The sequence below is a fragment of the Canis aureus genome, chromosome 30 (assembly GCF_053574225.1).
Source record: "Canis aureus isolate CA01 chromosome 30, VMU_Caureus_v.1.0, whole genome shotgun sequence".
Lineage (NCBI taxonomy): Eukaryota > Metazoa > Chordata > Mammalia > Carnivora > Canidae > Canis > Canis aureus.
In genome coordinates, this window is record NC_135640.1 from 20,800,573 (window position 1) to 20,944,751 (window position 144,179).

The 144,179-nt window shown below is 34.2% G+C and overlaps 1 pseudogene; it reads right to left on the reverse strand.

The window, feature by feature from the left end:
* Positions 1–9,651: 9,651 nt before the first annotated feature.
* LOC144301553 (ADP-sugar pyrophosphatase pseudogene) lies at positions 9,652–57,012 on the reverse strand (annotated as a pseudogene).
* Between the last annotated feature and the right edge of the window lie 87,167 nt (positions 57,013–144,179).

Genomic DNA, 144,179 nt, shown 5'->3' on the forward strand with positions numbered 1-144,179 from the left:
CTTTGGCATGGGATGGCTCTGAGAAGGAACTTTCCACCCACTTATTATCTTACAGGTTAAGGCCATGATCTTCAGGGACAAACGGACGGCCACCCTGACCAGGTGTCCTACATCCTGGTCTGGCAGGACATGATCAAGAATCCCCCTCCTTGGCTAAAAACATTTTTACCCCCCAAAGCACACAACTCAGCTGAAGGTAAGGAGAGACTCCGGGTCCACCACCAGACTCTAGGGGCAGGTCTCCAGGCTGCTGCGCGCAAGCCTACCAATTTGGCCAAGGTATATGGTGTGAGACAGGGTAAGGATGAGAGTCCAGCAGCCTTCTTAGAATCTCGGAGGTTTTAGGCAATACACCCCTATGAACCCAGAAGCCCCGGAAACAAAGGCTGCAATTATCATGGCTTTTGTTAACCAGGTTGCTCCAGACATTAAAAAGAAATTGCAAAGAGTAGAGAGACTAGGAGAGAAGAGCTTGCAGGACTTAGTAATAGTAGCAGAAAGAGTCTATAACAATAGAGAAAGTCCGGAAGAGCAACAAACCAAACTAAGTGACCGGCAGACCTGAAACCTAGCCAAGATCCTGCTGGCCACAACCATGGACGACCCACAGGAAAGACGGAGGCACCTCAAGAAGCTGGCTTCAGGGACAGGTAAGGAGGATGGCCCTGGTCCCCGTCGGGAGCGCCCTAAGCTGAACAAAAACCAATGTGCTTATTGCAAAGAAGAGGGCCACTGGGTGAAGGATTGCCCTAACAAAAGATCTAAGGCCCCTGCCAAGATCTTGGAAATGGAGGACTTGGATGACTAAGGGAGTCGGGGTTTGGCACACCTCCCTGAGCCCAGGGTAACTCTCAGAGTGGAGGGGCAACCGTTGAATTCCTAGTGGACACTGGGGCACAACATTCGGTTTTATTACAACCCCAAGGAAAATTGGCAAACAAGATTTCATGGGTGCAAGGGGCCACGGGCACCAAACAGTACTCATGGACTACCCGAAGAACTGTGGATCTCAGCATGGGCTGGGTATCCCACTCCTTCATGGTCATCCCTGAGTGCCCCTACCTGTTGTTAGGTCAGGGTTTGCTCACCAAGATGGGGGCACAAATTCACTTCCATCTCGAAGGGGCAAAAATCCTAAACAAAGAGGGGCACCCAATTCAGGTTCTTGTCCTGAGTTTAGAAGACGAATATCGTTTCCATCAAATGCCCTCAGTCCCAATGACTGACATTGACCGTTGGCTGCAGGAATTTCCCCAAGCATGGGCAGACACTGGGGGAATTGGTCTGGCCCGGCACCGACGGGCCATATACATAGAACTAAAGCCGCAGGCCGACCCTGTCAGGTCCGACAATACCCCATGCTTACAGCTTAATGCCCTAGAAAGCCCCATATTAGAATGAGAACAGAGCCCAAGCCAGTGGCAGAAAGTCCCATATCAGAATGAGAACAGAGCTCAATGCCCTTGAAAGCCCATATCATAATGTAAACAGAACTTGAGAAATTCCTCCCCCCCTTCTGGAAGTCCCCTAGACCAGCCCATAAAACTAAGCTGGAACCCACCTCGAGGTCCAAGTCCCTGCTCCGCTGTGTCGGGTATACTTGGACCCAAGCTCGAGCTTGCAAATAAACCCTCATGGGCTTGCATCGGTGTCGGCTCCTTGGTGGTTTCTCAGATTTGCAATCTTGGGCACAACACAGGATTCATTAGCTGAACAAACGATTGGAAAAAGTAGGCTTGGTACACCTGAGTGGCTCAGAGCGTGATGCCGGGATCCAGGATCGAGTCCCACATTGGGCTTCCTGCATGGAGCCTGCTTCTCCCTCTGCCTGTGTCTCTACCTCTCTCTGTGTGTCTCTCATGAATAAATAAATACAATCTTAAAAAAAAAAAAAAAGAAAAGGAAAAAGCAGGCTTAATAGAATAATGGATGATATGCTACAGACTTAGTTATAGGACCCACATCTAATAGGTTAGGTGTGACATTTACTCATTAGCTAGACTACAGGAATCTGAGAGTCAGGCAGAAGACAGGAATGTGGACCCTGTCAGTATTACAAGTGATTATCTACTGACGATACGTTTTCTTCCAAATCCTGAATCAGTTTGTTTGGAGTTTTTGGAAGTTTTCGAGTTCAATGGACAAAGATTTCCCCTTAGAATAGATTCTTATTTCCAGTGGTTTGGAGACTGACTCATACCTACAAATATTTTTGACATCTCATACCACTAAACCAATAGCAAGAAAAAAGGGCCATTGTACTTTTACTGGCCAGGGTGAATAATTCTACTTACTAAGTATAAACTGGAATGTTGCTACAAAATGGAAGCAAATAGGGACCCAACAAATTCACCGGTGTTCTTAATACTCCTTTGCTCAATAGACATGGCCAATGGAAAATTACTTCTATTAATACAGTACAGAATTAGACCAAGAGAATTCAGAAAAGGCATAATTTCAGGTTTCCTTTGCCCCAGGAAATAATCCTTTTTTTTTTCAGCTTTCCAGCAGAGGATAAAAGGAACATGGAATAAGTCATTGACAAAAAACAAACAAACAAACTATAGTTATCATATTGTCAGGATAAGCCACAGATGTGTAGCTCTGGGGAGTAGGAGAATTAAAAACACTGGGTATGTTTTAAGTTAATTTGTTTTGTTTTGTTTTAGGTTAATTTTTGTTTTTCCCTTTTCCCAACCCCTGGGCCCAAAGATTTAGAAGTAGTCAAGAACCTGAAAAAATTCAGTCAACTCTACAAGGATAAGTTAGCCATGGTACTTTGTGAATCCTATTTTGGAAAGGTGCACTTTTTTACCTTAAAAAAGGATATATATCCTATATATATATAATATGATATGTCATATATATGTATAGAGAGAGAGAGAAAGAGAGATCATATATATATATACGCACACACACATATATATGATAATATATAAAGGATATATAATAAATATGTAAGATATATATATACTTCTCATTATATAAATATATATTATATTCCTTATAACACTTTAGGTAAAAAATATAAGACTAAGAGAGATTTTTAACCACTACACACACACACACACACACACACACATATATATATACTAACCATATTTCACTAAAATTAAATAAAATGTAGTATTTGTTCATCAATTTTTTGTTAAATTTGAACTGAACAATGTTTTCACCTAAATGACAACTCTGATTTTTTATATTTATTTGTAGAGAATTGTGTTAAGAAAGCTTCTCATAATCACAACCAAACCCATAATCAAATTATGAAAAAAGTCACTGTTAGTTATAGGCTATGAAAGAAGCAAGACTACATTTTTCCAGGTATATGATTCCTGTTTTTAAGTTAGTTATAATTTATAGTTATATCATATGATAATCCCAAACTGATGCTAAATGTAACATAATAATGTAACATTATTTGTACAACTGGATCTGAGTAGACTTTTTTTTACCTCAAACAATGGAAATTCTGACTAAAGTTAACACTTTAAAAATAATAAAAACTAGTTGTATACAGTGCATTTAGGATGTAATAAGTATTTTGGAAATTTGAATTTTCATTCAAATAGATTAGTAAGAAAATTTTCTTAAAGCTGAGGTTCCATTTTTCAGGAAGTATATTCATAATGATACAATGGTATTTGAAAAGTTGCTATGAAAAAAAAAGAAAAGTTGCTATGGGTCAGAACATAATTTCTGATAGTACTGATGGTTATGAAAATATACAAAAGATATTTCTGGATATTTTACTTTACTTGCTAACTTCAATGATTTATATTTATTTATTTTTTTTACTTCCTAAATTATTTGAGCAACTCTCAAATAAACCATATTAAAAATACAATAGTTTAAAAGGTAAAAAGGAAATAAGTAAATGAATGAATAAATAAACAACAAAAAAAACCCAACAAAATAATAAAATAAGCAACAAAAAAAAAGTAAGATGAGGTCCTACTGGCTAAGGGTGGATCTTAACCCGTTATGCCCAGTCCTTATAAAAAGAGAAACATTTGGATACAGACGTATACACACGGGGGGAGACTGCCAAGTGAAGATGGAGATCAATTAATATAGCAGAAGCTAAAACACTAAATATTTCTAGCAAACTACCAGAATCTAGAGAAGAAAGAGGGAACAGATTTCTCCCTCACAGCCCTCAGAAGAACCCAACAGTGCTCACACTTTGACATAGGATTTCTAGCTTCCTGGAACTGTGAGACCATGCATTTTGTTTGTTTGTTTGTCTGTTTGTTTAGGCCACTCAGTTTATGGTACCTTATTTCAACAGCCCAAGCCAACTAATACACTGTTTCTTTCTTATTGATTTGTAAGAGCACTGTATATATGCTGGCTATGAATTCTTAGTCAAGTAATATGAACTGTAGATAAACAGTGACTTGCCTATTCACTCTCTTCGTAGTATCTTTTGATGAATAAAATTTGTTTAATGTAGGTCAAATTATCTTTTTTGTCTTTATATCCTGTTTAAAAGATTTGTTTACATAAATATCATGAAGATCATAAAAATCAAGATACATTTTCTTCTAGATAGTATTGTTATATCTTTCATATTTAAGCGTACAATGCAACTAGAATTGATTTCTGTGAATGTAGGGATTTAATTAGGTATGTGTCATCCAGGTTATTGAAGTGATTTTTTTTATGAACTCTCATTCAAAACACTTTTCCATTATGTTTCATTGGGTTGAAAATACAGAATAAATGCATCTGTTGATGGTGTCTTAAAGTATTTTGAAAGCAATTTTTTGCTAATGGTTAATAAACTGTCCTAGGGAATGAATACTATTTATTGAAAGGATCTGTGAAGTAATTTACACTTGATTGTTATAAAATAGTTACATAGAGTTGCATGAGTCATTTTTATTTGGTGAAGTCATTCAGTTTGAAAATCAACAAACATTTATTAGGTGCCTTCTGTTTGCCAGGCACTTTAACCGAATTCTTTCCATGTGATACTCAGAAATGGTAAAATGTGATTTTTTTGATACTAAATTTTTTTTTAATAAACATCGAATTTTATATTTTTAACTGACCAAATCTAATAAAATAAAATAAAAACAGAATTGCGAAAACAGGTCCAAAAGTCAATCTAGAAAATATGCTATCCGTCCAAAACATGAGGCTCCTCCTCCTCAACGCCTAAGCCCCACAGCCCCGACAGAACCCAGGGACTGAGAATCTCAACTACATACACGCTTTGGGTTTCATTTCCTTTAGTTTTAAGGGTTTTTAAAATGCTAACCCCAGAGCTGGGCAGCACGACCTGTTCTTGGCACTTGGGCCCAGAGTCGTCCGCAGCTCGCTGGGCCTGGGGCTTGACGGTGCAGGGGAGAGGAGGCTGCGAGCTCGTCTGCAAGGCTCTGGTTGGCGGGTGAGTCCGAGAGTCCGAGAGACCGTGAGTCGGTGAGTCCGAGGTGGCCGCTGGCGGGTCAGAGCTGAGCCGAGGGAGGAGCTGAAGCCTGCTCGCCTGGGCAGTGGTGCGACTCCCTCGGCAGTGGTTGTGCTCCCCCTCGGCAGTGGTGCTGCTCCCCTGGGCAGTGGTGCTGCTCCCTCGGCAGTGTTGGGGCTCCCCCGGGCAGTGGTGCTGCTCCCTCGGCAGTGGTGCTGCTCCCCCGGGCAGTGGTGCTGCTCCCTCGGCAGTGGTGTGGCTCCCCCGGGCAGTGATGCGACTCCCTCGGCAGTGGTGCTGCTCCCCCGGGCAGTGGTGCTGCTCCCTCGGCAGTGGTGTGGCTCCCCCGGGCAGTGATGCGACTCCCTCGGCAGTGGTGCTGCTCCCCCGGGCAGTGGTGCTGCTCCCTCGGCAGTGGTGCTGCTCCCCCGGGCAGTGGTGCTGCTCCCCCGGCAGTGGTGCTGCTCCCCGGGCAGTGGTGCTGCTCCCTCGGCAGTGGTGCGGCTCCCCCGGGCAGTGATGCGACTCCCTCAGCAGTGCTGCTGCTCCCCCGGGCAGTGGTGCTGCTCCCTCCCGAGCCGCGTCCGGTAGGCCCATTCGCCTCGGGTTTTCTGTTTTCCTTTAATTTCCTCCACGAATTCGACGAAATAAGTCACAGAACATTCTGTCTTTTGAGCGAACGCTTACCTTGGGGCCTCCCGTTGTCCGAAGACTACTGCCCGCGCTGGGCCCTTCTCGGGGGGGGGGGGAGCTGAGGCGGTGAGGGCGCGCGCGGTGGTGCGGGGGGGCTCCACGGGCCTGGCTGGAAATCTGTGCTGGACGCACCCGGCTGGTTGGGCAGCCCGGGGCAGGGGGGCGCAGCGGGTGAGCGCCGCCTCCAGCCCAGGGGTGACCCTGGAGACCCGGGATCGAGTCCCGCGTCGGGCTCCCTGCAAGGAGCCTGCTTCTCCCTCTGCCTGCGTCTCTGCCTCTCTCTGTGTGTCTCTCATGAATAAATAAATAAATAAAATATTAAAAAAAAAAAAAAAAAAAAAAAGGAAAGACACACCGGGGACTGCGCTTAAATCTTCACTGGCTGTTGTATACACTCTAAGAGGTGTGCAAAGATCCTCTGGGAAGAATCCGTTGTCTGCGGTAACAGGCGGAGTGCGAGGTCCGAGGGCCTGGGGCCACACAGCGCCACCCGAGAATATGGGGAGGTGCGGAGCCGGACGCAGGCGAGGCCCCAGGTTTCTGTTCTTCCAAGACAGCCCGGCTTCAGCCCCCGGGCGGCAGCTGTTGGAGCTCCCTGGTTCGTGGTGTTGCTTGTGTCGCTGGTTGTGGCGCTCGGGCCGCTGGCTCGGCGGGACTGGGGCGATGCGCAGGAGCGGGGTGCGGGAGGGAGCGGAGCGGAGAGAGGCTGTGCACCTGCCGCGGCGCCGCCCCAGCCACCGCCGCCTCCGCGCGGCTCCCGCAAGATTCACATTTTTGCAAGTGCCCAACCAGCGGGGCCACTCCCCAAAACCAGACTCTTCCCTGCCTCACTGCGGATATACTTGTACTGACAGGTGATCGGACACCTTATTGTATTCCCCTTGCTGGTCAGTTTCTGAACTAATGGTATACTATCATATTTATATTTATAATTTATCTTTATACCTGAGAATAAAGGCTCTTCAGGTTTTTTTTTATACTTCTGCAAGATTGCACAGGCTCTCCATGAATCTCTATTTTTCATATAAATTTTAGAAACAGCTAATGAAGTTTTGCTAAGGTACCTGCTGGGATTTTTATTGGGATTGTTTTGAATCAATATATTAATTAGGAGAAAATTTATGTGTTTACCAGATTGATTTTCCCAAACCTTGAACCTGGAATAGCGTATTTATTGAGATCTTCTTTAATTAACATTATTCACATTTCGTAGATCCTAGGGGAGGACTGTGCTCCTCTTCTGTTAGATCTATTACTATGCACTCTGTTTCTTATACAGGAAATAATATCTTTTATATTTTATTTCCTAATTGTTTTTCCTCATATATACAACTTGATTTTTGTATATTGCCATTGTAAGTTCCATCGTTATGATTCATCTATAATTTGTTCATATATATGTACATATATATACACAATCATACTATTTGTGAAAGAAATACCTTCAGTATGATGTTGGTAGACTATAATATCATTTTTTTAAATAGCCATAAAATGTTTTTAGATGAAAAATCCATATAATTCTTTCTAAATAAGCATCTTCTCATTTTCTTTCCTCACAGCGCACTCAAAATAGCACAGTTAGTATCCCCTGTTCCTTGCTTCTCGCCCATTTTACCACCCCACACATACGGACTTTATCCTATTTGGTGACACTGCCAAATGCCATCCATCATTCCCTCCAATTCTGTAATTTTCATTTCATTTCTCTGTTGTATCTATAATCCTTTTGAGAATCTTTCTTTATTGCCTTCCATGAAGCGATTCTCTTACAATGTTTATGAGGTTTAGTTCTTAAGAGAGAAATTTCAGAGTGAGGAAAGGCTTATGTTTCTGGCCGTCAGGAGTTTCTTATTCGACCATTTTAACTCATCTGAGCCAAATTTCTTTATCTTGATATGAGATACTATCTGTGAACATGATTTTTTTAGGAAAGTTGTGTGAAGGCCCTATCACCTGTCCAGGCACATGATAAATGAATGCTTTTATTTCTCTGAAGTATCTACTTCTATTTTTGTGTACCTGAAAATTAGTTTCCTAGGTTTCATTGGGAGCCTGGTTCTCATTACAATCATTGGTCTTGAGTGATAGGATTTTACTAATGTCTTTTAAAATTCAACTTGAGCTTTTCTTCCTCCACACTTCCTAAGCAAATCTAACTTATATTTTCTTTATTTTTGTTCTCAGGATGTTCTCACACATTACTTCCTATACTGTAATAACATATACATATATATTCCTATTTTCTTAAACCTGTTAACTTGTTTTTTGAAAGGAAAATCATGTTTCTTTTCTTTACCTGAGGATTTGGGGACTTGAGGCTTTATCAAGCCATTCAGTATTCCATTTGCAGATTATTTTACTTATTTACTTATGTATTACTAAATTTTGCAGATTATCACTTATGTATATGGCTAATTACCTTTATACAAGACCTTCACTATTAATATTCACTTATAAGTACATTAGGAAACATGTAAATTATACAGAAAATTATAAAAGTAGAATAGTATATATACTGAATATATAATATATATAATCTGTATATATAAATAGATTATGGAATTATCATTTATGTGTATTTTCTACTCTGTTCTCCTCCGTTTCTAATGAGAATTCTATCCACATTTGGTTTTCAAACAATGCGGCATTGAATCTTTGTTTCCCTCCAGCATTCTTCATGGATGTAGGCAATGAGCAATTTAAATCATACCAGGTCTTCAGGAAATTATCTCTTAAATATTTAGAAAATTTATGATCCCACCAGCAGATTATTATTACTTCTTTTCCATTTTTCTCACATGCTGGCCAACACATGGGATTGAGAGTACCTAATATTTACTAACTGAATAGAATAAACTGTCATCACAGTTGTAGTTAATTCATATATTCATAAGCCTCTGGTTTTCCCGCTTATGCTAATTCTGCTTTTTTGTTGTAAGTTGTTCTTGTTTGTCTTTTTCTTTTCGATATATGATTGTTTTTTTAATTTTGTATTTAAATTAGCTGCTTGTTGTCTTATATGTGACTGATTCCCCAGTTCTTTATTTTTTAACATTACTCATTATGCTTTTGACATCACAGAGATTTAAACATTTTTAAGAGTCAAATTTTGATATGCAATGAGGCTTAGCAAACTTCCCCTTTATTTTGAAAAGTTTTTGTAGGATCATATAAATAAGTTATCTGTCATACTAAATGATTTCTTGTTTTTTATATACAAACTCTTTGCTATTGTTGATTTTTTGAATGCTATTGTTTTTATATATGATACAATTACTCTGCTGAGTACATCTTAGCTGTAGAGGAGTGATTATTGATCTTCTTGGATTTTCAGCATCATTATTTAATTCTAAAGAAAAATCATCTTTTTTTTTTTTTTAATTTTTTACTTTTTGTTCCTTAACTTTGGTTTTATTTCCTTGGCGAGGACTTTTAGTACTTTGTTGGTGACAAGCCAGTTTTTTTTTTTTTTTTTTGTATTCTGCATTGGCTTTTATTTAATGAAAAAAGGAAAAAGCTAATTTCAAATCTACATTTCAGCTAAGCTGAATACAAAATCTTAGTGAAGGAGGCCTGGTGGTCTTGATTATAAGAACATGGCTACTGTCCTTTGGCCTTAAAACTTCAGGAAAGGCACTTCCAACAGCTTCGTGTTTGCACGTTTCAGTGCCAGAGCACAGGAATAGACCCTGGTGTCCACTGTCAGAGATATTTTTCAGCTATCAGAGCATCAAGTCCCTTCAGCAGGTCATTCTTTGGTAAGGAAATTACTTCGACAAATTCTCTGTCTCCTGGCTTTGGTTTAGGTCTCACATTTTCAGCATCATCTCTGTTAATAGTTACTGTCACGATGTATGTGGTACAGTTTGTGAAGCCTGGATCCATACACACAGCTGGAGAACACTCTGCGACATCATCTTTACAGCCAGTTTCTTCCTCAAGCTTCCGAAGAGCAGCTGCTTCTGGGCTCTCCTCATCGATGAGACCTGCGGGGAATTCTAGTATTGATGATAAGCTGTATTAGTGAGCAAGCTGGCATTTTGCTCAGAGTAAAAGAATTGACTACATTTCCCCCCTTCAGTATGATGTCACTTTGATTCTTGGCAGAGAGGTTTATCAAGTTGTAGGACTTGTCATAATTGCTACATTTGTATTAGTTGTCTTCTCATGGGTCTACTCTGAGTTTTTCTTTTTATCTTTAATCTGCTAATGTGGTGATTTACAATGATAATTTTTAAATACCAGCCCATTCTTGCATTCCTACGGCAAGTGATAGTAGGTAATGAGTTTAACAGCTTTCAGTTTTTACTTTGTCCAAATTATTTGTGTAATACATAGGCTTATCTCTGTCCCTGATATTTTTCTATAAATAAAATTTAATAATTTGTGGAACACCTATGTTTTCAGAGGGAAAGTTTTGACTATTGATTTGATTGGTAAAAGACTATTCCTTGTTATTCTTAAATCACTCCTGTAACTCTTGGGTAATTGTACTGCCTTTCTGTTTCTGCCTAGAAACTTAGCAGACATTTACTGGTAAAAACGTCAGACATTTTTATCTCTGTTTCCATTGGTGAAGAATCTGGGTATAGCTAACGGGAGTTCTCTGCTTAAGGCATCCACATGCTGCAGTCAAGCAGTCTGCAGAGGTGTATTCTCATTAGGGGCTGGGAAAAAAAGATTAGGTTTCAAGCTTCCTTGGGTTGTTGGCAAAATCCATTTCCCAGTTGATAAAGAACTTAGGGGAGCTTGCTTCTTCAATGGCAGTAGAGAGAAAATCTCCCACCTCAGGGAAAGTCCCCAGTATTCTTTAAGAACTTTAACTTGTTATAAATCAGGTCTATCCAAGATAATCTTTTGATTAGCTCAAATCAACAGATTTGAGACTTTAATTACATCAGCCACATCCTTTTACTTTTTCTGTATTTTTCTGGTTATAAGGAAGTCATAGGTTGTGCTAGTACTTAAGGGGAGGAGACTCTCTAGGGGTGTGGCTTATTAAAGGTAAGGTAGGGTGTGTCACCACAAAATATGCCCTTATAAGAATGATTTTCTAAGATATGTGTTCAAGTGTCCCATTTTTATATACCTGATATAATGGAACTCTTCTTTCCCCTTGTTTTTCATCGGCCTTGCCACAGGTTTGATTAAGAGTTTCCAAGTCCTAAAAGATTTTATTTATTTATTCATGAGAGACACAGAGAGAGAGAGAAAGAGAGGAAAAAAAAAAAAAAAAAAAGAGTTTCCAAGTCCTAGATTTTTGCCTTAGTTGATACGGTCATTTTTACAAGTAAACTGGAACATAATTATGAGACTGCATAGTTCTACTCATGTAGAACATTTCAGTTCCTGATTCAGATAATTTTTAGTAGAATTTGTTTTTCAGAGCAGTTTTAGGTTCACAGCAAAATTGAGCAGAAAGTATAGGGAGTTCCTATATATGCCCTGACCCCATGTCTGCACAACTTCCCCCTCTATCAACATCCTGAACTACAGTGATACATTTGTACAGTTGATGGGGCTGCCTTGATGTGCTATCAGCACAAGTCCATAGTTCACATTAGGGTCACTCTCAGTGTTATACATTCTATGGGTCTTGACAAATGTGTAATGACATTTATCTACCATTATAGTATCATAAAGAAGAATTTCACTACCCCAGAAATTCTTTGTGACCCCTGCCCGGGCTTCTTTGGCAACCACTGAGCTTTTTACTGTACCCATAGTTTTGTCTTTTCCAGAATGTCCTGTAGCTGGAATTATACAGCATGTTCAAAGTGGCATCTTTCATTTAGTAATATGCTTTTAAGCTTCCTCTATGTCTTTTTATGGCTTGGTACTTCATGTCTTTTGAGCAGTGAATAATGTCTGCTGTCTGGATGTAGCATTTTATTTATCTCTGTGTATTTACTTGCTAAAGGACATCTTGGTTGCTTCCCAGTTTCAGCGATTAGGTAAATATTTGCTTGCAGGTCTTCATGTGAACGTAAATTTTCAATTCCTGTGGATAAATATCCAGGGGTGTGATTGCTGAATGATATGGTAAGATTATGTTTGGTTTTGTAAGAAACCACCAACTGTCTTCCAAAGAGGCTGTCCCATTTTGCATGCCAGTAGTGATGAATGGGAGTTACTGTTGTTCCACATCCTCACCAGCATTTGGTGTTGTGAATGGTACAGATTTTGATTATTCTAACAGCTCTGTAGAGGTATCTCATTGTTGTGTTAATTTGCATTTATCTGATGACAAATGGTATGGAACATCTTTTCTTAAGCTTATTTGCCTGCCAGCTGTAGGTCTTTTGTGAGATATCTTTTCAGGGTTTTTAGCATTTTTTTTTTTTTTTTTTTTTTAACCAGGCTGCTCATCTTCCTGTTGTTGAGTTTTAAGATTTCCTTGGATATTTTGGATAAAATTCCTTTATCAAGTATGTCTTTTGCATATATTTTTCCCAGTGTATGGCTTATCTTCACTTTCTCTTGACAGTGTCTTTCCCAGAGCAGAAGTTTTGATTTTAATGAAGTCCAGCCTATCAATTATTTCTGTCAGGGATCATGCCTTTGGGATTACATGAAAAAAGTCATCATCACACTTGAGGTCATTTATTTATTTTTTTCATTTAATTTTCTATGTCATCTTTAGGAGTTCTAGAGTTTTATGTTTTATGTTTACAACTGAGACCTATTTCAGATTAATATTTGTGGAACGTGTAAGGGCCGTGTCTAGATCATTCCTTTGCTTGTAGATCCAGTTCTAGCACCATTTTTTTTTATTTTTTTTTTTATTGGTGTTCAATTTACTAACATACAGAATAACACCCAGTGCCCGTCACCCATTCACTCCCACCCCCCGCCCTCCTCCCCTTCTACCACCCCTAGTTCGTTTCCCAGAGTTAGGAGTCTTTACGTTCTGTCTCCCTTTCTGATATTTCCCACACATTTCTTCTCCCTTCCCTTATATTCCCTTTCACTATTATTTATATTCCCCAAATGAATGAGAACATATAATGTTTGTCCTTCTCCGACTGACTTACTTCACTCAGCATAATACCCTCCAGTTCCATCCACGTTGAAGCAAATGGTGGGTATTTGTCATTTCTAATAGCTGAGTAATATTCCATTGTATACATAAACCACATCTTCTTTATCCATTCATCTTTCGTTGGACACCGAGGCTCCTTCCACAGTTTGGCTATCTTGGCCATTGCTGCTATAAACATCGGGGTGCAGGTGTCCGGGCATTTCATTGCATTTGTATCTTTGGGGTAAATCCCCAACAGTCTAGCACCATTTTTTGAAATGACTCTTCTCAGTCGTATTGCCTTTGCTCCTTTTCAAAGATTAGTTGACTAAATGTGTGTGGGTCTATTTCTGAGCTCTTTGTTCTGTTCCATTGATGAATTTATGTTTTCACCAGTACTATACTGTCTTGGTTAATAGAGCTTTATAGTAAGTGAGTCTGGAAGTCAGATAGTCTCAGGCCTCCAACTTTATTCTTCTCCTTCATTGTTGAATTGGCTATTTGGGGTCTTTTGCTCTAGGCAATTTTTTCCTCAACTTTATTGAGATAAAATTGACATATAACATTGTGTAAACTTAAGATTTACAGCATAATTGATTTGATACACTTTTATATTCCAATATGATTGCCACCTTAGTGGCAATGCTAATACCTTCATCAGGTCACATAATTACCATTGCTTTCTGTGGTGAGAACATTTAAGATCTACACTCTTAGCAACTTACAAATATATAATATGGTATTGTTACCTATAATTACAATGCTGTGCATTAGATCCCCAGAATTTATTCATCTTCTAACTGGGAGTTTGTCCTCTTTGACCAGCACCTCCCTATTTCCCTCACCCCAAACTATTCTACTCTCTTTTTCTAGGAGTGTGTTTTTTTTTAGATTCCACATGTAAGTGATACCTTACAGTATTTGTCTTTCTCTGGCATGATGTCCTCAAGGTCTATCCATGTTGTCACAAATGACAAGATTTCATTCTTTATCATGATTGAATAATATTCCATTGTATACAGTGATTTCCCTCCCTTATCTGTTTTGAATATGTTCCAAAACTCCCAGTGGATACCAAAAACCACAGATAGTTTCGAATTCTATATATACTGTGTTATTTTCTATACATATGTACATACAATAAAGTTTTATTTATGAATTAGGTACTGTAAACAGGTAACAACAATAACCACAATAAAATAGAACAATTTTACCAATATAACTATAATAAAAGTTATATGGGTGTGGTCTTCTCTCTCTCTCTCTCCCAAATATCTTATTGTACTGTATTCACCCTTCCTTTTGTGGTGATGTGAGATGATAAAATGCCTAAGTGATAAGATGAAGCAAGATGAATGACACAGTCCTTGTGATGTGGCATTAGGCTACTATTAACCTTCTGATGATACATCAGATGGAAGATGATCTGCTTCTGAACTGCAGTTGACTGCAGTTGACTGTAACCGCACAAAGTGAAATTCTGGTTGGGGGGACTACTGTATATATACATCTATATCCATTCAACTATTGACACTCACTTTGTTTTGTTCCATCTTGGCTATTATGTATAATGCTGTAATAAATACGGGCATGCAGATATCTCTTCCATATTTTTTTTTAAAGATTTTATTTATTCATGAGAGACAGAGAGAGAGAGAGGCAGAGAGAGAGACTCCTTGCGAGGAGCCTGATGTGGGATTCAATCCTGGGACGCCAAGATCATGCCCTGGGCTGAAGGCAAGCACTCACCTGCTGAGCCACCTAGGCGTCCCTCTTCTTCAATATCTTATTTTCATTTCTTTTAGATCTATACCCAGAGATAATATTGCTATATCACATAGTAGTTTTATTTTTAACTCTGTGAAGAACCTCCATAATGTTTTACACAGTGGCTTTACCAGTTTACATTCCCACCAACAGTGCACAAGAGTTCCCTTTTCTCCTTATCCTTGCAAACATTTGTTATCTATTGTCCTTTTACTTATAGCCATTCTAATAGGTGTGACATAACATCTCATTGTGATTTTAATTTGCATTCCCCTCAGGATTAATGATGTTTAGTATATTTTTAATAGATCAATATGATTACAAAGTCTTATCTTTAAAAAAATTAAAAGCAAAGTAAAATAAATATACAACTGTTGGTTGGCCATTTGGATGTCTTTGGGAAAATGTCTACTCAGTTTCTCTGCTCATTTTGAAGTGAATTATTTAAGGGTTTAATTGTTGTTAGTTATTTATATGAGTTCTTTATATATTTTGGATATTAATCCTTTATCACATGTAAGATTTGCAAATATTTTCTCCCATTCATTGAGTTGCCTTTTCATTTTGCTGATTGTTTACTTTGCTGCACAGAGCTTATTTGCTGCTGTTTGATGTGGTACCATTTATTTCTTTATTTAGTCTTTGTTGCTTGTGTTTTTGGTGTTATACCCCCAAAAATATTTGCCAAGATGTATGTCAAGGGGCTTTTTTCCCTATATTCTAGGAATTTTAGTTTCATATCTTACCAGATCCATTTTAAACCAATGTTTATACATTTTTATAATGTTTAAAAAATAGTGCAAGGGAATCCCTTGGTGGCTCGGCAGTTTAGCGCCTGCCTTTGGCCCAGGGCACGATCCTGGAATCCCGGGATCAAGTCCCGCATGTCGGGCTCCTGGCATGGAGCCTACTTCTCCCTCCTCCTTTGTCTCTGCCTCTCTCTCTCTCATAAATAAATACATAAATAAATCTTTAAAAAATAGTGCCAATTTTTAAGAGAAAGAAGGGTTCAGAGTAATTTAGGCCACTGTTATCTACCATTATTAACTCCATAAATATAGTTTTGAACTTCTTGTATGGGGAACATATTCTCCAAATACACAAACTTCTTTTTGATTTTTTAAAAATATCTGGGTGGAGTCTTTGTTTAAGAAAATTTTAATGGGGCATCTGGGTGACTCAGTGGTTGAGCCTCTGTGTTTGGCTCAGATCAAGATCCTACAGTCCTAGAATTGAGTCCCACGTCAGATTTCTCACAGGGAGCCTACCTCTCCCTCTTCCAATGTCTCTGCCCCTCTCTCTGTGTCTCTCATGAATTAATAAATAAAATCTTTAAAAAAAGAGAAAATTTTAATGACATAGGAATATATCATAATGTCACTTTTAAAAACATAATATAAAATATTTTTTAATCTATGACTCAGCTATAGCATGTCAGGTATATTATATGAAAGAAAGTAGTCTGGAGATCCTGAAACACTTAGGAGTCATTGTTTTTTACTTTCCTTTTGTAATATGCATCATAAGAGCTTTTTAGTTTTCAGAGTGCTTGAAATAATAATTTGGCTTCACAGTTTATACTACTATATTTTACAACTAAATCACAAAATTGCAAAACTGTTATATATATATAATTGGCAAGATAGGCAGGTCAGCTATGCATGTAATTGGGTTGAACTGAAGATTTACAAGTAAAGGCTAAGTTATATTGTGGTGGCTCTTTTTCTTAAAACTTGTTCAATGATATGACATGGATGTTGTAAAGGATAAAATAAAGATACATTTTACTTCCTTAGTCCTTCAAATTAATAGTGGAAATATATGATCAAAATTATTTTGACTTCTTAAGTTATAAATATATACTCAAGGTAATCTTGCAGTCAAAAGATATTTCTGTAACTTACAGTTTTTCCATTTTAAAATCCCCTTTCTTATTTATATGTGTTTTTAAAAGTTGTTCTACTTGAAGACTTAACGAAAGTAACTTTCCAAGAAGTGAATCATGATAAATTAAAATGCTAGACTTTTATTGTTTCTTTTCACCCATTACTGAAGTAGTTAGTAAAAAATACCTTAATGAACTGTCTGGCACACCAAAGGTCATCCATGCAAAACTTAGATCAATATGATTACAAAGTCTTATGTTTAAAAAAATAAGTAAAAGCAAAGTAAAATAAATATACAATAAAGTACTACTGAAAGTTATGGCCAACTGTAAGTCATTGTGTAAAATTATAACTTTTTGTCAATGTTTGAATCAAGTTTTGTTATTAGGTTCAACTAAAGAACCTGTCGCATTCTTTCTTACCATATCTCTTCAATGAGCAATAGTTCTCAGGACTTTTAGAAATGCAGATATATATCCTGTGTACAATTGTTAAGATTTACTTGGTTTAGATAATAATAGCAATATATGTTTAGCTTTTATAACATGCCAGGTATATTTCTAAATTCTTTGTATACGACATGTAATCATTTAAAATAAAACCCACTTTTATTACAATGAGAAAAATGAGAAGGAAGGGTATTAAATAATTTATCTGCATGACAGATTCAGGCTTCAATATGATAGTCTGCCTCTGACTTAAAGGGAAATCCTATGCTTGCATATTTTAGTAACCATGAACCAACTCCTCCATTTGAGAGCATGCTGGTCTATCTGTGAGGCATACACTAAACCATTTGCAGTAACTTTATTTACCATAAATTGCCATGGTCTCTCAATGAAGTTCTCTAATTCTATTAGAATTCTATTAGTACCAAGGTGAAAATTTATAGTATCGTCTTATAGAATGCCATAATCCTCTGCCAGATTTTACTTTCTTCCTTTTATCAGAGGCTATGTGAGCTAGTGTTTCTGTTTAGATTTAATACATATTACTCCATGGTACTTCTCCACCATGTGTTGCTATGAACAAAATAAATTTCTTCGTGAACAAGGGAAAAAATTGTTGTTGCTGCATTTCTAGATGTGGCTCCCAGTTTGAGCTGGGACAGCAATTTTTCCAAGTTTAAGGTCTCAGGTCGGGAAATGCAGTCCTCCCCAAATATCCAAATATCCATGTACTTCAGGACATGCTTCATGTCCTGAAGTCTCTGACTTGCACTGCCCAAGTACTATAACACAGCCATTCCCCTTACTTTGTACTGCCTATCTCTATTCTCCTGCTTTATTCTTTTCTCCTCAGCACTGATAAAAATCTAACATACTAGGTATTTCATTTTGTTTCTCTTCTGATGTTCTTTGGATTAGTCGGCTTCCTCTGAGAAAGAGACAAAAAGAATTAGTCATGCAGGAGATCCATAAGGGATAAAACTTGGAAAATAGGAGGGAGCTGGGGGAGTCTGAAAAGTTGTCAAACCTTGATGCCACTTGACTCTGAGTAAAGAGGGAAGGAAGGAAGGAAGGAAGGAAGGAAGGAAGGAAGGAAGGAAGGAAGGAAGGAAGGAAACATCTTTTAGACTACTAGGTTGACTTAAGAGAATTTGGAAGGGTTGTGGTAGAGTCCTTGACCAAAATGTCTCATCAAGTCTGTACCACACCTCCTGGGAATGGGCCCATCTGAGCATCCCAGCTGCACTTAGTTATTGGCAGGGACATTCTCACAGAAAGCATGGCCTCAAATGTCACAAAAGCAGTGACAGATTTCAGCATCCAACAGCTATAGCTGGCAGTCAATTTTATTCTTCGCAAATGGAATTCTGAGTGAGATATGAGAGGCACATTTCAGGCTGCCTCTGCATGTTCAAGAACAGGAATTTTGATACCATTCTGTGCCTATTACCTTTGATAGTGCCTGGTCATAGGAGAAGTCAATAAATGTGCATGAATAAATGAATTTTTCCTGGGGAAAAATAGTTGTGTATATCTCCTGAAGTGTCTTCTTGAACATTAGTGTTCTGCCAAGAGCTCCTGGCAATCCAGATCTGGAGACTAATTACCTGAGAGTATGCCTGAATCCTCATCCAAACTTTACAAAAGGGCAAGTAAAATTTGTTAAAGGCAGTATTTGTCAAAGAACCAGAGGAGTGTCCTTGTAGTAGGTACATTACTTATCCTTATCACTAGATACTGAGAAGTAGTTTCATGGAATTTCAATGGCAAGTGAAACACTGGATTTCAAAGGCAAGGATCAAGATTTATTTTAAAATGGGGTGTGCAGTCTAAAGTTCAGAATCCTCATGGTGCCTGTGGTCACTTTCATTAAATGTAGCCATAGTCTCAAATAATTATATTACTGAAGTGCAATGTTTGTCTGCTCTATTATTGAAGAATATTCAATTCTGCTAAAGATGATGAAAAAAATAGAAACTTACGGCATGTATTAAGCATAGAGAGTGAGTAATCAAGTAGCTTGAAAGACAAAGGAAGAATTCGTAATTGTATTATGAATAGAAAGCAATGCAAAGTAAAAGAGTAAGTGGTCCATATAAAGGCATGAAAAAGAATGTCATAGATAGGATTTAAAGGAACAAGTAAATATGAAATATTAATAAGCACAAATCCTGCCACCTCCAGTTTTGACAGTCAGGCATCCCTATATTAGACGTCCATTGGTGCCAGTCATTGTGGCCCCATTTGGAACTCAACATGGGCTCTATCCCAAGAATGCAGTCAGTAAGCATAGCTCCTCAGCAAGATATGGGAAAACTGTAGTTATTAGCAAGATGTACTCATCCCACATCCCTATAACAGAACTAGTGCATTTGGCTCCAGGCATCTTCTTTTTGCTGAAGCTTCTTGCTCAAACCTCAACTTAGATTCTTTTCACTTGTCATTATCAGGAAATAATTTTATAACAGATAACATAAATTGCAGTTAATCTTTGTATCTTTGATTGATACTCAGTTACCCATGGAAGTAAAAGGGAAAGCTATCTCAAGCAGTTTGTAGAATAGAGGTTCTTGGCCCAAGAAGGATTGATAATGGTAGAGATTGTGTTAAAGATGTGTAGAGGTATTGATTTCCTCAGCAGACAAGTGAGCTGGTTTGGGACCGAGTGACCCAGAGCTCTTTGTGTTCTGGCATCTCAGCCTGTGAACAACCTTTGACACACCAGTTTCTATATGATATTATTATTTTCTGTGGGAACTGTGATATGAAAAGGTTGAGAATCATTGGATTGTGATAATACATTGGAAGATATCCATGGCAGTATGAGTCCAATATATAACAAAAAGGCCTGTGGTATTCATGTGTCATAAACTATTAGGCTGTGGGGACCCTCTTAGTTACCATCTTACTCTGCAATACCCCCCAAATGGCAGTTGGCATTTTTTCACTTATTGCTGATAGTAACTATTAGAGATGGATTCAATTACTTATGATACAAATGGGTAAGTGGAGGTTACTCAAAGACTGTTGAGTATCTTTTCTCCCCTTCTTTCTAAGAAGCAGCCAAACCACAATTTTTAAAATTTAGTAATGAAGTATAATCGACATACAATATTATATTAGTTTCAGGTGCACGACATATTGATTCAACAATTCTGTACATTACTCATTGCTCACCAGGATAAGTGTAGTTACCATCTGTTACCATACAACGTTATTACAGTATTATTGGCTATATTCCCTATGCTGTACTTTTCATCATTGTGACTTACTTGTTTTATGACTGGAAGCTTCTACCTCTTAATCCCCTTTATCTATTTTGGCTGCCTCCACCTCCCTCCCTCTGGCAACCACAACTTTGTTCTCTATATTTAGGAGTATGTGTGGGTTTTATATTTTTGTGTATTTGTTTGGTCGGTTTTTTACATTCCACGTTTAAGTGAAATCATATGGTTATTTGTCTTTCTCTGACTTATTTCACTTAGCCATCCATGTTGTTACAAATGGCATGATTTCATTATTTTTATGACTGAATAAGATTCCATTGTGTGTATATATGTTTGTGTGTGTGTGTGTGTGTGTGTGTGTGTGTGTGTGACATCTTCCTTATCCATTCATCTATCAGTGACCCTTTGGGTTGCTTCCAGGTCTTGGCTATTGTAAACAATGCTGCAGTAAACATAAGAGTATGTATATTTTCTTGAATTAGTATTTGCATTTTCTTTGGGATAAACCATAACTTTTGCAGAGGTAAAATGCACTCAGATAGAGGACTCGATTTTTCTGAGACATAGGTGTAAAGGCAGGAGATTCAATTTTCCAAAACTGAGAAATATTATCTCCTACAATATATAGTTTTCTAGAAATTTGCCACTATCCCACTTAGAGTGAAGTCTAATTCTGTTCCTCTTTAATGTGGGAAAGTAGGTTTTGGTATGCATACAGGAAAAGGTTGCATTCAGTTGATGCTGTGATAACCAAATCTAGATTAGAAAAGAATATACAGCTTCTTCTAGTTTTATGTTAAATGATTCATCTTAGGATACAGCCCATTTTCTAAGGAAGCCCGAGGACTGCATGGAGATGACAGAAGTAGATGTCCTAGATAAAATCTCAGTCATCAGTGATTACCAGCTTCCAGACATGTCAGTGAGATCCCTTCAGGTTATACCAGCCTGTGGTCATCAAGTTGCTCCTAGTTTTTGATTCTGCTTAGTTGAGGCAACAAACATAATGGAGCAAAGACAAGTCATTCTTCCAATGCCCTTTCTATATTCCTAACTCATGAAAACTATCAACATAAAATCATTGTTCTTTTATTCTACTTAGTTTGAGGTGGTTAGTCAGTGATGGTAAATGGAATAGTAGCTGAGAATGGCCACATGAATAAGTTTGAGCCAATAAAATGTAACCAAAAGCTGGGAATCTTATAAAGGTTCCCAAAGGAGATAAGCCGCTGGGCTAGGTAGTAATATTTGTTTTCCCCTTTTTTCCATCTTTATGCTCCCGAAATAAAGACATAATTGCTGGAGCTTAAGCAGCTATCATGTAGCCCTGAAGATGGAAACGAGGATGGCAGTAGTGATAGAGAGAAGGTACCTGGTTTCCTGATGACTTAATGAAATCATCCTAGTGATTCAAGACCTCTGCCCACTATAATTAAACTATATGTAAGAAAAATAGCTATTTATGCATTTAGGAATTCTTTTTAAATTTATAATGGTTTTCTTTTATGTGTTGCCAATCCTAAACCTGATTCATAAATCTTAAAAAGACTGTTACTTGCCCAGATTAGTAAGTGGAAAAGAAAAGATTTATACCCCAGTTGTCTGATTTCAGAACCTACAGTTTCATCACTGCAGCATACTGCTCCAAGGGCAAAAGTACAATTGTCAAAATTCGGAAAGAATGTAATATTTTTTTAAAGATCAAAAATTGTAAGATATATCAGAAACAGAATTCTAAAAATTTACAGGATATGGAGTACCATCTAGACTAGACAGAGACTTGTTATTCTCTTCATGGGTGCCCAGTAAACTTAAGTTTTACATGTTAATGTAATACTATTTATGAGAAATATCTTAAAACTTATTTAAAAGGAATGATGTAAGTTTATTGTTTTGTTTTGTTTTTCATCTAAATTCATTAAATATAGTTAGGCATACAAACCAAAACTCCTGGTGTAAGATCTAATTCTAAAAAGAAAAACTTCCTTATGGCCCTGGGTTACAAATAATTAAGGAAACATTCAATTCTGTATAAGTGAAAAGTTCATTCTTTCTGATTTTCTGTGCACTTGCACATTTGTAGCTCGTTAGTTTCATTTGCAGCAGGGATATTGAAAACACATTTCAAGTGCTCCTACTGATTTAAGAAATTTATTGTACCTTAAGGGCTGTCAGAGGAAATTTGCAAATTACTTGCCCAAATTATTTCAACAAGAAAACATAATGATATGTTCAGGTAATGGAAAGGGGAAAAAGATTAACATAAGTGTCATAAAAAAGCTATTGTGCTGCATAAATCCCAGGTAGTCAAAGATGTTTTGTAAGAAAGATGCTGTGCTAAAATGCAAGAAAGAATATGTCTCGTATACCCCTTCTTATTCAATAGAGAATACCCTTTTGATTTCAGTGTTAAAACATACACTTCCCTTTCTTTGTCCCATGAAGAGGACTTTAAGCCATTTCTTTCTTCTTTGAAATATTATTTGGTGAATAAGAAATAGTCTTTCACCTAAGTGTCTATGGATATATTTCTATACACGAGAATTCTTAATTAAAATATTTGCTGGGCAGCCCTGGTGGCTCAGTGGTTTAGTGCCGCCTTCACCCCAGGGCCTGATCCTGGAGACCCGGGATCAAGTCCCACATCAGGCTACCTGCATGGAGCCTGCTTCTACGTCTGTCTATGTCTCTGCCTCTCTCTCTCTCTCTCTCTGTCTCTCGTGAATAAATAAAATCTTAAAAAAAAAAAAATATTTGCTGATTCCGGATGCTTGAGTGGCTCAGCGGTTGGGCAGCTGCCTTTGGCCCAGGTCGTGATCCCGGGATCTGGGATTGATTCCCACATCGGGCTCCTGCATGGAGCCTGCTTCTCCCTCTGCCTGTGTCTCTTATGAATAAATACATAAATCTTTTAAAAAATAAAATAAAATATTTGAAGATTCAGTAAACCCAGGAGAATCCAATAAAGTAGGCATCCTATGTAACCTCTAATAGCAGAGATTAAATTCAGTTGTATTTTAAATGAGTTAGATGACTAATACTTTCTTCATAAATCCCTGTAGGAACAATATACATAATTTATCATTAATGTGGTCACATATAAGATGTACTCTTTATCACATATACTTGAGAAAAATACATGTAAAGTATCTTAAAAGTCATCACCTATTAGTGGCAGGACCATTACTGAGTTAGGAAAACACCTGCTAACCTATTTAGGCATTGAAACAATTGGACCCATGCAATGTATGAAAGCTGAAGGTGGAGAAAAAACATTCCCATGAGAACTGAGTTACTTTGCTTACAAAATAGGAAACTTTCTCTTCATTTCTATTTAATTTATTGTTTTTTTAAATAAATTCTCTTAGGGGAAATGGCACTGGTGGTGTTGATAAATGGAAGTGTTATGATGGTGGTAATGAGCTGGAAGGAGGTGGTGTGTTTGATAGGCATGTAGTAAGAGGATGGAAATAGAATGGAAAGAACCGTGAGCTGCCAAAACAGCCAATTTTATTTTATGTTTTCCATTGTGTTATAATTGAAATTCCCATCATCCATGATTTTAGTAATGTTTCCACAGAACAAAACCTTGACTATTTATGATATTTTGCAAATAAAGGATGTACCTATTCACCTTTCACATATTTAATTTCAAAGAATCCAAGCAAGGTGACTGAGTTCCATATGTAAATAGAAGCAGGAAGAAGATACCACTCAAACTGAGCAGAACAGAGTGATGATTTGGTGATGATTTAAACAGCTATAAAGCTATCAGAGTTCCCAAGTCTCTCAGAGATTAGCTGGGATGTGGTATTCTCACAAAACATTAGATAGTCCTTGATTCCTGTGAATTTTAAAGGAAGTGTTGTTATCTGTGTTACAAAACACCCACTACTGAATATATTCTCAAAATTTGTGTGTGTGTGTGTGTATGTGTATGTCTGTGTGTTTAACTAAAGAATCTTGAACATTGTAGATGTTTGATTAGTCCAAAAGATATATACATTTTTTAAATGATAGATCTACTTCACTAATCCCAACATACTTAAAGTGGTCATATATTTCTTAATATTTTCCCAACAAACTTTTTTCTTTAATTAGGAAAAAAAGTCTACATCTTTTTTTCCCAATTGAGGGTAATGATTAAAATCTATAACATATGTCAGTTTTAACATGTTTAATTAATTTTTTGGTAGTGTTGAGAAGCATGTATGTAGCAATTCAGAGTGAATTGTTTGGTAAGACCTTAGTGAGGCGGGCTGAATAATTCTAATGAGATACTTAGAATAATCTTGGTCAAAATCTATTAATAGGGCCAGTCTTTCTGAAACATAAAACCAATTTGTTGCAAAGAATTTTAGTAGTGGTTGTGATATATTGTTGGCAGTAGATGAAAGTAGCTCACAACTTGTGCTCAGTGCAATCTTTAAGTTAAAAACACTGGCAAAACACTTTCTATTATTATTCCTAATTTCTTATAATTAATAATAATGTTACAGTGATTAAACTGAATGCATTTTAAAGAAAACAAAAAGCACATTAAAGCATATTTTGTCTATATAAGACCTTTAAATAATATCAAAATTTAATACAATCAAGGACATAATATTTTACTCTTGGGGTAATTGTTTTGTTTGTTTGTTTGTTTTGTTTCCAGAAATTAATAAATATTATATTTTAGGTAGTTTTTACAAGTTAAACCAGAAACTTAAGATTGCTTCATATTCCCAAAGCAGGGATGCCTGGGTGGCTCAGCAGCTGAGCATCTGCCTTCGGCTCAGGGTGTGATCCTGGAGTCCCGGGATCAAGTCCCACATCGGGCTCCCTGCATGGAGCCTGATATTTGCCCTCTGCCTATGTCTCTGCCTCTCTCTCTCTCTCTCTCTCTGTCTCTCATGAATAAATAAATACAAGCTTAAAAAAATATTCCCAAAGCATCATTTTGCATTGAAAAGCTTCTGTGTCCAGAAACACTCATAAGTGCTCTAGGAAGTAAAAGACTAGTAAAATTGACCTACATCTTCTTGAATGTGCCGACTCATAAAAATAATGCCACTATGATACTTGATTTGAGGAGTACATGGCAAGTTACTGTAAATACACTGTTGGGTAGCATCATGAATTAGTGCTCTAGGAAGTCATTTTTCATTGGAGGAGAGGAGTAGGAGAGATTTATATAGATCATAAATAAGTTAATGTGGTGATTGTTAAAAGAGATGTAATGAATGAAATATTATGACAAAGTAAGATGATGAATGAAATATTATGACAAAGTAAGAAGATGAGTGTTGTATTATGGTTGAAATGGTTTATGATGTGTATACCCAGTGTGTTACTTACACTGCTTGAGTTTCATTATTCTTATTTTTATGCAATCTAATTGATCTCCTTAAAATCTTAATATAAGAAAATCTGCATCTCTTTGTCCAAATAAAAGTATAATTAAACTTTAAGCCTCTCATCTACCAGTGTGGTGAAATGTCTATTATCACACATTGTTTTATACCTCCATTGGAATACGACAGACTTAAATCTATTTTTTTCTTCTATTTTTATTGATATACTATACTAGTTAAGTTACTTAAATAAACCATTAAGTCTCAGTAATATTAACTGGAAAAAGGAAATAATGCCAGCTGCCTCCTAGAATTTTTGTGACTTTTAATCTGGAAAGTAGAAATGACTGTATGGTAAATGTTTGATATATTTTAATTAAATTTTTTGAGAGTAAGGTTTTTATTATATCATTTCATCAAGAAAGGAGAATTTCCTCTAATTTATTCTCAACTTGGAGTTTTGAAAAAGATCACTTAAAATCCTTTTTAAGATAAAGCTCTTTTTCCCTTCCTTGTTAAGAGATTGGTTTTATTGTAATAGAAAAGCATGAAATTGGATCCTTCATTTTTCTTTCAAAGATCAGAAAAATAGTCCTGAATTAATCTTACCTCAGATATATTGCTGTGTTCATAGATTATCCAAATATCTACAACCCTGACATTATGCAAAGAGAAAATCATATAGATAATTTGACTCTCATTTTGTATATTTAATGCTAGTTTAAGTAGATGGTCTGTAACTTGAACTGGTTAAACTTTTGTTATAGCAGGTCTATTTTCTAGTGATATGATCTCATAAACCAATAGTTCAATGACATTGGTAAATCCTTACTGTACAGTGTAGTAATAGGCATTCCAAGAAGAATTCCACTAGGGAAACATAAAAACATAAGACAACCCCCCCCCACCCCCCCACAGACGCTCCATCTCCTCCAATCCTTTCCTGGTCCTATCTAATTCAGTGCTGGTCATTAACTCATGAATTTGAAGTGATCTTATTTTAAAATGATGCCTCACCTCTCATATACCCTTTTGAAAAGTCATAAAGGGATAATTTCTCTTATTGTAGGTGGTAGCATGCCCTATGTTAAGATGTAGAATGACCACTGTTAGTCATTTGAGTTGTATCCAAGAAGAAAGGGAAGCTGGTTGAGGAAAAAGATGGAGAGTTGAAGCAGATATTCAGAGAGGAGCAGTGAACTACAGACCTTGTGGCCCCAGAAAAGGAAAAAGATAGTGATAGAGATTGATGAATAATCAAAAGGTACAGGTAGGTGTGTATGCTTTAAAAAATGGCAGTAGGGATCCCTGAGTGGTTCAGCAGTTTAGCGCCTGCCTTCGGCCCAGGTCGAGTCCCACATCAGGTTCCCTGCATGGAGCCTGCTTCTCCCTCTGCCTGTGTCTCTGCCTGTCTCTGTCTCTTTATTTATTCATAAATAAATAAAATCTTTTAAAAAATGGCAGTAAATTCTTTGACATTCTTGCCAGTGACAAGTAGGATCAGTGTCCCATCCTAATGAGCATGGGCAGACTCTTAACTGCCATGACTGTAACAGGCTATGGAAGAAGTGATGCTGTGTGTCTTTAGAGGATAGATCATGAAGCCAATGAGTTTCTCTGTGGGCACTGGAGTATTTAGATTGGGAGCCCTGAGCTTCCAGATAAGAAGTCTGAATATCCTAAGACCACCATGATGTGAGGAACCAGAACAAATCAGTTAGGCAACTAGAGGTGCTCTTCAGGCCATTCCATTTCAGGTGCCAGATTTCTGAGTGAAGGAGTTTCTGTTAATATCAACCTTCAGCCACTGTGGTACCTCTGGTCTGCAAGTCCTACAAGCTGATGTACCAGACATTGTGAAGCAAAGACAATCAACCTCTGATATGCCCTATCCAAATCCCTTATCCACAGATCCCAAGAACACTAAAAGAAAAAAAAAAAAAAAGACTGCTGTTTTGACCCACTACATTTTGTAGTTGTTGTGTCCAAGATTGCGAATCCGAGAAACCACCAAGGAGCCGACACCAATGCAAACACACGAGTGTTTATTTACAAGCTTGAGCTTGGGTCCAAGTGTACCCGACACAGCAGAGCAGGGACTTGGACCCCGAGGTGGGTTTCAGCTTAGTTTTTATAGGCTGGTCTAGGGGATCTTCAGAAGGGCTGGAGGAATTTCTCAAGTTCTGTTTACATTTTGATATGGGGCTTTCAAGGGCGTTGAACTCTGTTCTTATTCTAATAGGGGCTTCCTGCCACTGGCTTGGGCTCTGTTCTCATTCTAATAGGGGCTTTCTAGGACGTTAAGCTGTAAGCTGTTTTCTTCCTGTAACTGAAGTAAGGTAAAGTTGAGCTCTTATTCACAGGGGCCTGGGATGGCTGCACTTGTGATAACACTGAACTCAAAGTGGAATGGCCTTAATTTTCTCAGCCTCCACAGTAGTAGTTTGCTTCTGAGGATAATATCAGTTCTCTGGGGTATTCAGTACACGATTTCATTAGTAGGCCTATTTTCCTATTTTAGAATCATGGGCTGTACAGGTTTATAAGCTTCTTTCTAAAATGGAGTTTCTATATGAGCAACTTCCTTTAACATGTCTTATATGGTAGATCTGCTGGTGATGAATACTCTTTACATTTTTTTTCTTTTCGTTAGTAAAAATTTTATTTTGCCTTCATTCTTAAAAAACAGTTTATCTGACACAGAATTTTAGGGTTTTTGGTTGCTTATTTGTTTTGTGTGACTTCAAAGAGTCACTTCATTATCTTCTGGCATGCATAGTGTTTGACAAGAAATTGGCTATAATTATGTTTTGGATTTCCTGTATGTGATGTGTCATTTTTTCTGTGGCTGCTGTTAATACTTTTTATCACTGTTTTTCAGAAATCAGATTATCATATTTCTTGGAGTTTGTTCTATTCATGTTTCTTCTGCTTGGGGATCATTGAGATTTTTGATACCTAATAAGATTTAAGATTTTTCTCTTTATCACTATTTTTCAGGAATATGTTTATGTTATACTTTGGTGTTTTTCTTTTGTCTTAACTCCATGTTTGCTAATAGGTTTGTTAAGTTTTTTGGGTGTGAGATTTGATATTTTCCCTCAAAATTTGAAAAATTTTAGCTATTTTTCAAGTATATTTTCTTTCTATTTCTCACTTAAATATAACTCGGTATTCTCCGTTTGTTTAGTGTAAGGATTTATGTTAATATGTTTAGAACCTGGGCTATACTTAATGTTTGCTCTATCTATAGGTGCCAGAGATATCAAATTCCTCTAATGTCCTCATTTTTTCTTTTTGCCTATGCTTTCTTGAGCACACCTCCCTAGAGATAATTTGTGTCTTATATGTTCTTCAGCTATAATCCAGTTATTTTATAACCAATTCTTATCCACCATAGTCTATGTTCTGTAAAAGTCAACAGGAATGCTGAATTAATTAATGTTGAACTATTACTGCTGGGACATACAGGGCTAGGTTCCTGTGAGTTTCTGATCAGAACATCTTCACCAACTGAAATGGTATTTGGTTATGTTGGTCCATTTGCCAAGATCCTTAAAGACAAGCCTGTTTTACAATACTGAAAACCTACTTGTTTATGTAACCGTTTTCCTGTATAACATTTAACAAATAAATATTTTTACATGATTTTTTCTGATCTGCAGAAACTCCCTCACCTGTACGTTTAACATTTTTATGCCACAATTGGCTTTTGAAATGTGTGAGCTAGCCAACACTAGCTGAGAAGGGGTTAGCATTTTCCTGAGCCTGGATAGCATGACCCTAAGTTTCTTTGGCTTTCATCCTCATAAGACTGATACCCACTATGCTTTTTTATTGTTGTTGTTTTTTTCATGAATTCAAAAATTTAGCCACTTTTCCAATTTTTAATAGTTTTATCACACACTGTAGATGTTACTTGAACATTTTCTAGAGTAGCTTCATGCACAGATTGGTGAAATCTTTCTTCTTTTTTTTTATGGAGATATCATATTGTGATTCATTAACATTGAATTCACAACCAACAGCACTGTAACTCATGCCGCCCTAATGAAGCTGATTTAACACACATGTTTTTTTTTTTTTCTGGAAAGGTAAGTCATAACCTTCATCCATTTAGAAACATTAGACCCCATTTTAGCACTTAACCTGGGGGCTATTTTAAAGAGCAAAATCACCAAAGCCAAGATAAACATTTCCTAAAGAGTAGCACTGAATCTACAAAAAGGGCATATTTACAGAATGAGCAAAAGACAGAATATCTCCTTGTTCCACTTCAGCTTAGACATGTGTGTCAGGAAACTAAAATTCTTCACCATTCTGTGCATATCTGTCAACAATCACACAGTCTCCATGAGTCTTGATTTTGAGGTTTCCAATAAATTTTAAGAAGTAGTAAAGAAACAAATACAGAATCCAAAAAAAAAAAAAATATATATATATATATATATTTTCCATACAGAAAGTTACACACATGCGAAGTGTTGGCCGATAAATTATCACGAACTGAACACTTGTGTTACCAGACAATTGACTGTACTTTGTCCCTGCTGGTGTCATAGTAAGATGTGTGGGAGAAGAATCTTATGATTAAATGTCAGTCTTTTGCTGGCCTATGTCTCTGAGGTTTGACCTTCCCAAGTCTTTTTTGCAGTGACATAGCTTTTTTACACTTTAGTTGATATAGGAAGGTAAAAGGAATCTATAGTTGGTGGAAAGCTCTTCATTTTAAGTGAGATTCCTGAAGGGGATCTAATGCCATAGGGAGGATCTAGGTGATGGTTAATTTTGTGTGTCAACTTGACTGGCCCCAGGGTGCTCAATTACATATTATTTATGGATGCGTCTTTGAGGAAGTTTCAGAAACAGATTAACATCTGAATAAGTGGCCTCAGGAAAGTATATTGCCTTCTGAATTTGGGGATACAATTCCTTTATTTCTCACAGATCCCAATACACTCATACCTATTTCATCTCCATGGAGGGCTGGGAGGGGGGTGCAGAGCCAGCTTGAAGCACCAACAATGAGGTCCCCACCCAGGAAGAGACTGGCCTTTCAAGGCTCTACCTTTGTAAGGGGATAGAACATAACTGCAGCCCCTGCCAGCCTGCCAAAAAAGTATCTGCGTGGCATCATAACAGAAATGAACCAGGGATACTGAAATCACCTATATAAAAGATTGTGCAGTAGCCTTTTGGACACTGGATACCAGATCCAGCCCTGCCCAGACCTGGGGAAAGGGGGCAACAGCTTCTTCTGCTGCTCTATTAGCTTCCTTGCCCACTGTAGAGCCCATCTGCCTCTAGGACTAAACCAAAAGACCCTGGAATATAGATGTGAGCTGGGTTTGTCTGTCCAAGGAGCTCTGGGTCCTCAGAGGCTAGAAGAGGCCAGCAGAGGCCATCCTCAAGCTGTATTTGCCCAGAGAAGTTTCCTGCTATACATGCCCATCACTTTCAGCTACAGACTGCATGGAGCCTTGTGCCAAGGGCTGAGAGGGATAGGGCCAGAGGCCCTGTGGTGCAGCCTCCACATTGCCCAGGCCTGCAGCTGGTGGTATGCAGGAAGCGTGGTCCTTTCAGGTGGCCTCCCAGAGTACAGGAAGCATAGAAGCAGTGACAGAGCCCAGCCCAGGAGGCCTGAAGCACCTACATCCATGGGCTCAGCTTGCTTGTTCCATGTCACATGTGCACTTACATGCACATAAATATATGAATCTCCTGTCGTGTGAATATTTAACTTTAAAAGGTAACCTCAACTTACAGGCATGCCAGAGTAAGTAAAGCCCCTATGATAGTGCTTAGAATAGCAGTTCAAACCTAACAAAACAAATAGGAAACTTAGAAAAAAATAAATTTGCTATAGTAAAGTAAAAGAGGTATGCATTGTATGCATAATGATTCCAAAGCAAGGATGAATAATTGAGGTTGAATGATAGGGAATGTGTAAATGACTTAAAAATCACCATGTAATTTTCAAAACATCCGAGCCATCTTCATGTAGGCATAATAGCAGATGGGTATCTATTCTTAAATGACAGATCATCCGTAAGAGATGTGAAACTGGATTTGGTAAAACTTTTTAAAAAAATTATGATTTTTAATGAACTTAACTTATGATAATTATAACAAAATACCATCTTTTTTTTCAAATTAACTTATCTTACATATGATCTTTTCTTCCTTCTACACCAAAGGAAGTTTATTGTTTTAAATTCATGTAACACGTACAATGAAATGTATTCAAATGTGTAAATTTGTGCCACTACTTTGGAAAGCTGATTGACACTATCCACTAAAATAAAATATTCATGTAACTAACTTAACAATCATAATCCTAAATAATGCCAAAATATATATGATTAAAAACTGGGATGGGGGAATGAATTGCCATTGAGTAGTAAGAATTATTTGATTGTGGTATCTTATGTATAAATCTCAAAAGAAGTGATTGAATGTAAGAGCTAGACACAAAATAATAAATGGTGAATGATGTCACTTATCTACATTACCAAAATAAGCAACACTCTATGAGGTTGTGGAAGTATAATGTAGTGAGTATAATAGTTACCTTGAAGAAAAAGGATGGACTAGTAATTGAGAAGGGGCAATAGGGATACTTATGAGGGACTGTTCAAATCCTATAACTTTAAGTCCCATTTACACAAATGTAATTACTTTGTAATTATCAGTGAGATACACCTTCATAATCTGTATGTATTTTGGATTTTGTATGAAGCTATAATTTAAGAATTTATTAAGAAAAATTAGAGAACTTCAACTTCACCTCTAATTTGTAAAGATCATGGAAGTCACCACTTTCATCCTTAAAATTGAAGAGCTGGATAAACTGAAAATAAATATTTTTCTTAGACCTCTCAGAGAACTGAGGTTGCAGGGCAAACCACTACCCCAAAATCTGACTTTCTAGATTTGGAGCATTCAGAGAGAGAGTTGCAAGCTCTGACTGCCTGGAGTAGAAGCTGTTGGGGTTATAATGTTAGAGGAACACTTAAATGGTAATTTTGATGAACTCATAGAGAATAAACTATTGGGTTAGCTTGAAAATGAGAATTTCCTGGTGGCTACAGTCTTAAGAAGCTATATTAGTCAGAGTTCCCCAGAGAAATAGGACAAACAGAATATATGCATAAGAAAAAAATTATTTTAAGGAATTGTCTCACACAGTTATGAAGAGTGAGAAGTCCTATAATTAACCATCTGTGAACTGAAGACCCAGGGGAAACAGTGGTATAATTCAGACCAGGTCCAAAGCCTGAGAAGTGGGATCCCTGAGGCAGAAGATCAATGCTGGCAGCTGAAATAACCCAGCAGGAAGAAAAAAGGGACAAATTTCCCTTTAACACATACATGTATACATTTTTTTCATTGTGTTACATACAGCTGCATTGTCTAACAAACCATATACTCAGTTATTGACCATCATATACTAATTATCTACAGAACACGAGGTATATTATATTGCTTGTAAGACTTCTCTGAAGAAATAGATCATGTTAAAAGTAATTTTCATGACAAATTAAACACCAAGTGGCCTGAAGCTTTTATGTAACCTTTGTTCTAAGGGAGCAATACATATATAAGCATATTTTCCTAGAATGAGTTTAAGTTTAAAATTTTTAATATTCATTTAAGAAAAAAAAATTTTAATATTCATAGAATGCATAAAGCCATTGCATTATGTAGATTAAGATAAATCACAAATATGAATTATTGACTTATTAGTTTGGCAACAAATCCAAAGCTTGACAGTACCCTTGGTTAGCAATGCTATGGGAAAATAGGCATTCCGAAGCATTGCTTGTGGCAATGCAGATTGATAGTCTTTATTGGAGGGGTATTAGAACTTTATCGTTAGTATCTACGCACTTCGTCTTTGACCCAGCTAATCTTACTTCTGAAAACTTATCCAGATGATTTACCTCTAATACTACAAGAATATGTACGATGGGGTGCCTGAGTGGTTCAGTTGCTTACATCTTTGCCTTCTGCTCAGGTCATGACCCTGGGATCCCAGGATCAAGCCCCACATCGGGTTCCCAGCTAGGTGGGGAGTCTACTTCTCCCTCTGACCTTTCTGCCTTTCATACTATCTTACATTCACTCAGACTCTCAAAAAAAGTCTTTAAAACTTTATATATGATGTCAATTGTGCCATTATCTATTATGGCAAAATAAAGAGAAAAAAACCTTACTTGACCATTTATGAAATTGACTCAATAAATTATGGCCGAATAAACTGTGAACTGATATGGGGTGATTTTAGGCTATATTAAATGAAAACAAAACAAAACAAAACAAAAAACATGAAAAATGTAGCAAAAATTTTGAGATTTTTTTTTAAATAAAGGAAAAATAACAGGAACTCATGAAATCAGTAAAGGAGTAGATGGGTAAAAATGGAGAGGACGGCATGGAGGAGGATGTTCCACTTCACCAGCATGGAGGAACATTCATCTTATTCCTGCCCCCTAACCACACGAAAACTCCAACTTATCTTCCTTTTCCTGTTCTTAAGCCACTTTGAGACCTTCTAGTAGGAAGTCTTTCCTCCTCTCCTGAGAAAGCCTTCTTAGGTGAGTAATAACCTTTCCCTTTTCCTCCTTGTGTGTGTGTGTGTTGTCATCATTTCAATACCTGAACCAATGTGGGGTGCAGAATCTATGCCTTGCCTATGTAGGGTAACCACAACAATTTCTGAAAAACTTGGCTTTTAAGAACCTTATTGTATGATCTTACATTTGCAGTTCAAATAATATTTGAATATTATTACTACCATTTTAAGGTCATTGAAGAAGGAATTCATCATTTGTTATATCTAAATGCAATAATAAAATGAAGATTTGGATCTAAGGGGTTGTGTTGTTTCTGCAGAATCAATTCACTCAATTATCACTTTATATAATTGTTAAATATCTACAAGTCAATCTAAATACATGATCTTGCTTAGACATATTATACACTTTAATTTTAGCCTTTGGGAAATACAATTTACCTTTGGATGGTTTGAATCAAGAAGTTTATTTAAGACAGTTAAAGACATTTTGAAATTACCTTCTGAAACTAAAACCATGTGCTGATTTATGAGCTCTGTCTTTGAACTTACCTATAAATTTAGAATTTTGTAAATGGAAATGTATTCCTTTCACATGGAACATATTTTTCCTTTAGCTGTGCTTTGGTAAGCTGCAAAGTCAAAGATATGAACTAAAGCACCTATATTCTGAAATATACTAAGGTAAAGCTCCTGAGGTTGACTCAAATTCTAATCCTTATTTTCTCAACTTTCTCCTTTGTTATAAATATTACCCTCTCCCTTGAATGTTTATATCTGCTCCGTAATGTATGGGAATACAAAATTTTCACACACTTATACAGTAGTAAAAATGTTTGTTATTCACTATTCTTGTGCTGATAGGTAAACCGATAAGTCATTTAAAAAATATTACTGTGTTTTGTTCTTTAAGAGCACTACAGTCTTATAAATCAGTATTAAGGAAGGCTTTAGCCCGCTAGGCTAGAACAGCTTGTTTGAACCTCTTATGATGTTTATATAGAGTCAAAAATTAATCTTTGCATATTGAATAAAATATGGCAGAAAGATGACTTCATTGCAAAGCTTTCAACCTGCAAGCTGGAAAACTCAAGGCTGTAAGAGCAATCAGTTCTGTGTCGCTCACAGACTAAGGGTTTTGCTGGAATAAATGTCGAAGTTATTTGGCTTTTTCAGCTGATTGGTTGCTAGTGGTGTTCTTTGTTATTTAGATCAAGGTAGCTCAGTCAAGGTAACTAAGGAGTCCAGAGATAGCATGAACTAACTTGGTGTTTGGCAATTGGCTGATGTCCTCTGCTAAATTCTGAGATGAGCTATAAATTCCTGTAAGGCTAGGTTGAGTTTCTTTTATTCACCTGTGTGGACTGTCTCCATTTTGTCCTTGACTTAAGTGACTCCACTTTAGTTTGGTTTTACATTGGCTATTGTATATACAAATGTGTATATTCACATATATTTTGAATTAATGTTTATAGCATATAGGTGAAAAATTTAAAAAAAGAAACTTCTATTATCTTTTAAGTAAATTTATCCTAATGCACTTCATTTGCTAATACCAGTATTATTTTTATTATTATTAAAATGAATTAATAAAATACCTTATTTTCTGGAACTTAACACACTGTAAAAATATTTTTTTAGTATATGGGACCTCTTAAAATAGCATCTTCACTCTACAAATGTCATGCTTCCTTTGTAATCAGAGAGACCTTAACTGTTTGTTAAAAGTTTAAGCAGGTATTTTCAGTGCCTGAAGGCAATGTACAATGCAAATTTAAAGGGCATTTATGGATAACATGTAGATATAATATAAGTTCACTTTAAAGCTGAAGGAAACAAGGATCCACCATTCTTAAGTGATAAAAAAAGGATGCAAGTCCAAATTTTCTGTCTCCCAATCTAATTTCTTCCTACATCATTTCCAAAAATGGATAATTTCTTCATTTATGTTAGTAGATTATTAATTTATCAGGTATCTTTATGAAATCCTAACCCTGGGGATCCCTGGGTGGCGCAGCGGTTTGGCGCCTGCCTTTGGCCCAAGGCGTGATCCTGGAGACCCGGGATCGAATCCCACGTCGGGCTCCCGGTGCATGGAGCCTGCTTCTCCCTCTGCCTGTGTCTCTGCCCCTCTCTCTCTCTCTCTCTGTGTGACTATCATAAATAAATAAATAAAAAAAAAAAAAAAAAAGAAATCCTAACCCTTTATCATATTTCTATGTAATTTATATATTACATAATAACATCAAATAAATTTAATTCATGCAATCATTAATTTCTTCTTTTATAAAATAAATACTTTTTAGATCCCCAGTACTTACAAAATACTGAACTAGCTAGGCAGCTAAAAATAAAGAACAATAAGAAATGACTTTTTATTTTCTTTTCCATGTAGCACATTAGATGTAGATAAGGTTAAAACATGGAAGCAAATAATATAATGAAGTTGCCTAACTGAGGAAGTGAGAAGTTCAGCCAGGATTAATAGAAGTCTTTGTAAAGTAACACCTGATTTAGAAATTCAGAAACATTAATCTAGGTGAAGAATCAGGAATTAAAAGTATTCCATGCCAAAGATTCAATTAATCTCTGGTGTTATTTGCATAGAAAAGTTAACATTCTAACTAGATTGCTTGATACCAGGGATGATTTGTATTCTAATACTCTTGTATATAGAACATTCTTAGTATTGGCTTTTCTAGAATGTGAGTATTACATTAGCTTACATTTTATTGCATTGGAATAATGACAAAGCAATTTAAAGAACCTCTGAGCTGAATATAAGTGAAAATATTATCAGTAGAAGAAACTTAGACATTAAAGTTGACTGTACATCTTATCTTTCTTCCAAGGCATTGTCCATTTGCTTGAACACCTACCATCTTGTAATCTAAACGTCTCATAAGTAATTTCATTTTAGCTGCTAGAAAAGTCTTCCAAACTGTTTTCCCATTGAACTTATGTATTGTTCTAAGTGTCGATTTTTGAAACAGTATAAAATAAATAAGTCATTTTTTTCTTCTGTATAGCCATTTTGACACATTGTGTATATCTTTAAGATCTAGCTTATGGATTGTAGAGATCTTAATTTAGTATTCAGATGATCTAATCATTTTATTATCCATCCAGTTTATATGACCTCTTAATCATATTCAACTGTGAAATTACATGTTTCAATTTACATTGTTAAAGAATAGATTATATTAATATCCATTGCCTAGATGGCCATGTTAGAAATTAGGTAGACTAGAAAAGATAATAAAAATAGAAGATGACATCAAAACAAGTTTTGACAAAGTATTTTGATATCCTTAAACTACGGTTTTTATGTATATGTAATAAAGAAAATATCTACTTTACACAGATTTTACTTAGATTAAACAAGTTTGAATTAAAAGTAAGTGACTTGTATAGTGAGTGACTTGTATAGAAAAAAATTAGGCTAAGTCAAGGCAGTCTTCTTGTCTGAAAATATTTATGTTTATTATTTTTATTTTTTTAAAGGTTTGATTTATTCATGAAGGACACAGAGAGAGGAAGAGAGAGAGACAGACAGACAGAGGGAGAGCCAGGCTCTGTGTAAGGAGCCCGATGTGGGATTTAATTCCGGGACTCCAGGATCATGCCCGGGCAGGCACTAAACTGCTGAGCCACCCAGAGATCCCTATGTTTATTATTATTATTATTATTATTATTACTGAGACGTAATAGACATATAACATTGTGTAAGTTCAAGGTGTATACTGTGTTGATTTGGTACATTTTACATTCTGCAATATGATTACCACCATAGCATTAGCTAACACTTCATGTCATATAATTACCATTTCTCTTTTGTGATGAGAACAATTAAGGTCTTCGCAAATTTGAAGTGTTTTTTGTGTGCAACCATTTGGGTGTATCTTTATGTTCTGAGATTTTGATGATCCTGGGCCATTTGTCTTTTCAAGTTGCTGGTACTTTCGACAGAGGTGAATTAATAAAATGTGAAGTATTCACCTTTTATTTATTTATTTTTTGTTTTGTTTTTTTTGGTTTTTTTTGTTTGTTTTTTTTTGTTTTTTTGTTTTTTTTTTTGTTTTTTTTTAGTATTCACCTTTTAATGTGAAGAGACAGTATTTGATTGGGATGTGCTTTTAAATCAGTTTCCTCATTGGGTGAAGTTAAAAAAAAATGGTCAATTATCTTACACTGTCTTTTCAGTGTTTCCTATCTGCTTCGGATATATTAAAGTTCAGTGGGGCCAATTGCTCAATGATTGGTATTTCTGCACAAGACTTTCTTAGAATCCTATACAATAACTTGGAAAATCCTCTGGTCCAGGTTTGTAAAACAGCTTTTTACACATGATTTTAGGCACTTCTGCTTTTGGCTGCAAAGTCTGGAAGGAAGAAATTATTGGCATGGTTGAACGTCTGGAAAAGCTGTTGACACAATGGCTAATGTAAGCTTGAATACATTTTTTTGATGGTTCCCTTCGATTAAGCTCATTAGTAATTCAATACCATATTAACACATAGTAATGATGGAGAAGTCAGTCACAGTACCCTAGTACTTGCAAGTACCCTACACTTGAAACACGCTACTTTGCCTATAGTAGAACCTTGAACTTTAGTAAATCCATTTCTTTAAACTGAAGTTTTCCAATCAGTACAATGTACCTAACAGTTCCTACTTCACTAGTTTGTTGGAAAGATTAAAAGAGACAGGAGATCTCATGGAAAGCACAAAGCCTAGTGTTAAGCAGACTTACCAGTAAGTATGAACCTTTATTATTATTATTGCTGAAAATGAATGTACTTTTTTTTATCTTTGTGGTGTTGCAGAGCATGTGGAAAGTGTTTTGTTTTGTTTTAGAGAGAGCACACATGTTCGTGCAAGTGGGGTTGGGGAGAGGGGCAGAGGGAGAGAAGAGAAAGAATCTCAAACAGACTCTCCACTGAGTGTGGAGCCCTACTTGGGGCTCAGTTTCATGACCCTGAGATCATGACCTGAGCTGAAATAAGAGTCAGCCAATTAACTGACCAAGCCATCCAGGTGCCTCAATGATGCCTGGTTCTAAGGAATCATTCTCTAGATTATTTAGAGCAAAGTTACATCAGATTCAGAGATGTACCAATTAGTCAATTAATTATATACTAGTTAAACACTTGTGAACTACAATAATTAGGTAGAATTTTTTCTCTCCATTTCACTAAACACTATGTCCCAGAAAGCTAATTTTTACCAAAGCAGATAATTATAAACTATGTTTACATCTCTAGACTACTACATCTCTGTATTTTGGGAAGCTGAGGAATAAAAACCAGATAATTCCTCGTCTTAGAGAAGTATTTATGAACACTTAAAAACTCTTTTCTTGGGGATCCCTGGGTAACTTAGTGGTTTGGTGCCTGCCTTTGGTGTGATCCTGGAGTCCTGGGATCGAGTCCCGCGTGGGGCTCCCGGCATGGAGCCTGCTTCTTCCTCTGCCTATGTCTCTCTCTCTCTCTCATTAATAAATAAATAAATAAATCATTAAAAAAAAAAAAAAAAAAAAAACTCTTTTCTCTGGAATGTCATAGCTTCCAGGATTCTAGAGGGGGATCACCCTATGCCTTTTTTCTCCCTGTCTCTGGTTTTCTATCTCTGTCCCTCTCTGTGTCTCTCTCCCTTTCTCTCTTACAACACACATAAAGACACACACACAACCTTTTTCCTTTTTTTTTTTTTAAGAATTTATTTATTTATTTGAGAGAGATAGGGAGAGAGAGAGAGAGAGCACAAGCTGGGAGAGGGGCAGAGGGAGAAGGAAGAGCAGACTCTGCTGAGCAAGGGGCCTGACATGGGGCTTGATCCCAGGACCCTGAGATCATGACTTGAGCCAAGGGCGAATGCTTAACTGGTTGCGCCATCTAGAAGCCCCACACTTTTTTTTACTAATTGTTGTCTTGATACTTAGTGTCTCTAGTGTAATGGAAAACACTTTTTCTTACCTTTGAGTATTGTTAATGGCACCCTTAATATCTTCTTTGACATCAAGAAATGTATTTATTAAGAGGCATCTAAGGAATCGTTTCACTCTACCTGATGATGTTAATACAATAGCATTAACCAGAATTGGTGGTGATGTTTCCTTTCTTAAGCAATGACATTAAGATTCAATGTATTATCCCAAAATAGCTACCTAAGAAGACTTATAGATCCTTTGGGTTAAAGAGGACTCTAGGAATTATTGATAGAGAAATCAAAATCTAAAAGAAATAATGTGTATTTAACAGATATATTTATTTACAGTCACTGTTACACAGTTATGCTAAAGAGCAAATATATTTAAAGTCATATACTTGTTTAACAATGGTACTTTATTGACTGTTTTTAGAGATAGTAACAAAAATGAGGATCTCTAACTTGGATTGACATTGATTTCAGAAGCAAATAATTTAGTTATTTTATCCTTATGTGCTTTACATTTTTACCTCATGCCATTTATCCCATCTCCAAATGGCCATTTTTTTTTTAGAAAGAAAAAATAATACTACAAATATCAAGATGTTTTAAATCAAGGAATCTTTTTTTTTTTTTTAAATCAAGGAATCTTTATGCATAGAAGGACCTTTTAATCAACACAATTTTTCTTGGAAGTAGTAGTTCCATATATACAGTTGTTTTATGAATTCTAGGTAATAATGAATTCTCCAAGAACGGAAAATAACCTTCTTATATTGCTACTGAATACATTGATAACAATGTACTATTAGGTTCAAAGTTTTACATTTCTTTATCAAGTTTTCAGTTTGTGGAAAAAAAGAATTTGTTGCAAAACAGGAATAAACTAGTAGTTTACATTTCAGTTCAATTATAGAAGTCCATTTGTAGTTAAAATGCTCTACTCTTTTTTTTTTTTTTTAAATACCACAGGCTAAGTGGCATTTTTTTTTTTAATTTTTATTTATTTATGATAGTCACAGAGAGAGAGAGAGAGGCAGAGACACAGGCAGAGGGAGAAGCAGGCTCCATGCACCGGGAGCCTGATGTGGGATTCGATCCCGGGTCTCCAGGATCGTGCCCTGGGCCAAAGGCAGGCGCCAAACCGCTGCGCCACCCAGGGATCCCAAAATGCTCTACTCTTATTGCAGCTAACACACGAATGGCCTATGTAGCCTGAATTCAATCCACAGTAATTTTAATGATGTTTTCTGTGTAATGGGTGCTACATGGTTAAAGGGACTGTATTTAAAGTTGTGTCACTGACAAGTGGGCAAGCCTGTCACTTACAAGTTAGACAACTCAAGCTTCTAAGAGATTTTGCTAGTTAAAAGTTACAAAGATATATGAATTTTAAAAACTCAACCACACATAGTATCTGGTTTATAACTAGAGTAATATTATAACTTATTTGATGCTTCTTTGACTAATTGTTGTCCAAACTAGATGTAGATTTTGTGTAGTTGAAACATACAATTTGAGAGCAGGGATCTTTAAGTATGGGATTCTCGAAAGGGGACCATCCTCCCCAGTCCCTTGCCTGGGGATTTTGGAGTTATCTGGACATTATTTCATTGTCAGAGTTACCGGAATCTAGTGGGTAGAGTATATGAATGATGCTAAGTAACCTATAATGCACAGACTAGCTCCCCACAAAACAGAATTATCCAACCAAAATTGCTAATAGTGCTCCTGTTGAGCAATGCTGCTTTATATTACAGAATGAAAATTCAAAATGTAAAATTAGACACAGGGATAAGTGAGGGACTCTGAAAGATAAGCTTCTTTAATTTCATGGGTAAAACCGTTTCAGCTATTACTCCAGTACAAAATCCCAAATCAAATGTCTTTCTTTTTGGATACTGCATTAGACCTTATAAATTTTCACCTCTGGCTAAAGGTTTCAGAGGAGTGGAGGAACTAATGTGCTTTAAATGGAAGGTCTCTATCTAATGAATTTAAAAGACAACTACATAATACATGATAATGAGGTTGGCAAGCACCATGCTACAATTTGATTAAGTTAATGGAGTCTAGGGGGGAAAATCAGACAGAAGCTTCACAAATTGAAGGTAACATTTTTCTAGAAGTAGCAAATTAATGAAAGTAAGAAGTATTTTTAAATTAATTTTTAAATTTATTCTATAACGTCTGCACTTCATGGTCATTCAAAAGTTTTGCACAACTCTTTTAAGGTATATTGCAAGTCATGTGTTCACCCCTTATCCATGATGCATAGCTATGAAGAAAGCATATGCCAGGTGGCCTTGGTACATGTGGCACCAACTCATGCACCACAGTCTCCTTCCCTTCACACACACACACACACACACACACACACACACACACTTGTTTGTTTCAGGCTTTCTAAAAAATAGCCCGAGTCTAACAACTGGAATGTTTAAAAAAAAAATGTAATTTGTATGTAATTTTTCTATATTGTTTATAGTAAATGTAATATGGCTTACATATAGGTTACCTCCAAAGTGTCAGGGGAACCACAGGGTACTGGTATCTAGTCTAGCCAAACTCAGACTCTGCTCTACACCACTTACACTTAATACCTTTTGAGAGGGTCATCACTTAGGACTTTGTGAAATCACTAATTATTTAACTTGTGTCCTTGTGTAACCTTACCTTGTGCAGAGAAACACTGTCAGATTTACTGACTTATGTTACTTTAAACAGTGTTTCTGCAGTGTGTGCTATTTTGTTATTAAATACAGCTGATTTCAACCTTTCAGAAAGTTAAAAAATAAATAGATATTGCTTTGGTTATTTGAGAGTTTAAATTTAATATGGAAGAAAGAAACTGGGAATATAGAGTTATATATATATGAAATATATTAAATATCTAAAGCAATATTCACTTGTACCTAAAAATAAGACCAATATTAGCTCCCATACTCATATTTTTATTTTTTCTTTTTCTTTAACAAGTTTCTTGAAAGAGTACTCTGTATTTGCTCTCTTAGTGTCCCAGCTGTATGCAGAGTCCTTGATACATTCTGCGCTCTCCCCTCTTCCCTGCCCCTACGCCAAATCATAAATGCTTTCTTGAGGAACATCATTGAGCTCCTAGGTTCCTAGGCTCCTAGATATAAGTGTACCATTAAGTTCCTATTTTCTTGGCATGTCTGTCAATTGACAGATTCTTCTTTACCATCAGTCTTTTTTCATAATTTTCTTTGTTTATTCAAATAATGTTTCATGTATTAGATATAAACAAAATAAAAAATCAAAACATAAATATTGATGGGGCTGTGGAGACACTGGAATTCATGCCCACTGTTGGTGGGACTGTAAAATGCTATAGCCACTATGGAAAACAGTATGGAGGTTCCAAAAAAAAAAAAAAAAAAAAAAAAAAAAAAAAAACCACCTACCTAGAACTACCATACTACCATACCATACAAAAATGCCACTTCTGAGTATATATCCAAAAGAATCAAAATCAGGATCTCAAAGACATATCTATACTCCTGTGTCCATGGCAGCATTATTCATAATAGCCAAGATACAGAAATAACCTAAGTATCTTTTAATGGATAAATTGATAAATTGTTGTGTACATATACAACTGATTATTAACATTATTCCTGAAACATTCACGGTTTTTTTTTTTTTTTTTTTTTTTTTTAGTTAAGATACCATCTCTTTAAGTAAACAATCTTTTAATCTCTAGTGAATCCGGGTCTGAGTGAAGCTGCCATAAAGGGAGCACCATATGTTTGCACTTAGGACCTGTATCTTCTTATATTGTCATATCCATTGTTTCAAGGGTCTAGGTTCCTTCTTTCTGTTTTTTGTTTTGTTTCATTTTAATCCTTATTTCTTCTCCACTTCTTTTGACCATCTACAAACCAGAATGTATTGCTTTTACTTAATTTTGTATAACTCTTCTATACTTTCCTTCTTTGTTAACTTACCTATTGCCACATTTTCACTTATTATTAATGTTCAACTGATGATGGGACTTCGTCTGTAGTGCCAAGACCCATGCTGTTTTTCAGGCTATATAAACTAAGATACTCTTAGCAGCTAAGTTTCTCTTCTAATTATCACCATTTCCTATAAAGCTTTCCTTTGGCTTTTGTATTTTCTTTTTATATCTTGTAATTTTCTTAAATAAAGCTCCAAATCAATTAATCTCAAACCTTAAATATATATTTTAACATTTACTTTCTTATTCCCCCATATCATTTAAATTATTAACAGCTATTCACTGTCACTTCCTCCTTCTCTTAGTTGTCGTTTCTATGGCCATTTTCCCAGCAAATTGTCATCACCATCAAAACAAAACAAAGCCACCATCCTGTTATCTGATTAATATTTCTCATTCTAGTAATTCTACATTACTTAATAAACAACAGGAAACTAATGATTTGGAGTTCCAGGATATTTAGTGACATTTCTGGATTTATTTAATCCTTGTAATAACCCAGAATAACATTTTTATCCTTTTATCCTTTTTTTTTTTTTTAATTTTTATTTATTTACAATAGTCACAGAGAGAGAGAGAGAGAGAGAGGCAGAGGCACAGGCAGAGGGAGAAGCAGGCTCCATGCACTGGGAGCCTGATGTGGGATTCGATCCCGGGTCTCCAGGATCGTGCCCTGGGCCAAAGGCAGGCGCCAAACCGCTGCGCCACCCAGGGATCCCCAGAATAACATTTTTTATAAAGATTCATTTCACATATTGGAGGCCTCCAATCTTTTGGCGTTCTTTTTGATTCTTGTTAAATATTTTGAAATACAAAGTTAGATGACTAGTGTCTCTTGTGTAATGACAACTGCTAGGTAACTGGAATGGTCTTTTATATGTTTAAAGCTAAAATAGACAAGTAAATCTTCAAAAATCCTGCAAGAAAAAAAAATCCTGCAAGAGAAAATTGGTGTTATCAGCTCATTTTATCCATACCTGATACTTCATGTTTGAAATTAATTCAGGTTTTGCCACACATAGATATTAATGAGATAAATATAGTTAATTTCAGTTATACTATGATCAATGATATAGTAATTAAATTCCTCATATGTGAGTACCATACCTCACTGGAAATTCGGAACAAGCAACAAATGACAATATAAAAAAGTACAGTATCAAGTTTAAAGTTGTCCATTATCATTCCAATTTAATATGTTATACAAACTTTGACCATCTGCTCTACTTTACAGTATAATTCTTTTTTAAAATTTTAATTGATTAGGAGATCATTTAGGAATGATATTTCCCCTTATAAATACTCATTTTTATGCTCAAGTATAATCTGGGCTGCCCAACATTTTTTCTATTTTAAACTTGGAGATCATATAAAGCATTTGTGTATGATTTGGAGGTCAAGTGCCCTTTAATTTAATAGCTGAATAATTAGGATAAAAAAATCCAATCAATAAGAGCTTTTTAAAAATAGCTTTTTGGGGGGCAGCCTGGGTGGCTCAGAGGTTTAGCGCCACCTTCGGGCCAGGGCACGATCCTAGAGACCTGGGATCGAGTCCCACATCGGGCTCCCTGCATGGAGCCTGCTTCTCCCTCTGCCTGTGTCTCTGCCTCTCTCTTTCTGCGTCTCAAGAATAAATAAATAAAATCTTTTTTAAAAAATACATTTTTTGACAAATATTTGAAATACTCAAGAATATATGCAGGATATATATCTAAGCCATGAAACATCATAGAGAATTGAACACTTAGGGAACACAAAATCACACCAACACTATTATTAATAATATCGAGGTGATGTCTCTCTCTTTTTTCCATGTCCCTTGTAGTTACCATCCCTGCATCATCCCATACAAAAAAAAACAGTGATTAAAATTTTGTTTATCGGTTTCTTTTCTCCTTAATAATTTTATTGATGCGAGGATCTTATAAGTAACATATTATTTAGTTTTGCTCATATTTACTCATTATAAAAAGCTTCAGGGGTACCTGGGGGGCTTAGTTGGTTAAGCTTCTGACTCAATTTCAGCTCAAAGTCATGATCTCAGGGTTGTGAGGTTGAGCTCTATGTGGGGCTATGTGCTGGGTGTGGAGCTTGCTTAAGATTCTCTCCCTCCCTCTCTCTCTCTGCTCCTCCCTCCACCTCTCTCTCTCTCTCTCTCCCTCTCCCTCTCTCTCTCTTGAAAGAAAGAAAGAAAGAAAGAAAGAAAGAAAGAAAGAAAGAAAGAAAGAAAGAAATATGGCTTCATACTCTATGGAAAGTTCTAGGACTGGCTAGAATATATTCGTAAGATCAAGAATATATTTATATATTTACCAATATTTCTAAATCATGAAACTGTAGTTAGAATATATTTGTAAGATCATGCAACCATAGTTCATTTTCTTAAATGTATTAATCTCATAGTGGACACATAGAAGAGTTTCTAGGTTATATAGCTATGAAAGAATTTTTTTTATCTTTGGAATATTTTTATAGTAAAATTATTGGTTTGGATATTTGTACTACTATCTGAGGTTTCCAAAATACAAAACATTTATAACATGTTAAGATATTTAAAAATACTGAATAACATCTTAAGGAAGTATAAAAATTCTACTATAGAAAGCTAAAATATCTGATTCAAAGATTCATCCTGACCTAAATAGCAGGAATATCTTGCTTGCCTATTTAGAAATCCATAAGAAGAGTCATTAATTGCTATGATTTTTTCTCAATTAACGTAATAATTTATAAGCACTAACTATTTAATGCCTTGATGGAACTCAGAACTATACTTAAAATAAATGGCAATCTATCAGATTGATTTTTCTTGATTATTTTATTAGGAAACAGCATTCTAAATTATTAAAATCTGTCTTTAAATCACATCTCTAAATTTATACCTTAGAGAAAGATACAAGAAAATGAAAGTTTATGATTTTATTCACATTTCTTTTATAAATGTTCTATTATGCTTAAGAGAAAAGATGTGCACGTGGATAACAATTTTTAAGAAATAAAATTTAGAAAAATCCATTCTTCATTAGGAGTCTAAGGAAACGTTAGCTTTGCTATGGATACGTAGCCAGTTGGCAAATGTGACTCTTACTTATTGATGAGAGCTGTTTTTAAGTACACAGCTATGATGGAAAGTATAACAGTCATCCATCTAGAAACACTTTACCAACAGAAAAGATAAATGGTGATGGTGATTTCTTTTTCAAAAGATAGAGCAACCATGCTTGATAAAACTAAACAAAATGAAGTTTTAAATCATCATAGAAATTCCATTTGCAATTCTATGGACTTCAGAGAACATATGAATGTTGATTTGTTTGATTATGAATATTAAAGTGAATTCAAGTAAGTTGTTAAAATCTTTAAAGTGCATTTAAAAAACCGACAAAATTTTCAGAAAAGTTGTACCTTCCTGCTAGTTGCTAGCCAGACTTTTATACGCTGTCTAAGTAACTCAAACTCTGATTGAACAGGTTAGAAAACGAGGCTGGCAGCGCTGTCACTGGATATTCCCTATCTCTGTGAAGAAATCTCCTGGGGCTACTGTTAATCTGCACTTCTGTGTGCTCTGCATCTGCAGACACTCATTTTTCTTTTTAGACCGCCTTTTATTGCAGTGGAACATTGTACACAATTTCTGCCTTCTTTCTGGCTAAAGACTCTGTGCTCTATGGTTTAGTGCACTAGTGTCCTTTATCTGAGGTCAATAAGATGCACACAAAGGGCATGCTTTGGGTGGGTATGTTTTAGCTGAAGAATTAAGGGGAATCTTTCCATTCTTTAAAAAAAAATTGTCAAGAATCCTATGGCTAAGAAACAGAAAGGAGGTTCTGAACCACTTTAAACTACTCAAAAGTGATATGATGGGGTTCAAGAAAATCTAGATCATGCAGATAGATAGATATCTATCTCTTTTTAGATGTGCCATGAACACAAGCCAAACAAGAACACCTGAAAAAAGCTTATCCTCATATAGTTGAGTGTATACTTACAAAGGGTAAGAACCACAACTACAATACCCAAGACAGCAAAACCGCATGGAACCTAAAATCAAATTTGAGATATTACCTTAGTGCCAAAATTCTTTATATCAAAGATAATTTCTTTTTAAAAATCGTTTGTTCCTTTACATATACCTATATCTTTTATAATATACAGGATATGGATGCACCAAAAATGAGTTTTGAAGAGTTGTGGTTATTCTTCTATGTTTAAAATTTTTATTTTGCAGTACTTTCATATTTATGGAAAATTTGCCAAGATACAACAGAGTTTTCATATACACTGGACCTAGTTTCTCATAATAGTAACACTAACATAACTATGGGACTCGTGTTGAACTGAGAGACTAACACGGGCACCTTCCTTTTGACTACACTTAGGTTTTATTTTGACATCAAGTTTTTCACTATATGCATTTCCTGTTCTAGGATTCAGTTAAGATTCCCACTTTGCATTTTATCAGCTGTGTCTCCTTAGTTTCCCTGGACTATGACAGTTTATCAGTTTCCCCTTGTCTTTCATGACCTTGATAGTTTGGAAGGGAACCAGTAAGGTATTTTGATAAGTGCTCCTCAATTGGGATGTGTCTTGTGTCTTCCTCATGTCTATTCCGGGACGATTGAATTTTAGGAAGAATACTATAGAAGTGAAATGTCTTTCTCATCCTGTCTGTGAAGGGATGTATCAGTGATAGAATGGAGCACGCGATTTCAACATGACCCATCACTGGTGGTGTTTAACTTGACCACATGATTAAGAAATTGTTTGCCCGGCCTGCTCATTCTGAAGTTTCAATTTTTTCCCTTTCTATAATCACTAGAAATATTCCATACTCAGGAATGGGTAGGAGGATTAAAATCCACCTCCTGAAGAGGGCAGTATCTACATGTTACATGCAATTTTTAAAGGAAACTTTGTCTCTTCTTATTTGTTTGCTTGTTTTTAGTCATTTATATTGGTGTGTTCTTGTTTACATATATTTTTGGTTAAATCCAATACTACATCATTCATTTTGTTCAAATTTTTCTTTTCTTTTAAAGATTTTATTTATTTGGAGGAGAGAGAGAGCAAACACAGAGGAAGAGAGAATGGGGGAGTCTCCCTCAGGGCTGATCCCAGGATCCCAATATCATGATCTTAGCTGAAGGCAGATGCCTAACTGACTGAACCACCCGGGCCCCCCTCATCACCCCCACCACCGATTTTTCTAAATCTACCTCTCAGGAGCTTTTTCAGCTTTGTTCCTGTGTCCCTTTGACACATGTACTTTCTTTTGGTTTTTGATACTTCCTTATTCTCTGACACAATGAGATAACCCAGGATCATCTTGCATATTCCTGCCCCTACACTATAATCAGTAGTTTCCCCAAGGAGGCATAGTTCCATTTGTTGGAGAAGAGTATATAGAAATGAAGATCTCTTGGGATGTTACTGCTTCTAGGCCCAATCAGCAATCCCAATCATAGGAAATGTGTGTTTGTAGCCTAGTGGATGTACATCTACATATTTATAATTATCTATCTACCCATCTGTCTTTCTGTCCTTTCATCTACCCTTCTACCGATTAAACATTCAATGTTGCCAACTCTAGTTCAATGATTTATTCTAGCCTGTCTTTGCTTATTTGTAACTTTTTTTCTTTGACAGCAAGAAATCTGGTTTCAATTTCCTAATATGTTTTTACCTTTTCTTTTCAACGCTGGTACAGAGGTAATGTTCTTTCAGAATTTTTAATCCATTCCCTTGTGAGACTCAAATGTACAGATTATAGTGCAGTGTTTATTTACAGTTGTAATTGTCTTATGGTTTCTAGTCAAAACGTTGTTATCCACAGTTACTTAGGTCATCCCCTTTTTTTCCCCCAAACCTTTTGTGAAGTTATATCATATATTTATAACCCAGATTCATTTAGCACAGTCTGCATTCCATTCCAGCCCAAGATTTCCAACATCCTGATTGGTTGTTTTGTTTCGTTTTGTTTTGTTTGCTCGTGTTGAAGTTCACTTTTTATGATGTACAGTATTATGGATTTTGACAAGTACATAAAGTATCTCCTACACAAGTGCCATACAGAGCACCTTCTGCTTTTACTGACAAAAACGTGTAATTTACACATGTTACTTCCATCTGGAATACTGTCTTTCAGTTCTTGTTGCCAGGTAAATATATGTTCTCCTTCCAAGATTTATGGCAAACATTACCTTCTAGTTGAGGTTTCTCTGACTCAGGATATTTTAGGATCTCCTGCCTCTAGGCTCCATTCAGCTGTGTGCAGTCCAAATATCCATTTATCTTTATGTTTTCACACTCTACTTTTCATCTTTGCACAACAGTGCAGAGAGCAGAACCTGGACAAATTGTAGCTGGTACTTAGACATGCTACTGAAACAAGTTTCCTGCAATTGGGCAAAAGTCATGGCCACATCTTAGTTTTCCTCTGGTTCTGTCTGTTTTTTATTTTTTATATTTGCCCAAGATACTCTTGTATCCTTCCTTTTTTTTTTTTTTTTTTTTTTGGCACTCATCACTTGATAAATTTTAATGATATTGCTTAATGCCAGTTTTTCTCCCAGTTTTCAGACCACTCCTACAAGATTGTTGACTACTGCTCCTCACATACATATTAAGTATTGATACTCACAGGTATTTTGTTCTTAGTTTTCACAGAACCTGGTCTACCTGGGAATTCTCAATCTTACCTAAAATAACACTGCCAAGAATTATAACCAATAAAAATATGTCTCTATCCCAAACTTAAGTAGTCACCTATACAATTTTATATTCAACAACCTATAGGGAAACTCTATTACACAAATAACTTAAAGTCATCATTAACTAAGGACAATTTCCCCAAGATCTACTCATCCTACTCTATTGACCATACTAATTAATGGTATTGCTATTTATTCTTCTAAGTCAGAAATCTAGGCAATCATTTTCAAATTCAAATACAGATTCTTAGTAATCCATTTCTAATTACCATCTTTCTGTATAGTGTATTTTCACCAGGAATCATTTAATCCCTTCTGAAATTGTTCATATACTGATTTTATCAACGTTGTATAATTTCTTATCCCCCACTTACCAACACCCGCACTTTCGTCCTTACTGAGAATAAATTTTATGGATGAGGATTACAGTTTTTCCCTTACTTTCACCCTGAGCCTCCCTTGTCACCTACTTGCATTGGTTTGCTCATTTGGAAGAAAAATAAACAAACTGTCATTCAGTCAAATACAAAATCACACTAAATGGTTCCCTCTTAATTTCAGAACATCTCCCTTAAGTGCTGCTGCTACTTCTAAAATTTGTTTTCCTATAAACTTATTCTCCCATATGGAACTTATAACTTGTTTTCTGATGAATACTCAAATATTACCTTAGAATCACAGATATTATATATGCTCATATTTTTCTTTGAGGCTTTTTTAACATGCCAAGATCATGGCATGGTATGATACCTTGTTGGCTTTAATTATACAAGTTGAATTAAGATGGAATCCTTTCTGTTAATAAAAAATTTTATGCATTGATTTATTTGATGTGTGTGTGTTTGGTAACTAGGAATGCTGTTCTTTATTATTGTGGAATTTTTTTAATAATTCATTTCCATAAGTGGTTTTAAGACTTCTTTATCCAATTATTATTTTTTGCAGAAGTATCATATTTGGAGGGGATTGATGACTTATAATCATAGCATGATGTAGTATTTTTACAGATTAGGGATTGTGTCTGAGAAGGACTCTCATGACAAATTCACAGAAAAGGGAAAACTTACCGTACAATCCAGAAACAAATATACAAAATATTAGGACTTTCCAGTGAAATGAGTTAAGGACATGGCCAATGACAGATGGAGTTACATTGAAGCTCAAGAAGAAAGGGAAAATATGTGTCCTGATATCATATTATCATTAATATTTATTAAACATAACTTTTAAAAACAGCTTTATATTTACAAAAATATTGAGAAGATAACACACAAAGTTTCCACTTACTGCACATCCAGTTTCTACTATTAATAAATATGGCATATTTATTATAATTAATAAACCAAACATAATACCTTTTAATTTACTGAAGTCCACAGTTCATTTAGATCTCCTTATTTTTTTTATCTACTGTCCCTTTTCCATTCCAAGTCCCATCAAGGATACCATGTTACTTTAACTTGTCTTGTTTCCTTAAGCTATTCTTGACACTGCTAGTTTCTCTTTCCTTGATTTTTTTTTTTTTGTGTGATTTTGGTGTTTACCTTATTAATTTTTTAAATGTTATTTTAGTAAGTAAACGCTCCAAAGAATAACTCATTCTGAAAAAAATTTCTCTTCCTGATTTTTAGAATCTGATGATATTGAATGTCTTTATTAAAAATTCAGTTCATTTACATGTCAACAGCTTCAGAGGGAAAATAATACAAAAAATATCTTAACAATTGTATGGTACTATAGAGTGATGTAGTTTATGCCTTCTTTACATGTCCTTCGAAAATTTAAAACAACCTAAAAATCTATGCCCAATGAGCTCTTTATTTATTGGGTGTACATTCCAGTTCCAATTTTTTTTTTTTATGAACTGACAAGTATGTTGGCTCATTGAGTATCTTTTCTTTCAAGATTTGCAAATATTTTTTAAAATTTCTTTATCCTAAATCAGACAAATTTTTTGAAACAGAACCTCTGAGATCTAAATTCTACTTGCTTTTCCTTCACACCATTTTCCTATAAGGGATAGTTTAGCATTGCTGATTTTTTTTTAATTTTATTTATTTTTTTATTCATGAGAGACACATAAAGAGAGGCAGGGACATAGGAAGAGGGAGAAGCAGACTCCCTTTGAGGAGCCAGATGTGGGACTTACTCCTTGACCCCCGATCATGCCCTGAGTCAAAAGCAGATGCTTAACCACTGAGCCATATAGGTGTCCCCCTGATGTTTGTTTTTAAAGAACTACAGGAAATAATAGTTAAGAGAAAATGTATGACACCTTGGAATTATTTCTTTCTACCATGAAAATCTCTATCGGGGTGACACATAGAAATCTTTTGTCCATCAGGAATCAGAGATGCTTAGTTCAAGCATAGTATGTGCCTGCAGAGTAAATACATGAGATGCAAAAATGAATAGCTATGTCTCTCCTTCAGAGGATATTGCTGTCCCAGTCACATGCATTGCAGCCACACATACAAATACAGTGCCCACTCTATGCTAAAGACTGTGACAGGATTTAAATATTTTAAGAGTTGTTGTCCTCAGGAAGCTTGCAACTGGTAGGACAGAGATTATTTCAGGTTTATATGTTTTGTACAAAAACATGTATTGGTTGCTATAGGAGTATAGTGGCTAGAGCTTTAGCCTGCTTAGCATGAAAAGCCTAATGGACATCCATACCTAACACTCTAATAGTACTAAGGAAAGACCTTATCCCTTCAAGTGCCCACATAAGTTAAATCCACCTGCCTTTCATGGTTTTGTGCCAGAACATTTCTGGGAATAAAATCAAAGTTGTGTGTATGAATTTTAGCCAAGATGTGATTTTATAATGCAGATGGCACACCTGTGCAGTAGCCTGGTGTTCATCTCATTGCCATCCTGAAAAATGAGCACAGAAAGAGTAAATGGAATTTGATTAGCAAGTCTTCTTTTTTAAACAGATGTTGTGCCTGATATAAATTATTCTTTTAGAATTTCTAACATATGCCAAAGTATTTATCACAGATTAACTGCATGAACTTGCATGCGATTACCAGGCTTTCTGAGTGTAAGATAGGTGGATGCATTTTTCACAATTCTGATCAAAAGCTATATGGGATTATCTAATTGTAATTCAGATGTGAACTAGGGTTTATTTAAAACCCTAAAAAAATATTGTATGCAAAAAACTGAAACATCTTCCTTTTTTTTTTTCTTTTGCCCTACTTTAGTGTAATTGATGCTGAAAAATTCTGGTAGAATTATTTTACCTTATGTTACAGATTTACCTTACTATTAAACATTTCCTCAGAATGGCTCAAAATATTTATATTTCTCCTCTCTTGCTTTTAGTTGTCCATCTCCTTCACAAATGAGGTCCTTAGTCCCAGGAATTACCCATTACATCATTAATTTGTATTATTGGTTTGTTGGAAATCATCCAATACATATTTCCAAATCAATCAGGAGCTTACTAAGCATAAGAGATTTTGAAACATAACAATGAAAATAGTGTTTTAAAATGAATTTATTTGCTCTTTGTATTGTTTTAAGTCTCATTTAAGACATAAGAGATTGTGTGTGGGACAAATGGGTAATTTCCTCATAATTGTGATTAATATTTTTCCCATGTTTCTATTATATTAAAATTAACTTATATTAAATTTACAATTTCAAAATATAAGCACTAAGGGATATGTACCATTAGAGAAAAATGAGCTAGCCATTAATATTAAATACTACTAGTTTTGTTGGTGTGACATGTAAGATAACTTCTAATTTGGGGGCTATTAGAAAGAGAAGTTATATTTTCTCATTAATTTGTTCTTTAGCAGTTTTCTTTAATTTTTAAAGAAAATCAAACCGGAAAAAATCAATGTCAGAATTATATTGCTTCCATATAAACTCTGGGTTGAGCCTAGTGAAGTTATAGTTGCCATGGTAACAGAAGTGTGCTCTTTAAACAGTTTCTATCCTAACTACCCTGCTACTTATACTGAGTGATTTCTTCAAAAATAGGACTCGTGGGAGCGTAGTTATGAGAAATTGTATTCTCTATAAGGATACATATCCACATAATTTGTTGGGAGTAACTCCAGCATATGGAGGTTAATTAGATATAAATGTTGCCAACATGAATTTTAAAACCACAGTGTTCCCCCAGTAAGTAGCCAAGTGTGAGGAAATGTAAAATGCAGAGGTATCCAAAAGAGAGAACTCAGATGACACTGGAACTGATACAGACATCTTTCAGATTTATGAATCAATATGGAAATATCTTTCAGAAAGTGTGAAGATGTTACAGAAATTTATATGTTAGATTTTTGCAGGTCAAAATAGGTGCAGCATGTTTAGCAAATTGCTTCAAAAAGATATAAAGCAGGGATTTTCCTTTTAAAGTGTTTCAACATATTGAAGTAAATAAGGCTCAAATATATCATCCTCACGGTGATAACTTTCATATCATTCCATTACCACCCAAATTTTTAAGCTACTGACAGACTAACTATATTACAGCTCTGCATTTTGATATTTTTATTTTGCTCTAATTTCAAGGAAAAGTTTCTTTCAAAATATTTTCTCTCACAAATGAAAATTTATTATTGAGCCACCTAAATATGGCTACTTTCCACTCTTGGTGTTTTACTAGACCTATTGGTAAAATATAAAGCTTTTCTATATGAAAAAGAATTGATCTTGAATCATAAATCCATCACTTACTACCTAGGTGATTTGAGGCAAATCTTTCAAACTTTCTGACAGTTAATTTCCTTACCTCCAGTATAGATATAACCATAATAGTTAACCATTTTGGTTCATTATTATGCCAAAAAAAAAGTAAATATGACAGTTATATTACCAGAGGGTGCTATGACAGGTTTTCAGAATGAATGGCTTCGACAACAGAAATTTATTTCCTCAGAGTTCTGGAAGTCAAAGATTAAGGTCACCATCAGGCTTCAGTGTCTGGTGAGGCCTCTCTTTCTAGCTTGCAAACAACCATCTTTTTGCTATATTCTCATCTGTGTGTATGTGGAGAGAGATCTCTGGTTCTCTTCCTCTTTTTATCAGGACAACAGTCTTATCAGATTAAGACCCCATCCTTATGACCTCATGTACCTTTTATTACATTCTTGTAGTCACTATTTCCCAATATATTCACATTTGGAGTGAGGGATTTGACATATGAATTTGGCAGGGGGGAGGCACAATTCAGTCCCCAGCAACAGTGCTTTGCAAACTGTAACTCCAGATTAAATCTTGATTACTTATTTCTGTGCTTTCTCTTGTTACAGGAGTGTCTCCCTTAGGCAACCACTGACAAGCATTACAATTTGAGCCAAACTAGTCCACCAAGCCAATAAACTCTATACACACTCTTTGTTTTCATGTATGTTTAACTAATTGAGCCAACTAGACCACTTTAAACAAACAAGCAAAAAAGTGAGTCTCACACTTTAAAAAGCATCTCTTGAAGAACAGTGGCTCTTTATCATTTTCAAGTTATGGTGACTTTTAGTTATTGTTTCATCTCTTCATTTTAGTTGAGCTCTATTCAATAACTTTAACTAGTTATATCATCATTAGTTCCCTTCACTCCAGCTTAAATGATACTCTTGTGTTCCATATTTATTTTGTAGTTTACGTTCATAACCATTGCTCTTTCTTTTGACCAAGCTATTGGTAATAACTTTAACTAGTTATATCATCATTAGTTCCCTTCACTCCAGCTTAAGTGATACTCTCGTGTTCCATATTTATTTTGTAGTTTACATTCATAACCATTGCTCTTTCTTTTGACCAAGCTAGCTCATAAAATAGAAAATAGTTTGCTTTTTTATACAGGTAGAGAAGGTATGTGTCAGAGGGAAAAAGGGAGCCCAAAGGGATTACTATTAGGTCTGTACTTTGGGGCTAAGGCTTGGCAGCCTCCATCACTGACATCACTGAAGTATAAGGAATGGCTGCCAGGGCACGCCAGGCCTGGAAGCTTCCCACCACAATCCTGCCCCGCAAACATGAGCTTGTCATTTTCGGGCATCTTATGGTTCCCTTATAAATGGGACTCAGAATTCTATGCTAGCAAAACACTTTTAAATATAAATATCCTATTTTCTCCCCACTCATCTCTGTGTATTTTAAAACAAGCCAAATCATTTCTATGCATATAAATACATGCTGGGTAGAGTGGCACTGTTTTAAATATCTGGAGAGTAATGTGACCTTGAGAAAATGCATGTCTTGTCATTGAGAAGTCAATCCACGGAGGATGCAGCAATTGCCGTGACACGACTACCTGACACAGGATAGAAACTTGATGACGATAAATGACTATAGAAAAAATTAATTTGGGGTGTAATGAATCATCATAAGTTTTACATTAGAAGGCGAAGACCATATCCTTACAACTTCCTTGTAAAGCCAGGAGTACAAGTGAATAAACAACTGAACTTTTTAATATCAAATGGAGAAATAACAATTAATGAATAAAAAAGTGTAAGATAGAGTTTATGCATAGTGTTTAAGTAATATTATTAAAGTTTTTCTAGTCAATATTTTATTTAAAAGGAATATCCGAAGAATAAACCACACTGCTGCTTTTTTTTTTTTTGTTAACTTGACTCTATTTCATTATGGTTTATTGAGGAACAGCATATTAAAGCATGATAGGAAGTGGTAAAAGAAATATATAATTTGTAAATCTGAAGGCATTCTTTGAAACTAAACCTATAACTGTAAGACAGTAAGTTCTCTTCTGTTTTGTACCATATTGACACATCCTTTATTTCAATTTTCCTCCTCCTTAGTTGTTTGTACCATGCTTTGCTCTGTCCATGTGCTATTCATAACACCTGGGATAGTTAACCTGTTCTGTGTCTGTCTATAAATGCAGCTTTCTATTGAAGCTGTTGTTCTTTTATACCATTGGAACTATACATTTTAAAATGTTTTGGGATGTTTCATTATTTAGTCAGCAGTTTGATAGGGGAAAAAATGAGCCATATGTTCCTTAAATTGAGAGAACATTTTGTAAGGAATCAAAATATGAAAAAAAAACAGTATATTTTAAATTGACTCCAAGTTATGATGTCTTTTGAAATGAACATTAAAAACTCCCCAAAGTAACAAATCTTGTGGCAAATGTATATTTATAAATTAGATGTAGCTGTTAGTCACACATTTGAAAAAAAATAACTCTTTTTTTGTACCAAGTTTTGTACCCATATAGTCTTTTTCCTCATGGGGTAATAATGACATCAATATATATTAAAACATATTTCTGACAATCATATGTGTAGAAATAAAATATTATTAGGACTGAGAAATGATTTATATGCAAAATCATTTCAACCCTGGAAAGATAGCATCTACTGATAATTTTGTCCAAAACTATGAAATAATATTAATAAGTCATAGGGATTATTTTTCTGCTAATCTTAAATATTTAGCATCTAAAACTTGAGAAGTATATTTAAATATTACATCCATTATTTAGATTTAAAAATATATTTTGAATATATAAATCTAAATATATGTGTTGTAATGTTGGCATGTAATATATATTTTCTAATCTGGTACTTTAAAAGATATAAATATCTTTTTAAATGATTCAGCCAATTCTTTTCTTACATCTTCAGTATAAGTTTATCACATCAAATACCAAAACATTGTGTTTCTTTGACTAAAATTTGGCAGGATATTAAGAATTTTGTTTACATTAGCACATGGATCCTAGAATCAGTTCTATTGTTCACAATCAACTATAACATTTGGCTATGTACAGGGCTAATTTTTGTGCACTAACCTTATGACTTTAGCTTAATATATCTCTGTAGATCCAGTACAAACAAAAAGCATATTATCCTAGGATTTATTAGTAAATATTCCAGTTCTCCAACAGGACTGGAAATAGTCCCAGAAATCTATCTCAGTCAGGGTCCTGACATCATCTTAGAACCTTTTTCTAGAGCACAGAATGCCCCTTAAATCAAATTCCTGTTAGTCCCTGGTTAAGGAACTGGTTCAAATTGCTTGGCCATCCTGAAGTGATAGCCCTAGGGAGAGCAATCCTGAGAGACATACTCCTTTTATCCTAAGGATGTTATAATGCAATTTATTTGAGTATCTCTTTTTTTTTTTAAGATTTTATTTATTTATTCATGAGAGATACAGAGAAAGAGGCAGAGACACAGGTAGAGAGAGGGAGAAGCAGGCTCCATGCAGGAAGCCTGATGTGGGACTCAGTCCGAGGTCTCCAGGATCACGCCCTGGGCTGAAGGCAGGGGCCAAACCGCTTAGCCACCCAGGGATCCCTAATTTAAGTATCTCTTACCAGGTGGCAGTGTCACAGGTGGATAGTGGATTCCCAGAATTCACCCTAGACATGGATATATGAAAAAGTTCAAACAACATACTGAGGAATTCAATCATAAATTAATATATAACGAGGTGACTTCCTACGTCAGAATCATTATCTCAGTGTCAATATCTCTAGTATCTTGGATACTAACTAAAATGTAATAATAGACAATTCATTTGAATGACTATAGAAGGTAATAAACAAGATTAATAAAATAATCTTGGGGCAAAATATCAAGAAACAGAAATACTGTGACTGTTAATTTTATGTGCCAACTTGACCTGACCAGGCTATAAGATACCCAGATATTTGGTTAAAACATTATTTGTGCGTGTATGTGTCCAATAGAAAGGCAAAAATGCAGAGACCAGTTGAATTCTATCCATCTGAGTGAGCTGCCACATAGTTGCTCTCCAGCCCTCAATACTCCTGATTCTCTTCAGGCTTTCACACTCATACTGGAATCTATATGGTAGGCTCTGTGGCTCTCAGGATTTCTTAGCATACTACCAGCTTCCTTGGGTCTTAGGTTTATAGAAAGCAGAGAGTGGAATTTCTCTGCTTCCATAATTGTATGAGCCAATTCTTTGTTTTGTTTTGTTTTTGTTTTTTTTTTTTCTGTTCATTCTGTTTCTCTGAAGAAACCTAACTAATATAAATATATTGATATTCTCAAAGTTTTCCTGGTTAGCCTTTGTTTTTTTTATTCTTTTTTTAAATTTTTATTTATGATAGTCACAGAGAGAGAGAGAGAGAGGCAGAGACACAGGCAGAGGGAGAAGCAGGCTCCATGCACCGGGAGCCCAGTGTGGGATTCGATCCTGGGTCTCCAGGATCACGCCCTGGGCCAAAGGCAGGTGCCAAACCGCTGCACCACCCAGGAATCCCTAGTCTTTGTTTTTATTCCAGTGTTCCACACTTCTGTATTACACATAATGTTCCATTCATTGGGAGGAATCTCTAGATTTTGACTTATCCAGAAAAATTAATGTTACACATTCAATTAAAAATATTATCACATGAAGTTGTAGGATCAGATTCTCAGTATTTTCCTTTATAATATCTTATATTTTAAAATAATATCTTATACTTTGATCTGCTGAGTTCCTCAGCTTCTAATCTTAAAAATTTAGAATCTTGAATAAGTCACTTGAATAGCAACTTATCAAGATTAATTTCACTTACTTTAGCTAAATAGTCCTTGTTTCTTTGTGCTTTATATACATTTTGTATTAAAATAGAGAAAAATATTGTAATTACTGGAAACCTTATCAGTATTATATTAATTTAAATATATATTTAATATACATATATTTGTATATATTCATTGCCAGGAATATTTTGAATGATCTTTTTATTTAAGCACATGCTTAAGAAATACTCAGTATGTATTACATATGATATATTTTTATAAGTTATAGAGAACAATTATTGAGGGACATAAACACAGATCCTGCCCTCATGGACTAGGTAAGACAGAAACAAATTTTTTAAGTTAAAAATTCATTTGCAAGATGCGAAAAATCTACCTTCAACCTGTGCTCATCAAGAGAACAGAAAATGATAAAGCAAGAAAGAGGCTTACCTGGCTCTTTGTCAGGATAAAATGGGGTCTAAGCATATTACAGTGGTCTGAGTTGAGAAGGCAAAAATTATAGTTTGAGACTGCTTAATTTGCAGAAATTCTTAGGTCAAGATGTTGGAGAGGAAAGAGCTGAGTCAGATTGGGGGATGACATTCTGTATTGGTTTCCCTGCTGGTCCTGGTCCTTGCACATTATTTATTTATTTATTTATTTATTTATTTATTTATTTATTCATTCATTCATTCATTCATTCATTCATGAGAGAGAGAGGCAGAGACACAGGCAGAGGGAGAAGCAGGATCCATGCAGGGAGCCCGACGTGGGACTCGATCCTGGATCTCCAGGATCATGCCCTGGGCTGAAGTCGGTGCTAAACCACTGAGTCACAGCGGCTGCCCCTTGTACGCTTTTAAAGCAAGATTCACAACATAACAAGATAGCAGTTGCTGTGAGATTTAGAAATGAAATGCTCAGGTATTTCAGAAAAATGCTGGAATTCTAGACCATTCAGAATGGAGAAACCCTCCTCACAATTCATCCAAGAAATTCAATTGAGCCTCTTTAGGAGAAAGGACAATAAATAAATGTTACACTGTAGGAATGAAGTTACAAAGGAAAGAATACCTGCTCTAAAAATAAAATGAAGCCTTGTGGGATACAAAAGTTCTGCAGTAATTTAACTCTGGCAGAACAAATCTCAACACCCTTTAAAAGAAGACAGATGTATACAATGTATAAATCACCATGTTAATTATACAAACAAGATATGCAAAAAAACAGATGTGGATCACTAAATTTCATAATTTTTATTTATGTTCTAATGATTTTCCATATACATAATGACATAATTTGAAAATAAGACAGCTTTATCTCTCCCTCTGTCTACTTTTTATAACTTTTTTCATGCATTATTGTGTGTGCCAAATAAAGTAGTATATCATTCTTTTTCTGTAAATTGAGATTTTTTTGAATATACATATTGTAATCATTAAAGCATCAATAAAACCCAAAAAAATAGGTAAAAAGCCTTGAAATAAATAGAATAGTACAGCTATAAATATCTATCAGTCTACTTATTTAAATATCAGAAAAGAATTTCTAAAAAGTCAAAGGGAGGATAGGAAAGGAAAGAAGATGAGGCAAATAGGAAATAAAGCGCAAAACCCAAATAGCTCAATAATTATTTTAAAATATAAACACTACTTATATGTTGCCTATATAAGAGAAATAAGAGGGACACTTTAAGTATTGAAAGTAAAAAAGTGGGAAAAGATAAATCATGCAGACATTAAAAATTTTAAAATGTGAGTGACTATTAATATTGAACAATATCGATATCAAGATAAGGAGAACTAATTAAGATTTAAAAAGTGGAATTTCATCATGATAAAATGAAAAATTTATAAAGAAAAATGTAAGAATCCTAACATGAATTCTTCTAGTGAGAGAGTTTTAATGTATATGAAACAAGGCTCCTGGGTAGCTTAGTTGATTGTCTGACTCTTGATTTCCTTGATTTCAGCCCAAGTCATGATTTCAGGGTCATGAGATGGAGCTCCAAATCAGGCTTTGCGAGGGCATGGAGCCTGCTTAAGATTCTCTCTCTCTCTCTTTCCCCCGCTTGCTTGTATACACTCCTTCCCTCTATCTCTCTCTCTCTCTGAAAAAAACAAAACAAAATCATATAATATTAAAGGAAGAAAAAAAAAAGAAAACGGCAATCACAGAGATTTGCCATCACTGCTCCAGTGATTAATAGAATAAGTAAACTTTTAAAAAAATATTTTTATTTATTCATTCATGAGAGACAGAGAGAGAGAGAGAGAGGCAGAGACACAAGCAGGCTCCAGGCAGGGAGCCTGACGTGGGACTTGATCCTGGGTCTCCAGGATCAGGCCCTGGGCTGAAGTTGGCACTAAACTGCTGAGCCACCTGGGCTTCCCTAAAATAAGTTAACTTAATAATCACTAAGAATATAAAAGATTTGAACAAAAATTGTCTATCAGACTTACTATTCAACATTTATTAAACACTATACCCAAGAGCTGCAGAAAACATTCAACAAAATAGCTAATATCCTGGGTCATTGGAAATATTTCAAGGAATTTTAAATCAGTAGAACTACAGATAGGTTAAAAATGTCATAAGATACCAGTTCAACACAGAAAAATCTGTTTTATTTCTAAATAGTTGCAGCTCCAACGTGGAAAATAAAAATTCAATTTGTGAAAAGAGGAAATATATAACAATAAGGATGAATGATATTTACAAATTTTCCACTGAAAATTATAAAAACATTGGAGATGAAAAATTAAAAATAAATAAACGAAATACCATCGTTAATAATTGAATTTAAGATGGTTGTCTTCAAATTGATTTATGGGCATAATGTAATTCCAATAAAAATCCCAACACACTATTTCATACCAATTAAAAAGTTGATTCTTAATCTTACAGAGAAAATGAAATGAAAAGAATAAGCAAAACAATTATGAAAAAATACAAAGTTGGAGGGATCAAACCAGAATGGATTCCAGACAAAAGCTGTAAACAGTATCTCATACCATACATAAATTAATGCATAAGGATTTATAGTCCAAATATATAGTCTTCATTTATCTAAGTAATCTAAATATGGGCAAAAGCTATAAAGCTACTAGGAGAAAATATAGAATATATTCATAACCCTGGATAGGGTTTATATTCAACATATGTAAAGAAATCCTTCAAATCAACAACAAGACATTTAAGGTAATAAAAGGTTAACAAAAGACATGAATAGATATCTCACAAGGAAAAATATATAAAGGCCTCAAAAGTGTATGAAACTGTGTTCAGCATCATTATTCATCATTAGTCAGCAGGGAATGTAATAGATTCAACTCCACATTCACTAGAAGAGCTAAAATTTAAATACACTTAGCAACATCAAATTTTGGTGAGGGTGTGTAAGAACCAGTACTCTCATTCATATACTGCTAGGAGCTAGGGTAAATTAGTGCAAACAATTTACTTTTTTCCTTTTGTTTTTTAAAGTTAGGTGTTTACCTACCTATGACCTGGCAATTTCACTTTAAGGTATTTTTTCAAGAGAAGTTTTTTTAAAAGTCAATAGAAGATTTATATAAGAATGTTTATAGAAGCCCATTTAAACATATAAAAGGGTCATATTAAAGCACATGTCTAATAAACTAGGGATCATTATAAAGGGACATGATTTAATAAAAAGAAGAGCAAAATTATAGCAGGAAATACTGTCTGTGGAAAACTACAGAAGCAGAAAATAAACTTAACCCCAAGGTCTCTAGTAGCCAATGCAAAAAGTGAATATAATGAGCTACATTGTTATTATTGTTTATTGGAAGGATGCTTAAAAACCAGATAATGTAATTATTTCCTGAAATAAAATTCTACACATGATATTAAACAATATGAAGAATTATAACCTTAATGGTATTTGCATCAAGCCCAGAGTCAGTACTCTTAAAACCGCTTCTAAATTTTCATCACCCAAAGATAAAAATATGATATGAAGTCATAATTTCCAATGCAATTCAGTAAGGATTCAGAACTCTCTGGTTTAGGGTTTTACTGTGATTGCATTTAATAGAAGACAAATTTTGGATTTGCTGACATGTATATGTTACCTCCTATTAATTCTAGATTCCACTCTGACTGCAAGAAAATAGCCCATTTTAACATGGGCATCCATGTGTACACAAGTATTCACTTGTATACACACCATGGCTGTAGTAAGGACTTGTGCTTATCTTTTAGACTTTCTCTTAGTCACAGAGGTATTTAACTATCTCAATAGTAATCCCATGGAATATCCTTGTCTGTTTGATGCTTCCATGTCTATTTCATAGCTTTCTGGATATTTCCCTTTGTTTTTTTAAAAGATTTTATTTGTAAGAGAGAGCACAAGCAGGGGGAGTGGGAGAGACAGAGGGAGAGGGAGAAGCAAACTCTCTGCTGATCAGGGAGCCCAACGTGGGGCCTGGATCCCAGGACACTGGGATCATGACCTGAGCCAAAGGCAGACGTTTAACCAACTGAGCTACCCAGGTGCCTTTAGATATTTCCATTTATGTATTTATGTATTTATAGAATATTTTATTTATCTATTCATGAAAGACACAGAAAGAGAGGCAGAGACATAGGCAGAGAGAGAAGTAGGCTCCCTGCAGGGATCCCAGTGTGGGACTTAATCCCAGGACTCTGGGATCACACCCTGAACCTAAGGCAGACACTCAACCACTGAGCCACCCAGGAACCACCGAGACACCCCTAGATATTTCCCTTTAAACCATAGTGTTGTCAAATAGTACATTCTTAGAACATGTCAATCTCTTTAACCCTTCCTAGCACATCATGTTGAGCTCACCTGTGGTTAGATTTGTACATGTTCAAACTTTATCTTTCCAAAAAGTCTCAAACATAGAACTGCAAACTCAAAACACTACAAAATATATTTGCATCAAGTTCCTCAAACTCAAAATTTCCAATGTCAAAGTACCTCAGATACTCATATGAAAATATGAATACATCTTATATCAGAGAACTACAAACTCATAATACCCAAAGTGAAAATCATCAAAACTTGTTTATCCTCCTTTATCCACTCCACAGTAAACGATGTTGCATTATTTTTCAAACAAGAACTATTGGGACTGTGGATTTTATTTTTTAAAAAAAGAAGATATTTACTCGCTTTATCAATTCTGCTACTAGATCAGATTTTTGTTATAGGAATGATCTAAGAATGTGCCTTTTGGGCCAAAATGAGAAACAGAATCTAATAATATGTCACATTCTCTTGTGTAGGAAAAATATAATTCAGAATCAAAAGAAGCAATCAATAATTGGATCCAAAACAATGATAAAGCAACCCGGATAAGGGGCGGTAATCTCAGGACAAAAATGAACATTAGAAATTTTTGTACTTGATCACCAGGAACTTGAGTTTGGGGGATCCTATACTGATAGAGCATGGGCTGGTACCTCCTGTTCATTCTTTTTTTAAAAAAATAATTTATTTGACAGAGAGCACAAGTAAGTGGAGTAGAAGGAGAGGGAGAAGCAGACTCCTTGCTGAGCAGGAAGCCAGATGCAGGGCTGGACCCCAGGACCTTGAGCCAGAGGAAGACTTTTTTTTTTTTTTTAAGATTTTATTTATTCATTCATGAGAGACAGAGAGAGAAAGGGAGAGAGAGAGGGAGAGAGAGAGTCAGAGACACAGGCAGAGAGAGAAGCAGGCTCCATGCAGGGAGCCTGAAGTGGGACTCGATCCAGTGTCTTCAGGATCACACCCTGGGCCAAAACCACTGGGCCACCTGGGCTGCCCCAGAGGAAGACTCTTAACTGACTGAGCTACCCAGGCTCCCTGCTCCTGTTGTGTCTATAAAAGAGGCCTCAGCTTGACTTTTATAATCATTAGAAATATTTTCTTGAAATTCTATAGATCCAAATTTTGTATCCTGATCAAATTCTCAGGACTATAAACAATCTCAGCCCACCAAGAAAGTTACCCTGTAAGACTTTGTTTAAGATTGTAAAATAATTTCCTCAGTGGATTATTTTCTTTAACACTGGATTATTTAAAGATAAATATAAATAATAATAATTAAAACATGAAAATATTTCAGGATTTATATATTTTAATCACTTAGCATCTCTAAGAAATTCAAGTGTAATAGAGTATCAAATTACTCTTACAGATAAAAATTAAAATATTGAGTTTCAGATTTTGAGTTTAAAAATAAAAGAGAACTGTAAATTTTTAAATACCACTGACATGTCTAGAAAGCATAAGATTAACCATATTTACTTGCTTAATTTATTAAATTTATATGTGGGAAAGCTTTGTTTATTGGTGCTTAAAAATCTAATATATTACACTTATAAATGCTTTTTTAAATATTTAATTTAATTATAGAAATTATATAAACCCTTAAATCTACTTGCTACCATTTGCTGGAATTATATATCATGTGATTGGTTTGTCAAGTTGAACTAAAATATGTGTGTGTATATATATATATATATATATATATATATATACACATATATATATATATGAACTTCCTAGTTTCTCATTTTTCAGTTAAATGTTAAATTCCATAACTTTTTTATGTCATACATAATGTTTTTATGTTCAACTAATAAGCTGAGTTCAAGGTTACTGCAAAATTTGCATTGGCAGCTCTTTTTTTGTCTGTCATTTAAATTATTGTTATTGTCTTCATAATGTTTTCCACATCCACAGTTTTGTAGTCATTAAATCTTTCTCAATTCAGTAGACAGAAACAGTCTTCTGCTTAAAACACTGATAATCCCTTGTCTCCACATAGGGAGCTGGAGATGGTGGTTATGAGTGAGTTTAATTGCACCACCTCTGGCCTCAAGTAAACATAAATGTGTTTATATACACAGTTGACCCTTGAACAACACAGCAGGTGGGGGTGACAACCTCTTTCACAGTAAAAAATCTGCATATAACTTTTGACTCCCCAAAAACTTTATTAATAGCCTATTGTTGACTAGAGGCCTTACTGCTAACAAAGAACACATATTTTATATGTTACATGTATTATGTACTACAGTCTTACAATAAAGTAAGCTGGAGAAAATGTTACTAAGCAAATCATACGGAAGAACAGATGTTCACAATAGAGTGGTATAAAAAATATGCATATAAATGAATCCACATAGTTTGAACTGATGTTGTTCCAGATATTATATATCTATATCTATATCTATATCTATATCTATATCTATATCTATATCTATATATAGTTAGTTAGTTAAATACATATACATATGTGTGTGTAAGTAAAAATATTGATTTTTCTAGGAAGGGAGACCAAAAATTTAATGAGATTTTCAGAGAAAAGGAACAAAAATATGAAAATCACTGATCTTTAAGATCAAAGTATGAGTCTTCAATTTTCACAAAAGGACCTCTAAGAGCTCATGTTCCCAAATGTCTTTATCTTATTCCAGAACTCTTTCCCTACACAATCTTGACACTCAGAATTACCATATTTTCTCCACACACTATGCTATTACACAGCTCTGTTATTCTTCTTGTATTTTTTTTAATTTCTCACATTTCTTAGGATTCATTGTCTTGCTAACACTTTCTCAGTCATCTTGTAGCCCAATTTCAGAGGCAATGTCCTTGAGAAAATTCTTTCTTGAATCTCAAGATGAATCAATTGGCCCTCATTACACTTTCAAAGCACTTTGTGAGTACCTTAGTGTTAAGATTTTCTACATGTCATTACAATTACCTGTTATATTTCTACATATCACTAGACTTTAAGCCCCTTGAGTATTTTTAAATGTTATTTAGTCTAATTACTACCAGTGAGCACACTGAAAGTCCTCCCTAAAGTGTCTTTTATTTGAATGAATGGACTCTTGAATAGCAGTCTCCTTATTTAGCTATGTTGATACAAACCAACAGGAGACTAATGAGAATTTATTCCAAATTGTTAATTAAAGAAATTCCTATTGCCAAGGAATTTGTCTCAAAACTTGGTGTCTTTTACTGAATCCTTTGCCTTTATCAACTCACATTTTCCCTATACCCAATGAGGACCTTCAAAAGGAGCAAGTCAAACAGTAAACTAAATCAATTTCTCTGAAACCTGTACAGTCTTAAAATCCAGAGGTGCTGATTGGTAAAAGAGTGGAATCAGCTGGATAAGGCTAAGGAAATCGATTACTACGCTGAGCCTGACCAATCAGCAGAATAGAGGATAGGCCAGGGAGCTGCCTGGGTGGTCAGTTAGTTAAGTGTCTGCCTTCACCTCAGGTCATGATCCTAGGCTCCTGGGATTGAGCTCAGAGGTTCTGGTCTCCTTGCTCATTGGGGAGCCAGCTTCGCTCTCTTCATTTGCCCTTCCCCCATCCACTCATTCTCTCTCTCTCTCTCTCTCTCTCTCTACCTCCCTCTCAAATAAATAAAATCTTTTAAAAAGAAAAGAAAAAAAAAAGAATGAAAAAAAAAAAAAAAAAAAAAGAATGAAGGACAGGCCAGTATTGCCAAGCAGGTCTCTTTTTCCTCAAGTATGTAGGTTTAAGTTCATGCTTTTGTTCATAAATCATATATTCTTTCCTTCATGATTATAAAATCCTTCTTTTTCTCTGCATTCCTACAAAGGCAGAACAAGCAAACTAGTCCATGCTTCTACCTGTACTTGCCTAAGATTGTTACACTTACCATCAGAGGAATTCAGCCCTAGAGAGATACCATAGTACACCTAGTAGAATAGCAAAAGAAAACCAAAAAAACAAAACCAACAACAACAAACCCAAAAACCAAAAAGCCTTACCTTGTAAAGTGCTGATAAGGATGTGGTAACTCATATATTGCTGGTGGAAATGGAAAAATTATAGCCGTCTTGGAAAATGTTTCTTAATAAATTTAAATATATACTTATTAAATGATCCAAAGTCCCATACCTAGGTGTTTACCCAGGAGAAAGAAAAGCATCTTCACACAAAAGCTTAGAAGCCAGTATTTATAGTGGCCATGTTCATTTGGTAATCTATAAATGCTTAAAACTGAAAACAGGTGAAATTTCCATAAATTAAATATATAAAATCTATGCTATATCCACACCATGGGCCACTACTTAGGCATTAAAATAAATGGACTAATGATACATGCAACAACATAGATGAATATCAAATGCATTATGCTCAGTGAAAGAAGTTTGAATTAAAGGCTATAAGCTATATAGCCTTTCTGTTTATTATGGACATTCCATAATGTGACATCTGGGAAAGATGATATTCATCCTAGATCACTTTTTCTTCCCTAAAAGTTTGTGCTCCCATTTACTTCTAGTCCTTTGCAAATTCTGTTTATTTTATTTTGATAATTTTTACACCTTCAGGTTCATCCAATTTTCTTTATACAATCTGCTAAAATGCCTTGATTTTTCATATTTCCATGTGTACATTATTTATTACTTCTTCTAAAGACACTTTCTGATCATTTCTCACAACCTGTATTGATAATGTCAAAACATGTTTATAATTGCTATGTAAACATATTTGTCTGCTACGCCGATTGAAAATATATATACACATATATATACATACATATGTCATATATATAAATAAGATTGAGATGTCTTTTATAACTTATATTTCAACAGCAGTGCAATTAATAGGAATTATTTTTTAATTTTCCTTAAAATTCCTGTTAATAAGACATGAAATGGAATGGAGAAGCTTTTTTGTCTAAACTATGTCTTACTTTTCTCAATAAGAGGGAACAAAGTATCAAATGAAATTACATGTAATAGAAACATTATCATTTACCACTGTAATTACTCTCAGCATATGAATTGAGTGCACAAGAAAATAATAGATTACAAGACATACTCAGTGAGAATAGATTTTAGGAACTTCATGGCAAAGCTATGGTCTTTCTCACACTCTACAACTGATTATGTTGAAACTGTGAAATGGAAGAGATAAAGCAGTCTTTCATATGGGAGAATATTTGAACTGATAAATAAAATATCCAGGGTTTAATCTAAATATAACTTTGTCTTCTAACTTTATAAAATGCTGTATTTATTGTATACCTCTTCATTTGCTCCAGTGATTTTTATAATGATAACTTTTTTCAAAAAATTTTCATCCTTAATCATTTTAATGTACATACAACAATGAAATAAAAATAATATATAACTGACTTCCTATTTGCAGTGAAATAAAATGAAGTACTTCAAACAATTAAAACATGTAAATCTGACAAAATATACAAAAAACATGTTACTTAAAAAATTCTCATAATTTTTTATTCTTTGAATAAGAAGGCAAAGAAAGATTTGAGATTTATGAGAAATGATGAGTTTAGATCACAAAGATTGTACCCTACAATCCTTGCAATACATACCAACATAGTGTATATGTGCAATATAATTATCACATGTGATATCTCAGGTATAATTAAAACAATTAATGATAAATGAGCTAAGATTCAAACATGTTAGGTTTTATTAAGAGTAATGTGCACATTGTTTCTACATCAAGTATTTTAAGTCTAAAGAAAGCCTGTGAGTGATTATTTGAAATAACACTGATTATTTGTAATAATGCAAATTTTATCATCTTTAACATTTAAGTGTTTTTTTTTATTTTCTTTTTGATTTATCCTCAATCCATGGATGATTTTAATTTCTAATTATTTGAGGTTGTCCTAGATAGCTTATGTTACTTATTTTTATTTTAATTCCCTTTTGATCAGATAATATACTCTACATTGTTTCAAACTTTTGGATTTATTGATTTGTTCTAGGACTAAGATAATAGTCAAGTTTGCGTGAGTATTACCTGTGCTTTTGGGAAAAAAATGTTCTCAGTTGCGTATTCTGTAAATGTCAGTTTGGTCAAAGCAAGTAATAGTGTACTACAAATCATTTGTGGGTTTTCAGAGTTTTTTTCTTTTTTTTTTTTCTTTTTGGTCAAATTTTATCAAATGCTTAGAAAAGGGTATTAAAATCTTCAACTAGGATAATGGCTTTGTCTGTTATTTTATATTTGGTAAATTTTGCTTATTTTATTATGAAGCTCTGCTATTAGGCACATGTTTACGATTGCTATATCTTCATGATGTTTTGACCCTTTTATAAATTTCCCTCTTTATTTCTTATAACATTTTTTTGTTCAGAAGTCTTCTTTATTCCATAGTAATGTAGCCATTTCATTGTTTTTATATTTATCCACTGCATGATGTAATTCTCTTTTTATTTTCACATTATCTGTGTTTTATGTTTAAAACACAGCATGCACTTAGATTTTACAGTTTTTTTTTTCCTTGCAGACAGCATGCACTTAGATTTTACAGTTTTTTTTTTCATTCTTTTCTTTTCATAAGAGTAGTTAGTCCATTATCATTTAAAGTTACAATGCTTTTGGCTATATTATGTCTAGAATTTTCTTTTCTTTTTTTTTTTTTTTGGTCCTATTTCTTTTTGGCTTCTTTTTTCTTCTTTTCTTTATTTGAACTTTCAGACACTTAGAATTACCTTTTCTCTCTTGGCATTTTATCATTTATCTATTTGCATTATTTTATTTGTTGCTCTAGGATTATAATCTATACTAGTTACTTCTTACAGCTTACTTAGAGTTAATACTGTACAACTTCATGTAAAATGTGGAAAATACATAATGGTAATACTTTATTACCTCTGCTACTCTCTATGCCACTGTTACCATATGTTTTATAACTCTGTTCCTCACAAACCTCGTAAGATAATCATATAATTTTCACTTTAATTGGTCATATTTATTTTTAAGAAACACATGAAAGCATAGTCTTTTGTTTTTACTCATTTTATATTTCCTCTCTCCTTTATTCTTTCCTTAAAATCCAACTCTCATTTTACATAATTTTTCTTTGACTTGAGGTATATCTTTTATTTTTTCAATTTTTTTATTTTTAAAGATTTTATTTACTTATTTATGAGAGACAGAGAGAGAGACACAGAGACATAGGCAGAGGGAGAAGCAGGCTCCCTGTGGGGAGTCTGATTCAGGACTCGATTCCAGGACCCCAGGACCACGACCTGAACCAAAGGCAGATGCTAAACCACTGAGCCACCCAGGTGACCCGAGGTACATCTTTTAATATTTTTTATTAGAATATTATGCAAATGCTTTTATATTGGGAAAGTCTTTCATTTAACCTACATATTAAAGTGTATGTTCGCTGAATATAAAATTGTTTTATTGTTTTGTTTTGATTTGGATTTGTTTGTTTTTTTTTCTTTCTAGGAGTTTGTATATATCATCCCAATGTCTTCTGGTATCTCCTTTCTTTTTAATAAAAACCAGCCAGTTATACACATTGCTTTGTCCTTTATTCATTGAGTTATTTTTTTCTACCTTCTTGTAAGATACTGTCTTTATTTTTGGAGTTCAGAAATTTGCCTATAATGTGGTTGGTGTAATTTTCTCTCTTATTGATTGTACTTCTCTGATCCTCTTTGCTATGTAAATTTGCATCTTTCAATAATCTAGGGTAAATGCTTGGCCATTATCTCTTAAAATAGTTTCCCTGAGTGTTTGATTCCTCCTTCTCTTCTTGGTCTCCAATTACAATTTTGCCAACTATTTTTATATTGCCTCATAAGTCGTTGGTATTATGTTCATTATTTTTCCCAGTCTTATTTCTTTTTAAACTTCAGATTGGATAACTATTTTCTTTTCTTTTTAATTATTTATTTATTTATGATAGTCACAGAGAGAGAGAGAGGCAGAGACACAGGCAGAGGGAGAAGCAGGCTCCATGGACCGGGAGCCCGATGTGGGACTCGATCCCGGGTCTCCGGGATCACGCCCTGGGCCAAAGGCAAGCGCCCAACCGCTGCGCCACCCAGGGATCCCTGGATAACTATTTTTGATGATCTATTTTCTACTCTTAATTTTCTGTCATCTCCAATCTTATGTTAGGCTCACCTAGTGATTTCTTTTGTAATTTCCTATATTGTATTTTTTAGTTCTTTAATTTTTATTTTTCTTTTATAACCAAAGATATTTTCCTTTATATCCTGGAGCACAGGTATTAGTTTATGGCATATTAATTCCAACATCTGAATTACCTCTGGGTTGGTCTCCATTTACTCCCCTTTTTTGTCAATTTAGGTTACATTTACCACTTTCCTTATATGCCTGGTAACTTTGGATTCTAACAAAGATATTATAGAGGTGCCTAGGTGACTTGGTTGGGCATCTGACTCTTGAATTCAGCTTGGGTCATGATTTTAGGATCATGGGATAGAGCCCTATACCTGGCTCCCTGCTGAAAGGGGAGTCTGCTTCTCGCCCTCTGCCCCTCCCCCACTTGCACTGTCTCTCTTTAAAGTAAAATAAATCTTTTTTTAAAAAGATATTATGAATGATACAGTTTGTAGACTTTGGATTCTATTATGTTTCTCAAAGATAATTTTCTTTTTTGCTGTTTTAATCAAGTAGCAATTAGGCTGTACTCAGCTCAGTTACTTTAGCCTTACCTGGCTGCTTGGATTGTGTCTGGCATGCCTCTGCAGAGATCACCCAGAGATTTGGGCAGAGTCTCTACAAAGAATTGGGTCCTCTCCATATGTTCCTCCATTTCAAGATTTGCCCTTTTTGTGGACTTCCCAAACTCAGTCTTTTAGTTCTTTAAAGATTGTAGGACTTCTGTTTTGGGCTTTGAATTTGACTAGCCCACAGGGTAGAATTGAGCCTGCCGCTGAGAAAAAAAAAAAAAAAAAATTGGTAACTCAGTGTTTTCTCCCTTTTGACATGGAACAATACTCCTCCAGTGTCTGCCTGCTTTTGTTCATTCTCTAATGCTTTTTTTCTACCATACCTTATAGTTATTTAGAAGAGGGACTGGTTAATCTAATAGGAGCTACTCAACCATTAGTGAAAATGTATTTTTAATTGCATGGCAGGAATGAAAGTTGTTTTTTTTTTTTAATGTGCAAAAATAGGTGATTTTCTTGTATGTCTTCCATATTCTTACCTTGTTATTCTATATACACACTTGGAAAGGTATGTTATTGCTCCCAATATCCTGTTTGGGGGTTGACAGTATTTATTGAATACCTTAGCAATAATTGACCAAAATATCCTGAACTTGCAGTGCTTTAATCTCATTTTATTTGAACCCTGTAGGCACAGCACAATACAGATATGACTGCATTTTTTTCATTTCTCCATTAACTTATGTTGTAAAATTCAACTGCTTCAAGGTGAAGCTGTTGCTATAATATTTATGAAAGTCATATTATTGCAGAGTCCATTACAAGAAGGGATGCAGCTGGATCACAGGTTTTGAGATATAACTTTCACTGCCCAAGGCTGTTATTTAAACTCCAGGACTGACTAAAGTGATATGAGCACCATTTTTAAAACGTAACATGCTATTTTCTGTGAATATTTACTATGAAGCCAGACTAAAACATAAGAAGGCAACTGCATTAATACATGTATCCAAAAATAATAAATACATGTATCCATATGATATTTGGCATTTTAGTATTATTTTGGTTTTGCAAAAATAACAGAAGCTTTAATATGGTTCATTTTGTGATTTGGTGAGAAACATTAAAAATTCTGATGAGCAGATGTTTTCCTAGTTGACTAACATCAACAGTAGAAGTCCTTTAAGAGAATATTATGAAAATTATTTAGCTCACATGTGTAGTATAAGATATGATATTTTGCTGACTATATAGAAAGAAAAAAGTAAAAGTAGAAAAAATAAATTAAAAAAAAGTAAAAGTAGACAAACAATTAAAAAAAATTCTTGTTACAATTTTGGAATAAGAGTTTTCTGTGGCAACCTGATCACAGCAAACTTTTTGGTTGATCTAATTACTTTCTTGACTAAACTCCCATGTTTTTACTTTCAGTCAAGTTTTTATTCTGTTGAATACAATAAACTATACTATTGACATCACAACATTAATTTAATTATATACTTGTACACAATGTAAACAATCAAGATATATATTATATACACATGTAACACATATAACTGTATATACATTATATACACATAAAGTATATATAACTATTGCATTCATCTTTGAAACCACACTATAAGACGGTAAGGATGGACCTTGGAAGGGCTTGTGAGTATGAGGAGCTTCATGGACTTATACTCTAGTGAATAAAAAACCTTACCTGGTAAAAATTTAAAAAGAATAAAGTTTCTGGAAGTTTCCCTGAGGGAATGAAACAAGTTATTAGACATTCTTAATGAAAATATACTAAATACTGGTAAGAGGGAAAGTCTGTGACACCTGAACCATAGTGCATGACTCCCTGCCTTCCTCCACCCCTTAGATTAGCATGATGGAAGCTTCATTCTGGGAGCTTGTGGCCATGAAAATGAGGCTCTTTCTTTCCACAGCTGCTAGTCAGGAGGAGCAGAAAGCCAATATATTTCATCCCTCAGCTTTTCATAAAGAGACTAAATTCTAGGCAGGTGAACTGAGAACTTTGGGGCTCCATTCCTCCACTCAGTCCCTGCATTAGGGTAGAGTCTTAACCTGAGGCATGGCAGACTCAACACTGCAGGCCAAATTCTCCCTATTCAACTTACTCGTGAGGAGATGATTCTATACTAGGACAACAAGGGGCTACCATCATTGCCAAGCATCATCCTTGTAAAAGTGTCACACTGAGAGAAGCAGGCCATTTTTCCTACCTCCATCTCTGGAGAATAGCTCAGAGATATCCAGGAGCAGAGACAGTCAATAAGAACAAAGAGCTCCAGACCTGTCTCAAAATTGATTAATTTTTAATTAATTAGTTGGAGTACAGTGTGAGAAGTTTGAAAACTAAAGGAGTTTTTGAAACTGGAGATTTGAGTAGTAAACAATTATAAGGGACCGGCTAGCTCCAAGAAAGCAGCCAGCTTCCTTAGGCCAGCAACTTTTCTAGAGAGATTTAGGGAAAGAAGTAACCATGAAGTTAGAACAAACATTAAAGTCTGGCCTCAAAATCTACACTAACAAAGAGTTCAGAATTTATTTGGTTCAGACTGTGGAGCAATTTATACACCAGGACATTTTGAAAACAGTAGAGAAAATAACCTGCAATTTTGGAGCCTAACAACTGGGTATGATGCAGATGACCTAACAGAGATCAGGGAAAGTTAAAATCCAAGTAAGTCTTGCTAAGACTGTTGTCACCCAAGGATGAAAAGGGAACAATGAAGAGAATCAGAAATTGTAAATAAGAAGGTCAATATAACAAACTTAATAAGTATTTACTTGCTTTTTTCTTATTTCATTTTTTTTAAATATTAAATTTTATAAATGACTATATGAGTATATTGTTGGATTTTTAACATATGTAGATGTAAGATGAAGAGCAATTATAGCACAAAAGGAAGGAAGGAAGAAAGAATAGAGCTATATATAAGTAATAATTCTGCATGTTGATTTCTCACTGGAATGAAGTTAGCAGAAATCTGAAGTATACTTTTAAGACTTATACGGTTAAACCTTAGACAAACCACTGAGAAAATAATTCAGGTGAATATAATGAAAAAAATCATTAAGGCATTATGATGTTACACTAGAAAATATCCACTTAAAATGCTAAGTAAAGTAATGAAAATAAATATGGGGAAAAAGTTACAGGAAAATTCAGTCTAACAAAAGGCATTTACCCAAAAACATAACATGATATTTAATGGTGAAATATTGAAAGCTTTCTCATATGATCAAGAACTAAACAAGTATATCTTCTCTCAACACTACTATTCACCATTATATAGTAAGTACTAGTCAGGAAAGTTACAGAAGGGAATAAAATAAAAAGCATCCAGATTGAAATAGAAGAAATAAAATAAATTATCATTATTGAAAGGAAACAATGCTATATATAGGAAATCCTAAGGCATACACACAGACACACAACCTCTCCCTAGTAAATTAATGAACATATTTGTTAAGGTTTTAGGACAAAAGATGAGTAACAAAAATAAATTGTATTACCAATAAAGATTAAAAATAAAATTGAGGAAATAATTTTATTTACAATAACATCAAAAGGAAACAAATACCTAAGAATAAATTTAATCAATGAGGTGAAGATTTATACACTTTTAACTGTGAAACATTGATGAAAGAACTCTAAGAAGACCTAATTAAATAAAAGCCATTCTATGTTCATGGATTAGGAAAGTTAATATTGTTAAGATAACGATAGTACTCTAAGAGATCTAATGATTTAATGAAATTCCTATAAATATTCTAACAGCTGTTTTTCAGAAATGTAAATGTACATCCTCTAGTTTATATGGAATTGCAAGGGATTCCAGTTGAGAAAACAGAATTAAAATAGATAAAGTTGGAAGAGTTACACTTTTTCAGTGCTACTACAAGGATATGTATTATACAACAAGGTAGTATTAAGGAGTAAATAAAAAAGACAAAAATTAAAAAAAGATACAATAGCCAACGCTGTTAGTGCTAGAATGGGGTTAAACATATAAAGGGAATAGGGCTGAGAGTTCATATGTCACCTCTTACATTGACAATCAATAAGTTGATTTTTTATAAGGTTTCCAAGAAAATTCAGTCAGGGAAAAATACTCTGATTTTCAACAAGTGAAGTTGGGACAATTAGATATACATATGCATTAGAATGAATTTGGAATCTTTATTTACACTATATAAAAATATTAATTCAAAATGTATCATAAACCTAAATGTGAGAACTGAAAGTATAAAACTCTTTAAAAAATATGTAAGAGAAATAATTTACTGCCTTGTATCAGGCAAAGTCTTTTTATCTATCACGCCAAAAGCACAAATGATAAGAGGGTGATACAAGGAAATTTAACTTCATCAAGATTGAAAACATTTGTTTTTCAAAGGATACAATCACAGTGCAAGAATAGCAACATTTGAGAAAGTGTTTGCACATCATATATTTGATAAGGGAGTTACCTCCTGAACTCTAACAAGTTGGTAATCAAAAGGTAGATAATGCAATTTAAAAATGGAAACATGATTGGAATAGACTTTTTTGTCCCCCCAAAATATACACAAATGACTGGCAAGCACAAGGAAAAATATTCAACATATTTGCTATTTCATAAATGCAAATCAAAACCACAATGAGATATCACCTCATACCTATGTATGACTATAACTAGAAAAAAAAAAAGATTTAAAAAGACAAAGACAGATGTTAGAAAGAGTGCAGGAATTTGAATCCCCCTATGCCATTAGTGGAAAAGCAAAATAGTAAAGAGACTTTGGAAAACAGTCTGGAGTTGTGAAAATGCTAAACAAAGAGTTCCCATACAGCCAACCATTCTATTCCTAGATGTAAATCCAAGAGACAATAAAACATGTATTCACACAAAAACTTGCACATGAATGCCCACAGTAGTATTATTAGTAATAGCCAAAGTGGAAATAATCCAAATAACATGAAAAGATGGATAAGTACAATGTGGCATATCCATACAGTGTAATATTAGTCAGCAATTACAAGGAATAAAGTATTGATATATATACTACAATATGGTGAATATTGTAAACATTAAGCCAGTGAAAGACACAAAAGAAGCCAGTCACTGAAGATCAAATGTTGTATTATTAAATTTACATGAGGAATGCCTGGATGGCTCAGTGGTTGAGTATCCGCCTTCAGCTCAGGGCGAGGTCCTAGAGTCCCAGGATCGAGTCCTGGGATCAAGCCCCACATTGAGCTCTCCGCAAGGGGCCTTCTTCTCTCTCTGCCTATGTCTCTGCCTCTGTCTCTGTGTCTCTCATGAATAAATAATAAAGTTTTTAAAAGAGTAAATAAAACAAATTTACATGAAATACACAAAATAGGCAAATCTATAGAAATACAAAGTAGTTTTGAAGTTGTCTACAGTGGGGATGGGTATGGAAGAAATGGAGCCTGACAGTTTGAATACTCAGGGATTTAGGGTTTTTTTGTTTGTTTGTTTTTGTTTTCAGTTTTTGGAGTAATGAAAACATTCTAAATACAGTCATGGTCAGTTTCACAACTGTGTGAATATACAGAAAAAGCATTCAATTATACACTTTAAATGTTGAATTGTATACTCTTTCTTCTTTTGTTCTCAACATCTATAATTCATTCTGAAAATAAAGTGCCTTATTTATTGATTGCTGTATAGCAAACTATCTCAACACTCAGGTGCTTAAAACAACAAGAGTTTTTTTATTTCCCATGATTCTGTTGGTTAGCTGGGTTCATCTAGTGTTTTTCTGCTAAGACTCTCCTGTCATCCTACATGCTGTTGCAGTCTGGGACTAGAGGTACGAAGGTGCACCCTTTGATAAAAAAGATGCAAGGGATTTGTGGCAATGTGTAATTAACCATAATAAATATTATTAAAGATCTCTTTATTAATACCATTTAATGCTTATCTATGATCTATACAATGGTTATTTAAAAAGTAAATCAATAACTAAATGCAAGATAAGAATGCATTTTATCTGACTCACAGTGTTAAATAATGCCATTTAATATCTTGAGATGGGGAATCATATTTCAAGTTGCTGTTTTCTTCATTTTATTTTGTAAAGCATTTAAATTCCTTGCCTGTAGCTGTAGAAAGAGGAATTTGTAATATTTAGTTCTACAACTTAAAATCTAAATACTTAGTGTGGTAAACAAGTTTCCTCCATAACTGATCATTGCCTGACTCTTTAACTAAATATTACCATGCCTCTTGGAATGTATTTTTTCATTACAAGCTAAAAAGAGATTTGATTGATTATACCATTTATCTTTGTGATGATAATGCATAACTCTCAGAAAAAAAAGGAAGATAATGAATATCCAGTTTATTGGAAACAGAACTGGAGAAAAGACAAGGATCTTGATGGGGAAAACGTGTGTATCCGTTCTTCAGGATTTGGCCATTAATGGCTAAGCCATATCCTTGGGCTTTTAAAAAATTGTATATTTCCTGGAGACAGTCTGAGGGAATTAGAATGGATTGAAAATTATCCCTAAAATAAGAAAGTAAGGGCTATTGGGTCTGGCAAATACCAGATCCATCACAGTCACACTTGGCAAAAATCAGATTTTTTTGGAGTGAGGGCAATGTGAAAAGCAAATAAAAGTTCTTGGAACTTTTGGGGAACATGGCAGAGTAGAAGGGTCCTAGGCTCAACTTTTCCCATGGGTACACCTGGATAACACCTGCATCAGTGTAAATAACCTAGAAAATGATCCAAGGACTGACAGAACAGACTCTCCAGAGCTAAACCAAGAGGCCACATTGAAATCAGGAGGAAGGGCAGAGATATAGTCAAGAATTAAGCTGGAACTCTGGATTGTCCTCAAGAGGGAGAGACCCCACAAGCCTGGGGATGAGAGAGGTAGAGACCCCACACCAGGCAACCAAGGCATGTGGGAACTTCATGGAGAAGATGAATCCCCATAACAATTGGCTTTGAAAACCAGAGCTGCTTAACCTATCAGTAGTCAAGGGGGCTAAATCCCTGGAACTTTAAAAACCAGTGGGCTTGGCTTTGGAAGAGCTGGAGTGTGATAGGAAACTGAGTCCACATCCATAAAAAGCACCATATAAATAGCCTTTCTCAGATGTAACATAGAAGCCATATTTTGAAAAATGCTTGGGATATATGGCATATGAAATTTATTTGCTATGTAGTGGAGTGGCAGGGATCTTTAGGAGATTTCTAGGAACAAAGGAGCTAGCAGGTGCCTTTCTCCTACCCTGCACCCCAGGAACCAATACAGCCCAAATACCTTCTACCTAGCTTGCTAAGAGCATGCTTTGCCCCATGTTCTCCTGTGGACTTGCCTGTCCAACCACCTTGGGCAGGAGTTCTAAGTGGCTCATGTCTCTTTCTATAGTAGACTGGCATAAACCTTGACACAGTGTGCCATAGTCCTGTATTTTCCTGTGGACAGCCCCCTCTTACACACCCTCTGCAAGAGTCCATCCAAAGCAGTTGCATACCCTAACAATGTGCAGGCAGCCCTGACAGAGTCTAACACCACTCCAAAGTGACACCTGCCTTGAGGAGAGGGGAAGATAAGCACACACATCAGTTTGAATATTGCTGCAGTGGTGGCCTGGGGGCAGACATATGGTCTGATGGCACACCCTGCCTAAGGAAAGCTCAGATGCCAACACAAGAGTATGCCCTGTACTTTTGTTCAATAGCAGCACTGGCAAACATCTGGTCTAACCCAACGCAACTACAAGGTGACCCCAAACTGACCCATTAACAACACAGAGACCAAACCCTACCTATGACAGTCAAAGAGAGTCATTGTAGATGACTGGACACAAGGCAAACATGGCTCAGCTATAATAGTAGAGCACATGCAAACAGATAGGAGACACCACTGAAGCTCAAGGTTCTGAACAAAGGACATTGCACTGTAGGGCACTACAGGACCTGTTCTTCATAAGGCCACTACATTCAAGAGCAAGAGATGGAACTGGCTTTCCTAACAGAAACATACGCAAAGAGTCAGAGAAAATGAGGAGAAAGAGGAATATGTTCCAAATGAAAGAACAAAACAAAATCACAGCAAGAAATTTAAACAAAATAGAGTTAAGTAGTATGCCAGCTAGAAAATTTAAAGTGATAGTCATAAACATACCCACTAGACTTGAGAAAAAAGTGGAGAACCTCAGTAAGACCCTCAAAAATAGATAGAAAACATAGAAAAGAAATGCAATAGATGGAATAGATAGATCAGACAAAGCAGACCAGGTCAGTGACCTAGAAGACAGAGTAATGGAAAACAATCAAACTGAACAGAAAAAAGAAAAAAGAATAATTAAAAATAAGGATAGATTAAGGGAACTAAGGAAAACCATCAAGCATAATAATATTTGCATTATAGAGATCCCAGAAGAGGAGTGGGAGCAGAAAAGTTTTGAAGAAGTAATGGCTGAAAACTTTCCAAATCTGGAGAAGGAAATAGAAATCTAGATTCAGCAGGCACAGAGAGCCCCTAATAAATAAAACTCAAAGAAGTTCACACCATAATAATTAAAATGGCAAAAAGTAATGACAAAAAAAGGGATTTTAAAAGCAGCAAGAGAAAAGAACACAGTTACAAGGGAACCCCACAAGGCTATTAGCTGATTTTTTAGCAGAAACTTTGCAGGCCAGAAGAGAGTGGCATGATATATTTAAAGTGCTGAAAGAAAAGAAAAGAAAAACCTGAAACCAAGAATACTCCATACAGCAAGGCTAGCATTTAGAATAGAAGAAGAGATTAAGAGTTTTCCAGACAAACAAAAGTGAAAGGAATTCATTACCACTAAACCAGTCTTATAGGAAATGTTAAAGGGGATTTTGTGTGGAAAGGAAATACCATAAGTAGGAGTAAAAAAAGTAGGAAGAACAAAAGCAGCAAAATATGTATATCTATAAAAAAATCAGTGAAGGGATACACAAAATAAAATATCACTAAAGAAAGCCAGCAGTCCATGAGAGAATAGAGCAAGAGAAGAAATGAACAGAGAAGAGCTACAAAAACAACCAGGAAATGAGTAACAAAATGTCAATAAGTATATACCTATTGATAATTACTTTAAATGTAAATGGAGTACAGTCTCAATCAAAAGATGTAGGGTGATAGAATGGATAAAAAAAAATTAAGACCCATCTATATGCTGCCTACAAGAGACTCATTTCAGACATAAAGACATGCAGACTGAAAGGGAAGGGGTAAAAGACATTTATCATGTAGATGGAAGTTGAAACAAAGCCAGGATAGCAATACTTCCATCAGACAAAATAGACTTTAAAACAAAGACTGTAACAAGCAACAAAGAAGAACACTACATAATCATAAATGGAACAATCCAGCAAGAAGATATAACAACACTAAATATTGATGTATCCAACATGGAAACCCCAAATATATAAGGCACAAATAAACACAAAAAAGTAATTAATAGTAATAAGATAATAGTAGAGAATTTTAACACTTCACTTACTTCAATAGATAGATTATCCAAACAGAAAAAAACAAGGAAATGGCAGCTTTGAACAACACTTTAAACCAAATGGGTCTAACAAATATATTCAGAACACTCCAACCTACAACATAGAATGTACATTCTTTTCAGGTGCATAAGAAACATTTTCCATAATAGATCACAAAGTAGCCCACAAAACAAGTCTCAGAAAATTCAAGAAGATTGTGTCATACCATGTATCTTTTCTGACAACTACCCTATGAAACTAGAAACCAACTACAAGAAAAAATCTAGAGAGAACACAAGTACATGGAGGATAAATAACATGCTACTAAATAATGACTGGGTCACCAGGAAATGAAACAGGAAATCAAAAAAAGTACAAATAGATGAATGAAAATGAAAATCCAATAGTTCAAAGTCTCTGAGATGTGGCAAAGTGATTTTAGGAGGGAAGTTTATAGCAATACAGGCCTATCTCAAGAAGCAACAAAAATCTCAAACAATCTAACCTTACACCTAAAAAAACTAGAAAAAGAGCAAACAAAACCTAAAACTAGTAAAAGGAGAGAAATAATAAAGATTAGAACAGAATCTAATGTAATTTAATCTTTTATTTTGTTTAAAATAGAAAACAAACAAAATAGAAGCTGAAAAGATAATAGAACAGATAAATGAAACCAGGATTTGGTCCTTTGTAAAAATCAAACAAAATTGATAAACTTTTAGCCAGACTCATCAAAAGAAAAAAAAAAAAAAAGAAGAAGAAAGAAAGAAAGAAAGAAAGAAAGAAAGAAAGAAAGAAAGAAAGAAAGAAAGAAAGAAAGAAAGAAAGAAAGAAAGAAAGAAGAAAGAAAGAAGAAAGAAAGAAAGAAAGAAAGAAAGAAAGAAAGAAAGAAAGAAAGAAAGAAAAAAGGGAGAGGGAACACAAATAAACAAATCAAAAATGAAAGAGGAGAAATAGTAACCAGACTTACAAAGGACAATAAGAGAATATTAAGAAAAATTATATGACAACAAATTTGAGAAACTAGAAGAAATGAATAAATTCCTAGAAACATGTAACCTTCCAAAAGTTAATTAGAAAAAAAAATAGAAAATTTGAAGAGACAAATTACTAGCAATTAAACTGAAACAGTAATCAGAAAACTTCCCACAAACAAAAGTTTAGTACCAGATGGCCTCACAAGTGAATTCTACTAAACAGTTAAAGATGAATAAATACCTATTCTTCTCAAACTATTCCAAAAAATAGAAGAGGAAGGAAAGCTTCCAAATTCATCCTATGAGGCCAGTATTACTTTAATACCAAAACCATATAAAACCACCATAAAAATTGAAAACTACAGGCCAATATCTCTGATGAACATAGATGCAAAAATCACTAATAAAGTACTAACAAACTGAATTTGCCAATACATTAAAAAAATCATTCACCATGATCAAGTCGGATTTATTCCTGGTTTGCAAGTGTAGTTCAATATTCAAAATCAATCAATGTGATAAAAGAAAGGATAAGCACCATATAAACATTTCAACAGATGTAGAAAAAAAGACGTTTCACAAAGTACAACATCCATTCATGATAAAACCCTCAATAAAGTAGGGTTAGAGGGAATATACCTCAACATAATAAAGACCACACATGAAAAATCCAGAACTAAGCATCATACTCAATGATGAAAAACTGAGTTTTTCTCCTAAGATCAGAAAGACAAGGATGCCCACTCTTATTATTTTTACTCAACATTGTACTGGAAGTCCTAACAACACATTCAGACAGGAAAATATAATAAAAAAAAAATCCAAATCAGTAAGGAAGAAGTAAAACTTTCACTATTTGTATATGATATATACTATATAGAGAAAAATCCTGAAGACTCCACCAAAAAACTACTAGAGCTGATATATTATTCAGTAAGGTCACAGGGTATAAAATAAATATACAGAAATCTGTTGCATTTGTATACACTAATAATAAAGCAGCAGAAAGAGAAATTAAAAAAAAAACAATCCTGCTTGCAATTGCATCAAATATAATAAAATACCTAGGGATAAATTTAACCAAGGAAATGAAAAACCTAAACTCTGAAAACTATAAAATTTTGATGAAATAATTTGAATACAGTACAAATAAATGGAAAGATATTCTGTACTTATGGATTAGAATAACAAATATCATTAAAATGTCCATGTACCCAAAGCAATCCATGGATTTAATTCAATCCCTATCAAAATAACAATAGCATTTTTCACAGGACTAAAACAAATAATCCCAAAAATTGTATGGAACTAAAAAAGACTAGAATAGCCAAAGCAATCTCGAGAAAGAAAACAAAGCTGAAGACTTCATACTTGCTGATTTCAAAATATGTTACAAAGCTGTAGTAATTAAAATGTATGTTACTGGCACAAAAATAGACCAATACATCAATGGACTAGAATAGAGAGCCCAGAAATAAACCCATGACTAATTAATGTCAATTAATCTGTGACAAAGGAGGCAAGAATATGCAATGGAACAAACAGTCTCTTCAACAAATGATGTTAGGAAAACTGGAAAGCTACACACAGAAGAATGAAACTGGACCACTTTCTTACACCACACACAAAAATAAGCTCAAAATGGATTAATGACCTAAATGTGAAACCTGAAACCATAAAAGTCCTGAAGAGAGCACAGGCAATAATTACTCTGACATCAGCAATAGCAGCATTTTTCTAGATATATCTCGTGAGGTGAAGGCAACAAAAGCAAAAAGAAGCTATCGGGAGTATGTCAAATAAAAAGCTTCTGCATAAAAGAAGCAACCAACAAAACTAAAAGGCAACTTACTGAATGGAAGAAGATATTTGCAAATAACATATCTAATAAAGGATTAGTATAGAAAATATATAAAGAGCTTATAGAACACAACACTAAAAAACCCCAAATATTCCAATTTAAAAAATGTGCAGAAGACATGAACAGAAATTTCTCCAAAGAATACATCCAGATGACCAACAGATATCTGAAAGGATGTTTTGTATCACTAATCATCGGGGAAGTGCAAATCAAAACCACAATGAGATATCATCTCATTCCTTTTAGAATGACTAAAATCAAAAGCACAAGAAAAAACAATTATTGTGAGGATGTAGAGAAAAAAAAAAAAGGAACCCTCATACAGTGTTGGTGGTAATGCAAAGTGGTAACGCCACAGTGAAAAAGAGGAGAGGTTACTCAAAAAATTAAAAATAGAGTTACCACATGATCCAATAACACAACCACTGTATATTTAACCAAAGAATAAAAGAAACTAATTTTTTTATTTAAAATCAATTTGCCAACTTATAGTATAACACCGAGTGCAAAAAACACTATTTTGAAAAGATATATGCAAGTGTGTGTTTATTGCAGCATTACTTACAATAAACTAAATATGGAAGCAGTCCGACTGACCAGCTATGGATGAATGGGCAAAGATGTGCTGTGTGTGTGTGTGTGTGTATCACACGTGTACGTATATATATACGTGTGTGTGTGTGTATATATATATATGTGTGTATATATATACACATATATATAAAACTCAGTCATAGAAAGAGAATCTTGGCATTTGCAACAACATGGTTAGATCCCAAGGCTATAATGCTAAGTGAAGCAAGTTCCTTAAGAGAAAGATAAATACTATATGATTTCATTCATATGTTGAAATTAAGAAATAAATGAACAGAGGAAAAAGGAGAGAAACAAAAAAATCAGGCTATTAAATATAGACAACCAACTGGTTCCAATTGGTTACCAGAGAAGTTGGATTGGGGCATGTATGAGATAGGTGATGGAGATTAAGAATACACTTACTGTGGGGATCCCTGGGTGGTGCAGCGGTTTGGCGCCTGCCTTTGGCCCAGGGCGCTATCCTGGAGACCCGGGATTGAATCCCATGTCGGGCTCCTGGTGCATGGAGCCTGCTTCTCCCTCTGCCTGTGTCTGCCTCTCCCTCTCTCTCTCTGTGTGTGACTATCATAAATAAAAAAAAGTTCTAAAAAAGCTTTAAAAAAAAGAATACACTTACTGTGATGAGCACTGAGCAATGTATGGAATTGTTAACTCACTATATTTTACACCTTAACCTATTATAACACTGTATGTTAATTATACTGGAATTTTTAAAAAAGTAAAAATAAGTTATTCAAAAGGAGAGAAAGATTGAGAGAGAGAGAGAGAGAGAAAGAAAAAGAAGATAAAAGTTCTGCATTTGCCTGAATTTTGTAAGCTTTTTCAAAACGTATCTCTGACATGATTACCTCTGATGTTTCTTCTGCCCAGAGCCAACTTCCACTTTTAGCTTCCACTACGTCTTGGATTGGTTGAATCCTGCTTACCAAAAAATTCCACACAACTCAGAAAATGAGTAAGGTAGGTCATATGCTGATGATTTCCCCAAACACTACAATAGTATTTCCAACGTAGTGTTTGTCAAATTATATTTTAACAATCTGGAGAGCTACCAAAAGGATGAATACGATGGAAAAAGATCAATCTTGAAAGAAGTAACTGCACTGGATGTAATAAAGATCAAAGCTGGAAATGGAGATGTCATTAAGTTGAGAGATGGGGGAAGAGTAACAATCAGCTAACTGATGTTAGAGGGGTATACGGGGGCCGTGTTTGGATACAAGGACCAAGATGTGTAAAGACTTTCTGTCTAAAAAGAATATATATATATATACTCCACCACTACACCAACCATATAATAGTTGGATAAAATACATAGAACATCAATAAAAGGTATTGGAGAAAGACTAAGTTTAGAAGCAAAAATGAAAAATGCTATAGACAAGGGACAAGAAAGTGATCCTCTGATTTGCCTCTGTAGTATCCCTCAACTTATTTACTAGTTCGCTGTGCAGGGAATAAAGGCTGAGGATAAATCTGAGGCTGGTGACTGGTAGGAGTCTTGCTGAGATGGAACGTGATGAGTTGGAATTTTGACTGCCTACAAGATTGAGAATTGATGGTTACTAAATAAACCTAAAATTCTGTGTGCAGTATTCACTCAAGGCATGTGTAAAATCCTAAACTCTCAATGCCCAGGTTGAGATTCCCCAGATGCAAAGCAAAATGCAAACAAATTCAATGGGTGGCTAGCAAGGTTAAAAAAAAAAAAAAAAAATCAGTAATCACTCTTCTAGAGAGAGAACTCCGAAGTCAGGGCAGCCTGGGTGGTTCAGTGGTTTAGCGCCTGCCTTCAGCCCAGAGTGTTATCCTGGAGACCGGGATCAAGTCCCACATCGGGCTCCCTGCATGGAGCCTGCTTCTTCCTCTGCCTGTGTCTCTGCCTCTCTGTGTGTGTGTGTCTTTCATGAATAAATAAATAAAATCTTTAAAAAATAATTTAAAAAATAAAACTCAAATCAGAGTAAAAATTCCAGACTCAAGCTGAGTCCCAAGAAGCCTAGTGTCTGAGAATTTTTGGTTAGTTGACACCTGTGGTGATTATAGAACGATCTGGAATAACCTGGATCAATAACATTATTTATGAGAATAATAACAAAATATGCATGTACCTAATTCGCTGTGGTAAATTGTTTTTAAATATTTCTTTATTTTAGAAAGAAAGAGCACTGTGTGAGTGGGGGAAGGGGGAAGGAGCAGGAGAGGGAGAGAATCTCCCTCCTGAGTGGGGATCCCAATGCCAGGTTTGATCTCAAGACCCTGAGATCATGACCTGAGCTGAAACTAAGAGTCACTCAACTGACTGAGCCAGGTGCCTCTAAAATGATACTTTTTAATAAAATTATAGGAAAAGTGGAAAGTTGTAGGGTTTCACCTTGTTATTTTCATATTTTAGCTATAATTCAAAGTGCTTTTCAGAGAAAATAATAGAAAACAACAAAATTAACAAAGTTAGCACCATTCAGAGTAAATTTAATGTGCTTTTTTGGCTTAAAAATTACATATACTTTGAAACATAAGTCAAATATTGTGTAAGTATTGCAGTATACTCTATATTATAAACTCAATTTCTATATTACAATCATAGTGAAATGAAATTTTAAATATAATTATGTTGACATAAGCAGTAGAAAAGTCATGCCAAATATCTAATGCTGACATAAACATTATGTTTTTAAATGCTTAGACAAGTAAAATCAGAATGACCATTCAAAATAATAAATGACACAGAAAATCTAGGAAAAATGGCTGAGAATATGAAATAACATTTATTGTTAAATTTTATTTTCAACTATTGATTATCTCTAGGCATGTGGAACTGGAAGTCCATCCAAAAAAATATTCCACTAGCAATGCCAACAATCATTTATCCAATGAAGATCTCTCCTGACAAATATTTTACAAGGACTACTTACATTTGCAAAATGGACTATAATTATTCTGTTAGTTTTGTGCTATAGTTTGAAGTTACTTAATGAAATTGCCAGGATATAAAAAGCCACATTTAATAACTCAGAAGTGTGGAAATAATTAAAGTATTGTAATATAAACAATTAAAATTATTTCTGCCATTATAGATAAGTCACATTTTACCTAATTGTGAATTATATAGAGCATGGGAAAAATAAGAACTCAATAGGAAAGATTCAAAATGTTAGGTCATGGGTTTGTGTTCTAAAGCAAATTAAATGAAATGAGGATGTATAACTATGGAAGGAATAAGGGTGAATAATTTGATTTTTAACTTTAAAAAATAATAATATAAGATTCATGGAATAGAGTATCTGTGATCAGATGGTTTCATGTATGCTCCTCAAAGTATGGCCCCTAGAGCAGCACTGGTATCTGCAAACTGCTAGTTAAAGGTCAGTTGCAATCACAAAAAAATGAAAAGTTGGTGTTTAAGACCTGTATAGTTCATTGCAATGACACTTTTTTTGTATATTACAAAAGTATCAGAAATTTTAAAAAAGCCCTTCACAGACAAGAGTTTGAGAAGTCCTGCAGTACAACCCAAATGACAGCAACAGTAGAAAAGAATAGAACCAAGGGACAGGTTGAAGAGTGGTTGAAATATTTCAAATAAAAATATATTTATAATTGCATTTCCAATATGCAGTCATTGTGGTAAGAAATTTATACAGATTGATACTTTTGTTATGGATGAGAAAGTCTGCCTTGTGTGTGAATAGAGAAGTCCTTGGGTTCCCCACAAAAAGATTTGAGATCTGTGCTCAGAATAAAGACAGCCAGAAGGAAAGTAGCAAGCACAAAGCTGGTTATTCAAGAAAAGTATACTCTCAAGGTAGAAGAGCAAGTAGGTTCATAGAGGTGGAACTGGGCCCTAGGTGGTTTTGGGATTGCATACCACACAGGGTCTAGGATCTGACCTGAGTGAAAAAGGCACTCCTCTACCTTACACTTTTAATTGTCAAAACACTGTTAGCAAGTATTACTATTATCATTATAATTTATAGATGCATAAAGTGAGGTTCTAAAATATTAAATAATTCACCTAGGATCTTAGAAGGAATATACAGACTCCAAAATTGAATCCAGATCTAACCCAAAATCTGATAGGTAATCACTTTTCCATATCATGTCTTTCCCAAGAGCAGCAACACACATCCTAATGACATTTCAGATATTTCTTTTTCTTTTTTTTGATATCTCAGATATTTCTAAGTACAGTATTGCCAACTACAAAGTTTACACAATCTCGTCTGGAATAGAATATTCTCAACTATAACGTGAAGAGAAAAATAAGAGCCAAACTATTATTTCTTAATTCCCACTGTGCGTCAGACAATGGGACAGATGTTTCTACAAATATTATTTAAGTGGTGGCTCACTCTAAGCCCAACATAAATGTTGAGGGTAGCTTTACTGTCACAAATGAAATCTGCCTCTAAAGCACTGTGTGTTCAATAGTTAACAGCTCACCTCTTCAATGGATGCAAGATTCCTTCTATGAGATCAATTAAAATCTGAAAGCACAGACTTAGGAATGGATTTATTTAAATCAGAGTATATTCATACAGGCATAAAGAAAATTCCAACATTTAACAGGCACATTGATCTTGGACTTTCTAGTCTCCAGAACTGGGAAAAAACTTAGTTTCTGTTGTTGAAGTTACCCAGTCTATGGGATTCAGTTATTGCAGCCAGAACTGAGACAATTACAGATCACGTTTTTCAAGCTTATCCAAAATGTGCCAAATATCTTTGGACAATAGATTACATTTGTGTTTTCTTTTAGCTTAAAATCAGTTCTGCAGTTGTATGAAAACTGCATCTTTTGCTTTTAGTAATTATGAACACCTCTTTTATAATTCGATCCTAAGGGATCAGTATCCAAGGGAGGAATTAGACCGAACTTTGGTTTTAATCCAAAAAAATTCCTATGTTTTCAACATGTGTTTTTAACACCCCTTACGTATAAGAGGCCATGATTTTATCTTCGTAACATTGGAATTGCTCACAAAGATAAGAGTATAAAAATCTAGAGTAGGGGGGATGCCTGGGTGGCTCTGCAGTTGGGCATCTGTGTTTGGCTCAGGGAGTGTTCCTGGAGTCCTGGGATCGAGTCCACATCAGGCTTCCAGCATGGAGCCTTCTTCTCCCTCTGCCAGTGTATCTGCCTCTCTTTGTGTGTTTCTCATGAATAAATAAATAAAATCTTAAAAAAAAAAAATCTAGTGGAGGGGCGTCTGTGTGGCTCAGGCAGTTGCTTTCAGCTCAGGTCATGATCCCAGGGTCTTGAGATGGAGCCCTGCATGGGGCTCTCTCTCTGTTTCTTCCTCTCCCTCTGCTGTTCCCCTTGCTTGTGCTCTCTGGCTCCCTAGATCTGTCTCTGAAATAAATGGAGTCTTTAAAATAATCTAGTGTAAACATTGCTAAATATTCTTTTCAAATTTATGAAACATTATAGTTTGTTATATTTTTTCTTGAATGTTATAAAAATCTAAAGATAATAGCTATTTTACAGAGCTTAATTCCTATAGGAAAAAAGAACATTTTGTTGTATCAAATATAGAAATATCTAAACAGTTTTAATTTTGTTCATGTCCTTTTTAAACATTAATAGTAGCACTCCTTTAAATTTAATATTTTTAAGGTTTTTAATATAGCAGATAGATTAATTTTGACAAAATAGGTATGTATAGTGTTTTTATTGTGTCATAGATTTTCAAAGTTTAGGAATATATCCTTATACATTTAAAGGCCTGGAAATTTTGGCAAGTTTAAAATTCTAAATATGATTTTACACAATGCAGTATACAAAAGAATGATGTAATTCATTCCACAATTAAAATTTCACAAAAATGTCAACTACTATTGTGATACTCTTGAAGTAATAATTCTTAAGAGTATAGGTAATGTAAATATCAAGAAACAGGCTATATCATGTATTTAAAATATGTCATTTTAACAGGTTTTGCAGTATGTCAATAAAAATTCATGTAGAATTTTATTTTTTGCATTGCACCATATTTTATATGTGTGTGTGTGTATATATATACATATATATACATATATATATATATATATATATCAGTTACATTAACAGATATACAAACTAAAAAACAAGCAAAATTTCCTTTTTCTTATTTGGACATATGACTTAGGAAGATTAAAAACAGAGAACAATATGTTTGTGTGTTTTTTTTAATCAAGTGTGGGAATAGCTTACACAGATCTGAATTAATTACAACCCCGGAGGTAATATCAAGCTAGGTAACAATAGCAAACCAATTCAGGTGGCTCATAGTCTTTGACAACTGTAATAAAGCATACCAAAAATAAGCTCTATAGAGAATTAGTTATGCCTAGGAAAATAGTTTTCCTTGTATCTTCAATAAAAGAATTGCACCACAGAGACTTTACTCATTGTGATTAAAATGTAATGTTTTATGTTAAGTATGTGTATGGACAGTTTAAAGGAGGACTTTAATTAACTGTCTGGAATGTAAGAGAAAGTACATATGCTTGTAAAGCAAAATGGAAACTATAAGAAACAAGGGATAAAATGCTTTATAACATTTTTAATTAACTGATTATAAATCAAACAATTATTTGGAAGCCTGTCCATTTGTTACAGATACAATCAGATCACTTTCAGACTAACCTTTTAGATGCTGACAGACAAGCTTCCAAAATCATAATACTCTTGAAATCCATGATCAGGCCAAAGTAATATAAAAGTCAGCAAAAGACACTGAGAGTCCATAGGACACTTGGTGACATATTTGAGATAATTTAAGTAAAATTCTGTGAATTGAATGGCAAGATTAAAATGGAGATAGTGAAAGCTTAAATGTGTACTTTTTTTTTTTGAATGTGTACTTTTAAAGACGTAATTGTAGTGGGCTGTCCCATTGTCTCAGGTCAACATGCAGATGAGAATTTCATGTTTAGAAAGTTATCTTAGCTCTCAGAGATATTACAGTTTCAAAAGTAAGACAGAGTCTTAGTCTTTGTAGCAGTGCAAAGCTACTGTGATTGGACAAATAATTATAACTCTATTTCCCCAAATGCTTTGTGAAATTTATGAGTAGTTTTGCCTGACACATATATGTGTATATATCATCATGCATGATATATATATTTACATAGATAAATTTTCTAGATTTAATGTCTAACTGCAGAATTAAAAATACAAAAGCTTGATTTTTAAGTCAAAGTTGATAATAAAATTATTCCAATTTGTAGAGACTTTCAATATGTTTAAGATATATTGGACTTTTGCTTTTGTTTTTTTACATGTACAAGAGAGTTTATTTTAAATATCCACAGGTGTAATTTTCAGGAGGACTGTTTTAATTTGCCAAGACAAAATGTAGACTGTCTTATTGGAAAGAGACACAAGGCCAGTTTTGGTTAGGAGGGATGAAATAATCACACCACATAGGAAAAGATTATGAGTTGGTATCATTCTTCTAGAAATCCTCTTGACAGTATATCTCAAGATGCTTTAAAGGTTTGTCTCTATGAACTCATCATTTCTACTTCTAAGAATCTATCTAAAGGAAATAAGCCTATATATGCAAAGTTTTATACAGAAAACTGTTCACTGCAGTGTTACCCATGATCATAAAGAAGAGTGTAATCTAGATTTAAAATATATCTGTTTAAGTAGTTATATTAAATCCATTAAAATGAACATCAGGCAGCAATGGAAACTTTATTTACAGTAACATTTAATCACTTGCAAAATTACTTTCTTTTGCTAAGTCGAAAACAAGACACACATTTGCATACAATATAATGCTAACCATAATTATGAATATGACCTACATTTAGAATAGAAATTGGCAAGAAATTTATTAATTTATAGCACCACCAGTGCTTTGTGTAGTAATTTCATCATCTTTCTAATACTTATCATTTTAAGGCTTCCAAATTTTGCTAATGTGAAAGTTATATTCTGTCATTGTGTATGTTTCATCTACCTAACAATTAGACAATTTGGAAATAATTTCATTTCTTGTAAGCTACTTGTCTTACTTTTGTAGGGCTGCCACCCCAGAGACTGAGTGGTTTAAACAACTGAAATTTACTTTCTCACAGTTCTGGAGACTAGGAGTCTGAAATCAAAGAGTAGGTAGGTTTGGTATCTTCTGAGGCCTCTCTCTTTGGCTTCTAAATGCTCACCTTCTTGCATTCTTTCATGATTTTTTCTGTGTGCCCAAGTCCTTAGTATCTCTTTCTGTGTGTCCTCATTTCTTCTTGTTTTAAGGACATTGGTCAGATTGGATAAGGTACACCCTGCTGACATCACCTTAACTCTCTTTGACTTAAAAGGCCTCATCTCCAAGTACAGTTACATTGTGAGGTACTGGGGTTTAGGGTTTCAACTTATGGATTTTAGGTGAACACAATTTGGCTCATAACACACTGATAGTTTCTCTTCTGAGAATCAGGAAGATTTTTCGGGAATCAGGAAGTATGTCTTCTACTATTACTTATCTTCTTAATGATTCTGAATAAGACTATTTAAAAATATTTCAGCAATTTTGATTTGCATAAAATGTTCAGTTTTTCATATGCACAGAATTTTTTGTGTGTGTCTCAGTTCTTTAGAGCTATGCTCTTTCCAGTACTTTTATGTTGCATGATAGAAACAGAGCAGTCACTAAAAGTGTGCTTTCTGGAATTAGACTGTGTGGGCTTGGATACAGCTTTCTTGCTTCCTATCTATGTAACTTTGGGGAAGTCCTTTCTTTTGGCTCAATTTCTTCAACTCTAAAGGGAATATAGGACCAATCTCATAGAGTTGTCAGAATTAAATGACATAATACAGATAAAGCACTTAGAAGAGTTCCTAACCCAATGTTCAACATTCAATTAAGGTTAATGATTATAATTATTTTTAGGAATCACATTAGAAGTAAATGCAAAAGTGGGAATATTATTTCTTTTTTAGAGATTTAATCATATTTCTGAAGAAAAGCTCCAGCCATTAAGAAATGATTTGCTTTTGGGAATGCCTGGGAGGCTCAGTGATTGAGCATCTGCCTTCGGCTCAAGGTGTGATCCTGGAGTCCTGGGATCGGGCTCCCTGCATAGAGCCTGCTTCTCCCTCTGCCTGTGTCTCTGCCTCTGTGTGTATGCATGCCTGTGTGTGTGTGTGTCTCATGAATGAATAAATAAAATCTTTAAAAAAAGAAAAGAAATTATTTGCTTTTTAGCACAAGACCATATATCTCTGTGAACAAATAATATTTTTTGCATTTCCACAAACAACCACCAAACATAAGAATTGTGGTTTAACATAACAGAACACTATATGGCATCCATTATATCTTTTGTTTAAATTATTTCTTTAATGATATATAGAACCAAAATACAAATGTAAATTAAACATCTTCAAATGTTCCATCTCCCTAGTCTTCAGTTATACAAATAAAAACAATGAAATCAGAAAAAAAGAGAAAAAAGAAAAGAAAAAGAAAGATCCATTTCAATGTGCTGTTAAATATTAAATTATAAAATGTTAGGATTATCCAAGCATTAAAGATGACAAATTGTCTGTTGTACATTGTCCCTGATATGTTTTTTTTTTTTTTGAGACTTCTAGCTATTGTCTCTCCTGTTGCATCTGACTTCTTAGTACACCCTGCATGTCTTCTATCAGTTCATGCTTTTCTTCACTAGTTCCTCAGAGAGTTGGTCTGCTGGCCCTCTGAACAACACACAGCCAATCACTTTTCTCTCCTTTTTTTTGTTCTTGTGACTGCTATCTCGAGCATGTGCGCACACACTTATCTTGCTAAGATTTTGCTAAGAAGGAAAATCTTATCTGACTTTTGATTTAAAAAAAATGACTAGTATTTAAGAATGGTTCCTTTATAGAGCTCCCTTGTCACTACAGGAAAACCATACAAAGAGGATAGTGTTACCATTTGAAAGATGAAATATTAAGACAGAATAAAAGAAATAAAAAAAAACATATTTGTGAAATAATCATATGTATTTCTGTAAGAAAGCAAATGGGGGAAAATACATTGGGCAATGCAGTTGAAGTTGACACTAAATATTTTAGCTGTGTGGATTTTTAAAAAATGACCACCTCTCTCTTAGGTCTAGTTCTAGCCTATAAAACTAGAGGAATGTTAATTGTTTCTCAAGACAGTTTTTGGCTCAGGCTTAAAAAAAAAAATAGAATTAACCATCTAGTATCTACCTCTTCAGGATGTCAGTGAATCCAAAATTTTCTCTAGAACTGTGAAGTTAAAATTTATTCACAGTCTATTAACAGATTTACTTTGCTGCCATGTGTTCCTGTCCAAGACTTTGTAAACCTCCAAATGTATCCTGAGCTGCTGCAGGAGCCCCGTTCCATGCCTTTGTGCTCAGGAGCTGGGTAGTGTGTATATATATATATATATATATATATATATATATATATATTCACCCAAATCTTACTCCTCAGCTATTCACTGAGGCATGGTCAATCTATACAGATGGCACAGCGCTGCAAAATCTGCCATCTTCTTCCTCACTGAAGCAGGATATCTCTTTTCACTTTTAACTGAAACTTCAAAACAGCATAAAGGGGAAAGACTGACAAAAATAGGCTCCCCACTCATTTTAAATAGCCTCATAAATCACTTTTTGCAAAATATCCAGTAATCAGAGATAATTTGAATGTAAGATCTGGTCCTATCCATTTGGGATGGAATTTGACATCTGATGTCCCAATAGACTGATTTTTATGAAGGTTCAGCATAAAGTTTATATTTTGACTGAAATAAAATTTATGTTTTACACTCCGCAAAATAGCAGCTGCCTCTTGGGCTGACAATGGTGAATCACCCTGTCCTTGAAGAATTTAAGGAAAGAATTGAAGAGTGTGGCTTTATATCAAAAAGGAAAACAATATTTAAAGAAGAAATACTCACCTACATCAAATTTTACAGGGATGCAAGGAGAACACAGATTGAGAACAGATAACTGAACTTGATGTCAGAAATTTACAGTGGAACAGAAAAATTATAGAACTCTGTAGTTTATGAGGGAATGGGGACATCAGGGCATTTGACCTAGAAATAACGTGTTTACTAATCTAACTAGTGAAATATTTTAATTTTTTATAATAAAAGTAAATACTTTGTTTTACACTTTGCTGAAACAAATACAGATGGTATGACCTAGATGTGCTGAATATTTTGCTATTCCCACTTCCACGTAATCCTGTTGACCTCTAGGAGGTTATCCAGGAGGCTGACCTCTATGAATTGCATGCAGAACTTTTATACCTCTGGCTTCTAGGTGGTCATGGCCAGACAAAGGTGTTTATGGTTTAGAGGGAGTGATGGACTGCATCTGTGTCCCCACAAAATTTCTAAGTTGAAGCAATCACTTCCAGTGCCTCAGAATGTGACTGGATTCAGGCTATAGGTCCTTTAAAGAGGTTATTAATGGAGCATGTGAGTACCTGGGTGGCACAATCAGTTAAGCATTTAACTCTTTGTTTTGGCTCACATGATCTCAGGGTCATGGGATCAAGCTCTGCATCAGAATCTAGGCTAAGATTCTCTTCTGCTCCTTCTGCTCCTCCTGCTTATGCTCTCTCCCTCAAATAAATAAATGAACTTTAAAAAAGAGAGATAGAGAGATTATTAACCCTTAGACCATCTGACTGATGTCCTTTAAGAAAAAGAAATGTGAACATACAGGGAGAGACACCAGGAATGTACATGCCCAGACAAAAAGGCCAGGGAGAGGTCTCAGAAGAAACCAAATCTGCCAACATCTTGGTCTCATACTTCTAGTCTCCAGGACTACAAAGGAAAAATTTTCTGTTGTTAAACTGCCCCTTATGGGGTGTTTTGCTACGGCAGCCCTAAGAGACTAACACAAAGGGCAAAAAAGGGATTTTTTGTTTGTTTCCTACTCCCCTTGATTCTCTCTCCATGTAGAGTATATTTTGGTAGTGGCTGAATATCAAAGGCACAGCTTCTTGTGGGCAGCCTTACTCCCACAGACATAGTTCTTGTTGGACCAGTTTCCTTTAGGTTTATGAAAGTCAACTGAGTCCACTATCTTTTGTTGGTTTCTCTATCTTATGCCTTGAAACTGTTCCTCTTTAAATTCTTTTCAGTTGGCTCTTTGGAAATGTGGTCTGTTCTCTACCATAATCCTGAGAAATTAATCAGGCAATAAAAATGTCCATTAGTGAAAGAAGTAAATTATATATTTTAAATTATATAAATAATATACTACATAGTTTTACATTAAGCTGGCATAACTTGGATTCATTATAAATTATTTATTATATGCTATATATCATGTATGCATTATTTTATATTTTATACTATAATTTATGTAGTATATATAATATATATTTTGTATTATATCACTGTTATTGGTAAATTTATTAACATTTTTGCAATGATAAGTCAGATAACCAGGGTCTTTTAAAAAGACCTGCTTTTTTTCTGTATGGAAGAGACATATTTTCATATACTGAGGGAGATACTTAGTGAATGAATAGATTTACATATTCAATGACCTTTCTAAAAAAGTATAATGATAAATATGAATTCTCAAAAAAGAGCAGGTAAAAAGGAATAACCTATAGAGAATTAAGTTTCTTTAGTCATCTCTAATACATTCAAGAAAAGATAAGATTTTGTATATTATCCAGATTTTTCTTATTGTTAGAAGGAAAGCAATTTTGTCTTCTGTCTACTTCTAAACAGAAGTAGGACTTTTACTGGTTTTCTTTGATTCCATTTGAAACCCAACTTCTAGAAAACATGGCCCATTTACTATCTTTGAACATGCACCTACCCTTGGTATTCTTTGGGAGTCAAACTGATCTCCATTTATCCTGCTTAATCCTTCTGAGCAATTGGGGAGAGTTAGAGAAAAAAAGAGTTTGTGTTTTCCCTGAGTTAACATTATTATTATTTCACTGCACTTTTATGAAACACCTACGGTCTGTCTATACATATGTACTAAATTCTTGAGAAAACAGAGGGGGCAGTAAAACATAATCCTGGGGCTCATGGAGAAGACAACCATCAAATATATTATCTCATGAATCATATAAAATGACACACTCAAGTGGATATTGGCAGGAGAAGAGGCAAAGATGTTCTGTTCAAGATACTAATGATCAATGCTAGAGGTTCAAAAAGCATCCTCTCAGATGGGGACAAGTCAGATTGGGTGATGTGCCAAAGTCTTGTCAGGCAGTATTTGCAATTTGGCATTTGTCACAGGAGACATTGTCAGATACCATGCTAAGATAGAGAGGAGGGTTCTAGCCATTGGGAGAGGAGAAGATCCTAGCAGGCTCCTACATTCACAAAAAAACCCCCAGAACATTAGTTTAGTTACTGATGCAGATATTCAAGAAGAGGTGAGAAAATAATGCTTGGGTCTGAAGTGGGGATTAAGGAATTCAAGTATGAGGTTAGAAGCTGAAGTAGGGCTGGACAGAGGCTGATGGAACAGAGTACACAGCATCTACCTTTCCACTGCTGTGTTTCATTTCGGGGTACTTGTTATCTCTGGTGTCCTGTGTCTGAAGTCAGTTTAATAGAAAGGAAGATGCAGAAATAATCTGCCCGAACTGGGGAAATATGAGCAGTTTAAGTCCTTACTGCTCAAAGCCTCAAATGGACCAGGAACAAGACAGGGCTCAGCTTGGCAGACAAGGAAGCCAGTGCACATGGTGGGGGTGGGGTGGGGGCTGTGAAGACTGGGCTGGAAAAGTGACACTAGGTACTGAGAAGTGATAAGATGTTGTGGAACACAGAATCATCCTCTGAAGGTCATTCTCATTCTCCAACAATCATTATTCAACCGGGAACCATCCCTTATTTGAGAGATTCGCAAAATTTATGGCAAAGGCCTTCAGGCTCCCAGGAATGTTGAAATTTTGTAGCAGTATTTTAAAAATAGTAGGCTTATACTGATTTAGTTTGAACAATTGTGTTTAGTAGTCACAACAAACAATCAAACAAAAAACATTTGATTTCTGTGAGGCACTGTCAGGTACCCTGTTGATGGTATCTTTAATAATAGATTGCACTTGTTTTTAGATATAAATATATGGACATAGTTTGAACATGGATATTGTTTACTTTGACTTTACATTGCTGCAGGTTTACAAATCCTAGAAACAAATCATTTCTGGAAAATACAGGAGACCACATTTTGTGTTATGTCACTGTTGGGCATGATCCTGAATAAAGAATGACAGTAATGTGTTTGGGAGTTGCTTTCAGCATATCAAATCATCATCTTTTTTTTTTTATGATAGGCACACAGTGAGAGAGAGAGAGAGAGATAGGCAGAGACACAGGCAGAGGGAGAAGCAGGCTCCATGCACCAGGAGCCCGACGTGGGATTCGATCCCGGGTCTCCAGGATCACGCCCTGGGCCAAAGGCAGGCGCCAAACCGCTGCGCCACCCAGGGATCCCTCAAATCATCATCTTATTGACTGTCCAGGAACAGTTATTTGATGTTTTCCTCAGGGTGGCCTAATAATTTCAAGTGGTTCATAAAACATAAGAATTAGGTTTCAAAATAATTAAACATGTACTGTGAGAAACTTGCCTTCCTTCCTACCTTGCCTTCACATTCTAAATTGTAACAAATCAAATAATGTCACAGAAATATGAATCTACCTATAAATAATATATGAAGAAAGTAATAAATAATAAATGCCATCTTATAGTATCTCAAGTTAATGCCAGATTCAGTTTATTCTGTGAAATTTGTAATTTATGTTTCAGTAAAAATCACTCTTTTCCAGGCATTTTATAAAAGTCGATCTGTCAAATCCTGTGTGTGTTAGAGCTCAGCCAGGCTCCATAAAATGAAAACAAAGTTAAACAACTTCACAAGAGACAGAAATGGCCTTTTAAGATTCACAGGAGTGTGCCTCCCTGTCTAATCTGAGCAGCCATCATGGCGAGATTGATGTGCTTTGGCTGAGAAGTGTTTCATGAGGTGGCTCTGCTCAGTGGTACCAGAATGGAGCTATATGTCTTCATTGCACTCCATTAACATGCCCCTCAGATCTATCAGGCAAATGTCTATATACCTACTTTATAAATTATTACCAGTGACAGTTAAATATTTCAGAACTTGTTTGGGAATATCATTCACCTTATAGTCCTTAATTTACATACACTCACATTTTTAAGCGTTTCTAGTTTCAAGGATTCCTTAGATCTGTTTTATATTCCTGCTCCAGATGAGTTTCTTCTGCTGGTAGTAATCCATTAGGCTTGCAGTTTATTTAGGTAAATCAAAAAGGAGAATGCAAATTATTCACTAGCAATGGCACTCTTTTAGAGTTAAGTGGAGGATTTCCTATCAGTTTGACCAGAAGAATGAAATCTTATTTGTGCTCTTTCAGTGCAAATAATTCTGAACTAAAAAGAATGCATTCAAACTAATTGCTTATTTGGAATTTATCTTTTATAATTACCTTTATCTATCCCATTTACATGTTGCACGCTGACAACAGTTACATTTGTAGTAGTAATGCTTAAAGGTCCAGAGTGGTACTTTAATAATTTTAGCATGTTAATTGAAAAAATCTCAAATGAAGTGTTCTTCGCATAACAGTTATTCCAATGTCTACCAAAGCTAACTACATTCGATTGATTTGGGTGTGGAGATACAGGAAGGGGACAATTATTTTCAGTTTAACTAAAAGAAATTTGGACTAAATAAAAGTAGGTGAATTTCATATTTAAAATGCATTGTACTTTCTAACTTAAAATTTCCAATCTTGAGCTTAAACTTCCTTGGGGACTAGAGGTGGTTTTTCATTAATCTCCCTTTTGTAGCTGGATGATGGTATGTTACTAAAATATGCATACTAAAATTAGACAAACACTTTTCTTGGATTAGAGAAGAGTGATTGGAAAGGAAACAAATCATGTAAGTATCACCAATAAGTAAAATTGCTTAATCACTTTGGAAGGGCAGCACTGAATAAAACTTATTCAGGATACTGTTGAGTGGGAAGCTTTATGTAAATTATTTTAGTATGGCTTCTTAGCAATTCTTTGTGGTAGATATTTTTCATATATTGGTTGATATATATACAGTTTTTATATAAATGAATATAATATATGAAGTTGGAAAACAGATTCAGGGAAGTTAATTTCAAAAATATAAGATCAATGAGAGGAATAAATGGTAACCACATCCAATACTTCCCATTGTCAAGGACATTCATGTCCATGTTACATGTTTATGGAGTCAAGGTGGGTGTAAAAGAGACTAGGAAATATGCTGAATGAAGATCAGAATTCTCTTTATTTTCACATTACCTCTTCCCATTCTTCCACGTAAGAATTTTATAGGAATAGATTTGACATACAGCAAACTATAAATATTAAAGGCTGATATAAAAATTGACAAATTTTGATATGTGTATATCTAGTGCAACTCATGAGGATAGTGAAAATATTGTATATCTGTCAACCAAAGAAATTACTCATGTTTCTTTAAAATTCCTACTTCATGCCTCTTTTTCCCACCACACTCTCCAACCCCAAGCTACCAGTGATCTGCTTTCTGTCATTATGGTTAGTTTTACGTTCTCTTTTTTTTTTTTCCTAAAGATTTTATTTATTTATTTATTCATGAGAGACACAGAGAGAGAGACAGAGACACAGGCAGAGGGAGAAGCAGGCTCCATGCAGGGAACCTGACGCGGGACTCCATCCCAGGACTCCAGGATCATGCCCCAAGCCAAAGGCAGGCACTCAACAGCTGAGCCACCCAGGCATCCCTAGTTTTATATTTTCTAAAGTATTATATGAGCAGGCTGATACAGTAGGCATTCTTTTTTCTAACTTCTTTCACTCAGCCTAATTATTTTGAGCTTCACACATGTACTTACAGGTATCAATAGTATGTTTCTTTGTGTTGTAGGGTAGCGTTCCATTGTATAGTATACCAAAATCTGTTTATCTAGTCAATTAATGGACATTTGAGTTCTTCTACTTTCCAGCTATTGCAAATAAAGCTGCTATATAAGTATACTTGTCCATTCTTCATTTAAATATATATTTTCACTCCTGTGAGAGCTGGATCAAAGGATAAGTAATGTTAATTTTTTTTTACAAAGAAATGGCCATATTCTTTCCAGAATGGTTATATCATTTTACACTCACATAAGCATTTAATGTATGAGTGTTTCATTACCACCACATTCTACCTACATTTGGTATGTTCAGTCTTTCTTTCTTTCTTTCTTTCTTTCTTTCTTTCTTTCTTTCTTTCTTTCTTTCTTTCCTCTTTCTCTTTCTTCCTTCCTTCTTCTTCTTCTTCTTCTTCTTCTTCTTCTTCTTCTTCTTCTTCTTTTTTCATTTTTTAATGGGGGGAAGGGGGTCCAAAATCAATGGTCTTAATATATGTGGGTATATTTCTGGACTTTTTCTTTGTCCCATTGATCTTTTATTACTATGTTTTCATCACTACTATGCTGTCTTGACTACTGTATTTATATATGAAATATTGGAATTCAATGTTGTGAGCCCTCCAACTTTGTTCATCTGCTTAGAGTTGCTTTTCTTACATGACAAACTTTGCATTTCCATACAAATTTTAGAAATAGCCTGCTGCAAAAAAAAAAAAAATGTTATTTTGGTTGAGATTGCATTGAATCCATAGATAAATTGGGGAGAATTGGCATCTTAACAATATTAAAACATCCAATCTGTGAATACAATATATTACTCCATCTATATTGGTTTCTTAACCACTTTCAGAAATAGTTTGCCATGTATAGATACTATACACGTTGTCTCATATATGCCCCTAATTTAAACTTATGATATTTTAAATACTGATTTTTAAAATTTCAATTTCCAATTTTTCACAGATAACATAAAAATACAACCAATTTTTACATATTGACCTTATATCCCCACTCAGCAATTCAGTTATAGCCTTTTAGTCTAATAGCCTTTTTGGTATCCTATAGAATTTTCTACTAGAACAATTTTACTGCCTACATTTTAAATAACTTTCTTTCTTCCTAAGTACGGTGCCTTTCTCCTTTATCTTTTCTATAACTTGATTTTAGGAGCAAAATGTTTAGTTTTCCAGCATTAGGTATGTTCCTAGCTGTAGAGTTTTTGTTTCTTTTACAGATACATTCAATCAAGTTGTATAAGTTCCCTTTTTATGACTATTTCAATGAGAGTTCCTATAAGGATGAATGTTAGATATTGTCAAATGAATTTTATTCCATTACTAAAGTGATAATATGGTTTTTGGCTTTTAATTTGTGAATATTGTGAAGCGTTTTCTTGATAAGTCTCGCTAAATATTTATTTATCTTAACCATCTTCTGCAGGAACCTGCTTTGATTTTATTAATTTTTATATATTATTTTAATTTTCTCTTCTTTTTATAGCTTCTTTGGGGGTAGGTTGAAGTAATTGATCTGCACCTTTTTGTCTTTTCTAATATTGATCTTCATTGTTGTAAATTTACCTCAAAACACTTCTTAAAAGAAAACAAAACCACACTTCTTTACTGGATCCCAGTAAGTCCTAAGTAAATAGAAAAATTGACAGCTGATAGGTAAATTGATTCTATTTCTTAAGATGTATTTTATGGTTCATATGCTGTCTGTTGGCATATTTTCAGTATGCATTTATTTGAGAAGAATATATTATCTAGCTGTTGTTTTGGTTTGATAATATTGTACATTCCTATCAGTTTGCTATTTTTTTTCTATTTGTGTCATCTGTGTTATTTTTTCCCTCTTTTTTTTTTTTCTGAGACATAAAAATGTCAGTTTAAAATTATTTACCCAGGAAAAGGTCTTTCAAAAATGAAAGTTATATAAAGACTTTGAAAAGATAATCATGTCTTGAGTATTAGACCTAAGATTTAAATTATTTTTAAATTTTTATTTAAATTCAATTTAGGTAACATATATTATTAGTTTCATAGGTAGAATTTAGTGATTCATCATTTTCATATACCACCCAGTGCTCATTACTTCAAGTGCCCTCTTTAATGCCTATCACCCAACTACATCATCTCCACACACCTCCCCCCAGCAACCATCAGTTTGTTTCTAGAGTTAAGAGTCTCATATGGTTTGCCTCTCTCTCTGTTTTCATCTTAATTTTTCCTTCTCTTACCCTATGTTCATCTGTTTTGTTTCTTAAATTCCACATATGAATGAAATCATATGGTATTTATCTTTCTCTGACTGACTTATTTCACATAGCATAATAGCTTCTAGTTCCATCCACACCATTGCAAATGGCAAGACTTCATTTTTTGATGGCTGAGTAATATTCATGGCTGAGTAAGAATTCATTACCTGAAGAGCAACACTACAAGAAATGTTAGTGAAAGTTCCAGGCAGGAATATAGTACTAAACAAAACACCAAAATTTATAATCATGTAAGTATATATAAAATATTTTTTATTTTTATACCTTCAAAAGATTATCAAATGTTTAAAGCAAAAATAATGGTGATGTATTGTTGGTAAACCCAAAAAATAATCTTATGAGAAAATTATTCACCTTGACCATTCACCAAGTCCCAAAACAAAATATCATGACTTTATCTGTCAAAGACCTTTCCTGCTTTATATCTATCCCCATTTCCAAATCTACCTAGACTTTCCTCCTTTATGAATGTCCAAAAATTTATTAAGTTTATCTGAAATGTATTTGAGTGACAAGGAGGAAGCAAAATGGATAAAAACAGTGACTGATGTAAAATTTTAAGTTGTTTTGGAAGTACCCTATTCAGTATAAGCATTACAACACAATTATTTGGTAGGCATTGGAATGTTTTATAAGAATACGTAATAGAGTATTAATAATAATTTTTACTGGGCAAAGATAAGGCATTATGTTTCTATTTTACTTTATATATTTGGATGTTTGATTAGTTTTTAAAAGTTCTCACTCAATAAGAGATATTTCAATATTGAAGAAGTTCTAATATTTTTACTTTTTCTGATTATTGATGATATCAAACTACTCAGGAGTGGTTTATTTACTCATCTATTGGTTGACTAAAAAAGTGGTTCTCAAAATTTACTCTGCATTGGAATGTGGAGAGTTTCTTAAAGCAAATATTGCTGTATCCCATCTCCCAAGTTTCTGATTCAGTAGTTCTTAGATTGACCTGAATATTCACAAGCCAAAAAGCCATCCAATAATGTTGACACTGATCTGGGAGTCATACTTCATGAGCCAGCAGGTTAGAGTATGCACTGAGTGTTTCCTTTGTCAAGAAAAATTCAAGAATAGGGGGACCTGGGTGTCCTCAGTTGATTAAGTGTTTGACTCTTTCTTGATCTCAGCTCAGGTCTTGATCTCAGTGTTGTGAGTTCAAGTCCTACATTGTGCTCCACACCCAGCATGGAACCTACTTTAAAAAAAAAAATCAAAAGTAGTAATCTGAGTGGTGTATATCTAAGCATATCTCAATTTTGTCATCATAAAAATACTGTAAGTTGGCTGAACATACAAATCTTGAATTACATTTCCTGTCTACTCTTGCCACATGTTTATTCAGATGTCCATTGTTTTAACTGTTCTATATTTTGTCACCATTTCTCTTGTATAAGATCTCTGGTTTTCCTAGAGCAAATTTTCTTTGTTGATTCTCTTATAAATGCTATGGATAGATTTAGTTCTACTCTCAGATTCCAGTAATTAAATATGTGCCTTAGGCCAACCCAATATAGTAGTAGTATGCCACCAAACCAAGTATATTTGGTTTATAGATTTAAAAATGTTGCAGTCTGGATCCATACAACTAGAAAGAAACAAGTCCAGGACTTCCCAAGTTTTCCCTTTGAGCTACTCAAAATGTAAGATGAAATGCAAATGGAATTACTGAGAATGGAACCACCACAAAGGAAAGCAGAATAGGAAAATTAAGTCCTGTGTGTGAAAAAAAAAAAAAATCAAAAGGAGTCTGTTTCTTTTCCACTTAAATAAATATTTCTGTCATTTTTAATGAAAGAATCCTAACTAATGAAGATTGATTCTAATTTATAATGTTTGAAGGAGTGATCCATTTCTTTGTTAAATCTTTTCAAAACACACATTTTAGGGAGAATATAAAGAATATTCCATAAAACCATTGTTTTCATGAGAAATATTTTCATATGCATTATTGTATAGCTTAGATGACTTTTTTGTTACTCTTTTTATTATTCTTTGTTTCATTTTTCTAAATTTTCTTAAGAAATTTCTATAGTAAGTATATAGAATGTATTTTTCATGTATTTTTCTTGTTTTCATGTGTTTCACATTCTCATTGTTTTATGTATAATTATTTGGTTTATTTTGAGAAGTTTCCCATATTTCTTTTAACTATTGTGGCATTTATATTAATATTTCTGATTCCAAATATGATTTTAATTCTGATATTTCATTTAGTCATTTTTATTTTATTTTATTATAAAAGAAAGTAATCATTTCTAAAGTGTTTTAATTCCTAAGGAAAATATTTTTGACAAAAATATTCATGCAGCAAATCCTTTATACGTTGTAGAATAATTTTCTCCCATATTCATCCTTAAAAATATATGACTTGTATCTTACCTCAAGGAAATTCATTAAGGCAAAATGTTCATATTCTGAGGAACTTCGCTTCTATCAATAATCTACAAGTTGCCTTATGATACATCTTTCAAATTTGAGCTGGAGCTACAAGATGGACATTCATCATTTTACTAGTTCACCATATATAATGTATATACTGTATTGTTAATATAAATCACAAATAAATTATCTCTCTGTATCTCACTTATTTCACTTTGTTGTATACCTGAAATATGGATAAGATATAATAATGTCTACCTCTTGGTTTGTTGCATGTAAGTGGATGGTAAATAAAATTAAATATCATTTAGTATATTTTCTTGTGTAAGTTAAAAAGATCTATTTTATTTTAATTATTCTCTTCCATTCCTAGAAACAAATGGTAAGATGATAGAAACTGCTATATTCTACATCACATGTATTTGTACCCATTTTAATTTTGAAATAATATGAATAACTCATAGTTTTACATGTGTCATTAATGACTATACTTTAGAATGAGTGTCAACATGTTACCTTGTTCATGGGCTATCTCTGATAATTTTTCTCAAGAAAGTTATCTGAATTAGAGAATGATCCCCTTCCACATTTTATAATAGTACTTATGTACATTCTATTGAATATGGCACCTTACTACAATATAATGTGAATAGAAAATGTGTTATATTGTTTTCAGGGGCTTGGTTTGCTATTATAATCTAAATATATATAGCAGTTTTATTAGTTAAATCCATTAGGAAGGACAAATTGTAGCAATAATTTCCTTCATAAAAATGCTTTTCCAATAAAATAATTCATAAATGCTTTCTATTTCGAGGTAATTTGTAATCCTTTGGGTTCCAAAGATTGAAAAATGAAAAAAGAAAATTATGCAAGTTCCTCAATTTCCCTGTCCTGAGAAAGCACAATGGAAATAGATCTGATATGATTAGTGAATTGGGCAAATGGGAACTTAATAAAGATGCTGGTCTTTTCTAACACATCTCTTTTCCTGGAAAGGATATTATTAGAAACAGTTCATCATGAAAAAATGACACTAGTATTTCAAAATCAAAATAATATAAATGTTGCATGAAAATATATAATTCTGACATTATTTTAATGTTAAGTTGAATAAAATATACATGAAAGACAAGGTTTTTGTTTTTGTTTTTAAAGATTTTATTTATTTATTCCTGAGAGACACAGAGAGAGAGGCAGAGACACAGGCAGAGGGAGAAGCAAGCTCCCTGCAGGGAGCCTGATGTGGAACTTGATCCCAGGACCCTGGGATCATGATCTGAGCCAAAGGCAGACATTCAACCACTGAGCCACCCAGGTACCTCGAGAAATTTTTATAGGTGATTTCCTCAGCATGTGTAATTGAATATTTTATAATATATCTTACATATTAGCATTTAAGGAACATATAAAAATGATTATAGCAGTAATATTTTTACTTGATCCACTATCAATGAGACATAGACAGAGAAACTTGGTATTTTCCCATCAAAAATCTGAATTATCAATAAACTTTTTTTTTTTTTTTGAATTATCAATAAACTTTTAAAAATGCCACAATAGTTACAGGGGGAAAATTTGGTGATTCATCAGTTGCATATAACACCTAGTGCTCATTACACAATAGATTTTAAAGGTAGAAATACATTATATTTTGTGGTAAAAAACAAACACACAAAAAAACCAAAATAACAACTTGGAATGTTTCATGAGCTGAACACATAATTAGTAGTAGTAGTAGAAGTAGTAGTAGTAGTAGTAGTAGTAGTAGTAGTAGTAGGATTTCTTTTTGGTTGAGTAATTGACTTTGTGAGGAGAAAGAATTTCCAAATGATTTGTGTTTAGTATAGCATTTCTTCCTCTCCATATATATTAGAATAGAACACTTTAAGTGCTTTAATCTAGTCTCATGAGAGGAATTATACTTATTTAAAGCCAGGACTCAGTCTTCAGAGTAGAAAAGAATTCTTGAAAATAATTGAAATATTTTAGAGGTAGAAATATGCTATATTTACTTACTCATTTATTTTGCAGATGTTTGCAACATTCCCATTACAATCTTTAGTGGTAACTGCCAATTGGTTCCTTACACATAGCATCCTTTTAACAAAAATTCTTTCACTTTTAATGGGATAACTGAGAGCAAGCCTACTTTTATGCATTTAGAGATCCGAAATGATAAAGTGCTTTTATGATTATTATCAGCTATTGCTAGTTTGCTCTTTGCCAATTTATCTGAATTGTTACCACCAGATTAATGCTCTCTTATAAAAACCAGCTCTCCATGCATTTTAATTAATAGTGTTCAAAGAGCAGAGTTGTTGGGATGCCTGGGTGCCTCAGCAGTTGAGCATCTGCCTTTGGCTCAGGGCATGATCCCGGGACTCCGAGTCCCACATAGGTGTATGCTTCTCCCTCTGCCTATGTCTCTGCTTCTCTCTCTGTGTCTCTCATGAATAAATAAATAAAATCTTTAAAAAGGTGGTTGAAATTTTAAAAAACAGAGCAGAGTTGTTTAATTTTAATAAAGTTCAGTTCAAAAACTTTTTTCTGAATTTTTTATTCTATATTATTCCAGACATTATATAATTTTAAATTGTACATTTAGGTCTTCAATCACTTTCCACAAGGTGTGAGGAATTTGTCATTGATTTTTTTAAAGAAAAAATTGAATTTAATTTACAGGAAAAGAGACAATGCTATAGTTTCTATTAACGTTTTACTCATTTTGTATTAAATTATATTTGAAATCTTTCAATATTTTAATTACAAATTTTTTTTTATTTAGGAAATACATAAAATATTTAAAAGAATTCAAATGAAACAAATGTAAAATATTCATAATAGAAATCAATTAAATGCATTTCTTAAGATATCTTATGTCTTTACTGCATGATGCTGTACTTTAATACATTAAGAAAAAATGACAGTTAATGACAAAGTCAAATTGATAATTAAGAATTACAATGACATGAGTTTGCTTTATGTGTAGACCAATTATTTAAATTGAATACAATTTATTTAAAAATCTTCAGGCTATATCTGATGTTTATTTAAATCTTTATACTATAGCAATGTAATAGAAACCAAATGAAAATAGAAGGCTGCTAAAAATAACTAGCCTTTCTTTATTTAACCAATTAGTGAGTATTTTATCTTGTTGGATGCACTTGGATTCTCATCTTCTAAACCATCCTATGACATGAGGACATCATTGAGAAATTCATCTTTTTGGGGAAAATTAATTAACGGTAACAAAATATTTATCTTGATTTGAAATCCTTATTTATAAAAGTTTTTTTTTTCATTTTAGATCCTATGGCAGTTTGACATCATAATAAAACATTCTCTACAATATTACAAATCTAAAAATATTATGAATTTCCCTAATTTTATTATAGGAATCATAATTAAGCATATTCAGTTAATTTATTTCATAGGATAAATATTTTAATCTTAAAGAAAAATTAGGTTAAAATAAGGGTAATGTGCCAACTCCTGATTAAATAACTGATTTACACTTTACTTGACACGGTTACTTTTTAAAAATAATATAGAGCTACACATCTATACTGGATACATCAGCATGTTGATCATCGTTGAGTTGTGAAGTTAATTCAGTCAGAAATACCATCTTTTATTCACAGGTTGAGATATAAACATAGAAATAATGCAGAGGAATTTCAAATGTTAGAATTATTATAGGTGCAACCCATTGTAGTACTCGTGTTTATATTTTTACCTCAAAAGTCTCTCCATACCTCTCTCCACAAGTTGTTCTCTTACTCAACCAGTGGTAGTAGACAAATGCAGGATTCTAACAAAGAGACAAAACCCAGATCTGATGAAAACTTCTTTAGGGAAAGTCAGGCCTAAAAATGTCAGGAGGAAGTTCCTGGTGACCACTTTCTTCACCAGATTGATGAGTCACTCCTCCTTTCCTGGATGATAATGAGTAAAGCTGGGGTGAAAGAATTTAAGTACAGTGATATTGGATAAATTAATAGATGACATTTTCTTCAACCAGAATTATTTCAGTAAAACAAGAAGTCAGGGAAACAGAGTTCAGAAATCTTATCTTCATTCTACCATGGATAACAACTTTGAAAAGTCAGTTAGCAGGATTAAGCCTAAGGATATAGGACAATTTCTGCTCTAAATTCTATCTCCAGAATTCAATAATGGAGAAAATTATAGTTTGGTCAAATTATTAGATATTTTTACAAAGGAAAGAAACCAATAAATAACTTTCAAAAGAAAAGTGAAACGTTGACATGACCTATTTATAGGTTGAATAAGTTACTTATTTAATGTTAGAAATGGCTTTTTATAATAGTGCTGGCATATCTGTGCATGTTAGATAATTTTTTCTAATTTAACTTCCCCTTTTGACTTCTGTTTAGGGATTAGTTAATAGGAGAGAAAATCTTCTTAATGATTAGATAGTATTTCTTTTCTCCTACTAATGGGTGAAAAACATTCCTGCTCTCTCTGCCCTTTCAGCAGAGGCAGACAATCTGGGCCTAGAAGCAATAACCAAGATAAAGTTAACATGCAAATTTTGTAAAGGTTAGATTCTGGTCCTTGATACTCAATTGTATATTAAACATTAAAACACATATTACAATATTCTGTCTTTAAGTATATTATGCTGTTTTTTCCTTCTTAATACTCAATAAATGATTTATATAGATAACTTCCAACTCCATTTCTGACAAGCTCTGAGTGAGTGTTCAGATGTCCCTTAGCTCTCCGAGCCCTGTTTATGTCATTTTTGAAATGAGTTCTTGGGGACAGGTTTCCTCTTAGGTTTTTTTTTCAGAGTTTAGCAGGTCTAAAAGATAGTTTTGGATGGCAAAGTCTATGCATTATATATAAGAAAATTATCCACATCTCTGTGCTAATGAGCAGGCATTAAAAATTGCTCTGAAACATGTTTTCAAGTGGAACAGACAGAATTGATTTTCCTTTCATCAAACTATTTGAATAAAAGTAAAATTTAAGTGTTGAGTTTATCTCTGTAGCTGCAGATGTTAATTCATAATTGATAAATCCTTCTAATAGTCACTAATCCTACACTTTAGAAAACACTTCAGGATGCATATATGTAATACCTTTTTTAGTAGTTCATATCAAAATAAGGAATAAATTACTGATTTTCACATATATGGATAAGGAACTTCTGCAGAGAGGTGGCATATTGGTTACTTGTCAAACAATCTGATTAAAAGATAGAGTGATAAGGAACTGTCAGAATGTCACAAAGAGTGATTAATAAGGAAATGCATTTAATCTCCATAATCTTCCATAACCTCAGGGAACATAGAAGGGGAGAAGCCAGATATGGATGAGGATGGTAGAGCACAAACTACCCTGCCCCAATACATATAAATGAGTAAGCAAAATCATATAATTATATCCTCCACTCAGAGAAAAGCAGATTGAGTTTGCAAGCAGTTTCAATAAAAGTATAAGTAAATGACCTGAGGAAATGCATATTTAAATTTGGTCCAGAAATATATAGAAGCAATTGGGAAAGATATTGTTAAGTAATTCCTCTCTGCATTCCTTAAAGGATGGCACTGTTACATAAAGATTAGAGATAAGATTATAATTTTTGCCGATAAATTTTGCACCAGGCAAGGGTCTGTAATACTTTTGTTTTGTAAAAGTTGCATTGGAATGGAGTATTGTGGTTCTGCCTGTCAAGTGGACAGTCACAGACATATATATATAGATATATCTATATATATGGACAAATAAAAGGGAAAAATTTTTTAAAGATATATATATCTTTTAATTTTTTTCCCTTTTATTTATCCAAGAATTGGAAAATTAGGCATTAGTTTCAGGCTATCTCAGAAATTTGGGGAATTAGATAACATATATAGATCCCAGAAAAACAGTAATCCAGAGAATTTTAGGGATCTGAGAAGCAAATGAAGTGATAAAGAGCCTTCCATTGTTTCTGAAACAAGGAAGGTATCCATAATGTATCATTGTTAACTACCATGGTCAGAGCTGCCGGAGACATCACAAAGTATCAGTAATTCAGTAGTTCATGTCCGGGGGAAAGATGCATTTTTTTTTCTAAAAATTTATGATGGAAATCCAAGTGGATCCTATTGGTGCCCCCAAATTTCCATGGTGGTATGAGAGCTTAGGGAAGCAAATGACTTCCAAATGCAATGTACCTTCCTCACTAGAAACAAAGGGAATTCAGAGGTTCTTGGATGAGGCTGAAAAATGAAGTACTTCCAATTATTTTTCTATTCCTGTGATTCTTTAAAATGTAGTTTGAATTCTTCTCAATCTATGAATTGAGGGTGATAGATAATACGTGTCTTTGAAAAGGAGAGGGGTCCAATAATATCTGTGGTTTTTCACCTATAAATGAAAAATCCAAGAATACGAATTTGGAGTGAACTGTTTTTGGCCTCAACACTGGAAAATATTAAAACCTAGTGTATGAAAAAAAGGTTTTAATTTCTTTTGCCCTCGGATGCTAAATCAACCTACTTTATCATGAAGACAGGGAAGAATCTAGAATAGCAACTATATGTTCAAATATAAAAGAAACTTCCTCAATTTAACATGCAGAAAATAGAAATAATCATAGAATAATCAGGTACAACCACATGTGTGCCCCTAAAGGGGAAGAGTCCTATCATGAAATTTAGCCCCTTAGGTTCTTATTTTTTAAAAACAAAAAATTTCATGTGTCTGAAATTCATAAACATTCATTATTCTTCTTTGAGTTTGTAGAAGAATCAATCAAATTTTGACAGAGTAACAGGAAAAGTGAATCTAGAGAGTATACTAAATGCATTATATGTCTTAACTCTAATAAAGCCCCAGGTTGATCTGATTAATATCTGTATTTTAGGATATGTAATTTGAGGCACAAGAAGGTAAATTGTCTGTCCAAAGCCATATACATTCTAAGTGACAAGGATGAGATTCTAATCCATCCCTCCAAACCTAAGAGCTTGAGTACCTATATATAATGTTTATTGGTTTTCCTCACCCTCATCATCTCCTTCATCATCACCTATTGCATTTTTTGTCTTTACTCCTTTTCCTTTTCACTTCTGTTTCATTTTTATATTCACAAAGAGGAGAGGAGGTATGAAAGGCATTGCATGGAAACAGTCTGTTTGCTCTTCCTACGCTGATAGTGTGCTTTCAACACTCCTTAGGCCTGAATGTTTGCCACAGACAATTAAGCAGGTGATAGATGAACTTTTGGTTTTCCTGGGATGGAAAATAAACTACACTGAGTCTGAAAATATCAACATGTAATATGAATGATGCGTCCTTGCAGACTAGTTTGCATTTCTATCAGCCTCAAATTGGTTCTCATTGTTGAGCCATAAACATGTCACAATATTGTTTAACTGTCAACAAAGTGTATTTTTTTGCCCACAGAGCTAAATATAAAAATTCAATATTACTGCATAATCATATTTTGTTCATGAGATTGTAAAATGTGGCAATTAATATATTTCAGTGATAAAAATTTTATTTACAAAAGTACAGTGAAAAATAAATATATACACACACATTTCAATATATGCCAATGTAGTCTAAATCATATTCCTAGCACTGTTTGGTGCTTACTTAATATTTGTTGGCTGAATTCATGCATATTCAATGCATGCTTTTATTTTAAAGTCTAACTTTTTTTTTTTTTAATACTGACCTTTTTACCTAATGGAAGAAGAGTTTTCAAAATAAGGTGTACCCAAAGAATGGTAATGTACACATTTATCTTGGAAATGCAATACAAAGCAAACAGAGGTCAGATAAAGGTAAAACCATCTAATTTACTTGTTTAAAATTTTCTTCGCTTTTTTCCATTTCAAATGGAAAAGAATAGAGGAAAACTCAAAAATATGCAGTATTGTAAAAATTTTATTAGTACATATTTGACAAAAGTATAAAATGTTCATGGAAAAGAAACACAAATTTGCAAGTTATTCCTATAGAACATGGGATTTAGAAAAAAATGTGTTGGTTAGCGCTTTAGCTCTAAAAGATGTCTTTTGTTTCAAACAAACAAAACAAAACAAAAAAACAATTGAACAAATGAACAAATGACAAAACATGAAGTAGTGACTACATAGGTATCTCATTACTGATGGTGCTTTTCTATGATATTTTATTACCTTATCATTCAAAAATCAAGCAGGTTAGAAAGATAAAGCAAAACTTAAAGATGTGAGAAAATGCTAATGTATTTATAAAATACATTTTAAATCTAGAAACAGATTTGTTACATAGGTAATTTTCAAATGGGCAGTGCAGAAACTTCTCAAAAAATTACTTCTTTGGAAATCTGATGCTAAAATTTAAGTAGTGTTCTTTGAATCCTTATATCGTCGTTGTAAGCATCTTTATAAAATCATGTCAAAGTATTTGAAAAATGTCATCAGGATATGAATATTTATACTTAGAAAATAAAAAACCTCAAGTTGGATGTGATTTTTGAATTAAAAAAAGTTATCAATAATTTGATTAACATACCTGGGATAACAGATCTATGATTGAATAAAATTTTTCTTGAGGGCACTATAATTATGAGGGGAGGAGAGAAGGAGGATGGTGTTCATGAAATGAAAATTGTTAGAAGGCCCACCCATGTCACAGTTCTGCTACTAATTTAAATATTGCCATGTATCTACCTCATGCATAAAGAATCCTTCTATGTGCTAAACCTGATTATTGGCAGACATACTGGATCCATGCTGCCAAGTTTACCAGAGATGGAGCCAATAGTATAAATTTAGAAATGAGAAATATAAAGGCATTCAGACGGAAAACTTGAGAGCTAGGACTACTCAAAGCAAGAATAGAAAGTGTAGTGTGTTTACGAGAGAAAAATGCCTGGTGTATAAAACTGCAAGGATGATGGTGCACTTGAAACATGATGAAAAGTGGAATGGGAAAGAGTGTTATTGAAAGGAGATGGATGAGTTCAGCAGGGGCCAAATGATGTTGGCCATGATATTTAGGAGTTTTAATATTTTTCAATTTGGAATGGGGATGTTATTAAAAACTTCAATCCAAACAAGTGCCATAACTTGAATGAAGTATGTTTATTTTAGCTGCAAAAGTGGAAGAATGGGGACCAACCAATGACTAGTGCAAGTGGTCCAAATGAAAAACGATGGTACCTTGGACAAAGATTGAATTAACAGAGATGAAAAAATGTAGACAGAGTGAAGATCAACTTAGAAGCTCCAATATGTGAAAGGCAGCGTATCCCTGACTTTGTGCTAAGAAATCTCTATATTCATCAGTCATGCTGTTTTTGAATAGAACACTTAATCTATTTGTTCATTCATTCTGCAAATGTTTATTGATCATCCACCAAATGTTCAGCACTATTCTACATCAGTAATAAAACATAAAAGGATCTTTTTTATTCTAGTAAGAATAGAGAGAAAATAAGCAAACACAGAAGCAAAGCAATCTGTTTACTAAGAAAAGGTTATAGTAAGTGAGAGAGTGAGAAATGCCTGGGGGTAGGTGGAAAAGTAAAATCTAGTAAGGGAACAGTGATGTCCAGTAGGGAAGGGGAATGAACAGCCTACAGAATGAAAGAGGACTGTTGGGATGAGATGTGTAGAGAACATCTTATGTAGATGACATTCTATGAGATTTGCAGATGACATTTGTGTAGATGACATTTAAGAATAGGATTATATGAAGTAAAGAAATTAACCTGTAGCTATCAGAGGGAAGTCCAAATTAGACAGAGGTATTAGAAAGGAAAAAGGCCAATAGACCAAAGACGGAATTTCAACAGTAGTTCATCTAAGCAGCGAGCCAGTGTGCCTGAAGCAGAGAAAGTGAGGAGAATGGTAAGAGGTGAAGTCAGAGTATGCAGAGTGAGAGCATTAGCACTACAATTCCTTTAGACTATTTGTAGGGAGTCTGGAAAAATGGGTAGTCATCATAATATTTTGAGGAGACTGTGAAATTACTAAACACATTAAAGAATGTTGGTGGCTGTCTGTGGCTGCTATGTCAAGATTACTTTTTTTAGCAGAATGAGAAACCAGACAACTGATACAGAGGATATTTAAATAATTAAGAATAGGCAAGTTGGTGGTTACCTCCAAGGTGTGGATGTGATAATGACTGGTCAGACTAAGAATATATTTTGAAGATAGGGACAGTAGTATTTCCTGATATGCTGGATGTAGAGGATAGGAAAGAAAGAGATATTAATATGGTACTATTTACTATTATATTTTGTCTGCTATTAATTTAGATTAGAAACTTCTGGAAGGATTGATTTTTTCTTTCAGGAAAGAAAAAAATACAAACAAAAGCACATGATTCAACTTTAAAGATGCCAATCAGAGATATCTAAGTGGAGAGTCCCAATAATCACTTAGATGTGTAAGTTTGAAGTTTAGAAAGATTTGGAAGGAAAATCTAATTTACTGAGTCATTGTATATGGATAAAAGTTAATGCCAAAGGACTTGATGAGAAAATTAAGAACGTGTATGGACCAAGTACCCATATGCATTATTTGATCATGGATTTAAGATGATACTACCTAACCTAGGTAATACAAAGTTGGATTTGGACAGGGCTTTGGTATTGGTGAGAACATATGAATAAATGATAGCATAGCAAAGTATATGCCAAAGACACTTGTTTCTAGCAATGTTCTATATACTCTTTCCATGCTCCCATTTCATCATTTTTGTTCAGCAATAATACCACCCTGTCCTAATGCAAATTTCTGAATTGATTGAATTGAATTGAATTGAATTGAATTAATGCTGAAATAAACTTGCTTCTCAAGTCTGGATTTTTAAATTTTCTTTTTCAAGGGAATATTTTTTTCATCTGCTTTTATTTCTAATATGGTGTTTCTAATATTAATATAAAGTTAAAGTTAAATAAAAAGAAAAAATATCTCTTCTTTTTAGGTTACCACATCCACAGTCAAAGCTAAGAACAAAACCAAACCAAACAAGACATAGATGAATAAATAAATGGTTAGGTCTTACTAATAAAAATCTACATCATTTTTTAAATACTTGAGCAAAAGATTTTTGTAAACATTTTGTAACTTATACTAATACAAATGGAAGAAAAACTATTAATTTTGTATTGTTGTGCTTTGTTTTTAATACTAAAACAAAATGCTCTGTTTAATGTATTATCCTATAGAAGTAATGCCAGTAAAATACACCTCAGTTGAAGGTGAATATGAATCCTGTATTTATTCATTTTTTCCAGTATTTAAAAAATTTTAATCCCAGGATAGTTAAAATACAGTGTTATATTATTTTCAGGTGTACAATATAGTGATTCAACAATTTTATACATTACTCAGGTACTCATTATAAGTATACTCTTAATCCCCATCAACGCTTTCACCCTTCTCCCTACTAACCTCCCCTCTGGTAACCATCTGTTGGTTCTTTATAGTTAAGAATCTGTTTTTGTTTTTTTATGTGTCTCTTTTTTTTTTTTTGCCTTTGTTTGTTTTGTTTCTTATATTCCACATGAGTGAAACCATCTCATATTTCTTTCTCTGACTTACTTTGCTTAGCATTATATTCTGTAGGTCTATCCATGCTGTTGCAATTGGCAAAATTTCATCTTTTTATGGCTGAGTAATATTCCATTGTGTATAGATATATGCCACATTTTCTTTATCCACGGATCTACCCGTAGGTGCTTGGACTGCTTCCAAATCTTAGCTATTGTAACTAATGCTGCAATAAACATAGGGATACATGTATCTTTTTGAATTAGTGCTTTCTATTCTTTGGGTAAATACCTATTAATTTAATTACTGGGTCATATGGTAATTCTATTTTTAATCTTTTGAGGAACCTCCAGAACGCCTGTACCAGATTGCATTCCCACCAACAGTACATGAAGATTTGCTTTTCATCTTCACTAACCCTTGTTTCTTGTGTTTTTTTTTTATTTTATTTATTTATTCATGAGAGACACAGGGAGAGAGGCAAAGACATAGGCAGAGGGAGAAGCCGGCTCCATGCAGGGAGCCGGATGTGGGACTCAGTCCCGGGACTCCAGGATCATGCCCTGAGCCAAAGGCAGACACTGAGCCACCCAAGCATCCCATTTTTTGTGTTTTGATTTTAGCCATTCTGACAGGTGTGAGATGATATATTGTTGTTGTTTTAATTTGCATCTCCTTGGTGATTAGTGATGTTGAGCATCTTTTCATGTCTGTTGGAAGCCTATAATTTTAACTCTCACTGTATGGTATTTTCTGGATAGCATTTTACCTAAATATTGTTATTTGAAATATTTTATTAGTAAATTTATATTAAAATTTTGTATTTTCTTTAAATTATAGTCTCATCATTCAATTAATATATAATTCTTAAAAGATATGGGACTCCTGGGACTCCTTTTATTCATCACACACATACACACACACTTAATTTCCTCTTCTCTGAATTCCTAGTAGCATTACTGCTGCCACCTGGTTTGGAGGACATTTGTATTAAAGTTGCACATCCATTGAACTTACCTCATTTATTAAACAGTAAGTCACTAAGTCCCAGGGACTATGTGTTTCACATATTTGAATCATACCTTTTGTATATAATTACTTGTGTTGATTCTTATTCATAAATCTTTCCAAATGAATTAAGAAGCAAATTCAGACACTAACATGTGATGCTGTCATAGGAAATCATGATGACCCCAGTATTTTATTATCATGTCCTGGAAATAGAATTTCTCCCACTTATATTATTAATCTACTGTTCTAATATTTTGCCAGCTGCCATCATAATGAACTACTCATTCTCATATAACCCAAGCTACAAATTTCTCTACTTATTATTGGCATGGGCAATGCTTCTCTTTTGAATATGTTGAGCCAATAGATAGTAAATTGATATCCTGTAGAAAATAGACTATTTTGAGGTTGATATGTGTGACATATGTGAAGTCGAAATGTGATACTGATTGAGAGTGAACATGATGGACCTTACTGAATAACAAGAATACTCTAAATCCTCATCTGGATAGTAGTTATAGTAACATAAGTGAATATATTTGTAAAATGTATCAATCTAAACACTAGGTTTTTGCATTGTATTGATTTTTATACCTCATTAAAAGTAAAATAATACATAAGCATAAACTAAATAACAACCACAATAAAAACTGTCATCTAATTACTTTTTCAAAATGTTTTCATCAGTAAACTTGGGAAGTAGTGTAAACATAATTTTCAATGGCACAGGTTTTTTGTTTTGTTTTGTTTTGTTTTGTTGTTGTTTTTTTTTTGGTTAGATATGTTTGAAACTTAGTTCTGCCACAGCTTCTGGTGTAGTTTTGAGAAAGATCATTAATCTCTCTGGGCTATGGATTTCTACCTATAAGATAAGAATATTGAAATTTCTTACCTCATAAGGTGGTTGTGATATTCAAGCAGATGACATAGAGCATTCATTTGTATATGTGACATATAGAAAGAGTGCAATGAAGTCTAGTTGCTATCTTTGCCTTCAGATTTAAGATAAAATTATATTTGGCTGAAAAACTGTTATTCCCTTAAACCTCTCAATAATTATTATTTAAAATTAATTGAGAAATTCTGACTAGTGAAGTAAACTCTAATAAAAACAACAAAATAGATATATTAGCATAGAATCATAATCACAAATATAATTGACACAACTTAAAATAATACCTAAAAACATTAATCTTCTTGAAGTCAATTTTACGATAATGAAAAGCTGCCAAGACCCATATTTTATTTCACCCTCATCAAATTTCCAATCTTTTCAATGTTTTTCATGTCAGTCAAAATGACAGAGTTTGAGTTCTACTTTGTCAAGATGGAGCACAGGGTATATAGTCTCTGTCACTAAGGGAATCTAAAAGTAAAGAGAATCAATGCATCCTTAACACTTCATTATTTTCCATGGAAAATTATATTCCTCAGGGAATTTTGATTTTCCAACATATGAAAACATACTCTTTAATAAAATTTAAAGAATAATTAAAGAAAATGTATAACATCCTTTCTGATTTAAGATGCAAAATGAGATAAATAAGCACAGCTTTTCAAGCTAGAAACTATCTTCATATTTGTTTAATGTTGATATCCAGGCAAAGGAAGTGAGATAATGCAAATTGAAATAATTTGAAAAAGTCCTTAGGTAATCGTTAAAAACAAATGAGAGTCTACTGTTATAGTATGTTGAAAAAAAATGTTGAATCCATAACATTTTCTTTTAGATAGTTTGAAAAACAAACTCAAAATATTTTTGTTATACTTGGTAGTTTCAAATACTACATGAATAAGAACTTTAACTTAACAATACAGAAGTGATTATCTGGCTTCCTTTAGTAAAAGCTCTTAAAGTTTAATGTGAGTATGAATCACACAGTATTCGAAATGCTTCTCTCATAACAAAAATAATATTACCTTTTATTTTTTGTATGCAGAACCAAAAAGATGTAGTATTCAGGAGGATCAAGACAAAAGTATGTTGTAGGCAAATAATCTTCCAAAAAGGATGTGAGAAATTCACAAAATCAGTCTAGGTATTGTTTAGAATGAAACACTGTTTTTCTCCCTTAAAGAAACTTGATAAATAATGAAGAACAGGAGGGACTTGCTAATTTCCAAGAATCTGTAAGTGTCTGAGGGATCATCTCTACTTAGTTGTTTGTTTATTTTAATTGATGGCCTTCCTACACTCATAATAATCAGGTAAAACTATTTATTATTGTGGCTATGCTAATGTTTACATATTAATTAATATATAAAACATCACTGCCACATTTACAAGTAAGATGTAAACTTTGAATAGTAGGCATTATTATGCATTTACTAACTAATAGTAGCTTTATCAGTTGAAATATAAGTTTTACTGCAATTAAAAAATGTCCTTAAAATATCTGATCACCACAAAAAAGTTTTATTTCTTGCTCATGATCATGTTAATTGTAGATTGACCATAGATCTTCCCTATATCATCTATATTCCAGGATGCAGATGATAAAGCATTCTCTCTCCAGATAGCTTAGAAGAAGAAAAGAAAGATGGAGAGTCTCACACTGGTGTTAAAGCTAATGCAAGCCATATGGATCTTTACATTCAACATGATGGACAGAGCAATCCCCCCACAAACTGAACCATGAAAGGAAGGAATCAGAGTATTTGGAGACAATATTGTATTCAACATGGTACTTTAGCAATCATTAAACTTTATACCACTTAATTTAGAAATAAGGGAATTAGCTAAGAACACAAGAAACTCTTCTAATAATGCAACTATTTAATGATAGTGTGTGTCCTAACATGCACATGTAGTCATGCACTTCGTTCTCTAAAGATTAATAAACATAAAGTGTTATTAGAAATTTTCCATCATTTTTTGTGACAGTGGGAGGAAGGGAAAACTGGTATAAGACAGATGGCGTAAAATATGTCTTATAATACCATTATTAAATAAATTATTGATAGCAATATATTCACCTTGAGTTTTCATGTAATTTATTGAGTTAATTGCCTTTACTGATTTTCATGTCTAAAATAATTATTCCTTTGGGAAGAATAAATTTGTAAGAGAAATAAATAATATTCTGTGGGAAACCATATGTTCATGTGCAGAATAGTTCCATAAACTCTCTGTAGAAATTTTTCACCTTTTTAAACTATCTAAACTTTATACTTCCTCCAAGGGCAAGCATGTCTTTTGCACTCATTTATTTTTCCAAACTATAATGACATGTCACAATTACTCATATTGTTATTTAATCCTGTGTGTATATCTTTTGTGTGTTCACAAGTAGATTTCATATACCTTAAAGTAAAGACCATAGTTCCATTCAGTTATGAACATAAAATAGACAATAGGTAGTCTATACATATCTATTTAGTTTTGAAATCGTATACATTGCATTAATACAAAAATTATTTCATACTCTGGTTAACTGAAAAGCTCTATCAGTGGGTAGGAAAGAAGGAAAAATAAATGCTGTTACTCTCAAAACTACTCAATTTTTATATAAATTATTTGCTTGAATTTAATAGAAAAAATGAATTCAAAGAAAAAATTTAAAGTATTTTTTCATATAAATATAATGGATTTATGAAGGTTTATTAAAATAGACTCAGAAAAATATGTTTGACTGAGTTCTGCCCAATTTAATTGTATGAACCAGCTGAGGTCTTTAATGCTCGTTTTGGTTTCCTCATTGATATAATGAAGAAACTACATTACTTCCCCAATTACTATATATATATATATATATATATATATATATATATATATAATCAATGGCTAAACAGTTGAATAAAATTTTATCTTTTTGGGAAAGAAAAGATACACTTTGCTTAAAGCATAAAGGCACATATTTATTGCTTTCTGAAACCACATAGCAATAGGCATTTTTTGTATTTCAAAGTGCAAAATAAAAATTCCAACACATATTTTATGTTGGCTATGCAAGCAATACTACTGCACTTGTATTTTGCAATGAAAACTAAAGCAAAATAAGAAATAATAAATTATAATCCAATATAACGATGAGTAGTGTTTTTGTTAGTGCTTATCTTAATTTTATTCTATTTTATAATAGAATATTATTAGCTACCCATTAAAACACATGGTGAAATAGCCAATGATAATGAATAGTCTCTGTATATTTAACAAATATATATTCTACTCAGAAAGTAGTTATAGGCTAGAACTGTAGGAAAGTGAAATCAATTAAATGCTGTTTGTTAGGTATTTTATTCTGTACATCTCATACAACAAGCACTTTTACACATAGAGCCTGAATTCCCCCAACCTATTGTTCAGCATATTGCACCACTACAAACCAATCTACTGTGCTCTCTCCTTATGTCTTCAGAGAAATCTGTTTTTAGCAAGCTCCCCTACTGCCATTTGCTTAATTACAAGCTTGTGGGCAAGGTAATAGTCCATAATGAACAACTCAGGTTGCATCTTCACTTGATCACCAATGATTTGATTTTCATTTTCATCCAGATCCTGGTATCATCTTAGGTGCTATTTCTCAAAATAATAATAGTTATTCAGAGAAGAGAATGTGAGTTTATTCATAAGCCCTAGGATTTTCTGTTCAGATCTACTAATGATTCACTAGAACTTACTGAGATATTACTATTTGCCACAGATCCTTTGAGTTCATAAATTACAAGTGCAGAGTTCTGTCTATAATTTCTGGACCTGCTCCAGAGCTTCCCTGGTTCTAGGCCCTACTCAAAGATAGCAGCTTTCCTGGTTACCCAGTGAATGTGCCAGAGTAGCTCACTCAAATGTAGCATGTTGCCTCCAAAATCCAGAAAGGCCCACTGGGTGCTGTGCTTCTGTATTAATGACAGGCAGTGCAAAATGCATCAATGTGTTTTTTTTTTTTTTTCATTTTAGAGGGGATATCCTGACATGCTCTTGACCACACAACCAATAGAAACTACAAATAAAATGGGCCCCTGAACTTCTTGTGTGTTTCTCTCTCAACTTCTAACATAATGTATGCTACCAAAGTCTCTGAGTAATTTTTGCCTCTCATCAGGTCCAGTGTCAACAAAATCGTGGAACATTATGATACTCTGCGGGATGTCAAGAGGATCAAAATATCAGCAGCCTAATCTATGGCAGGTTGCAGAATTGACATAAAGCTGAGGTGTGAAACTGAAGGAATACTGTTGTCTGCCAGGTAAAAGTGAACTGCTTCTGGTCTTTTTCTGAATCACTACAGATATAAATACATTTGCTACATCAATAGACACATATCTGACCACAGGGTTTTGTTGATTTACTTCAGCCTTTATACCACATTTGGAACAGCTTAAAATGGAGTTGCCTTCTTGTTATGATAACCCATAGTCATTCTTCAAGGTTTGTCTGTTTTCTTTACAGGTGAGGTGGTTGTAGTTGATATAGAACTTATAGGGGGATCCCTGGGTGGTGCAGCAGTTTGGTACCTGCCTTTGGCCCAGGGCGTGATCCTGGAGACCCAGGATCAAGTCCCACGTCGGGCTCCCGGTGCTTGGAGCCTGCTTCTCCCTCTGCCTATGTCTCTGCCTCTCTCTCTCTCTCTCTCTCTCTCTCTCTCTCTGTGACTATCATAGATAAATAAAAATTTAAAAAAAAAAAGAACTTATAAAATTTTGAAAATGACTTAAAATTTCTGGCACATATTTGGTGATAAATATTATCTTCTATTTTGTTCATTTAAAATCTAATGGTCTCTGTGTTTATTTAATATAAAAGTGATGGTAAGTTCAATAAGACTCTAGTGGACATTCAATAAAGAGATGTGTTACATTTACCAGACGAAATTCAAGGATTTTCTTCAAGAGTAAATAAACTCCTACATAATTGAGACATACAAAAATAAATGATATTGAACCAACATTCATAAATATTTTAATATTTTATATTATTTTAATTCCTTACTTAATCTTAACTAAATTAGGATTTAATGTACTGCATAGTTTCCTTCTATAAATAAAAATCTATTACCCTCACTTCCCTCTGGATATTTCTTTTTATTCCTTTTTTCAAAGCCTTAAATAGTACCTTGTTCCATCATCCATTTAATGAAGACAGGTGGGATGCCTGTATGGCTCCGTGGTTGAGCATCTGTCTTTGGCTCGGGTAGTGATCCCGATCCCGGGATCGAGTCCTACATCAGGCTCCCTGCCAGGAGCCTGCTTCTCCCTCTGTCTATGTCCCTGCCTCTCTCTGTCTATCATGAATAAATAAATAAGATCTTAAAAAAAATAATGAAGGCAGGCATTTTATACTACTTCTGAAATATATCCAACAAATCTTCACTGGAAACACGCATGAATTTGTGACACAGATATCAATCAATATCATTGATTATATTAATCATAGTTTGCACAATAAAATCATTCTAGAACCAAGTACAATATTCTTGGATTACTATATTCTATATTTAGCAAACTCAACAGAAACTCATTAATCCTGAGTAACTATACATTCCTTGATTTAGTTATACAAAGAGTAACTCAAAAGAGTCAAATCCTCATCTATTCTTGAAGCTGGAGGAATGATTACTGTCCAGCTCATCACTCATTTCATCAAATATGTGTCCAACCATTGACAATATTTTCTGGGATTCATTTCTTGTATGTTTCTTTTTGTAACTCTAAATGCAACCATGTCTGTACTATTATTTGGCACACAGAAATGTGGACATATTAAAACACCAAAGACTACCAGACCATTTCCTAAACTTTTCCAACAAAAATACTATTTCCTTACATACCACATGTTTTTGGTTGCTGAGTAGGACATTATAGGCCAATGCACACACCTGAACACACACGAAAATCCCACTGAATCCTATAAGCCTAACCACATCCAGCAATGAAAGAACCAGTTTTCGCCAATGCAGGCTTTCTAGTATCATGCTGGATCACAGATTATTTCTCTTCCACGAGAAGAGATCACCACATTGATGATCCCTAATTTCTCTCATCCTGACTAATTGAAGTACATGGTATATGCGTTAAATTTAATTTGTGGCACTTTGTGAGTCAGTTGCTGTTAGATCACACCTATCATAGTTTAGATTGGCCATAATGTTTCCATAGATGTATACCTCCAGCACACGTAGTTACTGATCATTTAACTATATCAACTTCCCTTACAAGCAGTATTACCAATGAGCTCCTCCTGAGTTCTGCATGACCTCCTGCAGAGGTACTGGCAGATAGGATGATTTATCAGTTTAGTGATATACATACTCCATTTATATATTGCTTTATCATCTTCATGCCAATTTCTGAGTGTGGTCAGTGCACTGAAAGAACAAACACTCCTTCTAGTATCCCAAACTAAGCTAAAGCGTTTTCTCATCCAGAGTGAGGCTTCAGGTAAACCAACAGTTCCAGAGGTCCAATGTGCCTTTTTGCATTCTAAGGCCATAAAATTGTGACCTGTTCAGTTTTTATCATTACAAATGCTGTTGCCACTGAGTGCCTGTGATACGTGTACAATTCAAGAAAATTGTAAACATATCCAAAAGTAGTCTGTCTTCTGGATATTTATGGTTTAGGATATTCAACTCCTAAATGCTATTCTTTTTTTAAGATTTTATTTAATTATTCACGAGTGACACAGAGAGAGAGAGAGAGGCAGAGACACAGGCAGAGGGAGAAGCAGGCTCCAATGCAGGGAGCCCAATGTGGGACTCGGTCCCAGGACTCCAGGATCACTACTGGGCAGAAGGCTGGCACTAAACTGCTGAGCCACCCAGTCGTGCCCTAAGTGCTATTCTTTATGAATGTGGTGCAAGATTTCCTACATTTACCTTCCTATGTATGAATCGTTAGTGTTGTGAGATCTTTGGATCATGTCAGCGTTCACCTTCTTTGACCTCATTCTGATTACACAAATTTCTGTTTATATAATGTTCTCTCCACTCTCAAGTTTAGTGTAGTCACAATAGCAAAGCAGACTCTGAGATACTTGTTTACTTTTATCCCAGGGGATCATTTTGGTACACAGCATTAGAATGATTCAGTTGTTCATTGCCAAATGCCAGTCACATGCATATAATCTGATTCAAATGCAGAATTTCTTTCAAGATTAAAAAATATATTACAAGTATTACAAAACATTTGTCAAAATCTTACAAATTAACACAAAATATTTGTATGATAAATGTTACAAATGTGATACAAAAATATGACCCAAATTATAATGCCAATCTACTGTTATCCACATAGACTCCAAATGACCTAAGTAAGGTTCTTATGTAAATCTTAAAAGTTTGATTCTTTCAGAAGAAGCCATGATTCAGAATCACAATAATGAGAACTAGCTAAGAGTTTTATTCTCTTGCTGTAAGATACTTTTTTTTTTTTTTTTTTAGAAATGAGTGATTGTATTCCTTCTGGCATCTTAACTCATTTGATTTAATCATCTTTTATCCTGGACATTAACACAGAGACACCTGGACACATTGATAGGCGATTGTTTCATTAATGAACTTAAATATTGAATGATGTAGATTTTATTTCCCAATTTTATGGTTAATCAAGAATGTTTTTACTATAAATTTTAAGTAAGTTTTTAGATATGTATGTGTGCGTATACAGAAATATAATTCAAGTAGATAAATCATTTGTATCATGGAATTTTTATAGGTATATTTTGCTTTAATAAACTAGGTCTAAATTATTATGCCAGAGAACCAGAGACATATTTTTGATTGAATGTTCTACACACTGTGTGTGTGTGCGTGTGTGTGTGTGTGGTGTCTCAATAAAAATGAATACAAAAAGTCTTTTTAGGGCAGCCTGGGTGGCTCAGTGGTTTAGCGTCTCCCTTCGGCTCAGAGTGTGATCCTGGAGACCCGGGATCGAATCCCACGTCGGCTCCCTGCATGGAGCCTGCTTCTCCCTCTGCCTGTCTCTCTGCCTCTCTCTCTGTATCTCATGAATAAATAAATAAAGTCTTAAAAAAAAAAAGTCTTTTTAACTCAATAAAAGGTAGTTACTTATCACTGTTTCAGAGCATAATTTTGATGTCAATTTTTTTAAAGATTTTATTTATTTTATCATGAGAGACACAGAGAGAGAGAGAGAGAGAGATATTTATTTATTTATTTATTTATTTATTTATTTATTTACTTATTTATTTATTTTGAGAGACCCAGGAGAGAGAGAGCAGCAGAGACACAGGCAGAGGGATAAGCAGGCTCCACACAGGGAGCCCAACGCGGGACTCGATCCCGGGTCTCCAGGATCGCGCCCTGGGCTAAAGGCAGCGCTAAGCCGCGAACCACCCGGGCTGCCCCATGATGACAATTTTTAACTTAATTGTCATCACCACTTTGGGAAAAGCTTATATTGCTTAAAAAAAAAAAAAAAAAAAAAAAAAAAAAAAAAAACCTTTAGATAAATAATACTAAAAATAATTAATGCAAATGTAAGGGTTTAGTGACCCCTCCTTAATTGAACAACAGTTTTTGAATGTTAATGATTTATGTAGGTCTGTCTTTATTTAAGTACAATCATATGATCAAATAAACACATATATTAGTTTTTTAAATATAAAAACTAGATTGTTTACACACGTTAGGAGAATTTTATTTTAAGATTTTATGTATTCATGAGAGACACACAGAGAGAGGCAGAGACATAGGCAGAGGGAGAAACAGGTGCCCTCCAGGGAGCCTGATTCAGGACTCCATCCCAGAACCCTAGGATCATGACCTGAGCTGAAGGTCAGGTGGCTCAACCACTGAGCCACCCAGACACCCCACCTTAGGAGAAATTAATATAGGATTTTCTACTGTTGTAACTAGAAACTATATTAATAACAAAAAATCAAAATTAATTTAGTAACTAAATACATAAATAATATATTGCAAATCAATGTATGCATTTCATATATTCAACAGAACACTAATCCAACCTTTTGAGGTAGAGGGGTACAAGACATTGCTAATTATAATAGTTTGGCATATCTGTAAATATTCAGTTTCTCTTTATTTAGCTAGTAAATGTAACCCTGGCTTGGCATATTCATGATAGAGAAATGAAATCTAGAAAAAACACTATTCTGATTTTTTCTATCAATGAGTGGAAATGTTACTATTTCTCTTAAACTAATTTAGAAATAACTCATAACATTTTTGTAATATACCTGCATTTTCTCACATATTTTGAGGATCCTTTCATTTAATCATGTTAGAAACAAATTGCAGTAATAAAGAGAATGGATTTAATTATTATTAGGAAGAATGGATTTCTTATAGAAAAAATTATGTGACCTTAAGACCATTTTATAGTTAATACCATATAACATTAGGGCAAAATATTCAGGCTTAGAGTAAGATAAATCTTTAAAATTACAAAAAAGTCATCTACAAGAGAAATAAGGTCTCAGTACATCTAAGTCAATTCGAGTAATATCAATAACAACTAAATTTAATGTAAATTGACAGAATATTATGTGCTGACTTTTCCATTACTTAGAATAGACTTTAAATTGACATATACTTTAGTTGATATAAAATGCAAAGTTGAAGGGAAAACACAATACCCAACACATACACAGGATAAAAGAGAAACAGTTCTAAGGTTGTAGAAATTAAAATTGATTCTGATGTCCAATTAACCCACAACTTGATGAATTCACAACTTGAGGAAATATTCAGCATATTAATTTGTTCTCCTTTCCTTTTATTAACGAAACAGTTTCCAGCTATAAAATGAATCTCTGGAACTGATTAAAGTACTGATTAAAAAAAGGACATGCTCTAGTTTTATTTGTTGTAGGTTTCAAATGGAGAGCAATTAATGAAATTGTGAGTTCAAATCACCTCCTGATTTATTTTAGTATTCAACTGGGACAAAATAGTGTCTACTTTAAGTCATTATTTTAATTTGATCAAATTTAATTTTGCATAAGAAGATAATAGTTAAATGCATTGATAGGAAATTACTTAAATTAAAAAACAACTTAGGGATGACTGGGTGGCTCAGTGTTTGAGCATCTGCCTTTGGCTCAGGTCATAATCCCTGGGTCCTGTGATGGAGTCCCACATCCGGCACCCCACAGGGGGCCTGCTTCTCCCTCTGCCGATGTTTTTGCCTCTCTCTCTCTCTCTGTGTCTCTCATGAATAAATAAGATAAAATATTAAGAAAATATTTTATATTTATAAACAAAATATATTTATAAAAATATTTATATTTCCTTAAATATCAGGAAATAGAAAATAAACTGTTTTTTTTTAAAATATGTTAATAACTAGGGGCACCTGGGTGGCTCAGTCAGTTGAGCATCTGACTCTTCATTTCAGCTCAGTTCATGATCTCCATGTCAGGAGATTGAGCACCATTTTGGGCACTGTGCTGGGCATGGAGCCTGCTTGCAATTCTCTTTCTTCCTCTCCCTCTGTCCCTTCTGCCACTCAAGTGCATGCTCTCTCTCTCAAAAAAAGAAAAAGTCAGTAACTAAATCAAATAAATTTCACAACATATTTTTGATATATTAATTTTAACATTCAAAATTCAAAGAGGAAATGTATCTTGCAGGTCTGAACCTTAGAATTACTTATGCAGCACACAGGAATATGTTGTTATATATAACATATGATAAATACTTGGAGAAAAAATTCCCACTCAAAATATTTTAGATTCTTTAATGTTGTAAATTTCTCTAGTCAGAGTGGAATTTTCAAGATAAAGAACATCAAAAAATAAAAACCTACCAATTCATATTTATGTTTTGTAGTCAAAGACAGATTTAGGAGAATAATTAATATATTAAATATTGGTACTCCAAACCTGGTTTATGACTCCTTACAAAATGTTTTTCTTTTTGTGAGTTTTCTATATTTGTTTCTAAATGTTATTTAATTTCTATACTTACAGATTAGCAGAAACTCTATTCCTTTTAACTCCATAAAATAAATGGTTTGTAAGAAATAATGATGAATATATAATTTACTAAAATGTCTATTCCTATTAATTATATTTCATAGAGTTTCTGGGAAGCATCCCCTCTTTCCAAATCTCTGGAATAGGTATAATAGAGAATAAACCGTCTTGCAGGGATAATAATAGTTCATTTAGTATTATAGTTTTTTTAATTAATTAATTAATTAATTTATTTATTTATTTATTTATTTATTTATTTATTTATGAGAGACGCACAGAGAGAGAGGCAGAGACATAGGCAGAGGGAGAAGCAGGCTCCCTGCGGGTAGCCCGATATGAGACTCGATCCCAGGGCTCCTGGGATCACACCCTGAGCCGAAGGCAGATGCTCAACCACTGAGCCACCTAGGCGTCCCTAATATTGCAATTTTTTTTGCTGCAATATTGGTCTCAAATTTCTTCTAAATTTCTCTTTTTCTCAGTCTAGTTAAATTCTTGTTGCATTCTCCTGTTATCCTTCAAATCATGTTACAGAGTTGCGGTTTTCTTGTATTTTGGAGTTTACAGAGCAGTTGTTTTCTAAAAGTATTCTGTGAAGTCTATAAGAAATAAATCATACTCGGAAATGTATTACCTCCAGTGATTCAAGTTCTTGCTGATACTGCTGTATTTTGCATATTTTCATAGGTATTCTGCTGTTTATTTGTTTTCTTTCCTAGTTATTCTTTTTCTGAATGGGTAACCATCTCCCCAGTGCAGGTATTAACCCAAAAAATTAATGGCCCCAGAATCATTACAAAACAGTTGAAAGTTGGCTGAGGTTTAAGTTCTGTTTCCTAAAACATTAACTTGCAGTAACTTCAGAAAAATGGTTTCTTCTGTTTTCACTGACTGTGACTCTGATTATTTTTCAAGAATCAGATTTACTGTGTGACTCTTTGCCAAAATATTATCTACTTTAAGTCAAGGCTTGCTTTGGCATTATGTATGGAATCTAAAGCTTTGGGACAGGTCATTTCCTAAGTGTCATTACACATGTAAATACAACTAGAATCCACTCACTCGAAAATGATTCTTGAGATATTACTAACAATGCATTATGTCCCAGACCTAAGCCAGTGTTCTTTGGTATCACAAGCCCAACATTTTTGTATAATTCCTTTGTTTTGCTGTAGTATTTTTTACTGTCTCAACATCCCAAACTATTTTATCATGATTTTTGAAATTGCCTCCTCATAACCAATGAAATTCCCCATCCTCAATCTCTCAGAATGCTGTTTTCCTGATATATATCATAATAACATGATCTTAACCAAGGGCACCAGTTATAAGTAGTGACTATTCCCTTTATCACAGTCCCTGTTAATTAAAAAAAAAAAAAAAACTATGTGTACCCATATAGAAATTGACACAGAGATATACAGATTGTATAGAAATAGATACGTGTTTATTATAGTATCTCATACCAATTTGTCACTGAAAAATATAGGAAATTGTTTCTTTTTTTAAAAAGATTATTTATTTATTTATTTATTTATTTATTTATTTATTTTTATTCATTTTTATTTATTCACGAGAGACACACACACAGAGAGAGAGAGAGAGAGAGGCAGAGACACAGGCAGAGGGAGAAGCAGGCCCCATGCAGGAAGCCCGACGCTGGACTCGATCCGGGCACTCTGGGATCATGCCCTGAGTCAAAGGCAGACACTCAACTGCTGAGCCACCCAGGCATCCCTAGGAAACTGTTTCTTGATCATCTTTCTTCTTTAAACATAAAAGTTGTCCTTGCTAATGTATATCGCTGTATTCCATTTCTATGTATCTTGAATGCATTCAATATCTCTCTTGCAACTTTATCTTCTCACTTATTTTTAAAGATAAATACAATATCTTTCTTCTTAATTTCCACATTTATTATTTTTTTTATTTAACTACCATCTTCTTTCTACACTCTCTACCCCCTCCTGTATCACTCCTCTGGAACTACTGTAATTTTATGGAGATTTGTTTAGCTTCCATGTTACTTCTTTTTTTTTTTTTTTTTTCTCCCCTCCCTTCAGCTTCCATGTTACTTCTCAACAGACTTTGTACTTGTTAAATACCCTGTCCTTTTGGTAATATTCTATTTCTTAGTATCCATGCTGGTTTTCTCTCATTTTTCCTTTTCTGACTCTGCTGGCTGTGTTATACTATATGGATTGGATATTAAATTTTGGAAATATCAGATGCCTGGGTGGCTCAGCATTTGAGCCTCTGCCTTCAGCTCAGGGAGTGATCCTCGAGTACCAGGATTGAGTACCACATTGGGTTCCCTGCAAAAACCCTGCTTCTCCCTCTGCCTATGTCTCTGCCTCTCTCTCTGTGTCTCTCATGAATAAATAAATAAAATCTTGTGAAAAAATTCCTTTTAAATATCAATTGAAATGAACATAACCCTTGTGTTATTTATTCAGCACATATTGCGTCTAGAGGTATTATGTTTTTCTTGCTCCTCTAGGCTCTGGACAAAGATTGAATATAAAGAAATCACCATTAATTTCATGGAGGTACATTCATGGAGGAAGAAAACTGACAAGTAAGTGAAATGATGAAAAGTGCTATTAAAAAACAGTAAAGCATTCATCAGTATAAGAATAAAGAGTCATTGGTAAGGATGTGATCTAAAAGATGATTCAGAGTGTGTTTTCTAATAAGACACTGGAGCACTCAGAGCCCTCAATGAAGGGATGGAATAAACCCCAGAAGGGTTCCTAGAGAAAACTGGTGATAGAAGTACAGTAGGTCTGGGGTAAAGGCAACTGTAGAGTAAATGGTAACAGGGTCAGAGCAGTAGCCAACACAAGATTATTTAGGCAGCCCTGGTGGCTCAGTGGTTTAGCGCCACCTTTGGCCCAGGGGTGGATCCTGGAGACCGAGGATCAAGTCCCACATCGGGATCCCTGCATGGAGTCTGCTTTTCCCTCTGCCTGTGTGTCTCTGCCTCTCTCTCTCCCTCTGTGTGTGTGTCTCTCATGAAAAATAAATAAAATCTTAAAAAAAAGATTATTTATAAATATGTAAACCATGAGAGGAATTTTCCATTTTCTTCTGAGTAAAATGGGAAGACATCAGAGAATTTTAAAAAATAGATATATATGATTTGTATTTTAAAAGAATATTTTGACTCTTGCATGGAATGAACATTAGGGTTTAAGTAGAGAATAGGGAAAATCATTTTGGGAATTATTATAAGATGAAAAGAGAGCTATTGGCTTAGAATAGAATATCACTTTTGAGTTAATGATGAGGGGTTGAATACAGGGTATACTTTGAGGGTAGAGCCAACAGGATTTGCTTATGCACTGGATTATGGGTGTGAAAAAAGAATATAAAAACAACTTCACAATTAAAATGTATATATGCTTTTATATTTTTCTTCTTATAATATTTTTATTTCACAACAGTTGGATTTTTTTTCTTCAAATGATCAAACACTGCATCTATTAATTTAATCACATTCAGTTTTCTAATTATTGTCTTTAACTCATTATTTTTGTCTTTTTCTCAATATATCACTTTGATTCTGATACTATTTTATTCTTTTTCCAAATTCTGGTTATGTTAAATATAGTATTTTTATCCGTCTTGACTAACCATATGCCACATCATTAATAATGAGTAGAATAACTCAGCTCAGCTTGCATACGGCATCATTAAGTATAATCTGTAATCAAAGATATTTATTGGCTAGTTTTACCATTTCAAATGGCAGACAATTCTGAATATTACTTACTTGCCATTATAGCTATCTATAAAGCAGTGACTTCTCCAAACTGGAAGCCAGGCTTCTGGAAATGATTGGGCAGTTCGAGATGAGTGAACATATAATTCCTTGATTTACCATATTTGAGACTAATTAAATCCCCCTTTTGAACCAGTCTCTCCAGGATGATACTGCTTGCATTTCAGTACACACGTTTCTTCTGTTGCCTCAGTGGAAAAATCCTGCTGTGGGTTTCTAATGTACTCCTACAATGGAGAAGTGCTAAGTTGTGATAGCATGTGCTGAAAATAAAGTATAATTCCAGTTCTGACACAGAATATATCATGTAGCAAAGTCATGAGAAATATATTACGGAAAACTTGAACCAAAACACATTAAATATGGTCATAAAAAAGATAGTCAATTATGGCTTTGCAAAAGCCATCGTAAAGCTGAAAAGATTGTTGGTATAAAAAGCTAATCTGTTTCTATTACTGACTAAGGTGTATGATAATTATATTTATGTTATCAAGGGTGAGCGGGCTATGGATATAAAACAGATAAGAACAGATGAACCAATCTCAGTGTTATCTAATATATATCTGCCTTCCACAGAAAGGCATTAAGAGAAAGAGCAATGTTGTTATTCTACTGTGAAAAGGAAATTATGAAATTTTAAAGTCGTGCCAATAGACGCCCAGAGAAGTGGAGAGATGGGTGAAATTGATCACTCTAAGCAGCTGCTTTCGGTAATTCAGTCTGCTCAAAATAAATGTTGATGATAGGAAATCAGCACATGCAAGGTTCTAATTTATGAATGTGGGAACAAACCCTCCTCCAAAAGTCTTCATCAGAATATATGCTTTTGAGCTGGCATCCTATAGAAAATATGCCTGTAGTTTCTAGATGAATGATTACTAACAACAGGTTGGATGTAGAATTAACAACAGGTTAATTCTGTTTTTCTAACATTGATATTCTCATTAAGCTCGTGTAATCATAAAATATAGAGAGAGTAACGTAGTTAATATAAAACCATGTATTATGAGAAAGCACAATTTAAGAATGATAAATAACAGGTTAGAAATACAAAAACTAATTTGTTACATTTTACATTTATAAAGAGTTGCAACTTAAAGGTATCTTTTGATAACCACTGGTTTATTTTTGAAATGTCCTATAAAACCATATTTGAATTCCCATCTGTTTTCACTGCTAAAGAAAAAAGCACGATGACTGACTATAATAACAAGAATGGTGGAGAAATCAATACCTCTTCCTATAAATGCAACATAACAGGGCTTTGTAGTTTAAGATGATAAATTTACTGCTTCAAAGAAATTTTTAAATGGTAACATCATGGTGCGTTGTGAAGATATAATATCATAGTATCAAAATATGTTAAAGTCTTGGACATCATCAACACCATCTAAACCATTTTTTAAACTTAACTAACACGCTATGCAATTAAAATGCAGTTCTAGAAGTATTGTGTCTGATATGATAGCGAGTGGTAGTAGTACAGGCTTGTACTGGCTACCGTATCACACAACAGAGAGTAAGTCTCCATTGTCACAAAGTCCTCCTAGAGAGGACAGTGCTATTTTAAGAAATGTAAATATCTAAAAACCACTTTATTTCTTACCCATATTTTTTATTCTTTTTGTTCTTTATTAAACATGTGAGCCACTGTAGAAGTTTAAAATTAGCTCATAATATGCTTAAAACATAAAATCCAGAGCTATTTTGAATGCAATGTCTCACAGCAATGACATTTCTTTTCCTTCAGCTGTTTTTCTAAGTCATTTGAGGAAAAAAAAAAGAAATTAAAATTAAATCACTATTGATTAAACATCTCCTAGCAATGAGACTGTCATTCTGCCCTGTCTCTCAACTACATTAAAACTCAGACCAACTAAAACCCTTCTTCAGTGACAGACTATAACGTAAAGCTAAGAGAGTAGAGGACTTGAACATCTCTGGATGTAATTTTTACTTATTGATGTAGGAAGATATATACCTGTAAAAGTTTTGTAGAACTCTGAAATAACTATACGAGGCATTGTTTTCTGAAACAAAGAGCTTCTAAAGTTCTACGATTATGTGCAATACACTATTTTCAAATTAATAATTCTAATGTCAAATGATTTCAATTATATAATATGTAAAATTCTTGTAAGATTTAGGTTTTTCATGATTATGTATTTCTTACACTGTGGATTGTCAAAACCTAAATTCTTCCATATTTCTCTAAGCCCACGTGGCAACCACTATTTCAAAATAATGGCAAAATACCTAGTCATTTGATCCAGAGTCTAATATTTTATCAATGCCAATTACAAAATGCTACCTATATATCTGTTTCAAAATTAGTACTATGAAAAAACTATTGGTAGCTTCATAGGCATTTATCTATCTATTTATAGGGAATTAAAATACTTTCTTATGAGGTATAATTAATATGTAACATTATATTAGTTTCAGGTATACAGCATAATGGTTGGATGTATGTGTATATTGCAAATTGATCACAGTAAGTCTAGTGAACATCCATCACTATATATAGTTACAATTTTTTTTCTTGTGATGAGAACTTTTAAGGTCTACTCTCAGCAACTTTCTAATATACAAAGCAGTATTACTAACTATAATCACCATTATTTACATTGTATCCCTGTAACTTATTTATTTTATAACTGGAAATGTATATCTTTTGACCTCTTGCACCTATTTCACCCACCAATCTGTACTCTGTCTCTATGAGCTTTATTTTAATTTTTTAGACTACGTATAAGAGTAAAATCATATATTATTTGTCTTTCTCTGTCTGACTTATTTCCCTTATCATAATGCCCTCAAGGTCCAAGATGGATAGATCCATTTATGGTATCACAAATGACAATTTCATTAGTTTTTATGGCTGAATAATATTCCATTGTATGTGTACACCACATTTTCCTTATTCATTTATCTGTCTATGAATGCCTAGGTTGTTTCTGTGTTTTCGCTGTTATACATAAAGCTGCAATGGACATAGAAGTGCTGATATCTCTTTGACATAGTGACTTCATTTTCTTTAGATATATATCTAGAAGTGGAATTGCTGGATCCTATGGTAGTTCTACTTGTGATATTTTGAGGACCCCCCCCCGCAATACTGTTTTCTATAGTGGTCACACCAATTTTACATTCTTACTAACAGCGCACAAATGTTTCCCTTCTCCACATCCTTACCAACACCTGTTATTTCTGGTCTCTTTAATAATATACAGGACTTTATTGATTGACTCATTGAATGAGTTATTCATTCAGTAAGTATAGGAAATTGGAAATTTTGACTCTGAAATAATGAGTATGTCAGCTAACATCTAAGGCATAAGATTTTCTAGTAATAATGATTTTGAATTACAACAGAAATTCAAAAAAAGTTACAGCTTTTTCAGTACTAAAATTAGTCTTTGGTAGTCTCAATAAACTGAATAATTCAGCAAAAACTTCAATAGTTGCTACTGGTCTGAAATAGTTAATGCAACTTAGGAAGCTTTGATGAAGGATCAGGCCAATCATTTTCATTGGTAATGTGGGTAGTAACAGAAGTTGCAATTTATCTTATAAATGTTGAACTTAAAGGGAATTTGATTACTTTTCCCAAATTTGACCTAATAGGCAAGAGCCACATTTTGAAATCCACTGCTCTAATTATATTCAATCACTGAAATGGTATTTTGTCAGTTTTCCTCCAGGACACGAATTGATGCATTTATCCTCCCTGAAAGTCAGTATGATCACTCTGCAAGGATTATACCTTATTTTATATAAATAGACTATGATATTAATATTGGATCTCTTGGAAATTATTTAAAACTTGTCATGTTTTCTGTCCTCATTGAGTGATGATTGATGAAGCAATATTTGCAATGTGTAATAAGTTTTATGAGAGTGCTGCTGAATAAGTAATAGAGTACAAGCTATTCTTATTAAATAATAATTAATTTGAGATTTCCCCATTTTCTCTCCTTCCTTAGAAACTTGGAAAGTCAAGTAATAAAACGTTTGTGACATATAAGAAACCAAATTAAAAATTTTTTCTTTATTTCCTCACAGCACATTTGATAGCTCTTGGCTTCTGGGTTGGTATGTTTCTCCCCAGGCAAGTATCATAACAATGATAGCAAAAGCAGGAGCAGAAGCAACAAAACAATCAAAGACAAATTAATTTAAATGGTGAAAATAGTCTTATTTTTTATTGCCACTTCCTTAAAAAATACTAATTGTTTGTTATATTGTTTTACATACCCTTACCACATTGCTCCTATTTCCCATGGTTCTGTACAATCTTTTTTCTAGTGGAATGTACAGAATGAATATGATTTTTATTTAATATTAACTATACTTTAAATGCAGTAAGTTTTACTTACATAAGCCCAGATTGTGCGGGTTCAGCAAAACAATTTTTGTACAAATAAAGATAAATGTTATGAATGCTCTGATTTTTTAAAAGATTTTATTTATTTATTCATAAGAATACACAGACTTTTTTTAAGATTTTATTTATTCATTCATGAGAGACACACAGAGAGAGAGAGAGAGAGAGAGAGAGAAGCAGAGACACAGGCAGAGGGAGAAGCAGGCTCCATGCAGGGAGCCCCACGTGGGACATCATGCCCCAGGCCCTAGGTGGTGCTAAACCGCTGAGCCACCGGGGCTGCCCGAATGCTGTGATTTTTGACCAAGACCATCAAACTATATTAATTTATTCACAGAGGAAATTTAAGAATGGATTTTAAAAATTAATTAAATTGAAATATTGGGCAAGATTAATTAAAATAAATACCATATATGGCATAAAATATAAGTATGCTTTTATTTCTTTTTATAAGCAATATTAAATTATATTCAGTATTCTGTTGTATTTACTATAAAGTAGAACTATTTTAAATTATTATATATGAATTATTAAAAAATTTTAATGTATTTTCAAAAATTCACTGTCATGCTACATCAAATTTTTATTAAATACATTTCATTCAGTGCATGTGGCCATCATTTTGAAATTAAAGACAACTTTCCAATTAATTTAATTTTTGAATAATATGTAATACTAAAACTCACTATAATTTTGATTAGAATTAATTTGCAGAATATTTAGTAACTCAAAATCAGTTAAAAAAAATCCAAAACCAAAATAATTCAAATGACCCCCATGCACATATTTTACATTTAGTCAACTTAGAAGGTTATCAGTGGACACCTGGGTTGCTCAGTGGTTGGGCCTCTGCCTATCTCTCTGCCTCTCTCTGTGTCTCTCATGAATAAATAAATAAAATATTTTTTAAAAAATTAAAAAATAAAAGGTTATCAGTGTAAATATTTGCTTATCTAATCATTTTTAACTTTGAAGATACTTGCTTATCTAATAATTGTTCACAAGACAAGGAAGTATTTTTATATTTAAACAAATTTTAGAAGCTTTTTTTAGATCAGAATTTACACATAGATATGTGTTACCTCTATGAGAGGATTTGCCTTACTCTAGAGATGGATAAATTGGAAGAAATGCTAATACAATTCTAAACTTACAAATAAAATGAACTTTTTATTTTATTTTTCTAGGAAGATTTTATTTATTCAAGAGAGACACACAGAGAGAGGCAGAGACATAGGCAGAGGGAGAAGCAGGCTTCCCATGGGGAGCCTGATGCAGAATTTGATCCCAGGACCCTGGGATCACCACCTGAGCCAAAGGCAGACACTCAACCACTGAGCCACACTGGTGTCCCTGCAATGAACTTTTTAGCAGCTTAGAAACTGTGCCAGACAATGTGGCAAAACTGTTCATTTAAAAGTTATTATATAAACTCTAGGGACCCCTGATGGCTCAGTGGTTGAGCGTCTGCCTTTGGCTCAGGGCGTGATCCCGGAGTTCCCAGATGGAGTCCCACATCGGGCCACCTGCGAGGAGCCTGCTTCTCCCTCTGCCTATGTCTCTGCCTTCTCTCTGTGTCTCTCACGAATAAATAATAAACTCTTTAAAAAAATAAACTCTATTCATTCTAAGATCATTGGTTAAAATTAATAAATTTATATGCTGATATAATAATAGATAAAATGATTTCCAACACTCACAACCTGTAATCAGTTTTTTTGTTTTTGTTTTTGTTTTTACTTAAAATAGTTAAGGTACATAGCAGTAATTTTCTAGGCTAAACATTTCTCATAGAATATTTTTACCTCCTGGCAGCAATGGAATACAGTGATGTTCTCTAATACTTAATATTCGTGGTGGTGTAGTTATTCTTACAAGTAACTAATTTTTGAATATAAGAAACCGAGAAGAGGATTATAGGGGAAGGCAGGGAAAACTGAATGGGCAGTCATCAGAGAGGGAGAACAACCATGAGAGACTCTTAACTACAGGAAACTGAGTGTTGCTGGATGGGAGTCGGGCAGGGGTATGGGGTAATTGGGTGATGGGCATTTAGGAGGGCACGTGATATGATGAGCACTGGATGTTATATGCAACTGATAAATCATTGAATGCTACATCTGAAACTAATGATGTACTATATGCTGGCTAATTGAATTTAAATTTTAAAGAAAGTAACTTAAAAATCTCTTTTGAAATAAATCTTGTGTTTCTCTCTGCAGTTTGTATTTGGAAGCTATTTTCTTGCTATTTTTTTTTTCCTTGTGTAAGAATATTCAATTAAAACTAACTTGCAAAAAGAGGGTATATAGTTTCTCCAACCCTAATCAAACTGTGGACGTTTAATCTATTGAAAAACTGAAGAGAAGTATTCTGGACTCTACACCAGCCCCTCTGAGGATCAGCTTACCTCATAGAGGGGAGTTGCACTGATAGCAAAATTCTAACCTCCTCTACGACCCAGATTTCTCAGATTCATGCTACCCAGGCTACATCATTAGGCAATGCTTTGAGAGAATCTATCCTGGGAAATACAACTTATTAAAGAAAAGGGACTAAAAATACAAATGGCTATGGCTTATGCTGCACATTTTTTTTTCTTAATTAAGCACTTAGCATTCTTTTTCAGCCCTGGCTCTACCTCTCTCTATGTATTTGAGTCAGACGTTACTTAGCTACAGTTCTAAGCCTCCCTTGTCTTTGGGGTTCTGAATCTGATTTATGTAGTCAGCATGCCTTCCCTCAAGATTTGGAATGGGGCGGTGGGGCAGATGTCATTTTCTTCTTCCTTCAGCAGTGTTCTATAATTGTCTTTACCATTGTTTGTTGAAATTTTTAGGTATTTGTATCAAAGCAACATTAGTTACATAAAGTGTCCATCTTTATTATGCTCCTTACTAGCTTAAATAATAAAACATCTGTTCAGTATGGTAATCTGGAGATTTTTAGGAGTGCATTTTATTCATAATTTTCTGTTCTTTCAGCAGTAGTTAATTTTTCCTGGGAATTTCTTCTTGGGAGAGTATCCACAATACGATTATGACAACAATAATACAATAATTTCTCAAAATGTTTCATTTGCTTGATAATTAGGTTTATATTAATATACTTAGGTTTCACTGGCTTAAATATTAATTTACTGAACAA